Below are 137,329 nucleotides of genomic sequence, written 5' to 3'. Positions count from 1 at the left end.
GGCCTGGGCACTGTCCCTGAGCACTTTTGCTCAGGACTAGCACTCTACCACTTTGAGCCACAGCTCCACTTCTGGTTTTCTGGTGGTTATTTGGAGACAAGAGTCTCATAGGGGTTTTTCTACCCAGGTTGGCTTTGAACTGTGATCCTTAGATCTCAACCTCCTGAGTAGTTAGAATTACAGTCATGAGCTGCCGGTGTCTGGCAATATGTTTTATTTGTTCTTTTTTTAGTCTTAGAAACTCTTAGAATGCCTCTCTTTCATGCAGGGCTGTGAATTAAGGAATGGGTAGAGTTTACATTTAAACATCAGTGTCTGCCCCATTTCTTAATATGTACATCTGTTTTTTTCTTTTAATTACTCTTTGTCCTTAAAATGCTAGAAGAAAACATAGATTTCCTAGTGCCTTTGAACTTATACTGCAGTCTAATTTAAATCATTTAAAACTTCAATAACATTACTTCAATATGTATACTGGCCAAAATTAGAAATCATGCAATGAGTTCCTGTGTTCTTTTTAAAAGCCACACTTCTGTTGTATTTCAAAAGATATAAATTGTATTTGTCCAAGTGTATATATTACTTGTATGTATACCCACAGCATGGTTAAAGAAGAAATAAAAGCCTTTTACTTAATGCTTGTAGAAGTCTCCTTTTCTGAGCTGTGTTTATTTCATCCTGAGGTATAGGAACAGAATCTTTGTGTGTGGCTGCCAGGATTGTCATTAAGGATGCCTGAGGAATTTTACACGCAGAAACTCTTCAAACAGAAATCATCATGAAATAGAAGTTGTGTGCAGAATGGGCCCCATTGAAAGGTACAGGGAAATCTAACTTAGTAGTGACGTGATCAACATCTCAAGAGAAAACTCTTGGGCTGGGAGGGTGGCCTAGTGGTAGAGTGCTTGGCTAGCATGCACGAAGACCCGGGTTCGATTCCTCGGTACCACATACACAGAAAAAGCCAGAAGGGATGCTGTTTTTCAAGTGGTAGAGGTCTAGCCTTGAGAAAGCTCATGGACAGTGTTCAGGCCCTGAGTTCAAGCCCCAAGACTGGCCAAAAGAGAGAGAGAGAGAAGAGAGAGGGAGAGAGAGAGAGCGCGCTGTTCATAAGCTTAGAATAATGGCAAAACAATACCATTGCTTGGGTTATTGTCAATTGCTTTGTGTGTGTGTCTGTGTGTCTGTGTGTCTGTCTGTGTCTGTGTGTTGTATATAACTGCATCTTGGGGATTGAACTCAGAGCCTGGACGCTGCACCTATGCTTTTTTGCTCAAATGCTTTACCATTTGAACTGTAGTTCCACTTCTAGCTTTTTGGTAGTTAGCTGGAAATGAGTTTCACAGACTTTTCTACCCAGGTTAGCGTCAAACAATGATCCTCAGTTCTCAAGTCTTTTTGAGTAGCTAGGATTACAGGTACAAGCCACCAGCATCCAGCTAATCATATTCCTTTTGACAATATTGACTTATCAAGCACCAGCTTAAAGAAATTCAAACTGGACCTTGAAAATTTTTGACTAGTTCTGATAAGAATTGTGTGTGTGTACCTGTGGATGGGGCAGAACTCAGGGGGCTTGAACTCAGGTCCTGGGTGCTGTCCTTAAACTTGTATGCTTAAGGCTAGCGCTCTACCACTTGAACCACAGATCCACTTCTGGCTTTTTCTGTTTGTTTTTTTTTTTTTTTAAGTATCATATTTGCATAGACAGGAGTTTCTTCTGGCCATTCATGGGCTTGCCGTCTATTCCCAGTGCCAGCTTAGACACAACTCCTACATGGAGTGTAGAACATGACGAAATTAAAGGCCTGCCTTTAAAGCATGAGTGCCACCTTTGCAGATCAGTTCAACCTGCTCTGCATTAAGGTGCCCCCTTTATCTGCTGACCTTGGAGCATGGATGCATCAAGTCATCTTCCTGAAGACCTTCCACAGGAATCTCGTAAAGCCTAGTATCAGCGTAAGGAACTACTCTCCATCGAGGCTGACCCAGAACCACCAAGGTGAAAGGTAAATTCTTCCCAACTGATCGCTCCCCTCCCATCCACAGCAAAAGCTCTTGATTTGCTCCTCTAGTGAGATGAGTGAACCTTTAGCCCAGGGCTTGGGTACCAAATCAGGAAGATCATTGGGCCACACAGAGGAAAAATCTTGGCTTCAAGTCCCAAGCTCTATGAGGGGACCTTTTAAAAGCCACCGTGCTTAGGTCCTGGAACCCAGAAATTGTGGGTGACGACTTTGATTTTTTTGGCTGTTCCCCACCATGTTTCGCTGAGCCAAATGCTATTGAGGATACTCAATAGATAGTGCTAGCATCAGCTCCACTGGTCACTCATCAAGGGAGGAAACAGTAAAAATTCTTTAGAATGTTCAATTTTGAGCCCAATCTTGAGCTCCAAGATCCAAATTTGGTCCCAAATTTGGAACTCCATGTGGCCCCTTCATGGAACACTGGATCCCCAATATGATGCCTGCGAATGCTCAGATGGAATCCCCCCACCCCCGTCTCTCTCCCATCTACCCAGAGGCACAGACATCATTCCTCTCTCTGTCCCCTCCTTCTCCCAGGGGCAACATGTTCCCCTCTCTAATAAACTCCTATATTCTCCTCCTGGCCTCCCTGTGTGTGGTCCTATGCAATGGTTTGCTTACATTTAAACTCATAGGGACTATGAAATCTCTCAGATCTCCACTCTGTCCTACTCGAGTACCATTTTCTACATTTCTAATAACAATTAGCTACTTTCTGCCCTAGTCCCTTGCAGTGAATCACTCTGACACAAGGCCATGTACAAATAAGAGGAGACCACAGTGAGCTTGTGCCTAAGAAGAAGCCACAGGGAGCTGAAGATGAGCCTCCACATGCCTGGGTTAAGCTCCTTCTTAAGTTCATTCATTTGCAAAGCAAATCAGGTATTGGGTCTACCTTCGGAAGTTTGAATTCGTGTGGGAAAATGATTATGAAGAGGCTACTTCAAAAACAACTAGTTTCCTCTCAGCCTTTATCTTGGGCTTCCTGTGACCCAACCTTCAGGTTACTTTTATCAACACTATCAGAACATCAGATTGTCTTACCCAAACACATTTATGGCTCTGACTAAAGAATATGACAGATATATATTCTTCCACACCTACTCCCCTTCCCCCAATCCCTTTTTTAGAGGCCTGGGGAAATTTTAGTTGGTAATCAAAGGCTTTATTTCTCCAGTTGTACAAAAGACTATAGCTGGGACTTTTCAACTGAATAAAGTTGTTCTCAGAGTCGGATACCAATCTTAGCAAGAGGATATTGCCTAACCTAACCTAAAAGTACTAGAGTCATCACAGAAATTTTAAGTTAGCCCTGATTTTTACTCCATTGTGAGTTATGCCTCTTAGTCATCTGTTCCCCACCCCCCTTTTTTTTTGGTGCCAATACCAGGGTTTAAACTTAGCATCTTACACTCTTGCTTGGCTTTTTCTGCCCCACCACTTAAGCCCAATCTCCATTTCTGGTATTATTCTGCTAGTTAATTGGAGATAAAAATCTCATAGGTTTGTCTGTCCAGGCTGGTTTCAAACCTCGATCCTCAGATCTCAGCCAGCTGAATAGTTAGGATAAAGGCAGGAGACACTGGATCCCAGCAACACTGTCTTCTGTCAAATGTGTGTCTTCTGTAGCTCATAGTTATTGTTGTATATCTCTACTTACAGCCTACCTGCCCTGTGTTGAGAGCTAGGAAATTCTACCTGTTGGAGAACTACTCGCTGCCATCCCCAAGAGAGGAGATGACTATGTTTATGGAGAGTAGCATTTGGGCCTGCAAGGACCATGGTAAAAGGAAGAGGAATGGATAGTGAGCTGCTGGATAACATTCTTCCCTTGCAACCCGCCTGGTCTCTCACAGGTCTGTCTGACCCAAGGGTCAGCAAAGGCCACTTCTCCAGGGAAAGGCTGACTGAAGTCTAGATGCAGTTGAGTGGTTCTGGATAGACTAGGGAGCATGCTTGGAGGCCTTGTGCATCAGTTGTATGCATGAAGTAGAGCAGAAGGGGATAAGAACTAATGAATCGGGGCTGGGAGTTTGGCCTAGTGGTAGAGTGCTTGCCTAGCATGCATGATGCTCTGGGTTCGATTCCTTGGTACCACATACACTGAAAAAAGCTGGAAGTAGTGCTGTGGCTCAAGTGGTAAAGCGCTGGCCTTGAGGAAAGCCCAGGGACTGTGCTCAGGCCTTGAGTTCAAGCCCTGGGACTAGCAAAAAAAAGAAAAAAAGAACTAATGAATCTAATAAGAACTGGGTTCTGCTGTGAACAGTGGGAAGCAGGAAAGTGGTGTGGGTCTTTTGCTTGTTTGTGTTTTAGAGAAAAAACAAAACAAAACCACAACTGGAAAGAATCAGTGGGGAGAGCAGATGCTGTATAGACCAAGGCCCTGGAGGCTAAAATAGCCATTGGCCTGAGAGTAATTCCCTTCTCTGCTCAGTTCATGTGCTTGAACTAGTGAGATTGCATGTATGTACACACACACGCACGCACACACACAACACACAAATATGGGGCCCTAAGGAACATGTCTGGGCCTTAAGAGACCAGGAAGAGTTGGGCATGATGGCCAATTTGAGGATTTGGAAATGGAATCCACACTTAAGCTGATGCATGGAATAAGGAAATGAGCAAGATGGCAGCCCTAAGGCTAGTGAGAGTCCCTACTTTGTCCTGAGTGGAAGATGGCGAGAACTGAGAGGCTAACCCTGTGTATTGATGGGTCGGGCCAGGCTTTGCTTACTTAGGAAAGCTGAGGGTTATTCTTTGTCTTGAGATGCAGACGATTTGGGTACCTTGAGACACCGATTGAGATGACTTAGCAGGGCATGGAGGAGAAACTGAAGTCCGTAGCACAGACTGAGAGTTCCTGAAGACATTTTGTCAGAGGCCAGCATTTCTATCTGTGACCCTTACCCCCCCCCCCCAAAAATAATCTTTCAATGAAAGATATACAGGGGAGCCACATGAGTCTCCCCACCTCTACCCAATCAAGAAACTGCTATCAGATGCCAGTTAGGCACAATTTACCCTGTGACTAACAGTGGGGGTAACTGATGGGTGGAAAGGGGAGAGAGAGTGGCTCAACTCTGGCTGTCAGTGCCACACAATCTATAACGCACACACTTCTGTGGCTATTGCCTAGTATCATGGTAACTTTTACTTAATCCTCAAGTTTCTCTTCTCACTCATTTATGTTATAGTTTTCTCCTCTTGGTAACCAGAGGCTTATTGTTGGATGTTTAAATCCATAAATCAGAAGTCCCTGACTAGAAGCATTTTGACCATTGAAGCTTATCTTGTGACAGACTTATGAGCCTACAGCCTCCCTGTGTCCTTTCTGTGGCCTATCCTCAGTCTTTCTGTTTGACAGTCTTTTCCTTTGTCATTGTTGTCTCACACACCAAGTGTAACCCACAACTCATATCCTGTGGCAGATTGCAGCTCACATTCGCCATTGAATGCAAATGAGTTTCAATCAAAGGAGAGGAAATTAAAATTTTCGGTGTATAGCTCCAGTTGCCCTCAGAAGCCTTCATAAGTCTTATTTATTGCCCTTGGCAGGTTGGTATTTTATGTGGGCAGGGTGAAACTGGCTGTGGTCAGGGTGAGACTTCAAGCTTTTGATTTTTCCCCCCCTAATTTTGAAAGGGTTAAAAAGATGTTATATATTTTGGTGTCATGTTAGTATGAGTATTAATTTTTGTCACATATATGCGACAGTGAATATAGAGCTCAGTCACTGTGATTAGATCCAGATTCTTGCAGAGAACATGGTTCCAGATGCAAATTTTGGTCATAGTCGGTTTTGGTTTATTTGTCCTCTCCCTCCTCCCCCCCCCCCGTCTCTTTTCTTTATGGCCAGTCCTGGGCTTCAACTCAGGACCTGAGCACTGTCCTTGGGTTTTTCTCAAGCCTAGCACTCTACCATTTGAATCACAGAACCACTTCCAGCTTTTGCTATGTATGTAGTATGGAGGAATCAACCCAGGGGTTTGTGCATGCTAGGCAAGCACTCTATTACTAGGCAATGCTCCCATCCCTGTCCTCTTTTAATGTCTTTCAAATAGCAATAGCAGCTTTTTGAGACCTAATTTGCACAGTGTAAAGTTAAGTCATATTTTTCATGTGTGTGTGCGCGCACATGCGTGCGCACATGCCTGGATGCCTGTACAGGGGCTTGAACTCAGCACCTGGGCACTGTCCTAGACTGAGCTCTTAACATTTGAGCCACAGCTCCACTTCTGGCTTTTGGTAGGAAATGAGAGATGATTCTCTTACCTACACAGACTCATGGCTTCAATCTAGTATCCTCAGATCTTAAGACACCTAAGTAGCTAGGGTTATAGGTGTGAACCACTGGCACGAGGCTCTGATTCATCCTTTTCAAATCAAACATTGGTGTTTTGCCTATTCATAGAACTATGCAGCCTTCATCACTATCTTCATCGCTGTCTTAGAATGTTTTATCATCCCCCGAGGAAACTAGGGCCATTATCATAACTCCCTTCTTCCGCCCACCACTCTAGATCCTAGCAACCAGTTTTTCTGTTTTTGCCTCTACAGATTTTCCTATTCTGGGTATTTCCTATAATACTCATGGAGTCTTATCATACTCGTGGAGTCATACCATATATGGCCTCTGGTTCTGGCTTCTATCACTTAACATGTGTTTACAGAGTATATTCATCCTGTGGTATGTGTTAGTAGTTCATTTCTTTTTTTACTGTCAGTATTGCCTGTGGTATATCACGTAGACTTGATCAGTTTATCCATTCCCACAAATCCATGGACATTGGATTCTGCTTGTTAAAATGTCTTGGCTATATACAAGAGTGGAAGTTCTGGATCATGACTATTCTTACCTACGTGAGGAACTGCCAGACTTTTTATCAAAGTGGCTATACCATTTCCCTCCCTCCCTTCCCTCCCTTCCATCCCTTCCTCCCTCCCTCCCTCCCTCCCTCCCTTCTTCCCTCCCTCCCTTTCTCCTTTGCTTCTTTCTTTGCTTTGTGCCAGTCCTAGGGCTTGAACTCAGGGCCTGGATGCTGCCCCTGAGCTTTTTAACTTGAGCCATAGTTCTATTTCTGGCTTTTTTTTTGGGGGGGGGGGCGAGTTAATTGGAAGCATGACTCTCACAGGCTCAAGTGGTAGAGTGCTAGCCTTGAGCAAAAGAAGCGCAGGGACAGTTTCCAGGCCCTGAGTTCAAGCCCCAAGGACTGATCAAAAAAAAAAAAAGTCAGCTCACAATCACTCTTATACCAGTTTTTGTAGTTAGTTGTGGGACTTGAACTCTGGGCCTGGACGTTGTCCCTGAGCTCTTCAGCTCAAGGCTACCGCCCTACCACTTGAGCCACAATGCCACTTATTTTAGATATCAACTTTAAATTAATACACACACATGCATATACTGATTTTCTTATTATCTGCATGTGCCTTTGTCTTTGTGCGGGCTAGCAGTTTGCTCTTCCCTCAATAAACTGTTTTCTGCTTGAAAAAAATGAAGGTTTATCTCATAATAGCTCTTCTGAATAGTCATGGTTTTGTGTGTGTGTGTGAGTGAGAGAGAGAGAGAGAGAGAGAGAGAGAGAGAGAGAGAGAGAGAGAGAGAGAGAGAGAGAGTGATTGCTTTGTCTTTTGTGTGTGTGTGTGTGTGTGTGTGTGTGTGTGTGTGCCATTCCTAGGGCTTGAACTCAAGGCCTAGGCACTGTCCTTGGATATTTGTGTGTGTGCCTGGGGGGTGTCATGGGGCTTGAACTCGGCCTGGGCACTGTCCCTGAGCTCTACAGCTCAAGGCTACCACCCTACCCTTGAGCCAAGCCCCACTTCCCATTTTCTAGAGGTTAATTGGAGGTAAGAGTCTCAGGTCCTTTTGTCTCAGGTCCCTTTGTGCTAGCTTTGAACCTTGATCCTCAGATCTCAGCCTCCTGAGTAGCTAGGATTACAGGCATGAGCCCGGCCTGGCTTTTTTCTATGTATGTGATACCGAAGAATCAAACCCAGGTCTTTGTGCATGCTAGGCAAGCACTCTGCCACTAGGCCAAACTCCCAGCCCCAATTTATGCTTTTTTCATAGTAAATTATTTTGATTTCTAATACTTCCAGATATCAAGATATCTTGGATTATTTAGTTTGGGTCTTGAGTGGGAGCTGTTTAGTTTGTTTTTTAGAATTTGTTTTAGTTAGAATTTGTTTTGCTTTGGAGGATATTTGTTCTTCTATCCTAGAACTTGCATTCCTCCTGCCTTAGCCTCCCAGCTGCTGGTCTTTTTGCTTCAGCTTCCATCAAGCTGTTTCCCTTTCCCTTCCCTATGGAAGTCTGGGCCCTACTTGTTCCTTCTTTGTTTCTTTCCTTCTTTGTCTTTCTTTCTTTCTCTCTTTCTTTCTTCCTTCCTTCCTTCTTCCCTCCCTCCCTCCCTCCCTCCCTCTCTCTCTTTCTTTCTTTCTTTCTTTCTTTCTTTCTTTTCCAGTCCTGGGGCTTGAACTCTGGACCTGGGCTCTATCCCCTGCCTTCTTTTGCTCAAAGATAGCATTCTACCACTTGTGTCAAAGCGCTACTTCCAGTTTTTTTTCCGAGTACTTTATTGGAGATAAAGAGTCTCATGGACTTTCCTATGTGGGCTTATTTTGAAACAATGATCCTCAGATTTCAGCCTCCTGAGTAGATAGGATTACAGACATGAGCCACGGCACCCAGATCCTACTTCTTTCTTTGCTTGCTTTGACTTCCAGGCATTTTTGGTTGTATCTTTTATATTGGCGGGTTGATAACATGTATGTCTGTTACTTAACAATGACTTTATGTGATTTGATTGGTAAGTCCCAAGATTTGAGAATCAAAGAGATTTTGCATTATTATAATTTTAAATATTAATTATAGAGCCAAGTACCCTATGAGGATTCTTTTTTGCTTTTTTTTTTTTTTTCTGTAGATTCAGTGTTACATTTCCATGGGAAAGAAGTATCCAGTTGATTCTCCTTCTTTCTTTTCCCTCTCTCTTCCCTTTTCCCAATCCCTGGGGATCAAACACACACCCTTGTGTGTGGTAGGGAATGTCTCCTGCTGAGCCACACCCCAGCCCAACTGATGGTTTTTTGGCAGAAATATGTGATGATTCATGAACCCACTCTGCAAGCTGACTTAGCATTTGTATCTTTTGTGGCCTTGTATTCTTTAATTATCTTTACTATTATACCCCCAATAAGAAAAGGAAATCTGGGCTGGGAATGTGGCTTAGTGGTAAAGTGCTTGCCTCACATGCCTGAAGCACTGGGTTCGATTCCTCAGTGCCACATCAACAGAAACATCCAGAAGTGGCACCATGGCTCAGGTGGTAGAGTGCAAACCTTGAGCAAAAAAAGCTTAGAGACAATGCCCAGGCTCTGAGTTCTAGAACCAGAGCTGGCAAAAAGAGAGAGGGGTGGGAGAGGGAGGAGAGAAGGCAGAGAGAGAGAGAGAGAAAAAAAAAAGGAAGGGAAAGGTAATCCTTGAGAAGGAAGTAGTTTTTCCATTTTGTTCTCATGCCATTTATGGCCTCTTAGTAAATTAGATTAGTTTCCCTAAAAGTTACAAACCATAACTTACTTGTCAAATAAACATAGCCAGTTTCTTAAATGCCATTGTGATTAGAAATACATATATTTTATTGTATAATGTGTTATAAATATATAAATACTAAAAAATAAAGCTATTAAAACATATAAATTAAAATATCATGCTTCCACACTGGTAATATTTCTCCTGCATCATCCTCTTCAGCTTTTCCAAAAAGTCTTCCCATGTGCTCTTTCTGGAATCATTCACAGGACAAAATTTCTAAAAAACAACACCAAATAAACCCACATTTCATTAGCTTAGATCAGTAAGCATTCTGCCTTGCTATCTGTCCTGCCTAGTTTGTCAGCTTCATTAAGCTAATGCTGCGAGTTGGACAGGAGTCAGACCAGGGTCTCCAGTCTTTGCTTTATTACCAACCTGTCCGTTGGCACATGCTCCTTATACCTGCAGAATTGGTTACTTTCCTATACCACTATGACTTGTCTACCTTCTGGAAGTACCATGGCCTCTGGAGAGGTGTGTCACAGCCAGCACCTACTCACAGGAAAGCGCTTGGCCTAGGTAAAATAAAATGGACCTGCTTTCTCTGAACTAGCCACACTTTTTCTTTTTTTAGGTCAGAGACCTGCAGTGTTAGCTCACTAGCTAGCCCTCTGCCAGCTGAGCCAAGACCCTCAGTCCCTACCCTAAACAGGTGGAACTCGTGTCCTCCTGAGGGCCTTGGCCTGGCAGGCCCTTCTGTGGGTTAGTTGTGTGACCTTGCTTCCTTACCCAGTATCTGCTCAGAAATGCCATTCCCTGTCTAACGTTCTCTGAGTATGGGGCTCTGCCTGCTTGTATCCCCCTTGCCTAGAAAGCAACCTGATGCTTGAAGCAAACACTTGCTGAATGGGCAGGTGGCTGATCAAGGCACTACAACTCATAAGGAAGATGGCTTAGAAGTGAGGCTGTTTTCTAACTGGAGCAGCCAAGCTCTCTGTGACTGTTACCGACACCAATGCCGCTTACCCGGGGGGCTGCTCTGTAGATGGCCCTGTAGATTCTTTTCAGCTGGTTGAGACTGTCATGTTCTTTGTGTTGGGTCAGACACTGGGCCACCTCACTGCTGTTAATGTAGACCTGCCGAAGTACAGTTGTAGCCCGGCAGAGGTTTTCCATAGATGTGTTCTGTAAAGAGAAATGCCATGAGTCCCATGGGCCTGTCTTATTTTCAACATAGAAGACTTTTTTTGTCCTGATTTCTTCTTTCCAGGAAGACAAATAGAGAAAGTGACTTTGCTCAAATATAGATCTATGTTCACATATTCTCAGGACACAAAGGAAGGCCCTGGCTAGTTACAAAATACTTTCTCTCCCCTTCCCCTTCTCCTCCTCCTCTTACCCCCAGTGACAGACCCCCAGTGGAGAAATTTGTGATCCCAAGGGAGGAGTGAAGGCATTTCCTCCATAGGTGGAGAGGTAAGTGACCAGTTTGGGGCAGGGTACCTGGGAGTCTGGCCCCAAAGGCAACAAGGGAGGCTACTGGGAGAGGACACCATTGAGGTAGGCCCTGGACACAGCTTCTGTAAGGGGCCTTTGGCTGACAGGGAAGACACCTGGAATTTAGAAGTCTGGAAGCCCTGACATGGGTCTGGTCATGTGGCACTTCCTGGGGATTTGGGGACTTAGAAGAGTGAATGTACAAGAAGGGAAACAACTCTTTTTGTTTTTGTTTTTTTTTGGGGGGGGTGTTAGTCCTAGGGTTTGAACTCAGGGTCTAGATGCTGTCCCTGGGCTTTTATGCTCAAGGCTAGAGTTCTACCACGAGCTAATTAAGTGAACTGGAGATGAGCATCTCATGAACTTTGCTGCCCCAGGCTGGTTTTGAACTACAATCCTCAGATCTCAGCCACCAGTGCTGAGCAGGGAAAGAATTCTTATTGGAAGCCCTGGGACAGAGGGCTGTGTCTCCATCTATCCAGGCCTGGGGTAGCCTCTCATTCTCCGCATGCCTAGAGCCTAAAGAGGGGGCTCAGCTTGAGCCTTGTTTCTATAGCGAGTTCAGATGCTCTTAGCCTCCACTGGGACCTGCCCATGGACTAGCAGTAAGGATATTCCCCAACTGACCCACTGAGCCAGTGCAATGAAAAGCATTCTAAGAAACATCTGGAAAGGTACCATCCAAGCAGATTTTTAAGTGCTTACCGTTCTGACTTTTGATCTTGACTATCAATGTGTGTGGGGGTTTTTTTTGTGTTTATTTGTTTGTTTTGTGTAAATAAATTTTCCCATCCATCCAGCCAGAAATAACATACAGTTAATATTTCAGCAATTATCTTCCAAGGCTGCTTTAATGCATTAATTTTTTTCAAAAATAGGAATCAGGGTCAGAAGCCTAGCCTAGTGGTACAGTGCTTATCTAGTATGCATGAAGGCTGGGGTTCGATTCCACAGTATCACATATACAGAAAAAGCCGGAAGTGGTGCCGTGGCTCAAGTTGTAGAGCGCTAGCCTTGAGGAAAGTCCAAGGACAGTGCTCAGCCCTGAGTCCAAGCCACAGGACTGGCAAAAAAAAAAAATGTTGTTGTTATTATTCTGTAACCTAATGTGCACTAAGTCATTCAGTGGTCTCCAAGAACATAGGATTGAAATTTGCATAGAAGCTTATTGTGTATTTGCACCCTGGTTTATTTGTCCTCTGCTCCCTGACTGTCAGGGAGCACACGTGTGCATGTGCTGGTACTGGGGATTGAACTTGTTGCCTAGCACTTTCCCTTTGCTTCTTTGCTCAAAGCTAGCACTTTAACAACTTAAGGCACATCTCCACTTCCAGCTTTTTGTTAGTTAATTGTTTTTTGGGGTTGGCTTTCTTTTTTTTTTTTTTTTGTGCCACTGGGGCTTGAATTCAGGGCCTGAGCTGTCCTTGGATTTTCTCAAGGCTAGAGCTCTACCACTTGAGCCACCGCACCACTTCCGGCTTTTTCTATGTATGTGGTACCAAGGAATCGAACCAAGGTCTTCTTCGTGCATGCTAGGCAAGCACGCTACCACCAGGCCAAACTTCCAGCCTTGTTGGCTAGTTGGCTTTTCTGCCTGGGCTGGCTTTGAACTACAAGCCTTAGATCTCAGTAGCTAGGATTACAGGTGTGAGCCACCAGCACTTGGTTTGAGTAAACTTTTAGCTCAGTTCTCAATTGTCTTCCATCAGAGCTATGAAAATTTAGTCCTATTGGTAATTGTTCACCATTATCTCCAAGTCCAGCCAGTGTTATGAAAACAAGTAGAAAAACTATTTGAGCTCTCTGAAAAACTCTGGACTTCAGCTCTCTTTAGTATATAGGAAATAATTCTATCTAAAAAGTCCTCGCTTGCTCCTATTTTGTTCTTTCTCAAACGATTTTAGCTCCAGAAACAGCCAGGCCTATGAGGTCCAGGATTAATTCTTCCCAGCAACTGCTGATCATTTCTGAAGATTCTGGAAGGCTTGCTCCCCCAAATCAACCCTGAATTTGGCAAGTTAACTTTCCTTCAACAGTGCCTTTTCTTCCCAGATGGCATTTTAGTGGGGCTTGTGAAACAATAGCCCTTCTCTACTCAGAAACATCCTAATAGCTAAGTAAATAGCAGTGTAGGGGAGGGAAAGAAAATGGAGGAAGGAAATCTTGAATTCCAGGAGGATGGGAAGCCATGTGGGCAAGGCCTGTGTGACAGCTCTAAGGTAGGTGTACAGACTTGTAGAGCCTGTGTATTATGTGGTAAGGAAGGTGTATGAGAACTGAGAGGAGCCTGGGTAGAGGTGAGAGGAAATGAGCCTTCTAGTAACAGTGCAAAATGGTTTTCCTAAGGCTTACTCTCACGGCACCTTTGACCTCAACAGTTTATAACGGCTGGCCCTCCTTCTTAGAATCCTTGTTTCTCTGCTGTCAATCTGTGCCTGGAGCCTTTACACTAACTCAAGAGTTGGATGCCAGCTAGGCACTCATGATTCCCTCCTTAAGTTCCAGCTACTCAGGAGGCTGAGACATGAAGATTATGGTTTAAAGCCAGCTCTGGCAGGAAAGTCTGTAAGACTCTTATCTCCAGTAAACTACTCAGAAAAAGCTGGAAGTGGCACTGTGGCTCAAGTGACAGAGCACTAGCCTTGAGCAAAAGAGCTCAGGGATAGCTCCCACCCACCCCATAGAGCCTCACAGCCCATCTAGTACCTATGGAAAACAGGTAGTTAGGAGAACCCTGGTTAATCGAGCCTTGGGGCTTTCATTCTCACTTGTGTGTTTCCATGAAAACAGGAACTGCAGGGCTCAGAGCCATCAGAGGGCTGCAGTCATGTGTTTGTCGGAGAAAATGCACTATCAGTTGTTACATCTATGTCCTCCCACTGCAGATGAAGGGGTGGGGGTGGGGGGAGAGAGAGAGAGGGAGGCAGAAAGGCTAGATGCCCAAGCAGAAGCAGGGATGCGATGGACCCACTGTATGCGGCAGGTCAGTTCAGAGCCAGGCTGGAGGAGACTTGGGTAAGCCAGAGCAAGCTGAAGGCTGGTCAGCAAACCCCAGCTCCCAGGGCTTTTTGGTGACCAGACTGTCAAAGAAGAGGGCTCTGACGATACCATTTTGTGTTGCCATAGGAAGTCTCTTAGACAAAGTGAAAGCTCTCCGGGCCTATAATCTCAATCTCTGTGTTTGTGAGAGTATCTGGTTTTTAGCCAATGCACAGGCCACAGAAAACTTCTCCTTGAACAGGTCTCTGGTGTTCTTGGTGCTATGCCAAGGCTAGGTAAAAAGCTCTAAAGAGCTTTTCCTTAACCAGATCTGAGTTAGCTTGGCCAAATAGAGATATATAGATATTTTTTTTTTCAGTTAAGTGAAACCAGAAATAACCAGAACATACTTAAATATAAAAAACAGAATTCTTATTGTGCAAAACCATCACCACCTTCTAAGGGCTGTTTGCTTTCTATGAGAGAAGTTTCTGGTTTCAACACTCATGGATGCCTTCCTCTCTCAAGCCCCTCACCTGCACCAGCAGCCCACAGGACAGTGTCTTACCTGGGGGCCAGAAAAGATGTCCTCTACAGTCAGTTGGGTGCACGGAGTCTTGGCATAAGCAGGGACAAGAGAACAAAAGACATAATGAACTTCCAACTCTACAGATAAGCCTGTGTCGCTCCCTCACCCTGAGAAAGCTTCCTGCAATTTCTCCCAAGAGAAAGGAGGCAGGAGAAAACCTGTGCTCTGTACCTCATCCCGTTCCCCCATCCCTGGGGTACCAACTTTTCTCAGCAGTTTAGTTTTTCATGGCCTACAACCACCCACAGCTAACATGGGGAGAGATGGTGCCAGATAGAGTACTCACCTTTCTCTCTAATAATACCGTCAAGGTCTTGAGGATCTCTTGGAGGTGTAGGGCATTGTATCTGGCAGTGACAGCGAGATTGGCAGTACATGGTAGCAAGCCAAAGAGGAGCAAGACCGTCAGCTGGGAGGTGAGACCCATCAATAGATCTCTATCGTCAGTGACAAATGTGAGATGATTTTAGTTTATCAGGAGCCTCGAACAATGCAATTCTGACCAAAGATATCTCTATATATAGATTTTAAAATTGCTGAAACGAAGGGAAAATGAGTTTACATTGGAAATTTTCATTACACCCGATTGTCAGTCGTTTGGCGGGAGGGGGGGTGGGGGTGGGGCCAATCAGCAGCCCTCTTCCAGGAGAAAAAATGCCTCAGAGAAACAGGTAACATGTTCCTATGAAATCATACCAGTAGAAACATGAAACCTTTCTCTTTAGAAAAAAAAAATTAACTACAAAGTTAGAGCATAGGAAATTACACCATAATTTGGTCTTTAGATTAATCTTATCAGCTTAGCGTTGTGCTGGCTTTTGTTTTTTGTACAAGGAAGAGGCCACAGGTGTCCAAAATATGTTACTGCCATTTTCTTGGGGAAAGATAGAGTAATATCAAGAACATTTGAGTGGCACGTATTTTTACCTGGCTTTTTTCGAGAATGGGGGTGGCGGGGGGAGTTATCTTGGAACTCTCCCTGTATGGGGAAAGCAGAACAGGGTCTCCCATTCTCCCTCCCTCCCTCCCTCCCTCCCTCCCTCCCTCCCTCCCTCCCTCCCTCCCTCCCTCCCTCCTCCCTCTCTCTCTCTCTCTCTCTCTCTCTCTCTCTCTCTCTCTCTCTCTCTCTCTCTCTCTCTCTCTCTCTCTCTCTCTCTCTCCCCTCCCTCCCTCTCCAAGACTGGTACCTGAACTTGGTACCTGATGATTTCACATTGGCTAACATTCCACCAACTGAGGCATACCTCCAACCCCAAGGTCCAGTCTTGTTCCAGTCTGGCTGTTCCTCTAGTTTGAGGTCTTTAGAAAAGGGACAAGTGACATCACATGGGTCCAAATTTGAGTTCTAGCAGGTCCATAAGGTATTTACCAGAGGTTCTCAAGATCATCTCCCAAGGCTCTGAGAATGTCTTTTTGTTTATGTCGGTATTAGGGCTTGAACTCAGGGCCTGTGTACTTTTTCACTCAAGACTGGTGTTCTACCACTTGAGCCACAGCTCCCTTTTCAGCTTTTTGGTGGTTCATTGGAGATGAAAGTCTCGCAGCCTCCTCAGTTGTTAGGATTACAGGTGTGAGTCACCAGTGCCCAATTCTCATCCCTCCCTCTGGGTGGAAGTTTGTGTCCTATGACCAGCTTCTCCCATCCTCTCTCCACCCCCCAGGCAACGCGTTCCTAACCTCTGGTTCATCCACGTCGTCACAAACAGCAGACAGTGTGGGAGAGCCTCACATGGTGTGTGTCCGTGATCCTTACTGTGGCTGTGCAGTGGGGCCACTGACCCCCCAAAATGAGTTCTCACACCACAGTTGCACAGGATCACAGCACTGCCTTCCACGAGATTGCCTTTCCCTTCGTCTCCCGATACAAATGCAGGGCTCCTCAGTCCCTCCCTCCATTTCCTGCCAAGTGGTTATACACTTAGGGGTCCTTAGTGTCTTCTCTGTAGAAAGAGAAGGCAGGTGAGTGTGGTACAGAAGGGTATTGTTTTGTTGTAGTACAAGGATCTAAATGAGAAACAGCCAAAAAAAAAAAAACCCAAACAAAAAGAGGAGGGGACTGCAGAGGGGATCCAGCAGGTCTTGTTATCTGAATTTTTCTAGAGGTTGCTTCTTTTTTTTTTTTTTTTTTGCCAGTCCTGGCCTTGAGCTCGGGGCCTGAGCACTGTCTCAAGGCTAGAGCTCTACCACTTGAGCCTCAGCACCACTTCCAGCTTTTTTCTATGTATGTGGTACTGAGGAATCGAACCTGGGTCTTCGTCCATGCTAGACAAGCACTTTAACCACTAGGCCAAACTCCCAGCCCACACTTTCTTTCTTTCTTTCTTTCTTTCTTTCTTTCTTTCTTTCTTCTTTCTTTCTTTCTTTCTTCTTTCTTTCTTTCTTTCTTTCTTTGTCCTGGGGCTTGAACTTGGGACCTGGGCATTCTACCCTCAAGTCCTAGTACTACTTGCACCTTTTTCTATGTATGTGGTACCAAGGAATCAAACCCAGGGCTTCATGCATGCTAGGCAAGCACTCTTACCACTAGGCCATCCTTCTGGCCCTTTCTAGAGTTTCTGGGAAGCAAGGTTGAAGGGACTATCGGCTACTCAATTGAATCCTTCAGCCCCACTCTCCAGAAACCAGGCCAGTCTCACCATAGCTTAGTGGTATGGCCAGCTCCACCCTAAGTCAGCTTGTTAAAAAAGAAAACAACTCTCAAAGGGCTTACCAGGAGTCATTGGGATAGCATAAAGGATCAGTACCCATCAGGAATATTTTTTAATATACATATCTCTTGAGTGACTACAGTTGATTCTTTAGGCTTTGTGTTGTTTTGGTAGATTGGTGCTCTACCACTTGAGCTAGATCTCCAGCCTTGCTTTTTGTTGGCTATTTTGGAACTAGATTCGCTTGATCTTTTATGCCTGAGCTGGATCCAAAGTTTTACTACAGTATTGTAGGTATCCAGTTCCTGGGTAGCTAGGATTACAGACATGAGCCACCAGTACCTAGCAGAAGTTTCATTTGTGAGAAAAGCCTGGGGTGGGGCTTGAAAACCAGAGGAAGATTGGTTCTAAGTAGCTTTTTGTGGGAAAGCTGGGGTATAGAAGAACAAGTAGAGGAGAAAGATGGTTCTAGAATATCTGTTGCAGTAGAACAGCCTTCTATGCACTCGGTAGTATTTTCTGGACACTGCTCAGGGTCAGGTTGATCAGAAGTCGCATGCACCTTGTTTGGCTTGTTTCAATAGTTAATAAAGCCAGAGAAAAGAGAATGAATGCCCCTGATCATCAGGAACGAATCCAAGCAGATCTCAGGAAGCTGAGATCTGAAGATTTTGATGCCAAGCCAGCTTAGGCAGGAAAGTCTGTGAGACTCTGACCTCCCATTAACCACTCAGAAAGATCGAGAGGTGGAGCTGTGGCTCAAGTGGGGAAGCATCAGCCTTGAACAAGATTAAAAAAAAAAATGAAAAAGCCAAGGAAAGGCACAAGTCCCAGAGTTCAAGTCCCAGTACTGCCCTCACCCCCCACCAAAAAAAAAAAAAAAGTAGAAAGCTGGGACCATGTAGCCTGAAGTGATAGCACCATGGTAGCTACACATGCAGCCAGGCAAAGTGTGTGTCTGCACTGTGGGGGACAAAAAAGAGAGCAATGGCTGGGTACTGGTAGCTCACGCCTGTAATCTTAGCTACTCAGGAGGCTGAGATCTAAAGACTGTGATTCAAAACCAACCTGGACGGGAAGATCTGCGAGAATCTTATAATCTTATCTCCAGTTAATCACCAAAAAGCCAGAAATGAATCTGTGGTTCAAAGTAGTAGAGCATTAACCTTAAGCACAGAAGCTCAGGAACAGTGCCTGAGCCCTGAATTCAAGCCTCATGACCAACTCGGGGGGGGGGGGGGGAGAGAGAGAGAGAGAGAGAGAGAGAGAGAGAGAGAGAGAGAGAGAAACACGCATGTGCAATGGCTACCTTCAATCCTATAGGCCCCAAAGCACAGAAGGGAAGTTAAAGTCACTGTTGGGCTCTGTGTGTGGGGTGCCTCTCTTTACCCTGTTTGAAGCTGCACCAACTCCTCTCTCTCCATAATGGTTTTGTTTCTGGCCCTAGAGTGCTTGTCAGTCCACAAAGAGCAGCTGTTACCAGCGGTGAACGTGGTGTGTATGTGTCTCTCCCTGTGTGACCCTTGGCACATAACCTCAGTCTCATCCAGAAACTGGGGGTGATTTATGAGGTGGTGCTAGAAAAATGTGCTTGGGCTAGAACTTAGTACATTATGAGTGCTAGTGACATCATTGTAATGATGACAACGACTACTACTATTTTGTCAGTTTGGGGCTTGAACTCAGGGCCTGTCCCCAAGCTCTTTTGGTCAATGGTAGTGCTGTACCACTTGGAACCACAGTGTTACTTCTGATTTTTAGTTTATTGAGTGGGTAATTGGAAATAAGAGTCTCATGGGGACTTTTCTGCCTAAGCTAGCCTTGAACCTCAGATCCTCAGATCTCCTCATGAGTTGCTAGGATTATAGGCATAAGCCATTGGTGCCTGACATTATTAATCTTTTTGTTGGGTGAGTGGCTGTGGTACTAATTTTCTTTTTGCCAGTCCTGAGCTTGAACTCAGGGCCTGGGCACTGTCCTTGGGCTTTCTTAAGGCTAACGCTCTGCCACTTGACCCACAGTACCAATTCTAGGCCCTGCCATGGTACCTCTTATTTTAGGGACAGGCCATGGCAGGTTTGTCACATAGGCCCTCTGGGATGATGTGTCTCCTTTTCAGTCTTTGGGTCTTTATCTCTGTTTCTGTTGAGTCACGGTTGTCACTGTGACTTAGGGACCTGGAAAAGGTGGCAGGAAGCAGATACTACTGTGGCAGCTCTAGTCATAAAAGAACTTTCTGCTGGGCACTGGTGGCTCTTACCTGTCATCCTAGCTACTCAAAAAGCTGAGAATCTGAAGATCATGGTTCAAAGCCAACCCAGGCAGGAAAGTCTGTGTGCCTTTTATCTCAAATTAAGTGCCAGTAAAGCTGGATATAGAGCTGTGGCTCAAGTGATAAAATGTTAACCTTGAGTTTAAAAAAATCTCAGGGGCAGTGCCCAGACCAAGAGTTCAAGCTCCACAACTGACAAGACAAAAAACACAAAAAACAAACAACAACAACAACAACAAAAAAAACCTCACCACTTCTCAGACCAAAGTAATGGAGTAATACACGCCCCCCCCTCCCATTTCTGCTTCCTCACACCCTTGTAGAAGCCAGCTTGAATGGAGACTCATTTTTGCAGTCTCAGACAACCTGCTGTGAGCACTCAAGCAGGCAGAATCTCCAGGAACCGGCTAGGCAGGGCAGATGGGTCACCCCCCCCCCCCCATGAGGGCCCAGGCCCCTCTTTGTGCCTCCCAGGGGACAAAGAGGAACACTTAAAGAGTATGGCTGGGGTGCAGGGCTGAGGTGAGCCCTGTATGTGGGAGTCACTGGGCAGGAGAGGAGGTTCTAAGTGCAGGAAGGGAATCAGGAGGACTGGCTGGTCTGAACCCCAGCTCTGTCACTGTGTCACCTTGGAAAAGTGACTAAAGGTCTGGGAGTATGGCTTAGTGGTAGAGTGCTTGCCTAGCATGCATGAAGCCCTGGGTTTGATTCCTTGGTACCGTATACACAGAAAAAGCCACAAGAGGCGCAGTGGCTCAAATGGTACAGCGCTAGACTTCAGAAAGCTCAAGGACTGGAAAAAAATGTGACTGTGTAGATGTGTCTGTATAACTGCATTAATGCGTGTAGGAAGCATATATAAGGGAACAAATTGGCACATAGTAAGCCTTCAGGAAAATCCTGTTGTAGCCTAACTACTCAGGATGCTGAGATCTAAGGATCTGAGTTAGAAGCCAATCCAGACAGATAAATCTGAAAGACTTTATCGCCATCTAACCAGCCAAATGCCAGAAGTGGAGGTATGACTTAAATGATAGAGTATTCTGCCTTCATCAGAAAAGCTAAGCAAAACCGTAGGTCATCTTCAAGCCTCAGTGCCAGCAAATGTAATACAAACCAACAAGCAAAGAAAGAATGAATTAAAAAGATGTCTTTGAGGGCCAGGAGTGGCCTAGTGGTTAAAGTGCTTGCCTAGCATGCATGAAGACCCGGGTTCAATTCCTCGGTACCACATACATAGAAAAAAGCCGGAAGTGGTGCTGAGGCTCAAGTGGTAGAGTTCTAGCCTTGAAAAAGTCCAAGGACAGTGCTCAGGCCCTGAGCTCAAGCCCAGGACTGGCAAAAATAAATAAATAAATAAATAAAATAAAATAAAATAAAATAAAAGCAATGATCCAACCTTAGATTTAAAAAAAAAAAAAAAGATGTCTTTGAGGGGCTGGGAGTGTGGCCTAGTGGTGGGGTGCCTGCCTAGCATACACAAAGACCTGGGTTTGATTTCTCTGTACCACATAACATAGAAAAAGCCAGAAGTGGTGCCGTGGCTCAGGGTAGAACACTAGCCTTGAGGAAAGCCCAAGGACAGTGCTCAAGCCATGATATGAAGAAAGAATGAGAATAGGTAACAGGAGAGATTGCTTTTTCTGAGGCAGTGGTATCTGGAGCTTCTCTGTTGGCTGGCGGGGGGAGAAGAAGGGGCCCCAGATCCTCTGAGTTATCAACAGACCAACAGTGCTGTAAGGTGACATGAGTTGGCTGGGGGCCTTCCTCCCACGAGGGTTTCAGAAAGACCTGTGCCCCCCCCCCCCCTGCCCAGTCCCATGCCTGTGACGCAGAGCCGAGCTGACGGGATCTGCTAGATTCAATTAGACGTGCTATATTTAATTCTGATGCCTGACGAGATCTGCTATATTTAATGTTGATGCCTGCGTCACCTCTGACCACATAGCAGCCCGGGAGTGTATGGCTGGGGAGTTTCTGAGTGACACTGGTGAGAGAATCACTTTCCATCCAGAGAAGGCTGTGTGGAGGGGAAGGGAGAAAGAGCCACAGAAAGTGAGGCTGTAAGTCGAACATTGCTTCTGGGATTTCAAATGGCCTCGTCATGGCCACTTGGGGAGTGGGGGGCAGACACCCCCCCGTCTGCTGAGAAATCAGTTGTTCTGGGAAAGTTCGTTGCAAACCCTGGGCCCTGTTGCTTTTGGGTGGAGCTGAGAAATGAGTGAAGATAATGAGAACTGGTGTGACTTGTAACTTTTTGTTTTTCTGAGTAAGGCAGGACAGCATGAAGGGGGGAGGAGGATCTGGACACAGAGCCAGCCCTGGCCAGGCTGGACCTCTAGAAAACTAGAAGCACCACAGGCATAAGCCCCCACCCAGGCCAGCCTCCATCGGTTGTCTTCTTAGAAGGGAGTTGGTCCAAAAGAGAAGCAGGGCTTCAGTTTGGCAGCATAGACCAGCGAACCCAAAAGACAAAAAGATGCCTTCTGGTTGACCAGAATGTAAAAGCGATAAACTGATGGTTTTGATAAAGTCCAGCCACCAGTCACAGGGCAATGGCTCAGGTCTGATTCCCCCCCGGGGCCCTGTTCCTTCTCAGAGGAAGTCTTGGAGTCCCTTGGAGTAGATTCTGACCCCGCTTCTCTGAGCAGTTAAGATGATGGTGGTTGAGTTCCCCGGAAACTTGTATGTGGGTCTCAGTTTCTCACTTGAGCCCTCTTCTAGTGAAACTTTACCAGCTCCTCTTCTAGTGAAACTTCCCAGACTTGGGTTTCTGAGGGTTCTGAGGGGCTCCCAGCCCCAGGCCTCAGCCAACAAAGGCCTTTCACTCACCAGGCATGCTGATCTCAGCCGCTTCTCCCTGGGCCCTGCGTGTGTAAGAGAGAGCCACCTGTGACTACACAAAATGCCCTCTAACACTGAGGCCTCTCTCTCTCTCTCTCTCTTTCCATATATATATATATATATTATTTTATTTTATTTTTTTTGTCAGCTGTGGGGCTTGAACTCTGGGCCTGGGCACTGTCCCTGAGCTCTTCAGCTCAAGGCTAGCGCTCTACCACTTTAAGCCACAGCCCTACATCTGGTTTTCTAGTGTTTCATTGGAGATAAGAGCTTCATGGCCGTTCCTGCCTGGACTGGATTTGAACCAGGATCCTGAGATTTCAGCCTCCTGAGTAGTTAGGATTACAGGCATGAGCCATTGGTAGCTAACTTTCTTTCCCCTTCTTTCTCCCTCCTTCCTCTCCCTTCTTCCTTTCTCCCTCTCTTTCCTTCCTGATTGGGCCCCTCCTTTTGCTACCCTCAGTGTCGTAGTTTTTAGGGCTCCTTAAGTCATCCTTCACCCCTGAGGCCCTGGGCCCTTTTCAACTCACAGCTGGGGACAGTCTCAGAATGGTGATGGATCAGGGCTGTGGTGATGCTAAGGATGTGGCAAGCTGTGGCCCCCTAGTGGTGGAGCTCAGCACAGCCGTCTGCCCAAGTCCAATGGGGTGGATTGGAATTGTCCCTGGAAACTCCTGGGACACTCCCTCCAGCCAGCCCCAGTGATTTCACTAAGAGAGCAAAGACAGAGTCATGCCTTGATAAGATGGAGAAAAGGAGGGTCCCCGTGAATACTGCCTTGCTGAGTTTTTTTATTATTAAGAAAATCATTACTCCTTTGTAAGTATATTCTGGCTTTGAACTCATAGAGTTTGGATGGCTGAGAACCTCCAGCCTTCCACCTCCGAGATGTGGCTTCCACTCACCTCCAGAGGAGAGGATCCTGTAGGGGTGTTGGCCCCTTTTGGGCCCACTTGGACTCTTCCTGATGCTAATTCTTGGTACTTGGCAGTCACTAGTCAACCTGGCTAGGTCTGTGCTTGGCCACAGGTGGCCCTTAGCTTAAGATGTGCCATGCCGGGCCAGGAACTTGGCCTAGTCGTTAAAGTGCTTGCCTAGCATGCACGAAGACCCGGGTTCCATTCCTTGGTACCATATACATAGAAAAAGCTGGAAGTGGTGCTGAGGCTCAAGTGGTAGAGTTCTAGCCTTGAGAAAGTCCAAGGACAGTGCTCAGGCCCTGAGCTCAAGCCCAGGACTGGCAAAAAAAAAAAAAAATGTGCCATGCCCTTGGCACCAGCAATACCCAGTTCTTCCCCCATGCCCTGCACAATTCTGAGCCACCTTGCAGCTCAGCTACCTGCACTTCCAGGCTTGGCTTCTCCCTGGTGGGTGAGAGTGAGGAGGGGTCAGCTATCATCATCATCCCCTGGCCAAGTCCCTACCATGTCCTCCACTGTCACCGGAGTGACACAGGCCTGTGAGCTCTCACAGCGCAAGCCCTGGCCTCTCCAGGAATGGGGCCTGCCTGCCATTCAGAGTTTAGAACGCTTGACAGTCCATCACCCTCTACAAAGGGGCTGCCTTCTGCTCTGAGCACTAACCAAAGGCACTGATGGGCCTGATCTTAATGGTGCCTGCTAAGGTCTAACAGACCAACAAGGCAGAAACCAAAGCTCTGTTCAGAGTCACAGAGGAGAGAGGGAGAATAAGAAAAGTACGAGTAGGCCAGGAGTGTGGCCTAGTGGTAGAGTGCTTGCCTAGCATGCACAAAGCTCTGGATTTGATTCCTCAGTACCGTATACACAGAAAAGCTGGAAGTAGTACTGTGACTCAAGTGGTAGAGCACTAGCCTTGAGAAAGCTTGGAGACAATACCCAGGCCCCAAGTTCAAGCCCTAAGACTGGCAAAGAGAGGTGGGGGGGAGACAGAGAGAGAGACAGAAAGAAAGGAAATAAAAAGAAAGAGGGAAAGAAAGAAAGGAGGGAGTGAGGGAAGGAAAGAAGGAAGGGAGAAGAAAAGTAATGTAGATTTGGTGAATTTGATCAAAGCACTTATATGCTTGTATGTAAATATTACAACAAAAGCCCTTTTCTTTTTCTCTGTACATCATGGGGCTTGAACTCAGGGCCGAGGTTCTGTTTCTGAGCTTTTTTGCACAAGGCTACCACTCTACTACTTTGAGCCATAGTTCCATTTCCAGATTTTAGTGGAGATAAGAAGCTCACAGGGCCGGGAGTTTGGCCTAGTGGTAGAGTGCTTCCCTAGCATGCACAAAGACCCGGGTTCGATTCCTTGGTACTACATACATAGCAAAAGGCCGGAAGTGGTGCTGAGGCTCAAGTGGTAGAGCACTAGCCTTGAGAAAGTCCAAGGACAGTGCTCAGGCCCTGAGCCCAAGCCCAGGACTGGCAAAAAAAAAAAAAAAGAAGCCATCAGCAGCCAGCTTCAAAAGCTCTATTATACAATTTATGCACTGATTTCTTTAAAGCCTTGCTCTGAAGTAAAGTCCAGCTGGGGCCTTTGGCCTTAACTGCTTACCCCAGTGCTACATTTCTCTTTGTTCATAAAGGGGGTGATTGTGTACTCCCTAGTGGCTGGGGCCTATGGACTGAATGGGCTGTCACAAGGGAGTGACAAATGGACAGACAGGTGACAATATTCCATGGTCAGGCAGGTGGCTTTTGGACAGAGGCGTAGAATAAGAGTGTGGGCTTTTAGAAACAGTACCAGTAGCTCATAACTGTAATCCTAGCCACTCAGGAGACTGAGATTTGAGGATTGTGGTTTGAAGCCTCCTTGGGCAGAAATGCTCCTGAGACTCTTATCTCCAATGAAGCAGCAAAAAGCAGGAAATAGAGGTGTGGCTTAAGTGCTAGTGCTTCAAACACCAAGTGAGAACTCAGTGCCCTAAGTTTAAGCCCCAATACCAGAATATTCTCTTTCTCCCTCCCTTCCCTCCCTCCCTCTCCCCTCTGCCCCTCTCTCTCTCTCTCTCTCTCTCTCTCTCTCTCTCTCTCTCTCTCTCTCTCTCTCTCTCTCTCTCTCTCTCTCTCTCACACACACACACACACACACACACACACACACACACACACACACACACACAGAGCCAGGTACTAGTAGCTCATGGCTGTAATCCTAGCTATTCAGGAGACCAAGATCTAAAGAACGTTTCAAAGCCAGTCCAAGCAGGAAAGTCCATGAGACTCTTATATCCAATTAACTACCAAAAGGCTGGAAGTGGTGCTGTGGCTCAAGTGGTAGTCCACTAGCTTTAAGGACAAAAGTTCAGGAACAGCTATCAGTCCCTGAGTTCAAGCCCCAGGACCAGCACATACACACATACACACGTACACAAAGTAAATAATAAACATGGATGAGACTATCACAGGGAAACCCTCAAATCCTGTCATTAATATATGCTAATAAGAAATGGAACTCTGGACTTGGGATTTGGAAGGGATTTTGAGTTCGGGCCTCATGTCTCAGTGTGACCCGGGGAAGCCACGAAGCCGCCTGCCCTTCCACAGGCCCAGTGGGGGAATCCTGAGGTGTGGGTGGTGCAGTCATAGCTGGCTAGTCATCAGGAGATTCCCCCCAGGCCCCCTGTGCCCCAAGACACCCTCCTTGAACCCCCTTTGCTGTGGGCATCAGGCAGTAGGTGGGGGCTTCCTCTAGGCCGTATCTCCCTCAGCCCAGGTTCCCGCCCTCCCCCAGCCAGCCACCCCACCTCCTACAGAACTCATATTGGAAAACACAGCCCTTACCCAAGGGCCAAAAGAAAAGGCAAACACAGTCAGGCCTATCTGTCACCATCTTTATTGCTGACAGTCAGTGTAACAACTGGATCCATGCCTCCTCTCCCTTCAGTCCCCCTCCCCTTCAGGGTGGCAGGCCCCCTGCTCCTATATATTATTTTACTATTTGATGACATATTTAATACTTAATTTTAAATACAAGGACATAACAATAAATTACTTATGGCTGAGAACTGTTGGCTGACTGGCAGGATGGCTGTTTCTATCTCTTTCCTGCCTCGTGCCTTGGGGTGAGGCCCAGAGGCCCTAAATCCCCAGTGAGGTAGCAGAGTTGTGTGTACAGTACTAATTACCAGGGACCCACACCCCACCCCCAACATCTACTGGCTATGGTGCTGGAACCCCAGGTCTCGGGGTCCAGGCAGCAACAGTCTCCTCAACACCATACAAACACACACTTATTTAAATAATACACAAATAATGATAAATAAGATCAAGAAAAAATGAGCCTGAGCTGTTCTCTGCCTCCCTCACCCTTGGGTGAAGGGAGTCCCCTCCCCCAGGACAGGACTGCCAAGGGTAGCCTCTGCTGTAACACTGCAGTTTGCTCTACAGAGGGGACAGGCAGATACATGGTGTCTTTGCCCAAGATGTAGAATCTGGGCAGAAGAGGCTGCCAGGCTGAGCCCTAGGCACCAGGGGGAAAGGAATGGGCTGGCAGGTAGGCAGCAAGAGGCTGAGATCCCAGCTCAGGTGATCTTTCCCCACCTCCTCCCCTCCCACCCCCAATGAACATCTGACATTGCAAAGAAAAACAGATCCCCCACAGAATTATTCAAGGCTGGTCTCTGCCTAATTCCGTGCCTCAGTTGAACTTTCAGTGGTGATAAAGTTATTTTGTGGGTTTTTTTTTTTTTTTTTGGACCAGTCCTGGGGCTTTGAACTCAGGGCCTGAGCACTGTCCTTGAGCTGTGTCAAGGCTAGAGCTCTACCACTTGAGCCACAGCACCACTTCTGGCTTTTTCTGTGAATGTGGTACTGAGGAACAGAACCCAGGGCTTTGTGCATGCTAGGCACGCACTCTACCACTAGACCTAACTCCCAGATCGTGAAAAAGTTTTCTTGAGTATTTCAGCAGGGCACTGATGAACTGGTCCATTTCAATTTTGGTGTCTCGGAGGCCGGGGGCCTGCTGGAGGACAAAGAAGACATTGCATCAGTGAGACAGACGCCAGGGACTTTCCAAGAATGCCTCAACAAAATCATCCAAAAGTCCCCATCAGGCGCCTCTCACTGCCCATGTGTGTGTGTGTGCGCATGCGCACGTGCCAGTACTGGGCTTGGACTCGGGGCTTGGGCGCTATCCCTGAGCTCTTTCTGCTCAAGGCTAGTACTCTACCACTTGAGCCACAGCTCTACTTTTGGCTTTATTTGGCAGTTAATTGGAGATGAGAGCCTGACAGATTTCCCTGCCCAGGCTGGCTTCAAACTGTGATCCTCATATCTCAGCCTCCTGAGTAGCTAGGGTGACAGGCATGAGCTACTGGTGCCCAGCTGTATTTTACAGATATGGAAACAGAGGCTCAGCTACGAGTCCAAGAATCCTCAAGCCACAACTCTGTGAGTCCTCGAGGGCCATGTGCCTACTTGCCCACACATGTGGGGTTTCCCTTGGGGTCCAGTCAGGCTGGGGGAAGCGGGGTGATGAGGGACACTCACCCTGGTGGAGGGCTGGCGTGCACAGAGTCCATTCAGCATCTTCCGGGTCTTGTGGATGGCACTACAGCTGTTGTTGTTCAGAGACTCCAGGGCTGCACAGTACTGAGGGGAGGAGATCGGGGGGTGGGGGTCAGGCCTGGCTTCAGGGCAGCACCTTCCCTTCAGGGTGTGTAGAGGGAAACTTGTTTGGAAAGCCCCCTCGCCCCCACAGGTGAACGGAACTCAGATGCCAAGCCCAAGTCCTGTGGCTCCTGAGATCTCACCCCAGGAGTCCAGCCTGGGTCCTTACCCCGCCAGTGGTCAGGTTAGCACTCCACACCATGCTTCCATTGCAGAGAGTAGTCTGAGGGAGGAAAGCGACAGTGAGCAGAGTGCCAGTAACATCCCTAGGCCTCCCCAACCAGCCCAGGTTCCCCAAAAGACCAGGCCCACATATATCCCCAACACCCTCCTAGCCCCAGCTCTGCTCGGTGTGTGAGATCAAAGCTGACACGGGTAAATGGAGAGACAGGATGATTGCTGGCCAGGACACATCCAGTAGGAGGTGGTATTGAGTGATAAGAGCTCAGGCACTCTGGTGTCAGCTAGGCCTGGTTTGAATCTGGCCCTTGTCAATTAACCTCACCAAACTGGGCCATCATGAAGGTGTTAGCACATGATCCATGCTCAGATAGCCCTGGGGAGAGAAGCTGACCCTATAATAAATCTTTCTATCAAATAAGCTTAACTAAGACACTGAGTAACAAATGGCTGGCTGGATGATGCTTAAAACCCAGCTGGCCACCGGACACCGCTGGTTCAACTCTAACCCTAGCAACTCAGGAGGCTGAGATCTGAGGATCCCAGTTCGAAGTCAGCCCAGGTAGTAGGAAAGCCCATGAGACTCTTATCTGCAGTGAACCACCCCAAAGCCAGAAATGGTGCTGTGGCTCAAAGTGGTAGAGCACTAGTCATGAGCATAAAAGCTCAGGAACAGGTGCCCAGGCTTGTCTTTATCCCTCATAGCCTGCCAAGGCACCTCTTCACCATACCGCCCTCCCTTCACACATCTTCCCCAGAGGCCCACACACAGCCCCTACTCACCCTATGGTCCTGCGTGATGTTGAGTAGCTCCCCAATGAGCTCTTTGAGGGCCTCCAAGGGTATGGGGCTCGGGGGCATGGGGCTTGGGGCCGTAAGGCCACCAAGGCAGGTCAGAACAAGAATCATGCTTAACAAGAGTGCCATGAGAGCCTAGATGAACACAGCAGCGGATGCACACAGGCTGCTCCAGGCTGGGTGGCTTGTGGCGTTAGATTCTCGTGGCAGCTTTTATAGGCCCGAGTGGTGACGCTTTGCTGCGGGTCTGCTTTGTTGGGCACTATCTACAAACCACATCTTTTCTTATCTTGATTTTTACTTTTTGGAAAATCCGTCGTCAAAAGAAAAAATTTGATTTTGTGCATGTATTGAAGGATCTGGGGGGGGGGGGCGGCGGTAAGCTCCAAGATGCAAATCTCTTGATTCCTGGGGATGGTACAAGGTCACCGATGGCAGCTCCAGTGTATTTTCCTGACCAACGGCTTGAGCACCTTGACAGTGGACTGAATCTGAAACCCTTTTTGGTCACCAGGAGTGCCAGGCAGTCTTAGTGTCAATTTGGGAGTTGGACTTTTTCAAGGAATAGATGTCTTAAGCGTTACTGAAGTAACATTTACTTTGGCAACAAACATTTAAATAGCTAAGGGGAGGGGGGTAAAGCTCACTTCTTGTGGGGCCTGATGCTTCACTACAGGATTATAGAAGTTCAGACTGTAGGTCTCCAGCCAGACCTAGGATCTTCTTGGGATTTTTATTTATTTATGGGGGTGGAGGGCGGTGTGTGCTGTCTTGGGGCTTGAATTCAGAGCTTGGGTGCTTTCCCTGAGTTTGTGTTCAAGGTTATCACTCTCCCACTTGAGTCACAGCTCTACTTCTGTCTGGCCGGCCTTCCTTCCTTCCTTTTTTTTTTTTTTTTTTTTTTTTTGGTGCTTAATTGGACATAGGGTCTCACAGATTTTCCTGTTTGCATTGGCTTTGAACCGTGATCTTCAGATCTCAGCCTCCCGAGTAGCTAGAATTACAGGTGTGAGCCACCATGGACTTTTTAATTTTCAAAGTCGCTTGGAAAAAATAACTCTGGCTATGAACAGCCTGGATTTTGGGGGCGCATCTAGGCCTTCAATCTAGCCACTCCCCCCCCCCACCCCAGGGTTGGGCTTAAAACCCATTGTGCACCCAAGTGCCCTAATGTTGAGCCATCATCTTCGGTCCTTATTATGTTTTCTTTGAGACGAGGTCTTTGCTATGTAGCTCAGGTCGGCCTCAAACGCAGTCCTGCTTCAGCTTCCCAAGTGCTGGGACGGATGACCGGTGTGGAGCCACTGCTCTGCCCAGTCCTGTGCGTTCCTCCTGGGCCACGGAGGCTCGAGGGTCACCCCTTTTCCTCCCAGATGCGGCCCCTGCGGCATCCGTGGAGTGCAGGCGGCTGCGGCCCTTCCCCCCGCCTCCCCGCATCTCCCCAGAAGGCTCCAGACCACAGCATTTGCCTAGCAGGCCCTGGTGTCCAGATGGCGTCGTGACCCACTTCCTCCAGCAGGCCGGAGCCTGCTCCCCCCGGGCTCCCTTTCCGCCAGGCTCCCGCCTCTCGGTGGCCCTCGACCTCGCAAGCGTCCTGGGGGCACCCTCACTCCTGCAGGAGCCCCACAGCTCCCCGCGTCCACCGCTCCCAGAAGGGAATCCCCGGCTTCCGGGGAGCACCGGAAGCTGCCCGGACACCGGAAGCTGCCGGACGCCGGAAGTTGCCCCCGTCCCCCGCGGCGTTCGCGGGACTGCCGCCCACTGCCTCGCGGTGGGACCCCCCCACCCCCACCCCGCGCACCCCACGACCGCCCCTCTGGCCAGGCTCCCCCTCTCCCCCACCGGAAGAGCCCGGGGGGTCTCCGTGCCGGGGAAGGAGCGGGGAAACACCGGAGTCCAGCGCACCGGTGAGTCAGTCAACGGGGGCTGGGGAGGGAGGGGCGGGACGGGGGCGCCGGGGTGGGGGGGGCGGGCGGGCGGCGGGGCCGTGGGTTTGGGGGGGCGACGGGGGCGCGGGCGGCGATGGCCCGCGGAGATAGGGGCGGCGCGGTCTTATGTAAGCGGAGATGGGCGATAAGCGGGCCGGGCGCGCGGCGGCCTCCCCCGCGGCCGTCGAGGGGCGGCGGCGGGAGGGAAGGGCGAGGGCTCGGAGCCGCCGAGGGTCCCCGGCGGACCCCGTCCCCCTCCCGCGCCCGTCCGTGGTCAGCGGGGCGGTCCCCGTTGCCCGTAGACAGGCTACGAGTCAAAGGAGCCGGGTAACCATGGCGGACAGCAGCGCCGGCTGGCTGGCCGTGGGGTGCGCGTGTCGGTGCCTCCCGGCCGGTGGGCGTCGTTCGGCCCTCCTCGTACAGGCAGGCCGTCGGCGGGGTCCAAGAGACGCGGGCTTCCCCCGGAGCCAGAGGCCAGGCACACTGGCTCCCGGGTAAAGACAGTTCGAGGTCTCTGGGCTCAGGTGTCCCGGGGCATCCGGGCCTCCGGGCCCTCCTGTGAATGAGGATCTTATTCTGATCTCTGCCAGCCTCTGTGAAACAGCAAGATCTCACCTATAATCCTAGTTACTGATGAGGCTGATACCTGAAGATTGCAGCTGGAAGCCAGGCTTAGCAAGAAAGTGCAAGAGACTTATATCTTCAATTAACCACAAAAGCAAAAAATACTCTGTCAGAAGTGGAGCTGTGGCTCAAGTGGTAGAGTGCTTGCCTAGGATGCACAAAGACCTAGGTTCGGTTCCTTGGTCACATAGTAGAAAAAGCTGGAAATGGGGCTTGGCTCAAGTGGTAGAGCCCTAACCTTGAGAAAGCCCAAGGACAGTGCCCAGGCCCCGAGTTCAAGCCCCAGGAATGGGGGGAAATTTTTTTCAGGAACAACTCCCTGGCTTGAGTGTGCACACATGCAAGTCTGTGTCCTTTTTTCATTTGCTTAGCTTTCTATGGTCAGTGATAAAAAAAAAAAAAAAAATCCCACATTCTCAACAGGTGTATAAATTCCTTTCAAGGGATTGAGTTCAAACAAGCATGCTGAGATTCCTCTACCTGCAAAGTCTCCCTGGCGCCTCTGATCCTCTTCAAGTCTGTCACCCAGGTCTCCTGTCACCATTGCCCTGGGAATTCCCTGTATTTCTTTGGTGCCTTTCTTTTGTTTAGTTGGTTGTGGGGCTTGAACTTGGCCTGAGCCTTGTCCCTGAGCTCTTCAGTTCAAGGCTGTTACTCTACCACCTGAGCCACAATGCCATTTCTGGTTTTCTGGTGGATAATTGGTGTCTCATGGACTTTTGTGCTGGGGCTGGCTTTGATCGGTGATCCTCAGATCTCAGCCTCTTGGATAGCTAGAATTTCAGACCCGAGCTGACTTTTCCTGGTTTTGATCCCAGATCTTACCGTTTCTCAGGGAAACACCTCCTTCAATAGCTATTATTATTATTTTTTATTTTTTATTTTTATTTTTGCCAGTTCTGGGCTTGGGCTCAGGGCCTGAGCACTGTCCTTGGACTTTCTCAAGGCTAGCACTCTACCACTTGAGCCTCAGCACCATTCCGGCTTTTTTCTATGTATGTGGTACCGAGGAATCGAACCTAGGTCTTCGTGCATGCCAGGCAAGCACTCTGCCACTAGGCCAAACTCCCAGAAGCTATTATTTTTTTTAATACTTTAAATGAATCCATAAAACATAAAGGGTTCATGTATTAATGGGGTTCCGTACAGTATTATACACTACCATATGTGTGAATTCTCATACATAATATATGCATGCATATATTGTGCAGTGTTGTTATGGGTCATGAGGCTTGAACTCTGGGCCTGGCCATTGTCCCTGAGCTCTTCAGCTCAAGGCTGCCACCCTACCCCTACTCCTGGACCTGGGCATTGTCCCTGAGCTCTTCAGCTTCAGGCTTCCTCCCTACCTCTAGAGCCACAGCCCCACTTCCCATTTTTTTAGTGATTAAGTGGAGATAGTTTCTCATTCTTTAGTACCAAGGCTGGCTTTGAACCATGATCCTCAGATCTCAGCCTCCTGAGTAGCTAGGATTCCAGGCATGAGCCGTTGTGCCTGGCTTGCAGTGTTACTGTGTACTGTTTAAATTAGGTTAAACATATTCTCTGATGGCTTTCCTTTTTAAATTTTCTTGGTCAAGTACTAGGGTTTGAACATGGGACCTGACACTGTCCCTTAGTTTTTTTTCTTTCTTCCTTTTTTTTTTTTTTCTTCCCCTCAGTCCTGGAGCTTGAGCTCAGGGCTCAGGTACTGCCCTTGAGCTTTCTCAAGGCTAGCTGCCACATGAGCCACAGCACCACTTTCGACTTTTTCTGTGTATGTGGTCCTGAGGAATCGAACCCAGGGCTTGGTGTATGCTAAGCAAGTGCTCTACCACCACTAGGCCACACTCGGCTTTTTTTGCCCAGGGCTCATGTTCTACCACTTGAGCCACACCTACACTTGCAGCTTTTTGGTGACTAGTTGGAGATAAGAGTTTCACAGATATATTTCCTGAGTAGGCTAGCTTCAAACTGTGATTCTCAGATTTGTCTCCTGAGCTAAGATTATAGGTGAGCCACTGGCTCCTGCCCCCCCCCCCACCTTTTTGTTGCTATGATGATTGAACTTGGGCTTCTTGCTTCTGCTACTTGAGCCATGCCTCCAGTTCTTTCTGCATTGTTTGTTTATTGCCAGTCCTGGGCTTGGACTCTGGGTCTGGGCACTGTGCTAGCACTCTATCACTGGAGCCACAGCACCACTTCTGGCTTTTTCTCTGGATGTGGTACTAAGAAATCAAACCCAGGGCTTCATGCATGCCAGGCTAGCAGTTCTTACAAGTTTTAAACTTAACATGTCTTAGGTCTTCTAGTTTGCTTTTCTCTCCTAATTTTCATTTACAATGTATCTGTCTCCTACTATATTTCCATATCTCCTTTTATCCCAAGAGTAATTTTATCCTTGGAGAGTATGTGTGTGAGTGTGCTGTTAATACCATATTTCTTCTTTGGTGGACTACTTTCTCTTACCAGTCTTAAGAATTTTACTCGTAGTTCTTTTGCTTTCTCTCCACACATAATCTTTATTTCCTTCTGCATATGATGTTCATTTTTGTTAACTGCTCTACACATTTATTTTTGTGCTGGCCCTGGAGCTTGAACTCAGGGCCTAGGTGCCCTCTTCCCCTTAGCTTTATAGCTCAGGGCTGCTGATCTGCCACTTCAGTCCACACTGCTCTACTTCTGGCTTTTTCATGGTAAATTGGAGATAAGGCTCATCGACTTTTCTGCCTGGGCTGACTTTGAACTGTGATCCTCACGTCTCAGGCTCCTGCGTAGCTAGGATTACAAGTGTGAGCCACCAGTGCCTGGCTATTTATTATTTCTAGGGATCGAATCCAAGGCTTCATATGTGCTAGGCCAATGCTCTACCTCCTCTTTTTTTTTCTTTTCTTGTGGGTCATGGGGCTTGGTTCTGGGCCTGGACACTGTCCCTGAGCTCTTCAGCTCAAAGCTCCTGCCCTACCCATAGAGCCACAGCCTCACTTCCTGTTTTCTACAGGTTAATTGGAGTAAGAGTCTCATAGTCTTTAGTGCCCAGGCTGGCTTTGAACTGCGATCTTCAGATCTCAGCCTCCTGAGTAGCTAGGATTACTCATGTGAGCCACTGAACCCGGCTCTCCTATTTTTGATTTTGCATTTTTCTTTCCCCACCGAGTTTCCCTTCCATGTCAGGTGAACCTGCATTGCTGTCAGTTTGTTCTGCCTTTGCTCATTTCATTAGGATTACTTCAACTTGTCTTACATTCTTTTGTCTAACTTTAATTAACCTTCCTTTAAAAAAGTTTTTTTGTGTCTGTGCAGGTTTTCCCCCCTGCTGACAGCTGGTGCTCTCCTACTTGAGCCACAGCTGCACAGCTGCATTTCTGGCTTTTCGATGGTTAACTGGACACGGGAGTCTCACGAGGACTATGATCCTCGGATCTTGGCCTCCTGAGTAGCTAGCTAGGTCAACTATAGGCATGAACCACTAGCACTGGGCTTAGTACACTCACTCTTCCTTCCTCCCCTTCCTTCCTCCCCTTCCTTCCTTCCTTCCTTCCTTCCTTCCTTCCTTCCTTCCTTCCTTCCTTCCTTCCCTCCCTCCTTCCTTCCTTCCCTCCTTCCTTCCCTCCTCCTTCCCTCCTCCTTCCTTCCTCCTTCCTTCCTCCTTCCCTCCCCCTCCTTCCTTCCTTCTCCTTCATTCCTTCCTCCTCCTTTCTTCCTCCCTCCCTTCCTTCCTCCCTTTCTTCCTCCTTCTTTCCCTTTCTTCCCCCCACCTACTTTCTTCCTCCCTCCCTTTCTTCCTCCCTCCTTCTCTCCTTTTTTCCTCCCTCTTTTCTTCCTCCCTCCCTGCCTCCTTCCTTCCTCCCTGCCTCCTTTCTTTTCTTCTTTCTTGTCTCCTCTTCTTCTCTCTTCTTTTTCTTTTCCTCCTTTCTTGTTTCTTCTTTCTTCTTCCAGTTTGGGGGCTTGAACTCTGGACCAGCGCCCTGTCCCTGAGCTCTTCAGCTCAGTGCTCGTGCTCTGCCACTTGCAGTGTCCTGGTGGTTCACTGGAGGTGAGTCTCAAGGACTTTCCTGTCTAGGCTGGCTTTGCGCCACAGTCCTCGGATCTCAGCCTCCCGAGTGGCTAAGATGACAGCCATGAGCCATCAGCACCTGGCTGGCTATTCTTCCCATCCTCTGAAACCCAAATTAACACGTATCCACGAGCGAATCCCCGTCTTTTCCTCAGCCCTTGAGGAGCCAGCTCTCTTTTTCCTTGGTTTCTGAATTTGACAGCTGTAGGTACCTGATTTTTAAAGGTACAGTATTTTTCCCCTGTGACTTGATGGCTTTTTTTTAGCATGGTATTCTCATGTTGTGGCACAGGTTAGAGTCCTCTCCTTTTCAGTCTAGCATTCCCTTTTATGTATGTGCAGTGCCTGTGTGTCCATCATGGATTCGTGGGCTCCTTCTGCAAAGAGCACTGCTACTTGGAAGGACGTATGTATATATGCATACATCTTACAGACCCAATGGCTCATCGCTTTGGGTATATTGCAGAAGTGGAATTGATACATTTTTATGGTAATTCTATTCAAAAACTGTGTTCTAAGTGTCTTAGTTTTTTTGTTTTTGTTTTTTTCGGTCATGGGGCTTTCACTCTGGGCCTGGGTGTTGTACCTGAGCTCTTGAGCTCAAGGTTATTGAGTGCCACTTCCAGTTTTCTAGTGGTTAATTGGAGGTGCCCGGGCTGGCTTTGAACCTCAGTCCTCAGATCTCAGCCTCCTCAGTAGCTAGGATTATAGGAGTGAGCCACCACGCCCAGCATGTCTTATGATGTTTTTGAAGAACAGTAGCAGACCAAGCCTCCTGCCTGAGGCTTGAACTTGGGGCCTGAGCACTCTCCTTGGGCTTTCTCAAGGCTAGAGCTCTATAGCTTGAGCCACAGCAGCACTTCCAGCCAAGGAATCAAACCCAAGGCTTCATGCATGCTAGGCAAGCACTCTACTACTAGGCCAAACTCCTGCCTGGCCTGGTTTGCAGATATTTCTAAATATTTCTCCCTACTTTTCTCCCCAATCCTGGGCTTGAGCTCTGTGCCTGGGCACTGTCCCTGAACCTCTTTATGCTCTAGGCTAACACTCTTCTACTTGAGCCACAGTACCACTTCTGGCTTTTTCTGAGTAGTTTATTGGAAATTAGTCTCAGACTCAGCCTGGCTTCCAACCATGATCCTCAAATTACAGCCTCCTGAATAGCTCAGTGCCCAGCTACTTCTCCTTATACTAAAGGCTGCCTTTCTACTCCATTCACTGGGTCCTCTGATGCACAGTGTATGATTTTTATTTCTTGGTGTCAATACTGGGGCTTGGAATCGGGCTGGGAGCTATACCTTTTTTTTCCTCAAGACTAGTTCTCTACCTCTTGAGCAGTAGCTTTAACTTCAGACTTTTTGGTGGCTAATTGGAGATAAAATAATTGGAGATAAGTCTCATGGGCTTTGCTTGCTCTGCTGGCTTCAAGCTACGATCCTCCGATATCAGGGTGCTGATTAGCTAAGATTATAGGCATGAGCCACCAGGGCCTGGCTAAAACAAATGAAAACGTTGATGAAGTCTAGTTTAGTTTTTGTTGGTTGTTGTCTGTAATACTTTTTACTATATTGCTTGACTTGCCTTACTATTTTGCTAGCATGTTCCCCACCCCCCCAGTCCTGGGGCTTGAACTGTCCTTGGACTTTCTCAAGGCTAGAGCTCTATCACTTGAGCCACAGCACCACTTCCAGCTTTTTTTCTATGTACGCGGTACCAAGGAATTGAACTGGGTCTTCGTGTATGCTAGGCAAGCACTCTACCACTAGGCCACACTCCCTGCTGCTAGCATGTTTTTGTAAGAGATGATGCTCTGGAGTTTCCTACTGTGTCCGTCTTGGTTTTTAGTGTAATATTACCTTACAGGAGGAGTTGGATGAGTTAGATAATGTTCCTTCCTTTTCTGTTTTCTTCAGGAAGCATTGGAAAGGTGTGGTGTTATTCTTTACAAGTTGTCTAGAAATTGCACTTGACCTGGGATTTTTTATTTTTGTTTTTGCCAGTCCTGGAGCTTGAACTCTGGGCCTGGGCACTGTGTCCCCTAGCTGCTTTACCACTGGAGCCAGAGTCACATTTGGCTTTTTCTGTGTATGTGGCACTGAGTAATAGAAGCTAGAGCTTCATGCATGCTAGGCAAGCACTTTACCACCACGCCACATTTCCAGCCTGGCTTTTTTTCTTGGGGGGGGGGGGGTCCCCATAGGTGTTTTTTTTTTTTTTTTTTTAATTGAAGACTTGCCCTCTGCCTGTTGAGCAACAGCTGTATTCTGGCTTTCTGATAGTTCATTGGAGATGAGTCCCACAAATGTCATTGCTCAGGCTGGCTTTGAACTGCAGATCTGTAGATCTCAGCTGCTTGAGATTAGTTCCCCCTAGATTAATTAGGATTACAGATGTGTCCATCTTCTGTTCTTTCCTTTGAGGGAGTTTTTGATTTATATCTCTCTTCCATCTTTTGTCTCTGATAGGGCTGGGAAGTGAACCCCAGAACCTCATACATGCTAGGCAAGGTTCTACCACTTCAAGTGTGCCCCTCCAAACCCCTCCCTCTATGTTCAGGTGTGTTGACTGGTTGTGTAGAGGTTACTTCTGTAGGTCAGCTCATGAGTAATGCTTCTTGGACGTGTCACCCTTCTTCCATGTTCCTCTCCCAGCACTGCCTATAAGTTGCTTCGTTCATTTTTCACAGACTGTATATTGAACACCGTGACTGCTTTTGCTCACTCTTCCTTCCTCTGGTCAGTCCTAGTCTGTTGTCTCCCCCTACCCTCCCCCAAATAGTTTTCATACGCCTTTGGATTCCTTGAAGTACTCTCCTTCAATCAGTGTGTCCATGAATCCATTGGTCCCTGTGTACGTTATGTCTAGCTTCCAAATATGAGAAAACTTGCACGGTTTCTGAGCTTGGCTTCACTTAACATGAGTCTTTTTTTTTAGGAGGTCATGTGACCTGTGCGATCACACTACCTCCCAGGGATGTATATCCACATGACCCCCCCCCCTTTTTTTTTTTTTTTGCCAGTCCTGGGCTTGAGCTCAAGGCCTCAGCGCTGTCCTTGGACTTTCTCAAGGCTAGAGCTCTACCACTTGAGCCTCAGCACCACTTCCGGCTTTTTTTTTTTGTATGTATGTGGTACCAAGGAATTGAACCCGGGTCTTCCTGCATGGTAGGCAAGCACTTTAACCACTAGGCCAAACTCCCAGCCCAACATGAGTCATTTTAGGTCCATTCGTTTCCCTGCAAATGACATATTCTGAGTAAAGTTCCATGGGCATAGGTGTCACATTTTTTTGATCCACTCATTTATTGTAGGGCATCTGGATTGTTTCCATAACTTGTCTATTAAAAATAGCACAGCAACAAATGTGAATGTATGTCCTTATAATCCTGGCTTGTAATTTTTTTTTTTTTTTGCCAGTCCTGAGCACTGTCCTTGGGCTTTCTCAAGGATAAAGCTCTGCCATTTGAGCCACAGCACCACTTCCAGCTTTTTCTATGTATGTCGTACTGAGGAATTAAACCCAGGTCTTAATGCAAACACTCTACTATGAGGCCAGACTCGCAGCTCCTGGCTCGTAATGTTCAGAGTAGGTGCCCAGGATTGGTATGGGTGGGTCATAGGGAAGATCTGTTTCAGTTCTGGAGGAACCTCTAAAGTGCAATCCAGTGTGCTTATACTGATTTACATTTCTACCAACAGTGCAGTAGGATTCCTTCTTCCTCACATCACTGTCAGCATTTGTTATTGCCATGTGAATGAAGTACATATTTAAATATGAAGTAAAAAATCTTTTGTTAAAGGAAGGAGGTGAGAGGAAATCTTAAAGTTGTAAAAAGATGATATACAGAGAGGCTGGCTTTGTACCTTGATCCTCAGATCTCAGCCTCTTGAGTAGCTAAGATTACAGATGTGAGCCACCACTCACGCTGCTGGAATTTTTTTTTTTTGGCAAGTCATAGGACTTGAACTCTGGGCCTGGGCACTGTCCCTGAGCTCTTCAGCTCAAGACTACTGCCCTATCCTTGAGCCAAGCCCCACTTCCCATTTTCTAGAGGTTAATTGGAGATAGAGTCTCAGGGCCTTTTGTTCCTGGGCTGGCCTTGAACCTCGATCCTCAGATCTCTGCCTCCTGAGTAGCTAGGATTGCAGACTCGAGTCAGCTCGCCTGCCCAGCTGGAATGATACTTCTTTTTGGACATTTTCACCCCTTCTCTTACTGTCTACTAGTTTTCCCCTTCTATCCCCCACCCATTCAAGTTTATATATAGTTCATTTTCAGTGTTTGAGCACTTCTGCATTTGTTCACCCTGTCCCTCTTTTTTTCCCCCACTTTTCTATGTCTTTTGGGGGTGAAGAGTAGAAAAATGTTTTCATTTCCCCGAGTTCATTCTGGTATTTTGTACTGTCAGAGGCACAGAGGCATTGTGCCTTTGTGTTCCCCGAGAGTGTCGTCCTTCCCTGTGTGTGAATGCCCAGAGTCCTGTAGAACATGACGTGCCCCGGTGAGTTTGAGGGAAGCTTCCGCATACCATTCTGTACCATCTATGTCTCAGCGCTGGGCCAGGGGTCCAGTGAATGGATTGCATTTGTGCTGGGCTCAGTGTTTCTGGGTTGATGTTTCTAGGGGTGAAGTGTGAAGACACACTAGCTCAGTGGAGAGGGCGTGGAGTTGCCTTGGCTCCAGCCAAGGCCAGACCAAGGCATGGCGGAAGACCACCATCCAAGAAGTCAGGTGAGGTCATCTTTGGATAACGATGTCACCCACACCTTTGAAATTAGTGTTTGGAATGCACCAAAATCATCAGTTATGGCTTCCTCAGTTCTTTCAGGGCAGTAACATTTAAGTTGCTGAGAAATTCTTATATAGGAAGCTGACAACTCACTTTCAAATTCCATTTCAATGCAGGTTTTAGGATCTTGGCTGAAAACTCCAGGAACCATTTACTGGGCTTTACTGGAATTAGCATCTGTGAAGATGAGCCACCCTGACTCCATGTGGAAAACCACAGGGATGGAGGCTGAGCTGACCCACAGGAGCGTATGAAGGTGGACACATTAGGACAGAGGGAAGTTTAGGGAGCCAGGTTGGCTGACTGAGTGGCAGAGGAATGATGTTCATTTAAAGATCCCATCAACTGCTTTAAGTTTTACTTGGGGAAACCAGGGTCCAGAAAAGTTGAGTGCATGGACACTTAGCTTTTCTAGCATCTTCAGGTAACTCAGCTATTTGCGAGAAAACAAATTCGAGTGTGTTTTATTTGAAAACACATTACATTGACCAGAGCAATGAAGTCACTTATTCCTTTTGTCTCAGGGAAGGTTTGATAAGACTGTCTGGAGAATCTGTTCCATTTCACATGAAATCACTTCCCTATGGTAGAACCCTGACACAAGGTTCCTGCTAAAATAATGTGTTTGTGAGCTGGGCATGGTGGCTCATGCCTGCCTGTAGTTCTAGCTACTTAGGAGGCTGAGATGTGAGGATCACGGTTTAAAGCCAGCCCAGGCACTGAAGAACGTGAGACTCTTAAGCCACAGCACCACTTCCCGTTTTCTAGTGAGACACTTATTTCTGATTAATCACTAGAAAACGGGAAGTGACACTGTGGCTTAAGTGGTAGAGTACTGAAGAGCTCAGGGCCAGTGCCCAGGCCCAGAGTTCAAGCTCCACAACTCACCCCCCCCCCAAAAAATATATATAATTATTACTGGCTCCATTGACATCAGAAGCTATTTGCTAATGAACATAAGACCCCAGGGAGCTAACACAGCATTTCACAATCTCTGAGCACTGATCAATATTCTTCTTAATCCTGTAGAATTTCTCCACATATTCAGAACGTCCCAAGAGTTCCACAAAATCTTCATCATGAGTGATGACCAGAAGCTGGAAGTTCCGCTGCTGTGAGCGACTTTTTATTATCCTGAAACAGTATATTTAGAACATTATTAGGAAGGAACACTGGAAACGCTTCCACCCAGGCTCGCTATAAAGGAATAAGAACCTGGTCAGAAATTGGACCAGTTTCTCCAGACCACGAAGTTGTTCTTACAAAACAGGCACACACTCTAGGAATACCTAAACTGCTTCTCTGCCTCAGTTTCTGCCCACTGTTAGAAGACAAACAACAGCTAGGGGAATAACACTGCTTTCTTTAGAGCTGGCTCTACTTAGAATTCTGCACCGCTAGTCACTAAATGCATCAGTGCTGTGACACATGGGGGACCTGAGTGGGTGGACTGGGAGCGTTTTTGCTCATTATCTTTACGCTGAGGTAACCAGTTATGAGAATGAAACCCGACTTTTAAACCACTTATTTATTAGCTGGATGCACTTAAGGTTTCAAGAACACCAGCCCTTCCTCGCTTGGTCCCCCAGCAGGCTGGAAGGAAAACATGGTTTTGCTCAGTGCTCCTGGCTCAACTAGCCAGGAAACTCCATTTCTGCTAGCAAGACTGTGTGGAGCATCTTTCGTGTGTTACTACAGTGCATAAGGTAAAAAGCTGTATCTCCTCCCCCCACAATCTTACCTTCACTCTTCGGTGGTTGTGTGCTACCGTGTGAGAAGCTGGAGAAATACTACTAAACCATACCACCGCCCACAGCTGTCCCTGTTATGCATGCCCTCTGGCTTTGGGGAAACCCAAACAAACTGGGAACCCCTCACCCCAGGTTTCCTTAATACGTGGGGAGCAGCAGGATGGGCTAGGCTACTGTTCTTCTAGTTTGAATTCAAGGAATTATGATTAAAAAAAAATGAGACAGAACTAGCCCCAATGGCTTCCTGAATGAGGACACAGAACTGGATCTTAACACACTGCCCCCAAAGTTGAGACACTTACTCAACCAGAGCATGTGCAAGAGATTCAATGTTTTCTCTGTCAAGGTTTGTTGTTGGTTCATCCAAGGCAAGGATGCCACAATTCAGACAGAATGTCTCTGCCAGTGCTAGGCGGATGATGAGTGACGCCAAGACCTGAAAGAAAAAAAGGGCAGGGGGAGAGGCTGTAACAGACACAGCAGAGCTGGCACAATCTCTGGAAGGGAAAGGAGGAGAAATGTCCCAGAGTCCCTCGAGTTAGGGAAATCACTGTGCGAGGTATACACATATGCACTCCAGAGAAAGGAGAACCAGCAGCTGTATTCTCCAGGCCAAACATTTGCAATGAAAAGGCTGTAGTCACTCCATTAAAAAAAAACGCCCCGTGGTACCAAAATTTGCATGCTTAAGTTTTATGCATGCTTAACATTAAGACTTTAAGTAAAAGGATATTAACATGAGATTCTCTCATGTTTTGTGGTTCCAAAGCACCAGGTATGATGTTCTATTCCATGCTGAAACGTTTGACCCAATGACTTTTCTCTTTTTTTTGAGAAAGTATCAGGATGAGCATAAAAGTATGGCTTTATTTAACCTCACATGCAAGAAATCCAGGTAACAGATGCCATCAGGCGTTCTGCATGGTCAGTACTAACCCTGATTCAGCGGAAGCTATCTGAGAGTATGGACACTGAGCTATGGGTTTAAGACCCCGTGGGGCAGGGTGTGTGTGTCTCAAGTGGCAGAGTACAGGCCTAGCAAGCGAGTCCTTTTGATTCAATCTCCAGGACCACCAAAAGGGGGAAAAGTAAGGAGGATAGGGACTAGGATGGATAAAATATAAACTTTTTGGGATAGTTCTAAACAGAGCTTGAAAGGCATCTTCGCTGCCCGGAGCAGCGTGGCAGGTTACAGAAAGCCCAGTCATCACTGAGGATAGGTAGCTCCTTCCTGCCTTTGAACTGCACTGCTTCCTAGCCCGTAGGGCCTCCACGAAAGCCAGTGTGGGGCAGGGAGGGGCCCACCACACTCACTGAGAGAAGCTTTTTGCTAAGTTTTTGCTTGAAAGCCGTTTTAATCTGGAGATCATAGTTAAAGACTATGATTATCTAGGATGGAAGTTATCTCAGGATCATTAGAGTTAACCCAGAAATCTTTGTGCCAAAGAACCTAGCCTGTTCCTGGGTTACAGGTCTCATGTTCTGACTACCCTCTCCATGATCTTTGTTTCATATCTGACAGGGGTTCTTTAGAGGCCCCATGGTCAGCTGACCAGATGTGACTGTGTCTTTGTCAATGGGCAGCAGAGGCCCATGGGTGTACCAATGCCACTGGCTCGCTGGTGTATCTGGACCAAGCAAGAGTTCTTCCTGTACAGTGGGTATGTTACCAGTGAGACTCAAGAGGCTGGAATGCCATCATCTGGCTCAACCTAGACTCTTATGTGCTAAGCTATGTTCAGCAGTGTCATCACTGTTAATTACTTGTGGCGATATTCTCCCATTCTTGACTTCAGAAATCAGAATGCATCCTGCACTTCCTTTTTGGCACATGCAGTAGTGGCAAGGGCTGCCCTTGGTGTATGGCACTGTCCTTCAGTTTGTAAGGTGGGTCGATTAATACCTACCTTTTGTCCAGCACTGCATCGTCCTCGCATGTCCAAGGCTGTGTCTCCCTTTAGCATCACCACTCGGTAGTTGTAATTCCTCCTTTTATCAGAAGCTGACACATTTTCATCAGCATCTGACCGAATTTCTATGTATTCAATGTCTGAAAGAGAACATTTTAAGGGCATTTACACTCTGCAGCATTTTGTTACAAACGTCAAATAGCCTTGAGAGCAACAGTGGTAGGTTCTATTTCTATTTTCTGTGGCTGGGTGGATGGAAGAGCCTGACAGAGCCAGAAGCAACGGGGACCCCGCAACCTTCCAGCCCTGTAGGTCCCAGCTCTGTCTTTTTTCCAGGAAAACTTTACTAAGAATTCTTAGAAAATACCGGGGTTCAGGGAGTTAATGCTGGCAAGGTAAGAAGGGAGTATGTGTCAGGGCTTTGGGGACTGGCACGTCCAACACCTTCTAATTACCTTGTCCTCGGTAGGTACTTCGCCAAAGATCACGAATAATTTTGTTGATTTCTTCCATTTTCATACTGTGAAATTTCATTATTGCTCTGGGGAAAAAAAGCCATTGACTGGTATTTTCATAACAAAAGTAATATGTACTTATTTACATATGTATATGCATGTCCATATTATATATGTAATATCACAAAATAGCTTCCTCATACTTCCTTTTGGCCCTGGAATGCCCTGCCCCATTCTTCAAGCATCTAAACGTACACACTACAGCCGCCTTAGGAAGCCAAAAAACGTCACTCCAGTGGTGAGTCGGCCAGCATCACTGCCTCTTCACTGTAAGGAGGATCTGGGGTGGACTCACTCCCATCTTTGCCCTCTTATCTGATATATACAAATAAAGAAACTCAGCAATGCTACTGTCTGCAGAATCATTTCATGATCTTCCGGTTCACCAGCCAGAGAAAAAGAAATGACTCAACATAAACATATCAGATGAAGGATTCTTGAGTTAGTAGAGCCTGGAAAAACCATATTCTTCTTCTTGATGAGATTGCAACAAGCCTCCATTTTCCACTTTACACATCTTTCTCAACTTAACATTTTATACTACGTTCAAATAGACAAAACACCTAAAAAATGAAGCATGATATTCTTGGAATCAATCCTTATTTTTTTTTTTTAAAGCTTCAAGAAGCTAGTTTTAGTGTGGAGAATAAACTCCCGGTGTAACAGGCTTAACCAGGGTGCACTGTCTTGGACCTGAATCCCGGTACAACAGCAAGGGTGGTACATGCTGGCCATGGACGGGTAGGTCTGTGGAGACCAGCACCACTGGACATAGTCCCACCAGAAGAGCCACACCCTCTTAAGGGCCACATGTCCCTGTTCTTCCTGGTGTGGAGTTAACTGCCATGTTTTGCAAGGCTTTGGGGATGATGACGATAGAATTTAGTTAATATTAGTGAACATTTAAAATAGCCATTGTCATTTAGTCCTTAACTCAGTATAAGAACTGATCTCTGAAAAAAAATTCGTCTCTGATTACCATGAACAAAGCAAACTCAATGAAATTAATAACTTGCATTGAAAAGTTAAATTACGACATTTTTGTGAGAGTGTTATTAAACCTTCAAGATATACCTACCCCCCCCAACTATAAAGTCCAAAGAACAACAAAGTATAGGCGCTTTTTTTTTTTTTGCTTAAGAAAAATATTCTAAAGGTACCAAAAAATAGTTGACCAAGAAAGAGTGTGGGGATGTGGCTTAGAGAAAGAGTACTTCCCTAGCACTCCTGGGTTTGATTCCTCAGTACCATATACACAGAAAATGCCAGGAGTAGCACTGTGGCTCAAGCAATATAAAGTGCCAGCCTCGAGCACAGAGCCTCGGACAGTGCCCAAGCCCTGAGTTCAAGTTCCAGGACTGGAAAAATAAAGCTGAAAATGAAACTGCCAGAAGGTGTCTCAATTTTAGGATTGGTGAGTTTTTTTTTTTTTTAAGCCTGTTTATTCTAATAGTGTTATAGAACAAAATTTCCCAGTCTGTGAAATTCCATAATGGCAATATTTGAGAATGAACTGCAATTCACTTTTGTAAATTACTATAAATATGCATACATACACGGAAATTTTTTTAGCTTATATAATACTAAAAAAACTACCCAGAATTGTATTCATGAGAAATTAATTACTGAACTAAAAAGTATATTTTCAAGGTACAAAATAATTCATAGCCATCCTATAAAAATATACATCTCCCAAGTAAAGTACCTAGGATCATGGGTCATTAAATACTGGATTCATTAAATGCATATTTTTTTCATCTATCTTAATAAGGGAACACTTTCTGGAGAGAGAGGGAGAGAGTGTGTGGTGGGGGGGGGGGGCGTGCACATGCGCGCACCAGTACTGAGATTCTCTCCTACCTACTCTTCCATCAACACTCTGATTTTGGGTTAACTGCTTCTCACTAGCATGAATTTTCTGAACATGAGTTAGGTATGAGCCATAGGTACAAGATTTCCTGTATTTCTTACATTCATAAGGTTTTTCACCAAGGTGAATTCTCTGTTTAGTAAGTTATGATCACTGACTAAAGGGCTTTCCACAACCAATATATATACTCTTGGTCTTTTCAGTACTGTGAATTCGCTGATGTTGGTGAGACCTTTTAATAAAGCACAGAATTGAGAAGCCATAAATAAAAGACTTGACTGCAATAAATAAGATTTGAATATAATAAAAAGTTACCACCGGCCCTGTAAAGTTAAATGAGAAACCAAATAGTTAATGTCTGTGAGAAAGATTAATATCCAAAAAAGTGGTACAAATCACACAAAAAACGGGGGTGGGGACAACCTAGGGGAAAAATGGTTTAAGATAGGCAATTCTCAGAAAAATGCAGCCAGCTAACCTATGGAAAGATAGTTCACCTCACTAGTAAGGAGGCAAGTGCAAATGAGAGTATCTTCCATGCAACATAATGGCAAATGTGAAGATGGAAGTTATCAGACACGGGATATGGCCACTTTCCCATACAAATGGTGGAAGGCAGTTGAGACATTAATACATGCTAAAAATGAACACAGCCTCTGATCATAACTCCATTTCTAAGAAGCTATCTTTTTGGTATATCTGCATAAATGTGCAAAGACATAGTGAAGCATAATCAGCAGTAGCTAACTTCAAAAAAAAAAAACTTCCTCAAATGTCTATCAGTGGTTGAATAGTTAATATCTACAGAGTGTGCATCTATTAAAAATGAGGTGCACACACAAAATTTTAAATTTCACCTGTTCAGTGAACAGATTCACAGAGAAATACGGCATGATCCACATTGTAAAGGCATTGTAGAAAAAATGAAAAGAGGTCACCACATCACAGGTGGTGTCGAGTGTGGAGTGAGTGAGGCGCTGCTGTGGGAATGGAGTCTACCCACAGGTAGACTCTTCGCAAAGTCATGAAGTGTGGAGATGCCAGTCTCCAACACCAGGCCAAGGGGGCGAAATGACAGAAGATATTTGGGACTGTGGATATGGGCAAATGTCATTTCTGGGAAGGCAGCATCAGTTAACGCTCCAAAGAGTGCAGAAAAACGTGGGTTGTCTTCATGAGTATCAAGAAGTGAAAAAGGAAAGCCAACTTCCTACAGTGAGAGCGACAGGAAACACCACCTTAAGGAAGGTCTTTGCTAGGCTGGTGCTTTACTACTTGAGCCACACCTCTAGCCTTGCCTTTTGCTGGTCATTATGTATTCTTATAATGGAGTATGGAGCCATAAAGTACTACAGCTGTTATGATTAGTGCTGTAATAAACTCACCTATGCAGCTATCTATTGTATCCTGACATTCCTTCAGATACACATCCAAGAGTGGTACTGCTAAGTCATATGGAAGCCCTATTTTGAGTATTCTGAGGAAACCTAAACTGTCTTTTTTTTTTTTTTTTTTTTGCCAGTCCTGGGCTTGAGCTCAGGGCCTGAGCACTGTCCTTGGACTTTCTCAAGGCTAGAGCTCTACCACTTGAGCCTCAGCACCACTTCCGGCTTTTTAAACTGTCTTCTTTAGTGTGTACACTAACTTGTTCTTGGAACATTTGTGGCAGTTCAGGGATCTTCCTGCTGCTCTGAAGGCCACTTCTCTAACTCAGGACCTGGCCACTAGCATAGAACCAAACATTTGATTGAGATGGAGCCATGAAAAAAAAGATGTCAGGGCTTACAGGAATATCTAGACCACACCACAACTTCCGCCTCCAGAAGATCTGGCCAGCTCTTGCTTCCTTCCCTAAATAAGCCATCTCCAGAACTCAAGCCACCCTATCAATGTGCAAAATCTATCCTCTCATGCTATCACAATATCATGAGATATCCTATCCTAGTACAAAATCTGAACTGAAGCTCAATTAGGAATGCGCAAAGAAACAAATCTTGAACTGGATTTCCCCAGTCTCAATTTATCTCACTGACACTAATTGGAAAGAAAATACATAGGAACTTTTTTCCTAGTAGAAGTACTTAATGAAAAACCACAGTTGAAAAAAGCAGTAAAGATACAAAAGCATTCTCCAAAATATCCTCATCCTTATATTGAAAAATAGACACAAATTCGAAATACACAGGTTCCTGAAAAGCTGGCGATGTCACTTTGGCATTGACTGCCATTCCCTACTGCCCTGCAGTGTACACTGGGGAACCTCTTGCCCCAGCATTTGGTGGCACATGTGATCGTGTGTAAGGGGGATGGTATCCTGTTTCTTTTACTTAGCAAAAATTAAAATCCTTAATCTGCCAAATTTCTGTTGCCATCTTTTTCATGTAAAAACTATTAGAACCAGGGGCTAGGAGTTTGGCCTAGCAGTACAGTGCCTGTGTAGCATGCATGGAGACCTGGGTTTGATTCCTCGGTCCCATATACATAGAAAAAGCCAGAAGTGGTGCCGTGATTCAAGTGGTAGAGCCCTAAGCTTGAGGAAAGCCCAAGGACTAGTAAAAAAAAAAAAAAATTAGAAGCATTCAACTAATTTCCTTTAGCTGACTCTCTTTCAAGCATCAGCTTGTACAATCAATTAGGCAGTGTTCACTATTGCAAGATAAACGTTAAAAAAAGAAAACAGCCGGGCACAGTGGCTCATGCCTGTAATCCTAGCTTAGCTACTCAGGAGGCTGGGATCTGAGGATCAAGGTTCAAAGCCAGCCTGAGCATTAAAGATCATGAGACTCATCTCCAATTAACCACTAGAAAAATGGAAACAGTACTGTAACTTAAGGGGTAGGGCGGTAGTCTTGACCTAAAGAGGTCAGGAACAGCGCCCAGGCCCTGGGTTCAAGTCCCATGACTGACAAAAAACAAAACAAACAAAATGTCCCTTGCTACTTTTTGGTTTTGTAATCTGTCTTTCCCTAATGTAACTCAAATAAAACTATAGATTATCCACTGGCAAGCCAAGGATGAATAAAGTACTTGTCCACAGCTCCCCCTGGATGCAGGGCCCAGAGCTGCTGCCATCTACAAAACTAGAGGTTGCAGGTCTCTACTGACAGAAGTATGACCTCATAAGCAGTTTCCATATCTGGAAAAAAATGAAAGCAGAACATCCCAACTGAATTTAAATTGATGAGTTCTAAGTGAGGTAATACATTCTAAATGATGCATCTTTTCCTCTTATCTTCCAGTGTCTCTGGCCACTGCCCATTTACACTGAGTGATGCTTTCTGATGATTACTAACAGCAGATGACAATCAGCTCTTCTTGAAAACGCACCACCAGTTTCCTGTGTTACCTTAAATAGACAGTTGAATGCAACCATGACACTGACTGCATGCTTCATTCTAAGAGGTGAAATGAGGGAAATTTCAGGTCTCTTTCTTCTGGGGGAGAAGGCAAAAATTTAGGCTCACAGAACAAGCCTTGAGAAGTACACTCATTGTTTTCCAAAATAAGATACAAACTCAAGTTTGGGGGAAATTTGAGCCACTTTTCTTCTCATTTAAAAGAATCCATCTGATTACTTGCTCCTTAAGCAAGCCTACACTACTAGAAAGTACCCCAGCACCGCCCAGCCCACTGCTCCTGCTCAGCATGATAGCCGAGGCACTTTCCTTTGGGCAACTGCCCTTGTTTTCGTCTTCATTTAGGCCAGGTCAAACGCTGGAGGCTCCCCCATGCTGCCTCTCGTCTCAGAATAGGTGAATAGATTAAAAAAAAAAAAAAAGTAGACGAGGGCTGGGAGTTTGACCTAGTGGTAGAGTGCTTGCCTAGCATGCATGAAGACCCAGGTTCAATTCCTAAGTACCACATACATAGAAAAAGCCAGAAGTGGTGCTTTCGCTCAAGTGGTAGAGCTCTAGCCTTGAAAAAGCCCAAGGACAGTGCTCAGGCCCTGAGTTCAAGCCCTAAGACTGGCAAGAAAAAAAAAATAGATGAGCATTTGCCTTATTGAGGGACCTCGTCTGGTTCATTCCTGCTATCACTGGCTCTCTAGGTAAGCAGGGACAGCTGGAGGGCTCCAGGTGTAATGTTCTATTTAGTTAACCTCGAGACCCCAGAGGCACATTGACAACAATATGCCATAGGCAGGAGGAAACCTTATACTTGGCTAGGCAAATAACCTACCACTTGAACCATGACCTTTTTTGCTTTATTTATTCAGATAGACTTATCAGGGCTTTTGCCAAGAGCTAGCCACAGATCAAGAACCTTCTGCTTGTGATTCCCAGAGAAAAATCAGTTTATATGCTTGATGTAAATTTGTGAGTATCCTCAAAAAAAAAAAAATGCCAGCAGTGCACCAGTGGCTTTTTGTAATCCTAGCTACTCATGAAGCTAGGTTTGAAGGGAACATTTGCCAGAAAAATGGAGGTGGCACGTGGTACAAAGTGGTAGAGCACTAGTTTTGAGTGAAAAAGCTCAAGGACAGAACCCAGGCTCTTAGTTCAAGCAAGCCCCGCCACTAGATGGACGAATGGATAGACAGACAGATGAGATATATAAGATAGAGCCAGGTGCAGTCGTTAGCACCTCTAATCCTAACTTCTCAGGAGGCTGAGATCTGAGGATTCCAGTTCAAAGCGAGCCCGGGCACTAAAGACCTTGAGACTCATCTCTAATTAATCACTAGAAAATAGGAAGTAGCACTGTGGCTCTATGGATAGGGCAGTAGCCTTGAACTGAAGAGCTCAGAGACAGTGCCCAGGACCAGAGTCCAAGTCCCAGAACTGGAAGAAAAAGAAAAAAAAAGATCTATGGTGTAGGAGGCTAAGCCCTGAATTGAAGCAAGACCAAAATGAATCTATCAGTCACTCAATCTACCATAAGATCTAGCTGTCACACTTCCAGGTATATATCCAGTGTACCCATCCATGGTTACTGTGGCACTACTCGTAACAGTTAAGTCATGCCAGTAGCGTGGATGCCCGCACACAATGTACCATTACTCAACTATAATGAAGAAATTTTGTCATTTTCATGGAATGGGAGGATAATCTGTCCAATGAAGTTAGGTAGAAACAGAGAGGCAAATACCCCCAATATAGGACCTGAAAACAATACAAGCTAAAGAACTTGATCAGCGTATACCATATGAATATATGGAAACAGCAGTGAGCCCTACTGCTATGACCAACTAATATGCTTCATAAAATAATCTTAAACAAAAAAAGAGGGACTCTAAATGAAAGCCACAACGGTTTACCACTTTTAAATCCATTAGATTAGCAAATACCAAGGAACTGACAAAGTTAATGGAAGACTTCACAATGAAAACTTATCTGTTGGGAGTGTAAGACCGTATGACATGTGGAAAAAAATGAATGTTCTGTAAAGGGCAGCATATTCTGATCCTGTGGCCATACTGTCACCTCATTATAACTGTCCTCTAGAAGACAGAACAAGAATGTTTCTAGTGTCAGAACTTCTATTTGTAAAAAAAAAAAAATCCAGCCATAGAAGAATGTGTATACATTAGTACATATTCACAGTACAATGCTATATGCCTATGCAAATAAATGAACTAGAGTAGAGTTACTAAACGGCACATCCTAGGATACTAGAAATTCAATACCATGTCTTAAAAGCTCAAAACCCAAAACACATGTAAGAAACTTAGTTTTCAAGCAGTAGAAAGCAAGAATTCCTGCTGGAAAGCTGGCAAGAAAGGCCTGTAAGAACCAGACGTGGGCGGTCCATGCCTGTCACCCTAGCTACTCAGGAGGCTGAGCTCTGAGAATCATAGTTTGAAGCCAGCTCTGGCAGGAAAACCCATGAGACACTTGAAATAATCACAGAAAAAGCTAGAGGTGGCAGCATTGTGGCTCGAGTGATAGAGCTAGCCTTAAGCAAAAAGGAGATCAGAGATGATACCCAGACCTAGACTTCAAGCCCCAAGACTGGCAACAAAAGAAAGTCATTGAGGCTCTTACCTCCAATTTACCACCAGAAAACCATAAGTACAGCTGTGGCTCAAAGTGGTAGAGTGCTATCCTTGAGCAGAAGAGCTCAGGAACAGGGCTAAGGTCCTGAGTTTCAAACCCCAGGACCAAAAAGAAAAGAGCCTTTAAGTGATTCCTGTCTGTGACAATGGTAAAGTTCTGAGGTGGTTCAGGGAAGATGGTATATGGGTACTCACACTTAATGTACTTTAAACCTAACAACTTAATAGACATATTGATAAGATATATATGGAATACATTAAAAGGAAGATGACTCTAGTGACTATGCTAGTAGTTTACTATATAGGAACCAAATCTCCAGGCTCATACTTACTGGTCAAGGGTTTTATAATAAATGTCCAGATCCTTGTTCACAAGCTCTGTTGTCCTCATAATAATCATCATTTCTCGATACTTTTCCTCAGCATCCCGAAACTGAGGATCTCGAAGTTCTTTCTTAAAGTGAATGATTTCTTCTTCATAACCCTTCTGTCGTCCTAAGGCTAAACTATGGTTTCTTTTTATACTTTCTATCTTGTCTTCCACCTGCTGATGTTCCCTAGAAGAGGGAAAATGACAAATCAGGATCACTAGTTTTTAAACAAACAAAAGCAGAAATACCATCTTCTTTCTTTTTTGGGGTAGGAGGCTTGAGGTTTGAACTCAGGGCTTCATTAGGCAAGTTCTTTAGCCATACCTCCAGCACGTGTTGTTTTTGTACTATTCTGAATAGATAGCCTGGACTTACAACTCTGACTTAGGCTTTCTACATAAATGTTGGTTCAGATGGGGTCTTAGGGACTTTTTGCTTAGGCTACTCTCTAACCATAACTCCTTTCATCTCAACCTCCTGAGACAGATCCTGTCCTCCTGATCTCAGCCTCTGCAGTTAGGATTATAGGCCTAGATCATCCATCTCTTTCAAGAGCCATTCTTCTTATCTATCAGTATATGGAGTTTCTCTCGTTTTTGTTTTGTTTTGTCTGTCCTGGGGCTTGAACTCAGGGACTAGGCACTGTCCTTGGACTTTCTCCAGGCTAGCACTCTACCATTTGAGCCACAGCACCACTTCTGGCTTTTTTTGTGTATGTGGTCCTGAGGAATTGAACCCAGGTCTTCATGCATGCTAGGCAGGCACTCTACCACTAGGCCATACTACCGGCCCTCTTTCCTTGCTTTTTAAGGCTTCATTATTAAACAATTTTTTTCAAATCTTTGCTGCATGTAAGTTTCTGAATAGCTAGTTTTTATGTACCAGGATCTCACAGAATTCATAAGACAAGACTGGGTGTGGTGGCTAAGGAGGCTGAGATCTGAGGATAGCAGTTCAAAGCCAGCCCAGGCACTAAAGTCCGTGAGACTCTTATCTCCAATTAACCACCCAAAAACTGGAAGTGGCGCTGTGGCTCAAGGGGTAGACCAGTAGCCTTGAGCTGAAGAGCTAAAAGACAGTGCCCAGGCCCAGAGTTCAAGCCCCATAACCCACCCATATGAATATATATATATATATATATATATATATATATATATATATATTCATAAGCCATTGTAAGGCAGACTAGGGGACAAAATGAAGTACAATACAGCCAGGTGTCCATGTTTCTGTAAATCTCAGGGATATTAGGCTAAGGTTTAAATTCTTTTGTAAAACAGGCACTGAATTTCTTCAAGATAAGAATATTTAACTACAGACTATTTTTATGCTGGGTATGGAGACACATGTCTATAATCCCAGCTCTCCAAAGATAAAAGAGGTTTACAAGCTTGAGCCTAGATTATGAGACCCTGATGTTGAAAATAAAACTACCTAACTCGTGGGTGGGGATGGAAGGAAAGAGAGCATGGGGGAGTGACACCGTCCAGAAGGAAATGTGTTCTTTCCCTGAGTTATGTAACTATAACCCCCTGTACATCACCTTTGTAGGAACAATTAAATTTTTGAAGAGAAAAAAGGTGAGAGCCTGACTCAAGAATGAATAAAAGGCTGGGTGCCGATGGCTCACACCTGTAATCTTAGCTTGTCAGGAGGTGTAGATCTGAGGATTGCAATTCAGAGTTACTTGAGCAGAAACGTCTGAGACTCAACTCTTGTCTCCAACTAAGAAGCAAACAAGCCAGAAATGGAGCAGAGACTCAAGCTGTAGAGCACTGGCCTCGCAGACAAAAGCTCAGGGACAAAATTTAGGCGTTAAGTTCAAGCCCCAGGACCAGCCCAAAGTAGGGGGAAAACTTTCCAAACACCATAAAAACATACTTTCTCAGCTGTAGAACTTGCATTTGACCCATTTCCTTCAAATGTTGTTTTCTTTCTTCTTCAACCTCTTTCAGCTCCTCATTTCTTTTTCTTAAAGTAAGGTTGTCTTGTAGCCACCTTTCTTGTATCTAAATATGAAACCATTTAACAAAAATAACCAAACTATTAACAAAAGATCTGTATCAAGAAATTGACTGGTGCTAATTCTGCCTTAGATTTAGTTAAACTGGGAATTGGTTTATTCAGTCAGAAACACAGAGAAAAACATCTAGTATAATAAAATGAAATAAAAGAATGCTGGTGATGCTATGAGTGAAAGATTCTTTTTTTGGACCAGTTCTGGCTTGAGCTCAGGGTCTGAGCACTGCCCCTGGACTTTCTCAAGGCTAGAGCTCTACCACTTGAGCCTCAGCACCACTTCCAGCTTTTTTCTATGTATGTGGTACTGAGGAATCGAACCCGGGTCTTTGTGCATGCTAGGCAAGCATGCTCTCTACCACTAGGCCAAACTCCTGGCCCTTTTTTTCTTTAAGTAGTTGTACAAAGGGATTTCAACTCAGTGTGTCAATTTTATAAGTACAATGCATCTTGATCACTTCCTCATCCTTTATAATTTTCCTCTACCTTTCCCAGCCTCACCACACCCTCAGTTATGTGACTCCGTTGCACGTATATGTAACATTGATTAAAGAAGACCTACCTTCTGTGTGTCAATGTCTTGCCTCATGAGTCCCATTTCTTTACTTATCTTTTCTTTGTGTTTGTCACACTCATTTAGTTGAACTATCACTTTATTAAGTTCAGTTTCTTTTTGCTACCCAAAAAAAAAAAAATGTTTAAGCACAATGAAGTAAAAATATGACCAAATAAATAATTTCAAGCTTTCAAGTTGAAGTTACCTCCTTATAGTTATCTTTTCCATCTTGAATGTAATTTTCAATATCTTTCATATAACCATTAATATTTTTAACCTTCTCTTTGATATCATTCAGCTGTGAAAAAATATTTTAATAAATTTATACAGTGTAAAACCAGGACATTTAATAGTAGAGTACAGTGAAACACTGGATTCAAAGTAAGGAAGGAACTGGAGTTTGTTAATGGGTCATGGGGTTTGAACTCTGGGCCTGGGCGCTGTCCCTGAGCTCTTTGTTCAAGGCTACAGCCCTAACCCTTGAGCTACAGCCCCACTTCCCATTTTCTAGTAATTAATTGGGGATAAGAGTCTCATGGTCTTTAGTGCTCGGACTGGCTGACTTTGAACCAGTGTGATCCTCAGATCTCAGCCTCCTGAGTAGCCACAATTACAGGTGTGAGCCACTGTGTGAGCTGCACTACCAAATTTTTGTGATCTCAGATTAAGTCCTTCCATTACCAGTATAGGAGTCAATTTTTACCTTCCATTCTTGGCCAATGAGCAATTTTTGATTGAGGGGGAGGGAAGATGGGCTGGATGGTGGGAGGGGAGGCAGTCATGGGACTTGAACTCAGTTTGGATGCTGTCCCTGAGCAGCTTTTGCTGAAGGCTTGCACTCTATCACTTGAACCACAGGGCCACTTTTGGCTTTTTCTGTGTAAGTGGTACTGAGAAATCGGACCCAGAGCTTCATGCATGCTAGGCAAGCACTCTACCACTAAGCCACATTCCCAACCCATATTTTTAGTTTATTATTTAATCTAAAAATAATTTTCTAATGCCAAAACTGAGGACTGAGGACTCCGTGATGCAGTGCTTGCCTAGCTCTAGGTTCTATTACCAACACTGAAACACACACACACATACACGTTTACACACATATATACATTAGTCTGAAAATACTATTTTTATCTTATGATGCTATATAGTTATATATGAAATAGATACTAGCTACTCAAGGAGGCTGAGATCTGAGGAACACACACACACACACACACACACACAGCCGGGCACTGGTGGCTCATGCCTGTTATCCTAACTGCTCAGGAGGCTGAATCTGAGGATCACAGTTCAAAACCAGCCCAGGCACAAAAGTCCAGGAGACTTATTCCCAGTGAACTACCAGAAAACTGGAAGTGGCGCTGTGACTCAAAGTACTACTAGTCATGAGCTGAAGAACATGAGCCGCACAACAGACCAAAACAAGACAAAAAACCACCAAAACAAACGCTTAATATAGAAACCTGAAGAGTATGTAAGTGAAATCTTACTTTATCCTGTGCTGTTTTATTGCTTGCATGCTTCCTATCAATTATTTCTTCTTTTTCTTGCTGGAATTTTTCCAATGTGGTTTCTAAAGGGCTTATCTGTTCCTTAGCATCCTAAAGGTATAAAATACATACATCAAGTTTTATATAACATTTCAGTATCTTATTTTAGGTGTCATACATATTTCATGTGCCGGCATCTGCTCGTTTTTTTTTTTTTTTTCCCAGTCCTGGGCTTGAGCTCAGGGCCTGAGCACTGTCCTTGGACTTTCTCAAGGCTAGAGCTCTACCACTTGAGGCTCAGCACCACTTCCGGCTTTTTTTCCTATGTATGTGGTACCAAGGAATTGAACCTGGGTCTTCATGCATGCTAGGCAAGCACTTTAACCACTAGGCCAAACTCCCAGCTCCTCATCTGCTTGTTTTAACAAGCTCCTATTATTTTCTTTTTTGCCAGTCCTGGGGCTTGAATTCAGGGCCTGGGTCTTGTCTCTGAGCTTCTATGTGCTCAAGGCTAGCACTCTACCACTTGAAGCTCCTCATTATTTTCATCGTCCTGTTTCAGATGCAATACCGGCTCCATTCCTGACTGATTCTAAGTCTAGGCTCATGTGCTTTTGACCATGAATTTTTGAGCTTAATACAAATTATAGGTGGGAAGGCTCATTCAGTCCAGACTTCTCTTACAGATAGATGTATGGTAGAACAAGCTTAAGCACATCTAATGTTAATGCTGTAGGTTTCTTAGATAAAATAACTTCTATTTTTTTCTAATTTTTCATGTTCTATTAAGATGGAACTAAAAGATGTTGAAACAAATTGTACAACAAGCATGTAAGCTCCAAGGAATAGACTTGGATGGAACTGTTCAACAGTTTAACCAGGAAAAACATGTCTGTACTTAAGCTTAGGATATTCACAGTATTTTAAGTTAATTAATAAAATACTGATATGTTGGGCCGGGAGCATGGCTTAGTGCTAGAGTGCTCACCTAGCATGCATGAAGCCCTAGGATTGATTCCTCAGTACCACATACACAGAAAAAGCCATAAGTGGCACTGTGGCTCAAGTGGCAAAGCAGTAGCTTTGAGCAAAATGTGTCCAGGGACAGTGCTCAGGCCCTGAGTCCAAGCCCCAGGATTGGCTTTAGAGAGAGAAAGAGGGAGGGAGAAGGGGGGGAGGGGGGGGAGAGGGGAGAGAGGGGAGAGAGGGGTGAGAAAGAGGAGGGAGGAGAGAGGGAGGGGAAGGAAGGGAGAGGGGGGGAAAGAGGAGGGAGAGAAGGGAGAGAGAAGAGATTTGGAATCAAGAGAAAAGAATTCTGTGACAGTGGGAGCCCACTGGACACAATATTTACAGATAATACACGCAGGAGTAGAATACTTACATGGTAATCCACCCACTGCCAGACACCTTCAATAACACAAAGTTCACTGCTCAGTCACACACTTGGTTCCTTACCATAGCCAAGACCCTCCTTTCGGGATCTTACTAGTACGCAAAAATCACACAAAAATTTTTATCATTTTTATTTGAGCCTCACAATAATTGTACTTTTGGCCATACCAGTTAAGATTTCATATAAACGAACAATTGAAAAAAACAAGACATATGATTAGAATATTCTTACCTTGATTTCTCTGCATAAAGACTGAACTTCAGTGGATAATTCCACAGTCTGCTCTTCCAGTTGCTGACGACGTTGTAGATTAGTAGATATGTGAAGTTTTTCTGATTTAAGCTCATTTGTCATACTTTTTAGGTGTTGAATTTGTTCTTGCTGGTCCTGTATAAGCTTGCGATTCAATTCAATCTTACTGGAAACTACACAAAAATAAAGACACAGGGTTTAATATGAGGAAACACTAAGGATGACTGGTATTGCCAGGGTAACTTTATAGATCTGTGTAATTCGTGAAGGCTAAATAAATTTCAGTGGGGGGTCATTTGTAACAAGAGTAGGACTAGAAGCCCTCGATTCCCAGCATGCTTGCTGGACCCTCCTAGCCCATCACTGGTAAAAGTTTCCTGGGGAAGCATGTATGATTGATAAAGAGCTCAACTGCCTCCAACCACCTGCTGCTGCTGTGTGCAAAAACAGTGACATGCTTTTGAGAGAAGAGAAAGAATATACTGGAGCTTGAAGAAAGTCCTTCATTCATGTAATGAGCATGAAATGCATTGTAAAAAGCATGTATCAGCAATGTTAAAAAAAAACCTTTATGGATACAAAGGAAGCAGACTACACTACCTGTATCTAATTTGTGTTGTTTTTCTTGTTTTTCCTGGTTAACTTGTTGAACAGTTCGATCCAAGTCTATTCCTTGTAGCTTGGCTGCATGTTGTGCAATTTTTCTTTCAACATCTTTTAGTTCCATCTTAAATAGAACATTTGAAAAAAATTAAGAGGGGAAAAAATACAAGTTACTTTATCTAAGAAACCTAATACCTAATACAGTACCATGAACTTACCTGGAACCTCTCCATGATTGTAACATCGGTCAAACAGACTTTAGCACTTTCTTCTTCAGGTATTATTGTACCCAAAAGTGTTTCCTGCTCTTCTATGTCATTTTTTAGACGCTGTATGTCTCTATTGACATTTTGAAGTCTGTTTCTTAATTCTGGTATTTCTTTTTCCTTCAAATCAATTATGCTTTGCCTTTGAATAAAACACACAATTAAAAACTATCTGCCACGGGCCAGGAGTTTGGCCTAGTGGTTAAAGTGCTTGCCTAGCATGCATGAAGACCTGGGTTTGATTCCTCGGTACCACATACATAGAAAAAGGCCAGAAGTGGTGCTGAGGCTCGAGTGGTAGAGCTCTAGCTTTGAGAAAGTCCAAGGACAGTGCTCAGGCCATGAGCTCAAGCCCAGGACTGGCAAAAAAGAAAAAAAAGAAAAAAAAAAAAACCCCAAAACCAAAAACTATCTGCCAGGCCGGGAGTTTGGTCTAGTGGTAGAGTGCTTGCCTAGCACGCACGAAGACCCAGGTTCGATTCCCCGGTACCACATACATAGAAAAAAGCTGGAAGTGGTGCTGAAGCTCAAGTGGTAGAGCTCTAGCCTTGAGAAAGTCCAAGGACAGTGCTCAGGCCCTGAGCTCAAGCCCAGGACTGGCAAAGGAAAAAACAAAAAAACCAACTATCTGCCAGTGGTTCACATTTGTTATCTTTACTACTCAGAAGGCTGAAACCTGGAGATCTGAAGTTTCAAAGCCAGCATAGAAAAGTCTACAAGGTTCTAGCTCCTATTAAGCAACAAAAAAGAGAAAGAATATTACTGAGAGCCAAAAAGGAGAGCAAAAGTGTAAAGTCTTGATTTCAAAAAAATCAACTCCAATCAGGTGCGGTAGCTCACGCCTGTAAATCTAGCTACTCAGGATGCTGAGATCTGAGGATTGCAGTTCAAAGCCAGCCCAGGCACTAAAGTCTGTGAGACTCTTTATCTCCAATTAATCATCAGAAAACCAGAAATGGCGCTATGGTTCAAGGGGTAGGGTGGTAGCCTTAAGCTGAAGAGCTCAGGGATAGTGCACAGGCCCAGAGTTCAAACTCCTCCATGACTGACCAAAAAAAAAAAACAAAAACAAAAACAAAAATCACCTTCAAAATAAAACCCACACAAAAACATTTTTCATGATGTTATTATATTTCTTTATAATTAAGAAATACCTTGAGACTATATAAATATCCTGCTTCTTACACTTCTGCCCACTGATTTTTAGCCCCCATTAACAAATTTTGTTTAGAATAATATCTACTGGGGTGTTTGTCAACCTGAGAAATGAAGTCATCAATTAGTTGATCACAGTCACATTCATCTGGGACATCAAGGGCAAACCAGAGCAGGAGGAGCAAAATGGTAGACTGAGAACATTTACTGTTTTCATCCTATGAATGAAAATAATCTGGTAACACAAAAAAAGAACCAAATTCTGAGGAGGGAAAAAGAAAAGAGAAACTACAAGGCATTTCTAGGGACCCAGAAAACCAGAGACTGCAAAGCAGAAGCACATTTGGAGCTGGTGACAGCTCTCCCAGCAAGGGGATGGGATTCTAAAACAAGTGAAAACTATGGTTCTACTGAGAGATCGCCAAATTCAGCTGTGACAAAAATAAACAAATCCCGCAAACCACAGCCAAACCAGGGTCTTAGGAGGGGGGGACTGATCTATTGTGAAGGGGAGAACTGCAAGAACTAAGAAACTGGCCTTCCAGATCCCAGAAAGAAGAAAGCTATCTTGAGAAAGCTGGTCTGGGAGCCTAGGGACAAGAAGCAACCGCAGCACAGCTCCTAAGTCACCTGTGGGGGTGGGGGTGGGGTAGAAGGACCAGCAAGGAATAGCAAAAAAAAAAAAAAGTTTCCTTCAGGAAATCAGCCTGGTGGGCAGCAGAGGGAGAGAGGGAGAGAGGGAGAGAGGGAGACAGGGAGGGAGACAGGGAGGGAGGGAGGGAAAGAGAGGGGGGAGTGTGTGTGTGTGTGTGTGTGTGTATGTGTGTGGAGCGGTGAGCAGCCAAGCAACAGCAGCAGCTCAGACATTGTGCACACATGCTAGAGACAGCAGAGCCACACCACCTATTCTCGGAAACACATATCCTTCATCACTGTGGTATATAGGTTTTGATGCCTTCTTTTATAATAAGTCTAAGATTTTAAAATAATTGTTCTTTACAGAATCTGGTGCAAGCTGGTTGCTGGTGGCTCATGCCTGTAATCCTAGCTACTCAGGAGGCTAAGAGCTGAGAGTCTCAGTTCAAGGCCAGTTCAGACAAGAAAGTCCATGAGACTCACCTCCAGTTTACCACCAACACACCAAAAGTAGAGTTAGGGCTCAATGGTAGAGTGCTAGCTTTGAATGAAAAAGCTAAAGGACAATACCTACACCCTCCTAAATTCAAGCACAGGTATTGGTAACAAAACAAGCAGGCAAGGAATTTCCCCTAGAGAATTGACTGAGCTCTATTAAGCTTCTTTGGTTTTCCCATTTTTATGACATTGATTACATGGGAAGCATAAGCAGGAGAGTTGTAGTTCAATGCTAGCCTAGGCAAATGGTATCAGTGAGACTGTTGCAAAAATAAATCAGATGTAGTAGTAATACAACTATGATAGCAGCAATTTGGAAGTAGCTTGGGAGGTGAAGGCTGGAAGACAGTAGCCTGAGGCTAACCTGAGGAAAACTCCAAGACTCCATCCATCCCGCTAGGCATGGATGGATAGCTCTCAACTAGTTGTAGCTACTTGGGAGATTGAGACTGAAAGATTACAGTTCAAGGCTATCCCAGACAAGAAGTTCAAGAGACCCCCATCTCAACCAATGCCTGGGTACAATGGATAGATGCCTGTCATCAAGGCAACATGGGAAGCTGAAATGCAGAGGATTAGTTTCACGTCAGCCAGGGGAAAAAAAGTTTGAATGAAGATTCCATCTCAACAGAAAAACCACTGGGGACACTACTGGGGTGTGCCTTGTCATTCCAGCTGTAAATAGAAGGACTAAAGTCCAAGCTAGCCTGTGCAAAGTCAAGACCCTAAGCAAAAACACGGTTCAGGTGGTAGAGTATCTAAGTCCAAAGCCCTAAGTTAAAACTTGAATAGTACCCATTAAAAAAATAAATAAGACCCTACCGGAAAAACATTAGACCAAGGTCTATGTTCAAATCTATCAAACTAAATTTTATACACACTTTCTCTGCAGGACACAGATCTGACAAACCAAAAACGTGAGGACTCTTCTGTGTGCACTGTCAACTTCAAGTTTTGGCTGATTTCATCTTTTTCTTTTCAAGAGACTGCTTTTTTTTTTTTTTTTACTCTCAAACTACTGCTCTATCTCCTCATCGTATTCTCTGTGGCCCAAATAATCTTATTTTCACTCTTCATGTTTATTACTAGTTATCTATTGTATAACAAGATATCCTAAAACAACTTCAAGCAAAACACTTATTATTTCTCAGATAACTAAGATTTGGAGATGTGCAATGACACTCAATTTCTCATGAAGTTTCAGTCCAGCTATCAAATAGGGTTGCACTCAACTCAAGAACATGAAATCGGGCCGGGAATTTGGCCTAGTGGTTAAAGTGCTTGCCTAGCATGCATGAAGACCCGGGTTCGATTCCTTGGTACCACATACATAGAAAAAAAGCCGGAAGTGGTGCTGAGGCTCAAGTGGTAGAGCTCTAGCCTTGAGAAACTCCAAGGACAGTGCTCAGACCCTGAGCTCAAGCCCAGGACTGGCCAAAAAAAAAGAACATGAAATCTGCTTCCAAGCTCACTTGTGCAAAGGCCTCCTGTATGAACCTCTCCACAGGATTGCTCACGACACGGCATACGGGGGTTTTCTCGTCTTGGGCAGGACATGTTATCACTATTTTATTTGTTACACAAACCACTCCTGAAACATGAGACGATGATCATTGGGAAGCAGGAGCACCGGAGACCATCTATGAAGTTAGCTGCCACAAAGCACAACTTATCTTTCCTTCTCTTTCTAAACTCTTCCTTGGTATTCTGGATAATACCTTCTTTTTTTTCTGTTCCCCATTGACTGAATATATTAACAGATTAGTTTTCCTAAAACACATTTTTCATTAATCACTTAGAATGGCTTACTACCTAATTATAGCTATACCAAGTCCTATCTTCTGAACTATGGGAAGCAATCCCTACAAATAATTTCTCAAATTGCAAGCATACTTCATATTCTGCTTCCTCTGGCATACAGTTATTTCCCTCTACTTTTTTGTCATCGGTCATCAAGCTTGAACTCTCGGTCTGGGGGCTGTCCCTGAGCTCATCAACTTAAGGCTAATGCTCTACCATTTTGAGCCAAAGCACCACTTCGTTTTCTGGTGGTTAATTAAATAAGAGTCTTGCTGGGCACAACTGTAATCCTCGCTACTCAGGAGGCTGAGATCTGAGGGTCAAGGTCCAAAGCCAGCCGGGGCACCTCCAATTAACCTCTAGAAAACGGGAAGTGGGGCTTGGCTCAAGGGTAGGGCGGTAGCTTTGAGCTGAAGAGTTCAGGGACAGTACCCAGGCCCAGGGATAGGGTGGTAGCTGAAGAGCTCAGAGACAGCGCCCAGGCTGATCAAGCCCCATGTGTGTGTGTTGGGGGGGAGGAGGTGTGGGAAGATGAATTTCACAGACTTTCATGCCAAGGTTGACTTTGTTTTTTTGCCAGTCCGGGGCTTGAGCTCAGGGCCTGAGCACTGTCCTTGGGTTTTCTCAAGGCTAGAGCTTTACCACTTGAGCCTCAGCACCACTTCCGGCTTTTTTCTATGTATGTATTGAAGAATCAAACCTGGGTCTTTGTGCATGCTAGGCAAGCACTCTACCAGCAGCCCCCCAGGTTGACTGTGAATCATAATACTCAGATCTCAACCTGAGTACCTAGGATGACAGCTATGAGCCACCAATGCCCGGCCAGAATCTTATTTCTGTAAAGTGACTCCTGGCCTTGAGTTAAAATGAGTTTGGTCCTTCCTGAAGCCACCCAAGCTACGTGAACATTAAGGGGTAACCGTAGTCCTACCTCATGGGCACAAGCCCCAGCATTTCATCACGACGCCGTTCTTTTTTCTTTAGTTCTGATTCTGTTGACTTGAGTTTATCTGGAGCTAGCCGCAACTTAGACTGCAAATCACTAATGACATCTTGTAGTTCAGCCTCTGTCTGAAAAACCCTCTGACAGACAGGACAACAGGACTGGTTTTCATCTGTCAGCTGAGTAATGAACTGGGAATAAACTGCTGTAGCTCCAGCCAGCATGGCTATTTTAAGAAAATAAATCTCTAGTCACCAAAATATACATTTTCTTTCACCAACATACATTCTTCTTGTTTTACAAATATATTACAAAAATTCATCTGATACTTAAGTTGTCCAAAGGAAAGGGTATGATATTCAGATTTGTAAAATTATTAGCAACATAAAGTGTAACAGGACATTTAATGAGAGCTTTTTATATTGTAGGCAATTTTTTTTTTTTTAAAAAAAAAAGCTTTATAGGGGCCAGGAGTTTGGCCTAGTGATAGTTTGCCTAGCAAACATGAAGACCCGGGTTTGATTCCTCGATACCACATACATAAAAAAAGCCAGAAGTAGTGCTGTGGCTCAAATGGTAGGGAGTCTAGCCTTGAGAAAAAAATCCAAAGACAGTGCTCAGGCCTTGAGTTCAAGCCCCAGGACTGGCAAAAAAAAAAAATCTTTATAGATATAATATCATCTACATCATGTAACCCTTTTATTAATTACAATAAAAATATATTAAAAAATAATATCTACCCCTCGTTAATACCTGGTTGGTAGTTGTTTCCATTTTATAGAAGATAAATCTAAACTTAGGAAGTTCTAATAATCACACCAAGAGACAGTATGTAGTACAGCTATAAGTGAACTCGAACCATATAGTTCCGTATTATAAAAAGGTTTGTTAAAGATGGGAAATTTTCAGTTACCTATGAATGAAATTCAAAAGTGTCAAAAATTCCTGATAATACAACTTACCTCGCTGTTTGGAGGATTTTTCAATGTCCTCTTTAAGCCTGTCTAAATCAATTTCAAAATCTTGGCTACCACAAACATCAAACAGTTTGTCTTCATAACTGGACAACTGCTCTTCCTTTCTTTTTAGTTCATTATTTATATGACTTTTATTTTGCTCAGCTGATGCTAGTTCCTTGCTATAATAAAAACAAAGATGGGTATTTTACAGAAGAAAATTAAGTAGGCAGATTCAAGAGAAATTCTGTCAATAAATCGTGATCAATTTAAGTTGGGGGCTACAAAAGAAATTCTTGTCAATAAATCATTATAAAAGTGCTTGTCGGGCCTGGAGTATGGCCTAGTGGTTAAAGTGCTTGCCTAACATGCATGAAGACCCAGGTTCGATTCCTTGGTACCACATACATAGAAAAAAGCCAGAAGTGGTGCTGAGGCTCAAGTGGTAGAGCTCTAGCCTTGAGAAAGTCCAAGGACAGTGCTCAGGCCCTGAGCTCAAGCCCAGGACTGGCAAAAAAAAAAAAAAAAAAAAAAAAAAGTGCTTGCCTAGGGCTGGGAGTTTGGCCTAGTGGTAGAGTGTTTGCGAGGCCACCACAAAGACCCAGGTTCTATGTACTACATACACAGAAAAAGGAAGTGGTGCTGTGGCTCAAGTGGTCAAGCTCTAGCTTTGAGAAAGCCCAAGGACAGTGCTCAGGCCCGAGTTCAAGCCCCACAAACTGGCAAAAAAAAAAATCATTCCACAACAAACAAATATTTGAGCTAGATATGGTAACAAACAAGTATAATCAAATATCAGCCCTGGGGCTTGAACTCAGGGCTTGGATGCTTTTCCTGAGCTTTTCTCCCCAAGGCTACTGCTCTGCCACTTGAGCCACAGTTGCACTTCTGTCGTTTTCTAGCACTTCTGTCTTTTTTTAGTTAATTGGAGATAATCTCACAGATGGGGTTGGAGTCTGGCCTAGTGGTAGAGTGCTTGCCTAGCACGCAGGAAGCCCTGGGCTTGATTCCTCAGTACCACATACACAGAAAAAGCCATAAGTGGTACTGTGGCTCAACTAATAGAGCACTAGCCTTGAGAAAGCCCAAGGACAGTGCCTAATTCCTGAGTTCAAACTGCAGGATTGGCAAAAAAAAAACAAAAACAAAAACAAAAAAGTCATAGACTTTCCTGCCCAGGTTGGCTTTGAACTGTGATCCTCAGATCAGATCTCAGCCTCTTGAGTAGTGAGGGTTACAGACGTGAGCCACCAGCACTTCTGAAGAAACCAATCACATTTTTTCTTTTAGGTGGGTCATAGGGCTTGACCTCGGCCTAGGTGCTGTCCCTAAGCTCTTCAGCTCAAGGCTACCACCCTACCCTTCAGCCAAGCCCCACTTCTTGTTTTCTAGAGGTTAACTGGAGATAAGAGTCTCAGGTCCTTTGGTGCCTAGGCTGGCTTTGGAACCTTGATCCTCAGATCTCAGCCTCCTGAGTAGCTAGGATTACAGGCGTGAGCCACTGCACCTGGCCCAATCACATTTTACAATGGACTATTCACAAAAATGAAAAGATTTTTAAACATCTTAAATCTACAAATTTTTTAAGGGCTAGAAGGCTCAATCACTTACCAAACACAATTTTTTATTTTTTCTTTTTGCCAGTCCTGGGCTTGAGCTCAGGGCTTAAGCACTGTCCTTGGATTTTCTCAAGGCTAGAGCTCTATCACTTGAGCTTCAGCACCACTTCCGGCTTTTTTCTCTGTATGCAGTGCCAAGGAATAGAACTGGGTCTTTGTGTAGGCTAGGCAAGAACTCTATCACTAGGCCAAACTCCCGGCCCACCAAATACAATTTTACTTAAAAAGTAAACAATAGGCCAATTATGACAACGAAATATTTCACACAAGAAGCTGCTTAAAATCAATTAAAAATAAAAGCATTTAGTTGGGTGTGCTGGCTCACACCTTTAATCCTAGTTACTCAGGAGGCTGAGATCTGAGGATCAAGGTTCAAAGCCAGCCAGGGCACAAAAGGACTTGAGACTCTTATCTCCAATTAACCTCTAGAAAACAGGAAGTGGAGCTTGACACATGGGTAAGGCGGTAGCCTTGAGCTGAAGAGCTCAGGGACAGTGCCTAGGCTGAGTACAAGCCCCACAACCCCCCCCACACACAAGAAAAGCTGGAGCATCCTATCTGGGGTATGGATATTTGTGGGAGGAGGCAGAACAAACAGAAAAGGTGAAAGAGGGTAAATATGTCCAAAATACTTTAGGATTATGTGGAAAAATACAATAATGTCTATTGAGATCAGTTTGGGAAGGAGAAGGAGAATGAGGGAATGACAGAGGGGGTGACTCTGATCAAGGTACACTATGCTTGAAACATAATGAAAGGTAAAAAGAAAACATAAGGCAACATTTCCATTACCATGGTTACGTTGTAACTACTTACTTCAATTTGGCAAGTCTGTCCCTGGTCTGATTAATTTCCTTTGATTTACTATGAAGCCAGTCTTCAAGTTGTTTTTTGTTGGGAAAATACCCCAACAATGCAGTTAGTTCATCACTGTGTCTAGATTTTATTTTTCTGATTTGTTCATCTTTATCAGCCTACAGATAAAACACCCCCCCAATAATGGTTAATGGTAAAAAACACAGCCTGTATCTCTACATTATACATAGTACATATATAATATATATGTATGTGTGTGTATAGTCTAGACTAACTGAAGTTCTTGACTTATAAAATTACCTCCAATTAACTACCAAAAAACTGGAAGTGGTGCTGTGGCTCAACATGGTAGAATGCTAGCTTTGAGCTGAAGAGCTCAGGGACAGCGCTCCTGTCCAGAATTCAAGCCCCAAAACCAACCACAAAAAAAAAAAACAGAAAAAAAGAATTCCAGGACGAAAAAGTTAACAGTAATATACATGCATGTTCTTATGTCTATACTTCTATATCAGTAACCTTTTGCATTTAAAAAGTACATTTTTCTGGCTCCGGTGACCAGTAACCTCAACTACTTGGTAAGCTGATATCCATGATAGCCAATCCAGACAGACTTCATCTCCAAAATAACCAGCAAAAACTCAAACTGGAGGCATTGTCCCAGTGATAACCTGCAAGCAAGCCTAGTGAGCATAAGGCCTTGAATTCAAACCCTAATATGGGAGATTAAAAAAAGGTAAACTTTCAACAGGCACTGTGATACATCCTTATAATCCCAGCTACTAGAAATATTGGAGCAGGAGGATCACTCGAATATGCAATTAGGGGCCAGGAATTTGGCCTAGTGGTAGAGTGCTTGCCTAGCATGCATGAAGACTGGGGTTTAATCCCTTAGCATCACATATATAGAAAAAGCCCGAAGTGGTGCTGTGGCTCAAGTGGTAGAGCTCTAACCTTGAGAAAGCCTAAGGACAGTGCTCAGACCCTGAGCTCAAGCCCCCGAACTGGAGAAAAAAAAAAAAAAAAAAAAAAGAATATGGAGTTAGGCTAGACAACACAGTAAGACTGCCTCAAAAAAACAAAAAGACATGACATTTAGTGAATAAATGCAACAATGATACCCATTAGATACTATGTTGAAATTCAACTACACAACTGTGGGTAGGGAGTGGAGGGAAAAACTAGGAGAGGGAGAAGGGGGGACACTGTCCCAAATGAAATGTACCCATTACCTGATTTATATAACTGTAACCCCTCTGTACATCACCTTTATAATAAAATTTAAATTTTTTAAAAAAAGACCCCTAAGTTTAAACGTCTATTTTGAGTATTAAGATCACTAACCTCTAAATGTAAAGCCAATACCAAATCAAAGTTCATTATATAAACTTTTAAATGCCAGCTAGTATAATCAGAACAAAAAGAAAATCCCTACTTTGTCTTTAGACAGCATCTCCATCTGGGTGCGGGTAGTTGTATGATGATTTAACTGCTCCATCTCCTGGTCCAGTTTACGCAAGGTCCTGTCTAGGTCTGCCTTCTCATTTTGAAGGCTCATGACTTCTGTTTTTAGGGTTTCTACATTGCTGTTTTTCTCAGCCTTGCTTAGTTCACGTTCCTACAAACAAATGTGCAGATTTAGATATTCACAGCCAGATCTAAAATAGGGACAAAGGACATGTAAAATTAACTCTACCCAGAAGTAAAAATATTATGGCTTGTAACTAATAAAAGACATAACTATGCTTGAAAGAAAACTCTTACTATTATCTTACTAGGTTATAAGACAACTAGTAAATAAGCCTAGAAAAGTCAAATAGAAAAAAAAAGAATCAGAGGTAAACAAGTATGTTTTAGTATATAGACTATTCTCAGTCAATTTTGTTAAATACCCATATAACTCACACCCATTTCCTGCATGTAGATATTATAAAATCTGTGTGTTGTGCTCCCCCTGGCGGTGTCTCCCAGTAAGACAATGCTAAACTGGCAGAAATGTGTTTTATAATGGTGAGAAAAAATCATGCTTATTTAAATGATCAAAATGGGATTTATGGGAAAATTGCCAAAGCTTTAGGCTACTTACTTTGGAGATGTGATGGTAGAGGACAAATTGGAAGAAAGAAAATTAGTAAATTCTTAATGAGATTGGTTAAGAAAGTTAAACTCAGAAAAAGTGGTAACAAGAGACGGGAGTTTGGCCTAGTGGTAGAGTGTTGGCCTAGCATGCAAGAAGACCCAGGTTCAATTCCACAGTACCACATACACAGAAAAAGCTAGAAATGGTACTGTGGCTCCAGCCTTGAGAAAGCCCAAGGACAGTGCCCAGGACGGCCAAAAAAAAAAAAGAAAAGAAAAAAGTGGTAACAAAGCAGAAGTCATATAAAACAACAACTGTGTGGAACCTAAAGGGAAAATGCTTGGTTTTTTATACTTAGGAGAAACGGTTCTTACACGACAGTGATGATAATAAACTAGTTTTGTTGTGTGGAACATCACTAGAGATTTGATTTGGATGTCTGAAGCTTTAAGGTATGAGCACACATATCTTTGAAAAGCTTCTTAGGTGGAGTTGGGGACTCCAGGTATGGCTCAGTGGTAATAGCACCTGCCTTGTCAGCGTGAGGCTCTGAGTTCAAATGTCAGCAACACATTTATGAAACAAATCCTTAGATGAACCTAAATTGCAATCCATAGTTTGAAGAAAGTTGGATGATTAACTTATTTAGATAAGATTGTTTTACACGAGGTAACACACAAACTTGACATTTTAAAGGAATCTTAGAATTAGTAATAGATGCTTCAGAATACAAAAGTCTAAATGTCATATACTGCAAGATTAGATTAAATAGCTTACAGCTTTTGTGAGCTCCTGGTCCAGTTCAAGAATCCTGTCTGAAGATCCTTCCAACTGCTGTAATTCGTACTTCACATGTTTCAGTTCATTTTGCTTTTTACTTAAGATTTCTGATTTTAGCTCAATTATTCTTCCCAGTCCAGTTTTCTTATCCCTTATTTCATCTATCTGTTTTTGTTTCTGGGTTTCTTTTTCGGCCAGGTCATTCTAAATATAGAATGTAAGAATGTGAATAATACTTCACCAAATGATAATTTATTAACAGTTTATTGTGTTAGTAATATACATCTGCTTAAAAAAAAGAACACAGAAAAAAATTTTGGGTTTTTTGTTAATGTTAAAAAGCGTCACACAGAATTGAGGGCCTGGCTGATAATCCTAGCTATATGAAAGACTGAGACTGGAAAACAGAAGTTTGAGGACAGCCCAGATCCCCATTTCAACCAATAAAAAATTGGATGTAGTTGCATGCACTTTCCATCTTAAATGAGAAGCATCAATAGGAAAATCACAGACCAGGCTGGCTGGTGCAGAAGGCCAGACCCTATTTGAAATAAAGTAGAGCAGAGGATGTAGCTCAAGAGGTAGAGTTCGTACAGATCTCTAGGACCTGAGGACAAACAAACAAAAATACCATTGCCCAGAGACAACTACTAATGGCTAGCAATAAAATATAGATCTTAGATTATATTTATCCTTTGACCCTTATAAACTTAAATTTTTGCTTTCAGAGGTTTTTTCCTACCTGACAGCAGATTCTATCCTAACACTAATCTAAAAATATGCCAAAGTAGGGCTCATCCAAAAAACTTTGGAATTCATGAGAATATGACAAAAAGAAAATATAGCCAGAGGTTGGTGGCTCATGTCTGTTATCCTAGCCACTCAGAAGGCTGAGAAAGGAGTACTGCAGTTTGAAGCCAGCCTGGATAGGAAAGTCTCAAAGTCTCTGATCTCTTAACACTCCCACCACCAAAAAAAAAAAAAAAAAAAAAGTCAGAAGCAGAGGTGCAGCTCCATTGCTAGCATTGAGCAAAAAAAGCTCAGATAGTGCCCAGGCCCTAGGACAGGCCAAAACCATCAAAAGAGGAGATGCAAAAAATCTTTTATTTCAAAATCTTTACCATCAGTTGTCTGGCAGTTTCTGCTTCACTTTCTTGTCTGTCTCTCACAAGTTTCTGAAAATTTTTAATTTGCCGTTCATTGAATGGCCCACGCTCAAAGCCATCCAATTCTAACTGTGTTGCCAAAGTCTGAATTAATGAATCTCTAGATCGTATATGTTCTTGGTGGCGATCTGCTTGTAGCTGTAGACGACCTTTAAAAACAAACAAAGCCCCAAACTAATAATTCCTCTTTCCAATTGATTTTTTTATTCAAATAAATATCCTTTATAAAAGACAAAAGGATCAAAACTGTATTTTGTTACACTGCATATACAATAAGAGAAAGGTGATTGCAATACTTGAGGTACAAGTACTTAACTCTGATAACTCTGATGTCATGAGTGGAAAAAACATGAAATACAAAACAATGATTACAAGGCAGAAAAGTTGCACTCAAGAGCAAAAGGGAACCACCAAAACACTTATTGGAAATTTCATAGTATTACTATAAATGCTTATTTGGTAGTTTACTTTTTTTTTTTGCCAGTCCTGGGCTTGAACTCAAGGCTTGGGCACTGTCCTTGGACACTTCGTGCTCAAGGCTAGTGTTCTGCCACTTGCGCCACAGCACTTTTTTTTTTTTTTGCATTTTTTTAATTGTAATTAGTAAAAGGGTTACATGATATTTGCCAGATAGAAGGTGCATTAATTCACGTACATTGATACCCTTTCACATGTCTTGGTAGCACCACTTCTTTTACTGAGGATGTGGTACTGAGGAATTAAGCCAGAGCTTTATGCATGCTAGGTGAGCACTCTACCACTAGGCTACACTCCTGACCCAGCAAATCTTGCAAATCTGCAAGACTGGCATTTACAATACACAGTGCATACTGTCATTTTAATGTAGTGGTGGTGTTTTGGGTTTTTTGTGGGTCATGGGGCTTGAACTAGGCCTGAACTGGGCCTGTGCACTGCCTCTGAGCTCCAGCTTTTCTTGTGTGTGGGGGGGTTGTGGGGCCTGTACTCAGCCTAGGCACTGTCCCTGAGCTCTTCAGCTCAAGGCTACCACCTTACCCATGTGTCGAGCTCCACTTCCTGTTTTCTAGAGGTTAATTGGAGATAAGAGTCTCAGATCCTTTTGTGCCCTGGCTGGCTCTGAATCTTGATTCTCAGATCTCAGCCTCCTAAGTAGCTAGGATTACAGGCGTGAGCCCTGCACCTGGCTGTAGTGTTTTTAAAAGCAACTTTAAAAGCCAAGCATAATGTGCTAGTGTTTTCTCTATCTTTACAATATTCCACTGATGCTTTTTTTAAAGTTAATTGTAAATTCACATGCAGCTATAAAAAAAATACTACAATATGATTTCTTTTTGGACAGTTGTGGGGCTTGAACTCAGGGCCTGGGTGCTGTCGCTGAGACTCTTTGTGCTAGACTAGTGTTCTACCACATGAGCCACAGCACCACTTCCAGTTTCTGAGCAGTTAATTGGAGATAAGAGTCTCACTGAGACTTTTCTGCTGGGGCTCACTTCAAACTGTGATCCTCTTAGCCTCCTGAGGAGCTAGTATTACAGGCATGAGCCACTGGTGCCTGGCTCAGTATGATCTCTTATATACCCTTTCCAGCTTGCTCCGATGGGTGTGTTTACAAAACCGCAGTATAATATTACAACCAGGATATCAACACTGATATAAATTAATCAAAAATGATCAGTTACTTATATACTATGTGTATGTATTAAGTTCCATATAATCTTATCAATTGTGTAGGCTCAAGTATTTACTACAACATTCTGGATATTGAGCAGTTTCAATAGCACAAGAATCCTCTGGTTGCTCTTTTTTTTTTTTTTGCCAGTCCTGGGCTTGGGCTCAGGGCTTGAGCACTGTCCTTGAATTTTCTCAAGGCTAGCACTCTACCACTTGAGCCTCAGCACCACTTCCAGCTTTTTGCTATGTATGTGGAGTACTGAGGAATTGAACCCGGGTCTTCGTGCATGCTAGGCAAGCACTCTACCACTAGCCCAAACTCCCGGCCATCTCTGGTTGCTCTTTTACAGGCATCACCTATCTCCCTGCCTCCTACCTGGAGTCCCTGACAACCACTACATCTTAATTGTTTCAAAAATGGAAATATACTAGACATAACTCTTTTGAGATTTGCTTTCTTTTCCTTCTTTCAGTCTAATTCCTTGAAGCTTCTTCATTCATGCAGAAAATATAATTATAGTAGTGGGGAAAAAAAAAAGTAAATAATTTGTCCTACCTTGTTCAACAAGTAGTTCTGACCTTTCTTGATTGAGAAGCATAGATTCTTTACTTAATTTGTCCAGTTCACGCTGGCAGTCTACTAATTTCCTTTCTTTCTCCCTTACTGTTTTCTGGTGATTGTAATATAGCTCATTTAGTTGCTCATCACTCCCTTGGAAAACCTGTATGAAACCAAAATAAAAAGCTTTATTACCTGATGCCAGTGGCTCATGAAACTGAAAATATCTTAGTGTGTAGCCTGACCATATAAACAAATCCCAGAGAATATTATCTCCAACAAACCAGCAAAAAGCTGGAACTGGATGGAGATGTGGTCAAAGTGGCAGAGTATCAGCTATCAACAAGAAAAACAAGAGTACAACATCCTGAACTTAAGCCCCAGAACACACAAACGCGCGCATGTGCATGCACACACGCACACACCCCTAAAAACAAAAGCTTTAATGTACTAAGGTATAATCAGTTGGAAGTATGAAATATAAGCCAAATCTTCAGCGTCCTTCATATTAGTACATACATACAAGTAACACAAACATCAAGATTTGCATTTTCTTCCCCTAAATGTAGGCAGCAAAACTGGCTTAAATAAAGTCTGATAAAACACATAAAAATTTTTCATGTAGAAAAATATTCTATCACAACAAACCTTTTCCATTTTCTGTTCCAGTTCATTGTTATCTTTCTCCATTTGCTTCTTTCGACTATCTAAGGCTTTAATTTCATTGTCAAGTCTCATTACTTTAGAAAGATTGTCTTCAATGTCTTTTAGATGAGTCTGAAAATAAAAAAGTATTTTATAAATAGAATTCACAATGCTGATAATGGATTTCCAAAAGCCAGGCACTTAATGCTAACACTGAATGAGAAAATATCTAATGCTACTATCAGGTGGTATATGCCCAGCGATGCTGAAACAGGAAGACTGAAAGCTCAGCCTAGGTGACACATCAAGACAAACAGAACCTCAAAGGAAAAAATAAATGAATAAATAAATAAATGAAGACTGGAAGGGATAGCACAATGACTAAGGTTATAAGCTCTGAGTGCTGTAAACTGAACAGCATCATAAAAAAAAACTAAACGTCAAATCTTACCTCATACCACATTCAAAAATTAAATTGAGGGACCAGGCCTTGGTGGCTTATACCTATAATCCAAGCTACTCAGAAGGCCCACCTCTGAGGATCACAGTTCAAAGGCAGCTCAAGGAGACAAATGAGACTCTCATCTCTAGAAGTAGAACTGTGGATCAAGTGGTAGGACATCAACAATAGGAGAAAGAAGTAGAGCAAGACCTAATTTCAAGTAGCAGAATCATCACACATACATACACATCAACTGAGGACTGAAAACATAGCTAAAGTGGTAGAGAAATGCCCAGCAAGCACAAAGACCCTGAGTTCAAACCTCAATGTCATCATAAAGACAAAGAAACAAACTGAAAGAGTATATAATTAAATGTAAGAATTCAAATGAGAAATCTTCTAGAAGAAATCTTTGTGTGAGACACTGTACACTGTGACACTAGGTCACACAAGCTTTGCACCATGAATTTCTGGGTGGAAAAGGAAATTAGAAGCAAGTTATTTCAATCAAGTCCCATTTCGGGCAAGAAAGGAAAACAGGTTTAAAGGGGCCAAGATAAAAGAATAGGATGTGATTGGGTAGAAATGTCATTTCAGAATTCCTAAGTATGGGAGGGAAACTGTAAAGACTGGATGGCATATCTCGTAAGAGGTGAAATTAAGTAGTCTTTTGTGGACAGATGCTGGGTAATGTGGCCCACTTTGAGATTGATGTAAGATAGAATCCTCATAAAGACCTTAAAAAAGGACTTTGAAATCATCCTTCTGATAAATACTTGGGTCTGGGGTGTAGCTCAGTGGCAGAGTACCTGTACACAGAGGCTCTGGATTCAGTAAGAATTACAAAAAAGAAACTAAATATTTATTACCCCCTACTACTATGGCCTAGGCCCTGGTCCAGGCTCTGGTGATAGAGAAAAGATTTACTCACAAACACAAACAAGTGCACAAAAATTTCAACCTTTACAACAACCTTCGCAAGAATCAAGTCACCATTCATATCTACTCCTGTATGAATTTTCCATTTGAACTATGTGGATTCCTTTGGTAGTCTTCAAAACAGCTTTGTATTCATTAATTATAAACAAAGGTATGCTCCAAATTCAGTACTACGAAATCCTCTCTGGTACCTTAGACAAGTTATGTTCCTTCTTTCTCAGAGCTCCTACTGTCTGTCTTCATGTAGTCAGAAAAAAGCCAGAATTGGGAATGTGGCTCAAGTGGCAGAGTGCCACTGGTAAGTAAAGCAGCTGTAAGAGTTCAAGACTTGAGTTCCAGGCCCAATACTCAGGGGTAGGAAGGATGGTAGAAGCCAGGCATGGTGGCGCAACACCTGTGATCTCAGCTACTTTGGAGATAAAGGCAGAAAATTTTGAGTTTGAGGGTAGCCTAGCCAAAGTTGTTGACAAATGCCGTCTCAAAAACAAAAGAGCTGGGGGCATGGCTCAATGTGTTAGAGTACTTGTCTTGCATTTTGAGGCCCTAAATTCAAACCCCAATATCACAAAAATGAATGAATGAGAAAATGATCAATCTGTCCTAAAAACCCAGAAGATTAGGTAATTATTATTCAAGAGCTAATGATCTATATACTATTAAGTATAATTTTTTTCCTCCTTCCTCTGCCTTTTCCCTAATAGTTTCAGCTTTTTGCCTATTTTATACTTTTTTTTTTTTTGCCAGTCCTGGGGATTGAGCTCAGGGCCTGAGCACTGTCCTTGGACTTTCTCAAGGCTAGAGTTCTACCACTTGAGCCTCAGCACCACTTCTAACTTTTTTCTAGGTATGTGGTACCAAGGAATCGAACCCAGGTCTTCATGCATGCTAGGCAGGCACTCTACCACTAGGCAAAATTCCGGGCCCTTATCTACTTTATACTATTTGAAGTCTAGATTCTCTGGGTAATTTAAACACATTATATAATATAGGCCTAAGATATTAGATGTATTAATCTGTGATAATTTTTTTGGTCAGTGGTAGGCCTTGAACTGGGAGCCTGGGTGCTGCCTCTGAGCTCTTTTCTCTCAAAGCTAGTACTCTACCACTGAGGCACAGTTCCACTTCCAGTTTTTGAGTGGTTAATTGGAAGTAAGAGTCTCACAGGGCCTTTCCTTCCCATGCTGGTCCAAAACTGCAATCCTCAGATCGCAGCCTCCCAAGCCATCACACCTGGCTTGTGATATTTTTTTTTTAAACAAATATACATTAATATAAAAAAAAAGTACTTTAGGTTTGGAGTTATGGCCTAACTGGCAGAAAACGTGTCTAGCAAACTATATTAGGATCAAAATAAATATACTGCTAGATAATTACCTGTGTATCTTACAGGTAAATACCACTATCATTTTCGTTTTTATTTTTATGTTTTGCCAGTCCTGGGGCTTGAACACAGGGCCTGAGCACTGTCCTTGGACACTTTTTGCTCAAGGCTAGTGCTCTACCACTTCAACTACAGCACCACTTCTAGCTTTCTCTGTGCATGTGGTACCAAGGAATCAAACTCAGGGCTTCCTGCATACCAGGTGAGCTCTCTACCACTAGGCCATGCTAGCGAACCCACTATAGTTTTTTTTTAAAAAGACTTTCTCCCTGGTTTACCAGGTAATAACTGACTATGGTTAAGAACCAATTGCTGTGTATTCAAAAACTACTAATAGGTTTTAAGTGTTCTCACCACAGAAAAAGTGTATAAAGTAAAATATACATAGTGATTAGCTAGGCTTAACATTTCTTTATTGCATACATTTTTTTTTTTGGCCAGTCCTGGGCTTAAGCTCAGGGCCTGAGCACTGTCCTTGGATTTTTCTCAAGGCTAGAGCTCTACCACTTGAGCCTCAGCACCACTTCCGGCTTTTTCTAAGTATGTGGTATCAAGGAATCGAACCCGGGTCTCTGTGTATGCTAAGCAAGCACTCTACCACTAGGCCAAACTCCCGGCCTATTGCACACATTTTATTAATGTATATACATCACAAATGTGTTACACACACATATAATTTATTCATATAAAAAGAAATCAGGGTTGGATGCATGGCTCAGGTCATAGAGTGCCAGCTGATGAGTAAAAGCAAGCGTCAGACACCAAGTTCAAGTCCTAATCTCAAAACAGAAATAAACAAATCAAATTACCTTCAGTGGTTCAAGATCATTCTCATAGGATCTGACAATTTCCTTTGAAGATGCTAACTGGGTTTCCTTAGTAGTAATCCGATCACGAATCTCACAAGCTTTTTCCTTATTTTGTTTCAGATATTTCAATTCTGTTTGACATTCTTTTACTTTCTGACCTTGTGTCTGACGGACTTGACGAAGTGTATCCAACGCTTTAATGTACCTTTGAAGATAAGTCAAAATATAATTTTAAAAATATAGTATAATTTGACATTAAGATTTACTTACAGAAGTTGGTTGATGGGCTCAAGTGGTAGAGAATCAGCCTTCAGTGGAAAAGCTAAGGGAGTCCAGTACTGGTGGCTCACACCTGTAATCCTAGCTACTCAGGAAGCCAAGATCTGAGAGGCAGGGTTCAAATCAAGTCTGGGTAGGAAAGGCCATAAGACGCTTATCTCCAATTAATCACCAGAGGGCCAGAAGTGGCACTGTGGCTCAAAGTGGTAGAGCACTAGCGTTGATCTGAAGAGCTCAAGGATAGTAACCAGTCCCAGAGTTCAAGCTTCATGACTAACAGAAAAGAAAAAAAAAGATTTATTTATAGAAGTGAAGCTGTTGACTCAGATGGTAGAGAACTAGCCTTCAGTGAAAATGTTAAGGGACAGCCAGCCACTGGTGGTTTATACCCGTAATCCTAGTTACTCGGGAATCTGAAACCTGAGGATTTAATTCCAAAACAGCCTGGGGAAGAAAGTCCATGAGACTTTTTTTTTCTTGCCCGGGCTGGCTTTGAACTTTGATCATCAGATCTCAGCCTCCTGAAGTAACTAGGATTACAGGTGAGCCACCAGTGCCTACCTATGAGACTCCTAACTCCAATTAACCACCAAAAAAAAAAAAAAAAGCCAGAAATGGAACTGTAGTTCAGTGCTGGACTTGAGTGAAAAAAGCTCAAGAACAGTGCCTAGTCTCTGAGTTCAAGCTCTGGAAGCAGCCCAAACACATGCGAAGTTATAAGCTGGTGGTGGTATGGCTCAATTGATACAACACCTTCTGAGTAAGAAGCAAAACAAGTTCAAGATTCAAGAGTTCAAACCCTGGTACTGGTAGAGAAAAAAAGTTACAAACCTTGTGGCTGAAAAGATCTCATCAAACTTCTGCTTCAGAGCCTTTCCTTCACTTAAAGGCCAATTAGAATCTTCTTGGTGACAGAAAATGACATTATTTAGCACAGATTTGGAAACTCCAAGGGAACTGATCATTTCTCGATCAATTTCTGCACATTTAGAGCTAAGACTGACCTTTTCTCCATGCCTACAGAAAATAAAAAGCAAGGATATACATAAAATGACCTCATGCAGTATCTATTATATTACTAAATCCTTCATACTATTCATTCACTGATGAAGAAAGTAGGTAAAACAGTGGTACAAAAAAAAATGCTAGAGCCATGAGTCTGGCCTAGTGGTAGAGTGCTTGCCTAGCATGCACAAAAACCCGGGTTCAATTCCATAGAAAAAAGCTAGAAGTGGTGCTGTGGCTCAAGCTATAGAGCTCTAGCCTTGAGAAAGCACAAGGACAGTTGGTTCAAGCCCCAGGACTGGCAAAAAAAAAAAAAAGCAAGCTAGAATTTTTACATATTTTAACTTTTAAATACAATAATTTAAACATATACGTAAGATACAGAAAATAAACTGTCTTCCATCCCCTAAATCAAAAATTAAGACAATTAAATGAATAAAACATGGTGGCCAATAGCAGAGAAGCGAAGATGAATTAAACAAAAACATCTAAAATGTGATCTAGAAGATGGGTTGTCCAGTAACAAATTGACAGGGCATCCAGAGATAGTGTCTGTCTTTACTGTTTTTCTTTTATGCATTCCAGTTTATATTTTAACAATACTATGATGGAGTGAGAATGACTGATTATAAACATATGGAAATTTAACAATGAAATCCCCTTTGTAACTAATGTAGTACTATACTGAGCATACTGAAAATGTTCTGTAGGGGGCTTGAATGGATACACACAGGCCAGTAGATTATCACAGTGCATCATGGAAAGATGAGAACAGTTTAGAAATGGAAACAAATAAGGGGAACATTTACGTTAAATCCTAGGACTTAAGAATAATAGATTGGGTTATACAGAGCAAGGAAGCTATCCAGAGTTAGGTCCTTGGGCTTGTGTCACTGGATGGAGAGCAGAATCATTCACTAGGATAAAAAGTACTGCAAAACCACCCAATTGGAGGTTTTTACAAAGGGGTTAGAGAATCATGTCATTGTTGTGGTCATGTTGAATCTGAGCCATATTTAAAACAATTGGTAGAAAATGAAAAAGGTGGGCCGGGAGTTTGGCCTAGTGGTTAAAGTGCTTGCCTAGCATGCATGAAGACCCAGGTTCGATTCCTCGGTACCACATATAGAAAAAAAGCCAGAAGTGGTGCTGAGGCTCAAGTGGTAGAGCTCTAGCCTTGAGAAAGTCCAAGGACAGTGCTTAGGCCCTGAGCTCAAGCCCAGGACTGGCAAAAAAAAAAAAAAAAAAAAAAATGAAAAAGGTAGTTACATAGATGCATCTGGAAAACAGAGGTCTGATTGGAGATTACCTATAAAGAAAACATAGGTCAAAACTAGAAGAACAGCCAGGCACTGGTGGCTCCCACCTATAATATAGGCTACTCAGGAGGCTGAGATCTAAGAAACAAGGTCTGAAGTCAACCTGGGCAGGAAGTCTGAGTCTCTTACCTCCAATTAACCACTAGAAAAGCGGAAGTAGAACTGTAGCTCAAAGTGGTAGAGTGCTAGCCTTGAGCTCAAACAGCTTAGAGACAGCTCCCAAGCCAAGTTCAAGCCCTGTGACAGACGCACACAGACACACACGGACATAAACACAAACCTGGAAGTGGAGCTGTGGCTCAAGTGGGAGAGGTCCAGTCTTAAGAGAAAAAAACTAAGAGTGCTCAGACTGAGTTAAAGCTCCAGGATTGGCACAAGCAAGCAAGCAAGCAAGCAAGAGACAGCACAAGGCCCCAGTGCAGATGTGCACAAGTATATGTGGAAGGAAGAGAAGAAAGAAGGTAGATAGGTATTTTGATTGACAAGAATAAAGCTTTGACTCCAGGGCAGCCTAATTCCAAAACCTAAAGCCATAACAAAATGACATTTGACTAATACTACTGATAATTATTAAGGGACAAATTATTTCCCTACTTGAAAGCTGCTCATTCCTATATGATACCAGCATTTTTTAATTCATTCAACCTGTATTTGAGTGATGGTGCATTTTTAATTCTACAACTGTTCATAAATTTCTAAATTTCTAAATTTTGAATGGAACCACTCCCATTAATGATACCAAAAAAAATGTAAGGATGGACCAGGAGTGTAGTCTCATGGTAGAGTGCTCACCAAGTATGTATGAAGCCCTGTGTTTGATTCCTCAGTACCATATACTCAGAAAAAGCCAGACGTGGTACTATGGCTCAAGTGCAGAGCACTAGCCTTGACCAAAAAGTGTCCAAGGACAGTGCTCAAGCCCTTGAGCTCAAGCCCCTGGCAAAAAAAAAAAAAAGTCTTGTTGAAAGAAAATTAATGTATTTCCCAAGATAAAATAGTATGTTACAAACCTTACTCTTAAAAGACTAAAACTAGGGGCCGGGAGTTTGGCCTAGTGGTAGAGTGCTTGTCTAGCATGCACAAAGACCCAGGTTCAATTCCTCGGTACCACATACATAGAAAAAAGCCAGAAGTGGTGCTGAGGCTCAAGTGGTAGAGCTCTAGCCTTGAGAAAGTCCAAGGGCAGTGCTCAGGCCCTGAGCTCAAGCCCAGGACTGGCCCCCCCCACCCCCAAAAAAAGACTAAAACTAAAGATATCCAAATATGGCATAAAGACCTACTTTGTTCTAGTAATGACTCCTTCCAGAGTTTTAAATTCTGTCTTCTTGCTTTTCTGACTGCATACCATAGATCTCTGCACAGCTACAAGTTCTCCATTCACATCACGAAACTGTAGACGGATCTGGGCTCTCACATCTGTTTCTTGAGCAACCTTTGCAAGAGAAAGGAGAAAAATTATGCTATTACAAAATACCAGATGCTAGTTCTGAAAGAAAAAAAGGATAAGCAACCTTGCTTATTCAAACAAGTGCGCCAGTAATACATGCCAGTAATACTAGCTACTTAGAAGGATGAGATCTGAGAATTGCAGTTCAAAGCCAGCCTTTTCAGGGAAAGTTTGTGAGAATATCATCTCCAATTAACTACCAAAAAAAAAAAAAAAAAAGGAGCTGGGGTTCAAATGGAAAGAGTATAGAGCATTAAGCAAAAAAGCAGCTAGGGTCTGGGCTGCTACCAGTGGTTTGCACCTGTAATCGTAGCTACTTAGGGAGTTGAGATCTGAGGATCACTGTTCAAAGCCAGCCCACGCAGGAAAATGTATGACTCATATTCCTAATTAATCATAGAAAAAGCTGAAAGTAGTTAGAATGCTAGCTTTGAGCCAAAGGAGCTCAAGGATAGTGCACAGAACCAGAGTTCAAGTCTCAGGACCAGGAGAAAAAAAAAAACAGCTCAAGGACCGCACCCAGGCTCTGAGTTCAAGTCCCAGGACTAGCACCAAAAATAAATAATATACATATTCATATATAATATACACACATATATATGAAAAAAGAATACTGTTTATTAGAATGACAGTATTATCTACCTCCTTTACTTATTACCATAAGATAAGGTATGTAGATTTCCAAATACATAAAATTTATGCTTTTGGGTTTTGGGTTTTTTGGCCAGTCTGAACCTTGAACTCAGGGCCTGGGCACTATCCTTGGACACATTTTGGTCAAGGCTAGTGCCCTGCCACTTGAGCCACAGCACTACTTCTACTTCTGGCTTTTTCTGAATATGTGGTACAAAGGAATTGAACTCAGGGCTTCATGCATGCTAGGTAAGTAAGCACTCTGCCACTCGGCTATGCTCCCAGCCCCATAAAATTTGTATTTTAAGTACCCCAAAAATGGTTTAATTAAAAATATTCTTTTTTTTTTTTTTTTTTGCCAATCATGGGCTTGAGCTCAGGGCCTGAGCACTGTCCTTGTCCTTGGACTTTCTCAAGGTTAATGCTCTACCACTTGCGCCTCAGCACCATTTTTTTTTCTATGTATGTGGTACCGAGGAATTGAACCCGGGTCTTCGTGCATGCTAGGCAAGCACTCTACCACTAGGCCAAACTCCCAGCCCCTAATTAAAAATATTCTAAGCAAACAGAAAAGTGGAAAAGCATGTAAATTTTCTCCACTCTGAATCATGCCACTCCTAGGGCTTGAACTCAGGGCCTGGGAGCTGTCCTGGGGCTTTCTCAAGGCTAGTGCTCTACCACTTGGGCCACAGCACCACTTCTGGCTTTTTCTAGGTATGTGGTATTGAGGAACCGAACCCAGGGCTTCGTGCATGCTAGGCAAGCACTCTACTACTAGGCCACACTTCCAGCCCAAAAAACAGAACTTTTTAACCATAAAAATGAAATTAAGCTGGGCACGATAGCTCACATCTGTAATTCTAGCTACTCAGGAGGCTGAAATCTGAGAATCAAGGTTCAAAGCCAACCAGGGCAAAAAAGAACCTGAGACTCTTATCTCCAATTAACCTCTAGAAAATGGGAAGTGGGGCTTGGCTCAAAGGTAGGGGAGCAGCCTTGAGCTAAAGAGTTCAGGGACAGCACCCAGGCCAAGTTCAAGTCCCATGACCCACAAAACCAACAACAACAACAGAACAAAACAGCCAAGCACTAGTGGTTTATACCTGTAATTCTATAATCCTGGCTAATTTAGGAGGCTGAGGTCTACCAGAGTAAAAAAAATTACTACAAAGAACCTTGACCAATCAAGAAGGAATAGAAAAGGTAATAGGTAGAGGGTACACTGGAATAGTTTTTTTATTGTTATTATTCAAAGAGTAGACCTTCTAGAGCATATTTTTATGAAGCCAGTCAGGGAAAACAAACCAAAGACTCTTAACTGCAATTAACCAGCAAAAAGCCAGAACTGAAGGAGTAGCCCAAATGCCAGCTATGAGTAAAAAAGCCAAATGACAACCTGAGGCACTGAGTTTAAGCCCTAGGACTATCATTAAAAAATAAAAAGGGGGAGAGAAATCACTGATGCAAGAGAGATGGAATTAAAAAAAAAAAAGGTGAAATTCTTGGGACTGGGAGTTTGGCCTAGTAGTAAGAGTGCTTGCCTAGCAGGCACATTGCCCTGGGTTCAATTCCATGGCATCCCATACACAGAAAAAGCTGCAAGAGGTACTGTGCCTCAAGTGGCAAAACTAGCCTTGAGCAAAAGTGCTCAAGGACAGTGCCAAGGCCCTGAGTTCAAGCTCTAGGACTGGAAAAAAGAAAAGAGGGGGAAGGGGGGAGGGGGGAGGGAAGAGATTCTATTGTGCTAAAATACAAAGCTAGCATGAGCAGAAAAGTCTCAAAGATTCCATCTCCAACATAGCTAGTAAAATAGGTTTGTAGCAAACAAGCTGAGTAAGTTGAGTTAAAACCCTGGTTCCAGTCCCCCCTAAACTCATAAATCATCACACGTTTTGAAACAATCTCATTATGTAGCCCTGTTATGAAACAGGCTGGCCTGTTTCAGCCTCCTGAATGCTAATATTACACACCACTATGTCAGGCAATCAACTTGCATTTTAAGTATAAAATACTTCAAGTATACAAAATAGTATCAAAATTAAAAATACCCATGAGCCAAACTCCCAAATTAAAAATTTACCATGTTTTTTTTTTTTTGCCAGTCCTGGGCTTGAGCTCAGGGCCTGAGCACTGTCCTTGGACTTTCTCAAGGCTAGAGCTCTACCACTTGAGCCTCAGCACCACTTCCGGCTTTTCTGTATGTATGTGGTACCAAGGAATTGAACCCGGGTCTTCGTGCATGCTAGGCAAGCACTGATTTAACTGTAATCCCTCTATATATCACCCGGACAATAAAATACAATTAAGATAGATGACCTCAGCTATAAAAAGGCGAAAAAACATATGAAGATATAAAAAAAAGGTAAAACACTGAGATTTATATTTAGAGATTATATTTAGATGACTTCCATCTCTTTTTAAATTTTCCATTCTGTGTTCTATAGTAAACTATTACCACTTTTATAGTTATAAATATATTATTTTGAAACACAAAATTGTATTAGAACCATTACCTTGGGATCATGAACAAATGTATTTCCTTTGGTTCCAGGAGGGAAGTCTCCAGTACAAATGTATTTTAGACACTCAATGATGGTCTAAACAAACAGAAAAACATATTCTTTAGTTATAATGAAACCACAGATGTTTATTACTTTTTTTGGGGGGTGGAGAGAAGGTCCTGGGGCTTGAACTTAGGGCTTGCGCAGTTTCTATGAGCATTCATGCTCAAGTTACCACTCTACCATTTGAGCCACAACTCCACTTGCAGCTTTTTGTGGTTAACTGGAACTAGAATCATGCTGGCTCTGAACCAATATCCTCAGATCTCAAACTTCTGAGTAGCTAGCATTACAGGCGTGAGCTACCAGTGCCCAGCTTATGATATTTTTAATAAAGAATTAATGTGGGGCTGGGAGTTTGGCCTAGTGGTAGAGCGCTTGCCTAGCATGCACGAAGACCCAGGTTCAATTCCTCAGTACCACATACGTAGCAAAAAGCCAGAAGTGGTGTTGTGGCTCAAGTAGTAGAGCCCTAGCCTTGAGAAAATCCAGGGACAGTGCCCAGGACAGGCAAAAAAAAAATTAATAACTCTTCCAAATGAGTTATCCAATTCTGGCCTTAAAAAAATTTTTAAAGAATTAATGTCGTGGGCTGGGAGTTTGGCCTAGTGGTAGAGTGCTTGCCTAGTATGCATGAAGACCCGGGTTCAATTCCTCGGTACCACATACATAGAAAAAAGCCAGAAGTGGTGCTGAGGCTCAAGTGGTAGAGCTCTAGCCTTGAGAAAGTCCAAGGACAGTGCTCAGGCCCTGAGCTCAAGGCCAGGACTGGCAAAAAAAAAAAAAAAAGAATTAATGTCGTGGCTCACACCTGTAATACTACCTACTCAGGAGGCTGAGATTTGAGGATTGTCAGGAAAGTACTCAAGACTCTTACCTCCAATTAACCACCAGAAAACCAGAAGTAGAACTGTGGCTCAAAGTGGTAGGGTATTAGCCTTGAGCTATAAATACGCTTAAAGACTGCACCCAGGCCCTGAGTTCAAGACCCTCGACCAACAAAAAAGAAATAAAAATAGAAATATTTATCAAAGAGACAATGAATCTATCTAGTGGTAGAGTGCTTGCCTAGCATGCACGAAGACCTGGGTTCGATTCCTTGGTATCACCTACATAGAAAAAAGCCAGAAGTGGTGCTCAAGTGGTAGAGCTCTAGCTTGAGGAAAGCCCAAGGACAGTACTCAGGCACTGAGCCCAAGCCCAGGACTGGCCAAAAAAAAAAAAAAATCTGACAACATAAAATTGTAATAGAAAATATCATTATGGGTAGGCTAGGAGCGTAGCCTAGTGGTAGAGTACTCACCTAGCATGCATGAAGCTCTGGGTTCGATTCCTCTATATCACATACACAGAAAAGCCGGAAGTGGCCCAAATGGCAGAGCGCTAGTCTTGAGTAAAATGTGTCCAAGGACAGTGCCCAGGACCTGAGTTCAAGCCCCAGGAGAGGCAAAAAAAAAAAAATATATATATATATATATATATATATGATTATGGGACTGGGAGCATGGCCAAGTGGTAGAGTGATTGCCTGGCATGCCTGGGTTTGATTCCTTGGTACCAGATATAGAGAAAAAGCCAGAAGTGGTGCTGTGGTTCCTTGAGAAAGTCCAAGGACAGCGCCTAGGTCCTAAGTTCAAGCCCCAGGACTGGCTATATACATACATACACACATACACATACACATGCACATGCACATGCACATGCACATGCACATACACACACACACACACACACACACACACACACACACACACACACACACACACACGAATTAGCTGGGCGCAATGACTCAAGCCTGTAACCCTAGCTACTCAGGAGGCTGAGATCTGAAGATCTCGGTTCAAAGCCAGCCTGGGCACTAAAGGTTGTGAGACTCTTATCTCTAGTTAACCACCAGAAAACCAGAAGTTGCTCTATGTGGCTCCAGGGGTAGGGTGGCAGTAGCCTTGAACTGACGAGCTCAGGGACAGTGCCCAGACCAAGAGTTCAAGTCCCATGACAAAAAAAAAAAAAAAAAACACCTGGGATTATGGCTATAGAGGTAGAACAAGCCTCACATGAGGCCCTGAGTTAAACTCAAGTACTCCTAATAAAATATTTATAAAAACAAAAACAAGGAGCCAAGGATAGGTTGAGTTGGCCTAGCAGCTGAAAGGAGGCTCTGAAATTTGCTGATGGTTGTACGCTTTGTTTTCCAGACAAATGAAACACAATGAATATACTGGATTTTCTGGATCTATCTTTACTTCTCATATTTAAAACAGATGAGGCAGGCAGTTCAGGAAAACAATCAGGTCGAGGGAAACAGCTGCCAGGAATTCACAGATTGACACCTTGTTAAGAAATATCTGATTAAAAGTATATGAACGTGGGGCCGGGAGTTTGGCCTAGTGGTTAAAGTGCTTGCCTAGCATGCATGAAGACCCGGGTTCGATTCCTCAGTACCACATACATAGAAAAAAGCCGTAAGTGATGCTGAGGCTCAAGTGGTAGAGCTCTAGCCTTGAGAAAGCCAAGGACAGTGCTCAGGCCCTGAGCTCAAGCGCAGGACTGGCAAAAAAAAAAAAAAAAAAAAAAAGAGAAGAAAAAAAAAAAAGAATTGTATATGAACGTATGGAGAATCCCTTCTTGAATACTTGTTTGTTAAACATGACATTTAAAATATGTAAAAATCAATGTTAATAAAATCTTTAAAAAAAGTATATGAGCCCTATTTTCTTCTTTTTTTAAGCCTTTCACACAGATAAGCTGCAACATTTAGTAAGAATGGGAAAACGGATCTTTTATAATATACTCTGAGAACTGAGCTAACTTACACTGGAGAGAAGTAAACAAAATTTGGTTAAACCAAGTGTGGTAGCCCACAGGTAATACTCGGGAGGCTGAGGCAGGGGGATTCCAACTTTCTGACCACCCTCAGATGCCCAGTGAGACAGTATGGACAAAAAATAATAATAATTGCTCTAAATTCATAGAAAAGCTATACAATTAAAAAGGTAACTAAATGGTTGCTAGTGGCTCACACCTGTAATCTTAGCTACTCAGAGACTAAGACCTGGAGGATGGCTTTGAATACAGCCAGCCTGGGTTAAGTTCCAAAGACTCCCATCTCCAATTAACCAGCAAAAAAACTACAGGTGTCGCTCAAATGGTAGAGTGCCAGCTGAATAAGAAAGTCCAAGATCATATCTGATATATCGGATATAATTGTACTTGGTTATCTGAAATTGGATAGGGAATGGGGGAAAACAAGATGAGGGGTGGGGGAGGGGGAAGGGAAATGGGGACCATGACATGTGAAAGGGTATCAATGTGTGGGAATTAAGGCACCATTTATCTGGCAAATATCATGTAACCCTTCTATTAATTACAATAAAAAGTATATTAAAAAAAAGAAAGTCCAAGATCAAACAACTAAAATATTACTTATTATAATATTGTTTTAAAATTCCTCTATTTCCATAAACTTAAAGTTAATGATGGCTAAGAATGACATAGAAGAACTTTCTATGTACCAAATACTTTAGTAAAGCACCAGATCAGTTAGGTCCCTTGGCAGTAGTCACACAGGTAATCAATAATGAAGCAGGAAGCCAGAGCTCATTGTCCTATGTTAGTCTCCCAATATAGTGCAGAGCACCTAACAGGCACTGATGGCATAAATATCAATTTTACAAAAATTAATAAAGGGGGAAAAGACTAATGAAGGTAGATAATGTTCTCTCATTTAACTCTCAACTTCTCTCTCACAGATTCTTCCCTTGTTACCATTTCTGTAGTTATAACATCTTTTTTTTTTTTTCCTTGTGTTAGTTCTGGGGCTTGAACTCAAGACCTGAGCACTGTTCTTGAGCTTTCTTAAGGCTAGTGCTCTACCACTTGAGCCACAGCACTTCTGGCTTTTTCTGTTTATGTAGAAACCAACCTTGGGCTTCCTGCATACTAGACAAGCACACTACCACTGAGCCACATTTCCAGCCTGTGTGCCAATATTTTATTTTGACTAAGAGTATCCTAACAAAATCGTTCTCCAGTGTTATGCCTAGCCACTCGGTCTTCATCTTAAAAGACAGTTGTCCCATCTATTGTGCTTAACAGTCAGCATGCTTAGCAATTCTTACCACAAATTTATCATAACTTTCCAAGAAATCGCTTTTGGGGATCATTACAGAGAAAAAAAAAAAAAGCAAGGTTAAGGAAGGGAAAGCGAGGTTAAATTAAAAACCCTTCAAAAAGAAACTGCAGGATTTCTCTCCAGAAGTCCGGGACTTGGGGGTGGGGAGGGGAAACAATGGGATGGAGTGGGGGGAAGATAGGGGAGAACATGATTCAAATACAAACGTATGCATGGATGAAAAAGGTCATAATGAAACCCTCTTTAAAATAGTGGCAGATAAAAAGCAATGAGTAATGGGGCGAAGTTGACCCAAATGCGTTATATCCCTGTATGAGGGGGAAAGCCCACCGCAAAAGCCTCCCCATTGCTGTGGCTCAAGGGGTAGCGCGATAGCCTCAAGAAATCGCAAGGACGGGGCAGCGCCCAGGCCGTGAGTTCAAGTCCCGGGACCGCTCCCCTCCCCCTTAAAAAAAAAAAGGCTGCATTCCAGTCTAAAATAAAAATGTAAATATTAAAAAAAAATGCCCCAGTAATTTAAAACACGTGGAAACATAATCAGGGCAGCCCTCAGGGCATCGGAGGGGCAGGTGAGCTCCTCGAGGGCTCCGCAGGTCCTAGTCTGGGGACCCCTGGAGACCACGGCCTGGGGCTCCTCTCCTCTCCCCGACGTTCGGTGCCCGGGTCTGTCAGAGGCGGTCACTCAGGACTTACCGTCTTCCCCGCCCCATTGGGTCCAACCAAAATTGTGAGGGGACTGAAGAAAGTGATAATTTGCTTATCTTTGTCCTCTATGCCAAAACTCCGCACGCCCAGAATGCTCATCTTTTCGATCCGGGACATGTTTGCACAACGTTTCGGATCTCAACACCTGGGACCGGAGGGCCGCGCGGGCCAACAAGGCCGAGCCCGGGACGAGGACGCTACGCGCGGGTCCGGGGGACGCCGACCGCGGGGTGGGACGCTTTGCTCCAGCTCTCACAAGCTGGGGGGCGAGAGCTGCCGGACAACCCCCGAGGGCGCAGCGAGCGAACGAGCGGGCGAAGACACGCACATTCGCGCCTCCACGGCGCCCCACGTGAGGCGCGCGTGCGTCGCCGCCGCCGCCGCCGCGCCGCAGGCACGCACGCCGGACAAGCAGCCGGGACGCGCCGGAAAGGCCGAGGCGTGCGATGCGCGCGCAGCCTAGGAGCTTCCGGCTTCTGGCTAGTGCCGAGTGAAGAGCCGTGCTTCTCCGGGATGGCGGCAACGGCCAGGTGGACGTGGAGTCGGAGACCCATTGATGTCAAGAGCGTTTTTCCAGACCGTACCCCTTCCTGCTGTCACCCATACCCTAATGGCTTGTGTGTGTGTGTGGGAAACGGGCTCCGTGGTCACGTGACAGTAACAACCAACCCCTCAGTAGAGAACGTTAAGAATAATCCGGTTTTAATTCCTAATTAGCTGTAAATCTTACTGATTACAACTCACATCCACGCTCTGCTAGGTCCCTGGGTTGTTTGGTTTGTGGGTGCTGGGGATGAAGCCCAGGGCTAGGCAAGCCACTGAGCTACTGCGCTTGCGTTTGTGCAAAGGACTTGAACCCAGGGCCTCGGGTCTGCTGATCTCGGGCTCCTGAGTGGCTAGGATTGCACGTGCAGACCATTGTGCCCAGCTGAGCTGCTTTTATCGTTTGCTTTACCCTCCTGTTTTGGAAAAAGTACTTTTATATTTTATTTTAGTGGTTACACCTAAAGTGTTCATATGACTGTGTGTGTGTGCCCGCGCTCCCTTATCCTGAGGTTCGAAATCGGCCTGGGCGCTGTCTCTGAGCTTCTCTGCTCAAGGCGAGCACTACGACTTGAGCTACAGCTCAAGTAGTTCATTGCCAGGTAAGGATCTCACAGTCTTTCCTTCCTGGTTGACTTCAAACCATGGTCCTCAGATCTCAGCCTCCTGAATAATTTGGATTACAGTCATGAGCCACCACAGCCTTACTTTCACATGATCATTTTGAAATCTAAAATTAACATCCTTCTGGACATTACAATGGCCACGTAAGATGTGCCTGTTCTAGCCAGGCACCAGTGACAATCCTAGCTACTCAGGAAGCTGAGGTCTGAGGACTGTGATTCCAAGCCAGTATGGGCAGATAAGTCCCCATGAGACGCATATCCAATGAAGCACTCAAAAACTGGAAGTGAGGGCCGGGAGATGGGCCTAGTAGTAGAGTACTTGCCTAGCATGCAGGAAGACCCAGGTTCGATTACTCCGTACCACATAAATACAAAAAAGCCAGACGTGGTGGTGAGACTCAAATGGTAGAGCTCCAGCCTTGAGAAAGTCCAAGGACAGTGCTCAACCCCTAAACTCAAGCCCAGGAATATATATATGTAGGGGTTGGGGGAGGGAAATGGGGGCCAAGACATGAGAAAGGGTATCAATGTTAAGTAATGCACCTTCTATCTGGTGAGTATAATATAGCCCTTCTATTCATTACAATAAAAAATATATGGAAAAAAGAAAATATAATGAGTAGCAAACAGTTGCTAGTGACTCACACCTACAATCCTAGGTTTACTAAGGAGGGTGGGATCTGAGGATTGAGTTTCAAAGCCCTTCAGAGCAGACAAATCTACAATTAACCATTGAAAGGCCAAAAGAGAGTTGTGGCTCAAGTAGTAGAGCACCAGTTTCGCTTTAAAAGCAGAACTCTGAAGTCCTGGCTTGTAGCCCAAGAATGAGTATATACAAAAATCATCACAAAAAGGAGCAAAATGATATGGACACAGAAGGAAGAAATATTAAGTAAAAACTGACTATAGCCCTATGAATTCGTCCTGCGCACTGTCCCTGAGCTCTTCAGCTCAAAGCTACCATCTTACCCTAGAGCCAAGCCCCACTTCCTGTTTTCTAGAGGTTAATTGGAGATAAGAGTCTCAGGTCCTTTTGTGCTTGGGCTGACTTTGAATCAGTGTGATCCTCAGATCTCAGCCTCCTGTGTAGCTAGGATTACAGGTGTGAGCCACCACACCTGGCTCCTGAGTTTTTTGTTGTTGTTTTTGTTTTGGCTTAAGACTAGCATTAACCACAAAAGAGTGGTCTAATTTGAACTATTTTTAAGTCTTTAAAATATTATACAACTTTATATGGAAAGATAGCTTGGACCTAAGTTTTTCCTCTTCCATATCATAAGTTTTATGTGATTTAGAGGAAACCACAAACAAGTTGTGCAAATTTTCAAGATTTTTACCTTTAACTTGTACTTTATAATTCTTCACTCTCTAAATTCATTCTATGTCATTTTATGCTAACGACAGTAACAACCAAGAATTCTGTGAAACATGAGGAAGCTTAGAGACTGATGTTTTTACAAAATGACCAATCTAGAATAAGATTCCAGTTCTATAGGCAGGCATCTTCTATTCTGCCAAGCTACCCTGAAAATATCAATGAAAGCCAGATGTAGTAGCTAATGAACATATTCCTAGTTCCTCTGGGGTCTAAAATTGGAGGCTTGAGCTTCCAATTCGGCCTGTGTGATTTTTGTCTCCATTCAAGAGGAAATATCTGCAAGTAGAGCTGACTGAAGTGGTAGAGTGCCAGCCTTGAGAGAATTGCGAAAGCAAGAGTGCCAAATCCTGAGCTCAAGTTCCAGTATTAGCATTTTTTAGGTTGTATTTTGTTCTTAGGGTGATGTAAAGAGGGGTTACAGTTATAGTTGTAATAGTATTTTTCAAAGTGAGTATTCTATGATTGTATCACTAAGAGGAAAGACAACTCTTATCAAAATCAATAGGCAGTGAAAAGTTTACTAAAATGTTAACATTTAATCATCATGTCTCTTTGATGCCTCTGGGTCATGGCAATTTCTGAAACTCTGCTTGTTTTTCCCCCTATGGTCTTAATATGTACTAGCTAGGTATTTTGTCCTTCCGTTTGGATATACTTGGTATTTTTGTCATCCTTAGACAGAGGTTATGGGGTTGGGGGTGGAAGACCACAGAGATAAAGCACCATTCTTACTGAAGCATATCAAAGGTCCATGAGATTAATGTGACTGATAGTGACTCCACAGAGGTGATTGTATGAGGTTTTTCTGTTGTTTATTACTTCCTTTATTTCCCCCTTTTCCAAATTGTCCTTTTAAAAAACAAATTGCTCTCTGTATTCCATACCTGAAGAGGAAGGAATCCAATAGTACCTCTCAGAGGTTTGGATGACTACATAAGGTACTTGAAATTTTTCTGCAAAGATATTGAACAAGCTGAACACTCGTGGCTCACGCCTGTCATCCTAGCTACTCAGAAGGCTGAGATCTGAGGATCGCAGTTCAGAGCCAGCCCAGGCGCGAAAGCCTGTGAGACTCTTATCTCCATTGAACTACCAGAAAACCAGAAATGGAGCTATGGCTCAAAGTGGTAGAGCACTAGCCTTGAGTTGAAGAGCTCAGAGAAAGGGCCCAGGCCTAGAATCGAAGCCCCGCAACTGACAAAAAAAAAGTGAACATCATTAGCTACTGCTACTGCTTTTATCTTTCCAAGTTTCTTTCAAATACATTATTTTATAATCTCTATTCAGAGATTTGGTTTGGTAGGGGAGCTTAGACTCCTTGTAAAAAAGCTAATGACATGACAAGTTTATAAGAAAAATCATCTTCTGGGGCCAGGAGTGTGGCCTAGTCGTTAAGGACTTGCTTGGCATGCATGTAACTCTGGGTTCGATGCCTCTGTACCACATTCACAGAAAAAGCCAGAAGTGGTGCTGTGGCTCAAGTGGCAGAGTGCTAGCCTTGTGCTAAAGAGCTCAAGCCCTAAATTCAAACGCAAAAATTTTTTTTCCTTAGTCTGGGTATGGTGGCATATCCCTAATCCAAACACTCTGCAACAGGAGGATTGTTTGTTTGAGGCCAGCCTGAACTACATAGCAAGGTATTATCTAAAAAGAAAGGAAAGAACAAAAGGAAGAGGAATGGAGAAATTTGTATGCCTGTGTTCCTAGGCAGCATTATTCACAACAGAAACATGGAATCAAACTAACTGTCCACCAACAAATAGGTAAGTAAAACACAGTCCATACTTATATACAATGGAAGGTTACCCAGCCTTTTATTGTGGTTGATAGAGGAGCTTGAATTCTGGGCCTTTCCTTCTTGTTCAGCCTTTTCACTCACAACTGGTGTTCTACCACTTGAGTCATACCTCCAGATCCAGATTGTTTTGTGTGCCAGTACTAGAGCTCGGACCCAGAGCCTCATACTCTGGCTTAGCTCTTTCTCTCATGGCTTAACCACTTGAGCTTCACCTCCACTTCTGGCTTTTTGCTGGTTAACTGGAGATAAGTGTCTTCCAGACCTTTTCTGCGTCCACTGACTTCGAACCATGAGTCTCAGATCTTGGCCTTCTGAATAGCTAGGATTATAAATGTAAGCCATTGATGCCTGGCTGTTTACTCAGCCTTAAAAAAAACTACAGAAGGAGGCTGGGAGTTTGCCCTAGTGGTAGAGTGCTTGCCTAACATGCACGAAAACCTGGGTTCGATTCCTCAGTACTACATACATAGAAAAAGCTGGAAGTGGGGCTGTGGCTCAAGAGGTAGAGCTCTAGCTTGGAGAAAAGCCCAAGGACAGTGCTCAGGCCCTGAGTTCAAGCCCCAGGATTGGCAAAAAAAAAAAAAAAAAAGAAGAGCTGGGAATGTAGCTTAGTGGTAGAGTGCTTGCCTGGCATGCATGAAGCCCTGGGCTTGATTCCTCAATACCACATAAACAAAAAGCTAGAAGTGGCTCTGTGGCTCAAATGGTAGAGTGCTATCCTTGAGCAAAAGAGGTTCAGGGACAGGGGCCGGGAGTTTGGCCTAGTGGTAGAGTGCTTACCTAGTATGCATGAAGACCAGGGCTCGATTCCTTAGTACCACATACACAGGAAAAGCTGGAAATGGTAGGTGTCTTAAGTGGTGGAGTGCTGTCCTTCAGAAAGCCCAAGGACAGTGCCCAAGCCTTGAGTTCAAGCCCCAGGACTGGCAAAAAAAAAAAAAGTATGATTCTATGAGGTCTCCAAAGTCAAATTATATGGGACAGAAGTAGAAGTGTGACAGCTAAGCACTGAGAGAATGGAAAGGGAGAAAACTGTTATTGTTTAATGATTGTAGGGTTTCAGTTTTGCAAAAGAACTTTGAGATTTGTTGTACATAATTAATGTACTTCATACCACCAAATTAACTACTTAAAAAAGAGTAAGTTTTATATCATGTGTGCTTTACCACAACTTAGAGTTATCAAAAGAAATACAACCTTGATCAGGAAGTATTTTTTATAATTAGCTCACCAATAGGAGTAAGAAACAAACCACACAGCTCTACTGTAAACCAGAGGCTGCCACATTTGAAAAATCAGATTAGTTCTAATAATCAAGATTTCAGGTTTCTTTGAAAACTGGAAGTCTCACAATGTAAATCCAGCATCATATGGCAACTGTTAGCAGGGGCTAAGTAGCATCCACCATCTTTATTGTGTTACCCCCTTTCTCACCTGTCTCTTTTTCATAGGCAGCCAGTATTATTTCTTAAAAGTAGTGTCAGCTTGGTGAGTTTTCAGCCATTTAGTGAAGGCGGGTATTTCGCTCTTCATTTTCTCCTATTGTCTCTGTGGTCGTACTGATACAATTTCATCACTCAAAACTTGAAGGCAGGACTGAGACTGTGACCCAGTGGTAGAGTGCTTGTCTAGCAGGGGTTTAATTCACAGTACCACATACACAGAAAAGCCAGAAGTGGTGCTGTGGCTCAAATGGTAGAGCTCTGGTCTTGAGAATGCTCAAAGACAGTGCCCAGGTTCTGAGTTTTAAAAAAAAAAAAAAGCTGGAAATGGAAATGCGGCTCAAATGGTAGAGCGATAGCCTTGAGCAGTAAAGCCCAGGAACAAGCCCTTGCCCCTCTTAACCACAAGAAACCCACAAGTGGATTTGTGACACAAACTGGTTAAATGCTAGTCTTAAGCCAAAACAAAAACAACAACAAAAAACAACTCAGGAGCCAGGTGTGGTAGCTCACACCTGTAATCCTAGTTACACAGGAGGCTGAGATCTGAGGATCACACTAGTTCAAAGCCAGCCCAAGTACAAAAGGACCTGAGACTCTTATCTCCAATTAACCTCTAGAAAACAGGAAGTGGGGCTTGGCTCTAGGGTAAGATGGTAGCCTTGAGCTGAAGAGCTCAGGGACAGTGCCCAGGACGAGTTCAGGCCCCATGACCCACCCCCCCCCCAAAAAAAAACCTCAGGGATAGTGCCCAGGCTCTGAGTTCAAGGCCCAAAACCAGCACAAAACAAATAAACATAAATAAAACAGCAAAAGGAAATCCAAGCTTCTGATCAGGTACAAAACTGAAATAATGATGTGTCAATTCAAATGCTTCTGTCATGGAAAAAAATTCTTTTCAGGGGAGAAGTAGGGATTTTCATTATTAGACAAAACATTTTAAATACACTTTTTTTTTCATGTACAAGATATTGCAAACATTTGAGTTTCATTACTTGGCATCATTAGGTTTTCTCTATCTGATTGTTAGCTATTATTCATTTCCTCAGAGAGAGAATAAATTGGTTGCAAATTCAGGCTTGTGTTATACACTTTTTAAAAATCTTCTGGCCAAAAGCAAACAGTGAGCACTTCAGAGCCATGAGGATGTTTCTGCACTTAGGTCTGCTAGCTCTTGGAGCTGCCTATGTTTGGACCATTGATTTGGAAAGTTCTGTGCCAACACTGGTAAAAGAGACCTTGACCTTGCTTTCTACTCATCGAGCTCTGCTACTAGGCAATGAGGTAATTCTTTATTCCTATTCTTAAAGAGTGCAGAGGTAATTGTTTGTGGTGCTTCATTTGCCATATATAAGCAAACATCTGTTATAAAGTGAGTGGGTGTATGTTAAAGAGTAGCTAGTTGGCCAAGCTCGGGTGGCTCAAGCCTGTAATCCGACTTACTCAGGAGGTTGAGATCTGAGAATGGTGATTCGAAGCCAGCCAGGGGCAGAAACATCCCTGAGGTGCTTATCTCTAATTAATCACCAAAAATCTGGGAAGTGGAGATGTGGCTCAAATGGTAGAGTGCTAGCCTTGAGCCAAAGAGGTTCAGAGACAGTGCCCGGTCTCTGAGTTCAAGCCCCAGGACTAGCACAAAAAAAAAAGAAAGAAAAAAGGAAGGAAGGGAAAAAAGAGTAATAACTACATCTGTAGCAAGCATCATATAATTCATAATATTAAAGTGCTTTTAAAAAACATGAATATGTGTACTTTTCAGACCCAGAGGATTCCTGTTCCGACGCATAAAAATGTAAGTCAAATTATGATTCGATGATTGTATGACTAACTTCACATTTTAAGCTATATGTCATTCGGGTTTAATTTACTTTCTTTGGAATCTCATTATGTTGTCTCAGGATCCTGAGTGACTGGGACCACAGGCTCATGTCATTACATGGAACTGTTGAATTTCCTCTACGTGGTTTTTATACGGGCAGGGATGAATGTGTGCATTAGGAATGAGCATTGAGTGTGCGGGTACATACATGGAACCCTAGCACTTGGAAGGTGGAAGCTGGAACATGGCACATTTGAAGCCAGCTTGGGCTACATGGAGAGTTCAAGGACAGCCTAGACTACATAGCAAAACTCTGTCTGAAAATAATGATAACAAAATATTAGGAATTACTTTCAGCCAGTAGAATCCATTATGCAACCACTGGCGCTGGTGGCTTATGCCTGTAACCCTATCTACTCAGGAGGTTGAGATCTGAGGATTGTGATTTGAAGCCAGTTTAGGCAGGAAAGTCTGTGAGATTCTTAGTTCCAGAAAACTGGAAGTAGCAGAGCGCTAGCTTTGAGCGAAAGAGCTCAGGGAAGGCTGGTAATGTGGCTTAGTGGTAGAGTGCTTGTATAGCACGCTTGAAGCCCTGGGTTCAACTCCTCAGTACCACATAAACAGAAAAAGCCAGAAGTGGCACTGTTGCTCAAGTGAGTGCTAGCTTTGAGCAAAAGAAGCTCAGGGACAGTGCTTGGGCCTTGAGTTCAAATCCTATAACTGCCCCCACTCAACCCCCCCACAGAAACTATTATACAAATAGTTTATGCTCAGTGAAGTGTCAGTTTTCTACCTGAAAGCCTCTTTGTCAGAGTCTTCCCAGCGTTTCACAGGGTATGAAAGAGTTCAAGACATGGCTGTCCGGCCTTCCTTTCTTCCTTTCCTCTTTCCTACCTTCCTTCCTTCCTCCATCCCTCCTTGTTTCTCCCTTCCTCCTTCCTTTTTTCTTTTTTTTTCTTTTTCTTGCTCTACCTCCTTTCTTTCCTTCCTTCCTTCTTTCCTTCCTTCCTTCCTTCTTTTTTTTTTGGGGGGGGGGGGGTCCTAGTCCTAGGTCTTGAACCCAGGGGCCTAGGCACTGTCCCTGAGCTTCTTTTGCTCAAGTCTAGCTTGAGCCACAGTGCTACTTCCAGCTTTTTCTGTTTATATGATACTGAGGAATCGAACTCAGGGCTTCATGCATGCTAGGCAATTACTCTACCACTGAGCCACATTCCCACCCCTTTTCTCTCATTGCTCAGGCATAAACCCAAGGTCCTGTACATACTGGGTCCTTTTATCAGTAAGTTACACTTCTAGATCATTCTGATATCTTTCTGTAAGTATTAGTATCTTAGGATTTTACCTTTAGAATCTTGATCAGTAAACAGTAAAACACACACCAAATCATTTTGTTAATCTGCACAGATAAATGATTATGATTATATATCACATTTGTCAAAGGTAAAACATACCAATAATTTGAATAGAATAAAATTACCAGACTGAATTGCAAAAGAAAATGCTGCTATGGATTCAGTTCGTACCATAATTACATGACATCACCTGAACATTTTATTTCTTGATTTCATTTGTAATACTCCCCATTGATTATATAACTTCATCCACTATTGATAGTTTTGTCTCAATCTGAGGTGGTATGCAACTTGGAAAAAAGAGCAATTTAACATACTTTGGAGAATTGATATAAATATCACAAAGCAAAGCTTAATTTTGGGGATCCATTTTTTTCATTGCCCAATTTAAATGATATGTGCCAGGTTCGATGTGATATCCTGACCTATTTCTATATTGTAGGATGTCTAATGCACCACATGTACATATATCTAGCTTTATTTGCATGTTTTAAATCTTCCTCATACAGCACCAACTCTGCATTGAAGAAATCTTTCGTGGAATAGACACCTTGAAGAATCAAACTGTACATAGGGGTGCTGTGGAAAAACTATTCCAAAACTTATCCTTAATAAAGAAACACATTGACCTCCAAAAAGTAAGATATACAAATATTCCATGGGAACTCCAGTTTGTCTGGATGTGTCCATTTCTATGGCATTTGTATGGTTTTCAACAATGCGTATTCTTCACACAGGAGAAATGTGGAGAGGAAAGAAGGAGAAGAAGGCAGTTCCTTGATTACCTGCGAGAGTTTCTTGGTGTGATCAGTACCGAGTGGACAATAGAAAACTAAAAGAGAGCTGGCTGATGATGAATGAAGATTCTGGGGATGTTTGAAAATTCACGTTTTAGCTAATATATAAAGACAAATGATTATAACGGTGTATGTGCCCTTATGTTTTGACATGTGTACATGTTGAATGAGCCAGATTAAACAAATCTGTGGGGCTGGGATATAGCTCAGTAAGGCCATCTTTTTTTTTTTTTCCCCCAGACGAAATGGCTATTCTGTCTCCAAGCAGGAAGAAGCTGGCCTACAACGATGAAGGGAAAATGGGCTGTTTTTCCCTACCAAAGAAGGCTCAGGAGAATTTAAGAGTTCAAAGCCAGCCTGGGCAGGAAAGTCTGTGAGACTCTTAGCTCTGATTAACCACTATAGAGCTGGAAGTAGAACTCAAGTGGTAAAATGCTAATCTTGAGCAAAAGAAAGCTCAGAGACACCACCTAGGCCCTGAGTTCAAGCCCCAGCATCAGCACCAAAAAAAAAAAAAAAAATTAGGTGGAGAAACCTTCAGAGTAAAAAAAGTACACTCTAACAAAAAAACAAAACAAAACAAAAAAAACAATATAGGGGCTGGGAGCATGGCCTAGTGGTAGAGGGATTGTCTAGCATGCACAGAAACCCGGGTTCAATTTCTTGGTACCACATACATAGAAAAAGTTGGAAGTGGTGCTGTGGCTCAACTGGTATAGCACTGGGCCTTGATAAAGCCCAAGGACAGTGTTCCGGCCCTGAGTTCAAGCCCCAGGACTGGCAAAAACAAACAAACGAACAAACAAAAACAATTGAGAAGCAAAGAATGCATGACCTTGAGTGAGCACCACTATCAGAATATGGCTAGAATATTCCTGTTGGTAACTGCAGGAGAATTTTTAAAGGGGACCATTATAAAAGTGTACAGGGGCTGGGAATGTGGCTTAGTGGTAGAGTGCTTGTCTAGTATGCATGAAGCCCTGGGTTCAATTCCTTAGTACCACATACACAGAAAAAGCCCGAAGTGGCATTATAGCTCAAGTTGTGCAGCGCTAGCCTTGAGAAGACTCAAGGACAGTGCCCAGGCCCTGAGTTCAAGCCCCAGGACTGGCAAAAAAAAGGAGGGGATGGAATGTCTCAGGTGCTAGAGCCTGCCTTGTAAGCAAGCTAGGATTCCCAGTTTTCCTAGAAATTATACTTCAGAGCTACAGACATTGAACAAGAATTAGTTCACATTCTAGGTAAACGTTGCAATGTATGATTCTTAAATTGTTGTCAGTCTTGTGGTGTGAAATGTTATCTCACTGTGGTTTAATTTTTGCATTTCCCTGACTACTAACAAGGTGACACATCTCTTTATTTGTTTATTGGCCACCTGTGTTTCCTGTTCTGAGAAATGCTTCCATGTGGGGGTGGGTTTTTTTTTTAAATTAAGTAGATTTTGTTATATGTTCTGGAAATTGATTCTTCTTTTTTTTTTTTTTTTAATAGCAATTCAGAGGTTTGAAGTTAAGGCCTTGCTTTTACCAGGCTAGGTAGATGTTCTATCATTTGAGCCATGCCTCCAGCACTCTTTGTGTGCTGTTTTTGTATGTATGTATTTGTTTTTGCTGGTCATGGGGCTTGAACTCCCAGGGCCTGAGTACTGTCCCTGAGCACTTTTTGCTGAAGGTTAACTGCTGGAAAGTTCTTTAGTGTATTAGGAAATAATAACATGCTCCCACCTCCAAGAAGACCACAGAAATGGTGAGGGGGGGAAGAGGACACAGGCCCTCAGGTTTGAACTCAGGAACTGAGGCTTTTTTTTTTTTCAGTCTTATAGCTTAAACTCAAGACCTCAGCACTGTCCCATTCAAAGCCAGCCCTCTATCACTTTGAGCTATAGTGCCATTCATGGTTTTCTGTGGTTAATTGGACATAAAGAGTCTCAAGGATCTCCCTGCCTGGACTAATCCTCACATCTCAGCCTCCTGAGTAGCTAGAATTACAGGCATGAGCCACCGGTGCCTGGCTTTGTGCTGGTCATTTTTGAGTCTCTCTTTTCATCACGGTTTCTTCAGTTGAGATAAAAGTCTCAAGGACTATTCTGCTTGGGTCTGCCTAGAACCAAAAACCTCCCATATAGTTTAGAATGGCAGGTGTTTGCCAGCTATGGGTTAAGAAGGGGTTTTGTGAACTTTGCTGCTGGGGCTGGCCTCTAACTGGGATCCTCCCGTTCTCAGTCTCCCAAGAAGTCAAGATTACAAGTGTGAGAGGTTAAGATTACAGGTGGTATACTGAGGTTCAAATTAAGGCCCTCATCCCTGTTGGGCAGGAGTTCCACCACTTCAGCCAGCTCCTTTTTTTGTCAGTCGTGGGACTTGAACTCTGGGCCTGGGCATTGTCCCTGAGCTCTTCAGCTCAAGGCTACCACCCTACCTCTTGAGTCACAGTGCCATTTCCAGTTTTCTGGTGGTTAATTGGAGATAAGAGTCTCACGGTCTTTAGTGCCCGGGCTGGCTTTGAATCACAATCCTCAGATTTCAACCTCCTGAGTAGCTAGGATCACCGGCTCGTTTATGCTTTTGTTGTGTTCTAACAGGGTCTCATGTTCTGGCCTGGGCTTGTATTGACTGTAATTCTTCCACAGAGCTGGAATGACAGGTGTGCTTGATCAGGTCCAGTTATTGATTGAGATTGGTGATTTTGCCAACTTTTTGCCCCACTGACCTCAAAGGTCAATCCTCCTTATCTCTGCCTCCTAAATAAGTAGCATTACAGTCATGACTCGCTACATTTGGCTCTAATGTCCTTTTGGTAGCATTTTTAAAGGGTACTGGAGGCCGGGAGTTTGGCCTAGTGGTAGAGTGCTTGCCTAGCATGCACAAAGACCTGGGTTCAACTCTTCCGTACCCTATACATAGAAAAAGCTGGAAGTGGTGCTGAGGCTCAACTGGTAGAGCTGTACTCTTGACAAAGCCCAAGAACAGTGCTCAGGCTCTGAGTTCAAGCCCAGGACTGGCAAAAAAAAAAAAAAAAAAAAGAAAAAATTTCTAAAGGGTACTGGAGATTAAACCCTGTATGAGATATGTTTTTAATAACTAAGACTGAGAAAAACAAAACAAAATATTCATCAGTCATAAAGCAAATAAAATGTAACTTACTCATTCAGGGCTGTAGTATAATAAATGAGTAGTATATCGCAATATCAACAGAACAATCTGAAACCATTTGTGAAGTAACAAAAGCAGGTTTTAAGTGACAAATACAATATGGGTCTGTTCTCACTCAAAAAAAAAAAGGCAAGTAGCACTGTGGCTCAAGTGGCAGAGTGCCAGCCTTGAGCAAAAGAAGCTCAGGGACAGTGCCCAGACCTTGCATTCAAGCCCCAGGACTGTATACATTTTTTTTTTTAAGCCAAGAGCGGTGGCTCATGCCTGTAATCCTAGGTATTCAGGAGGCTGAGATCTGAGGATCAAGGTTCAAAGCCAGCCTGGGCATCAAAGGACCTGAGCCTCTTATCTCCAATTAACCTCTAGAAAATGGGAAGTGGGGCTTGGCTCAAGGGTAGGGTAGTAGCCTTGAGCTAAAGAGCTCAGGGACAGCACCCAGGCCCAGGGGTAGGGTGGTAGCCTTGAACTGAAGAGCTCAGGGACAGTGTCCAGGCCAAGTTCAAGCCCCATGACCCACAGGCTTACACCTGTCACCCTAGCTGCTCGGAGGCTGAGATCTGAGAATCGAGGTTCAAAGCCAGCCCAGGCACTAAAGTCTGTAAGATTCTAGTGAGTCTGTGGCTCATGGAGTAGGGCAGTATCTTTGAGCTAAAGAGTTCAGGGACAGCACTCAGGCACCGGAGTTCAAGCCAACATGAGCTCATATATATAATTTTGGAATATTTACATATGTGATTAAATGGTACAGAGGAGCCAAGAAATGATTGACCAAAAATCCTAGCCTGTCAAGTGGTAGCGTGCTCGCCCAGAGCACAAAGAGGCTCAGGGACAGCACCTGGACTCTGAGATCAAATCCCAGGACTGGCAAACAAACAAAAACCAGTCTGGTGGTCATCTTGGTGGGAGGAGTTTAGATGCTTTGGGAGGGGCCAATGGTCACTTAATATGGGTGGTAGGTGGCCACATGTGTTTGCTGCTTTAGGCTACTGTAGGTGATAATTTCTCGTGTACACATTATCTGTTTCATAAGGAATCTGTATGTGTATGAGTGTGTGTGTGTGTGTGTGTGTGTGTGTATGTGTGTGTGTGTGTGTGTGTTTTGGTAGTACTAGGCTTTGAACTCAGAGCCTCACACTTGCTAGGCAGACACTATAGCCAAACTCTCAGACAGGGTTTTACACTTCTGCTGGGACTTAGCCTTGTATCAGGATCTACCTCCTCAGGTCTCCCACATAACTGGGATTACAGAGGTTCACTAACAGGATCAGATAGAGATGAAGATCTGCTATCATTTTGGGGAGGGGCAGGGTATGAGGGGGCCTGGGCTGGCCTCAAACATCAATCCTCCTAATTTCCACCTCCTAAGTAGTTGGGATTAAAGGCAAAACCCACTAGACCTGGACATAATCATTTTTAAAGCTCTGTTCCCTAATTGGTTTGTTCTTCATGAAAGCATATTTGTCACAGTCCTTATTTACCTCTGGCTTTAGGGAGAGGGGGTTATTCTGGAGTAAGAGACTTTATATCCAAACCAAATGAATTGTGTCTCTTTTTTTCTTTTTCTTTTTTTTTTTTTGCCAGTCCTGGGGCTTGAACTCAGGGCCTGGGCACTATCCGTGAGGTTCTTTTGCTCAAGGCTAGAACTCTATAGACCAGTTGAGCCACAGCTCCACTTCTGGTCTCTTCTGCCTCCTATATAATATAGCCAGGACCACAGGCTTGCAACACTCACTGATGTTTTGCTCTGGCTGGCCTCAAATTACAACCCTTCCAGTCTTTACCTCCCGAGTTTATGGGATTTACTGACGTAAGCCACTGCAGCTGGCTTATTATTTTTGAAATAGGCTCTCACTGTGTAGTCAGAATTCTCAGTCCTTCTGCCTGACTCCCAAGTGCTAGCAATTCAAACCTTTCCCCACCTCAGGTTCCTGTTTTCCAAAGCTGGTATGGCTGGAAGCTTCTTTACCCTCCCTCCCTCCTTCCATTCTGTCCCCAGCCTTATGCCAGTTCTCCGATTCCTGTTTTTGTTTTAAAATTTTTTTTCTAGGGGTGAAAGCCGGCCCCCCACCTTGCACACACACACCCCATCACTTAGTTACACACTACAGGCCCAGTTTCTAATACAGAGCCATTTCTGAAACCCTTTGAAGAGCTCATGGAGCATTTAGCTCCCTTCTGCCCTCTTGTGGCCTATTCGGGTATTTCCCCCCCAAGCTCTAATCAGACTAATGAGTTGACAGGCACCTTCCAGCCCCTGAACATAGCAGTTCTGAAAGTTTAAGTTGCTGAAGATATTTCAGAAAACCAACAAATCCTGTTAGACATGGAGGGGAAACGAACTCTGTACTTTATTGGGGACAGAGGCAGTTGTCTAGGCTGTTAACAGGATTCAACACTGCCCCCAGATAATTGGCCTGTTAATTTTGGAAGTGAAGCTCTGAAGGCCCTACCTTCCCCACTAGGCCCCACATGGCCCACCCTTTGAGCCCAGTTCTGCCTTCTACACAGGAGCCTTTTGGCTTCTGGACACCGATTCCAACCCTGCCCTGGCAGCAGCCCCCCAATTACCATCCATCCTTTTCCTCTTCTCTTGGCCCTGATGAGAGAAGCCGGGAGGGGTGAGGGGGGGGGGGTCAGCCAGGCAATCAGAGAAGAGGCTCCCTCTCTTAAAGTATCTTACCCTGGTCTTGAGCAGTCCCATATCCAGGTCTCTAGACACCATATCACCATGGCCTTAAACAGTCATGTGCCCTCAGCCCCTGGCTGATCTGCATGTGAACAGTGGACTTGTTAAATCCCAGAAGTGTACACTGAACCTGGCATCCAATCAGAGGGGCCAAGTGATGCATGCAGAGCCCATACAAGATCCATAGGGTCTCTGACTGGGTCTGGAGAATTGATATAGCCCACAAGCTATCCAATGATCTTGAGTGCCACATAGCTCTCTGCCAGAGAGCACACGAGTTTCAGACAGTGCCCCCCACTCTGCCCTTAAGTACTCTCCTATCTAGATTCTCCTCAAAGCCTCCATTCCCTTGACATAAAGCCTAAGCCTCTGACCAGAGGCTCCCAGAGGCTCTACCTGACCCTAACCCCTCCCTACCTATTCACCCCCTCTCCCTTCTCCCTCCTATCCTCCCCACTGCAGGCTTGCCCATCCTTTCCCTAAGCACACTGGACTTGCTTCTTCCCCAGGGCTTTTGCACTACCCATGCCGTCTGCCCTAGCATGCTCCTCGCCTTGTTCTGAATATGTTTGCCCCTTCTACCATTTAAAGAGCTAAAATGTCATCTTTTTAGCCATTCCTTGGACACCAGATTGAAAGTTACCACCTCTGCACACAGTATCCAATTGCAATCTTTTATTTTTTTGCCAGCCCTGGGGCTTGAACTCAGGGCCTGGGCACTGTCCCTGTGCTTCTTTTGCTCAAGACTAGCACTCTACCACTTGAGCCACAACACCACTTCTGGCTTTTTTTTCTGTGTATGTGATTCTGAGGAATTGGACCCAGGGCTTTATGCATACTAACCACTTCAAACACTCTAACTACTAACCATATTCCAAGCTCATGCACACTGCTATCTTATTTCACCACAAAACATCGATCAGTGTACATGTGACACATTCTGTGCTTATCGGGTCATTCCCTGCCTCCCATGGAAAGTTTGTTTTAGGACAGCAGGAACTTTGTCCTAGTCACTTTTTTTTTTTTTTTTTGCCAGTCCTGGGCTTGAGCTCAGGGCCTGAGCACTGTCCTTGGACTTTCTCAAGGCTAGAGCTCTACCACTTGAGCCTCAGCACCACTTCCGGCTTTTTTCTATGTATGTGGTACCGAGGAATCGAACCCGGGTCTTCATGCATGCTAGGCAAGCACTTTAACCACTAGGCCAAACTCCCGGCCCCTGTCCTAGTCACTTTTATATCTGGTGCCGAGAGCCACAGCTGGCACATGACAGTCTTAATATGTGCTTGTTGAATGTTTCCACCCACAGTACCCATTTCTGTGCCTGGCACCTAGATACAGGGGACATGCTTTCCAAATTTATCAGATAATCCATTCCTAAGGGACGCATGGTCTATCACCATCCCTAGAAGGGAGAGAAATGACACGTGTAGGAAAACGACAAGAGGAAACCTTCAGGAAAGATAAAATAGCTCCAAGTAGCAGTGGCTTAGGACTGCCTACTTGAGAGGCTGAAACTAGAGGATGGATATCCAAGGCTAGCCCTGATTGCAAAGTTCACAGGATCCTTTTTCAATACTTAGCTGAGCACAATAGCCCAGACTTATCTAAGCAACATGGAAGGCTAAGACTGGGTGACTTATGGTGCCAGTTCAGCCATGCAGAAAAAAAAAAATTGTTTTCACCGAGTGATGCTGAACTGGAAGGGCCCCCTGTGACCTCGATGATGGGAGGCCTAAAAGTAGATGCCTTTCCTGGGCAGGAAGCAAATCCTATTCTAAAAGTAACCAGTGAAGCCAGGAACCAGTTACTCATACCTGTAATCCTACTCAGGAGGCTGAGCTCTGAGAGGAGGCTGAAGCCAATATGGCAGGAAAGTCCACGAGGTGGACTTCTTCCTCCTCCTCCTCCTCCTCTTCCTCCTCCTCTTCCTCCTCCCCCTTTTGTCAGTTATGGGACTTGAAGTCAGGACCTGGGCACTGTCTCTGAGCCTCTTTGTGCGAAAGGCTAGTGCTCTACCACTTGAACCACAGCACCACTTCTGGTTCTTGAGAGGTCAATTGAAGAGTCCCACGGGGAGTTTTCTACCCAGGCTGGTTTTGAACCATGATTCTCAGATCTCAGCCTCCTGAGTAGCTAGGATGACAAGCGTGAGCCATTAGTGCCTGGCTCCATGAGGCTGTTACCTCCAATTAATTACAGAAGGGGAGCTGTGGTGGCTCTAGTGATAGAGTACCAGCTTTGAGAGAAAAAAACCCAGCCCCAGCACCAGCTTGTGCGCATACCTGCATAAGGGTGTGTGCACACACATATACAAAACAGTGAAAAACAGGGTTGGAGGCACGGTTCAGCAATATTGGGCCAGCCAAGCAACATCCAAGTGTTGCGTTCACATTCCAGAGATTAGTATCCTGGGAACTTTTTTACTTCTTTTGATTGCTAGGGCTGTCAGCTGTCCCCAACCCCAGGCCTGTACCCATAAGACCTTGCTTAAAGGCTTCCCCAGGCCTGTTTGTCCAAGGAAATCATGCTCCGCACACTGTCTTAGCCAGCCAGGATTTTCCTGGGGTGCAGACTGGCCCTGAGCCCTCAGCCTGTGAGGGACAGCTTCATAAATCAACTCCCAGAAGCTCAGGGGGAGGGGACTCCCGATACCAGGGCCATGGTGGGCAGGGAAAGCCACCGTCTCTGTTGGGTTGCAGAGTTTTCTGGGGAGATAAGCACCATCAGTGGGACATGCTGCCTGAACTCCTGGCTCACTGCTGAGGGTTAAATAGCACACTGTCAAATCCCCTTGCACCCGGGCCACTGGGCACCACCCAACACTCCACGGGTGGCCCATGTCCGCAAGGCCTGGAACTGCTTGTAGATGCTCAGATATTTAAAAAAAAAAATTGTTGGTTGTGGGGCTTAAACTCAGGGCCTGGATGCTGAGCTTTTCCCACTCAAGGCTAGTGTTCTACCACGTTGAGCCACACTGCCACTTGTGGTTTCTTGGTGGTTAATTAGAGACAAGAGTCAGTCTCATGGACTTTCCTGCCCAGGTTGGCTTTGAACTGTGATCCTCAGATCTCAGCCTCCTAAATAGCTAGCATGACAGGCATGAGCCACTAGCACCCAGCTTGATGATCAGATTTTGAGATGCTGACTTGGTCCTGCCTCTACTTCCAGCTTGGTTACTTCAGACAAGAATTCTGGGCACTGCTTGCTCTCTCTATAGTGTTGGGGATATTGTTCCAGAAAGGCTAGCCTTCTGCCTTCATTTCTTTTTTTTTTTTTTTTGCCAGTCCTACAGCTTTGAGCTCAGGGCCTGGGCACTGTCCCTGAGCTTCTTTTGCTCAAGGTTAGCCCTCTACCATTTGAGCCACAGTGCCATTTCCAGCTTTTTCTGTATATGTGGTACCAAAGAACTGAACCAGGGCTTCATGCATGCTAGGCAAGCACTCTACCACATTCCCAGTCCCTTTGTCTTCAATTTCAAGCCAAAGCTTTTGTTGATTTAGTGGATTTCCCTCCACTCCCCTCCCCGCCACCAACCAGGACTCAAACTCAGTATATGATGCTTTACCACCTGGGCTATGCCTCCAGAGGATTTACTTAGAAGAACCTAAAGGTTGTGTGTGCCTGAACTGTGCATACCTGGGGAGCTAAGGGCTCAGCCTAGGATGCAGAGAAGAGGCAAAGACAAAGGTGAGGCAAGCCTTCCTAGGCAAGTCACCTTAGACAACCCCATCTCTCTACCTGTGCTTCTGTCCTAGTCTGTTTAGCATCTGTTCAAAGGCCACTAACCAGGAAGCACAGGTACTTTGTTTATCTTACCAAGTGGCACCTGCCTGTCGCCTTAGCCAAAGTTCATCCTCTGTCCTTGCCCTTCCCAGCAGCCTAGGAATACAGTCCCTACCACCCTCTGTTTCCCTGGGAACCTTAGGCCACTCCCCCAAGAGGAGGGGGAGGGTAGTTCTCTACATCGTCCAGCAGGGGGCGTTGCTGTCATAATGTCCAAGCTTCAGAGTAGGAGACTGGGGGAGCCAAGTTGCTCATGACCTGGGAACACAGGTGGGCCTGAGGGTGAACTCTGGGTTTTACCAGACAGCAGAAGTACAACGGGATTGACAATCATTCTCCACCCAGTGACAGAGGCAGTCAGATCCACCCTTCCCTGCCAGCTGTGCTCACACACCCCAGGGTCCAAAGGACAAAACCAAGCGAGCTGTCTTGAAAGCAGGGTTTCGGGTTTTAGCTAGGGTCACCAGTGACCAGGCCATGCCTAGAACACACCTTTTGACCTCCTGCCCTACTCTCTTTAACACAAACTGCTGGCTCCCCAGAATCGTGACCTCGAGCCCAAGGTCTTGCCATGGCCTAGCTGTGTGCATGCAAATCCCTGAATAGAAAGAGTGTATGTGAGAGGTGGGGGAGGGGGGAGTGTATTCCTGTACTCATCCCAAAAGGGGGACCAAAGGGGGCCTAGAAAGGTCCAACCCCAGCCTGTCCCACATCCTAGCCATCTCCAAATCCTGTTCCTTGATTTGGAGGTGACCAGGATATCTCCAGATATTTATAAACCTAGTACCCTAATCCACCAGGGTTATGAGCTCTTCCCCTGTCTACCTCCCAGCCTCAGAGGCACTGCTGGGGCTTGGACAAGAGTGAGATCCGAGTGCCAGTGGCTCACGCCTATAATCCTAGCTACTCAGGAGGCTGAGATCTGAGGATTGTGGTGGTTCGAAGTCAGCTGTGGTAAAGCACTAGCCCTGAGCACAAAAGCACAGGGACAGCACCAGGTCCCCTGAGTTCAAAGCCCAGGATACAAAAACCAAAACAATGAGATGAATGTGGTACCTAGGCAAGCCCTATTAAGGAAGCACTCACTTTAAGGATCATGCAAGGGGCAGTTGGTACCCGAGAGGGTGTGCCTCCTTAAATATAGACTGTCTCCTGTTTCTCCTAATGGGCCAAGGGCATTTTCCCAGGTTACAGCCAGGGAAAGTTTTCTGAAGCACAGTGCCAAGTGCCCTACTGGTCCAGCCAGTCCAACCTCAGCCCAAACCCCACGGAAAGCAAAGTCAGTCCTGAACTTCTGAGCCTCTGGGAGTTTCCTTGGATTGTTTCCAAATCTTGGGGTGTCTTTGATGCTTGGCCTATTGACTCTGGCTTTTTCCTTCAGGCCTGGCTGAACTGCTATCTCCTCAGTGTCCCCCTGTCCCCTGTCCCCACCCCTGCACCATCCCTGTCCCCCTTTACTCCAAACTCCAAGTATGAGAGAGCGCATTATTCCACATTCAGAGCACCATTCCTGGATGCCAGGAAGGTGTCTCTGAGCATTCTCTGCCATTGTAGAGCTCACAGGCAGGTTAGAAGTGGGGGTCAGGGCCCTGAATTAGAAGACCCCCACACTGACCCATGACTTGCCAATGGCCCAAAGTCTTCATTTAGAAAAATCCTTATTATCATTATCATCATTATTATTGTTGTCAGTACTGGGGATTGAATTTGCTACATAAACACTCTACCAGTAAAGCCACACTTACATTAATTTTGATTGCCTTTTGTTTTGTTTTTCAGATAGGGTCTCAGGCTTTTGCCTAGGCAATTCTCCTACCTCTGCCTCCCCAAATAACTGGGATTACAGATGTGTGCCATCATGCTACACCCCCCCCCATTTTTTTTCACCTGCTCCACTAAAAACAAAGTAAGATATTCACACCACAGGCCGCCAGGCTGTGCAGGCTGTGGGCACCCTCTCTGGTATTCTTCAGGATTCGCAAGGCTTTGTTTCCTGAAAATGACCAGTTATTGGAGACCTGGCTCTGAGTCCCTTCTCCTAGCAAACTTGGGTTTATTTGTTGCCAGTTTTAGAATCCAACCCTCTAGAACATTCCTAGGACCCACTTAGTGCTGGCTAACAGACATGAATGATACCTGTCAAGATAGAAGCCAATTATGCTTTCTTCCAGACCATTTAAACAGATAGACTGGTTCCCCTGCTTGCCAGTCCTCAGATTCTTCAGATACCTTTCCGAGGACTTCTATAAACTGAGTCCCCTTGTGCATCTGCATTTCAGGGGAAGAGAGAGTATTGCCTGGCATAAACAAATGGCCCTGTCTCTTTTTCCAGGTCTGGACAATCCATGCCACTAGGCTTCCCTTCTCTCAAGATTTCAAGAGAGAGAGAATGGAAGTCTGCTCAGAAAAGCCACAGTCTAGCCAGGTCCTGGTGGCTCTCACCTGTAATCCTAGCTACTCAGGAGGCTGAGATCTGAGGATTAGGGTTCAAAGCCAGCCCAGGCAGGAGAGTCAGTGAGACTACTATCTCCAATAAACTACCAGAAGTGGCACTGTGACTCAAGTGGTAGAGCCCTAGTCTTATGTACAAAAAGGATCAGGGACAGCATCAAGGCTCTGAATACAAGCCCCAGGACCAGTCAAAGAAAAAGCCATTCCGATTGGAATATGCAGTTTTTGCTTGTTTGTTTTTCTGGTCATGGGGCTTGAACTCCGGGCCTGGGCGTTGTCCCTAAGCTCTTTAGCTCAAGGCTACCACCCTACCCCTTGAGCCACAGGGGCCACTTCAGGTTTTCTAGTGGTTAATCCACTCATCCATCCACACATGCTGGCATCCATCCATTGCACACAGCCTCTCAGCGAGGTTGCCTTCTGAGATTACAACAGTCACTCAATCTCCTGCTCTTGCCTCTGACAATTTATGGATGAATTCCAAAGTACTGTTTAGACTGGGCAGAGGGGCTAAGATCGATGTGCCTAGCCCTGAGCAATAGGAAAAGAATTAGACAATAACTTTCTAGCCTGGGTTTACTGCACTGCTTCCATGGCTGCTGCCCACCTCCCTTCCCCCCACTTCCATGGAACCCCTCATTGTCCTGGAATTGGGATTCCCAAGCTGAGTCACCAGGGTCACCAGGGGTTGTGCTCACAGCAGAAGATCCACTCTTGCAATATTTGGAGTTTCCCTGGCTTGTTCCCAGGCTGGTCACCCTGCTCCTGGGCAGGGACTGGAGAAAGCCAGTGCTGCCATACACAAGAAGGCCTCATCTGCACCTTCCTGCAGTTCTGGCTACCAGTGACACCTGCCTCATCCCTAGCCGGGTGGGAGGCAGCCATGCTGAGTTTGATATATGTTTTTCTAAACACACACACCCACCCACCCACCCCACACACACGAATAGGAGGCCTCTATCATAGATCTGGGATTGTACAATTTTAAGAAGCATGGATTTGTGGAAAGACCCTGGGTTCTGATAAGGGAGCGTGGTGGGCTCTGTTTCCTCCATCCCAAATTCCCAGTTTCCTGGCTCAGATTTAGGAACCAACCCACAGGATCCCTGGCAGAAGCTCCAAGTCCTGGGGAGGGAAGGAAGTGGCCAAGCCCACAGCTAAGATTCCTGTGTGATGACTCTGGCTCCTTGCTGCCCTCCACCCCATCTGGAGGACAGTGCTGTGGTCCGGAAGGATGCTGCTTTTATCTGTGGGCATGCGCAGTCTCTGCCTCCGTTCTGGCCCCCAGGTCCCCAGGAGCAAGTCAGAAGGCCACCGCCCCCCCCACCTCCCCCGATGTCTCTGACTCACTCTGTTCTTTCATGGACTTGGCAAAGTGGTCGCCCAGAAAGCAGGACTAAAGGGGAGGGGGCGTCAGGTCATATGGGAAGGGAGGGGGGAAGATTTTCCATAAATGAACAAAAAATGCAACGAGAATGGAGTGCCAGCGGCTCAGGTTTGTCATCCTAGCTACTCGGGAGGCTGAGAACGGAAGATCGCGATGGGAAGCCAGCCTGGGCTTCAGAAAAGCCCGTAACTGCTCTTAGCAGGCTGAAGTAGAGGGGTGGCTCGTGGTAGACCCTCAAGAACTCAGGGACAGCATCCAGGCCCTAAGTTCAAACCCAGGGACCTACACGTACACATGCACACATGCACACATGCACACGATCACGCACGCGCACATGCACACGCGCGTGCAAACTGCACCCAAGGACACCCAGGCACGCACGCACCCACACCTTATTCCATAGAAACCCGCAACGATGGGTCCGAGCCCTCAGCGGCTAGGGGACCACCCAGCCCTCACTTAGTGGAGCTGCCCCGACCCGCACCGCGCCCCCCGACCTGCTCCCGGGGGCCGGGCAGGTGCACGCCGGGCGGGCGCGGCCACCCCGCTTCCCGAGGGCGGGCGGTGACCCCGACGCCCGCCCGCCCGTCCGCCCCGCGGACCTCGGCGGTTCCGGGAAACGCCTCCATTTCCCTGCGGCCTCGGCGCTGGTGAGAAATCGAAACCGGGGCCCCGCCCCCCGGCGCGGCCCCGCGGCGCCCCCGGCCCTCCCGGGCCCTCCCCGGGCCTCCGCCCCGCCCCGCGAGGGCGCAGGCGCGCGCGCCGGCCGTACACGGAGCCCCCCGCCTCCTCCACCCCCTCGCGGCTCCCACCCAAGTCTCCCAAAGCTTACGGGACGGGGTCGGGGGGGGGGGCACCACCCTTCTGCGCGCCCCCAAATGGCGGAGTGGCGGTGGGGGAGGGTGTGGAGGGCACCCACTGGGGACCCGGGCATGGGCAACGGAGACGTGGAGCGACTCGCCCGGGGGGGGGGGTCACGCGGCGGGTAGGCGCCCCGCGAGCCCCACACCCGCGGGGGGGAGGTGGTGGGGCGGGGGAGGCAGCGGCCCGCCGCGGTGAGCAGCCTGGCGGGGGCGGGCCGGGGAGGGGGGGGCGGGGGAGCGGGCGGCACAGCTGGGAGCCTTGCGATCCTCCCTTTCCAGGAAGCCCTCCGGGTCCAGCTCCCCTGCTGAGGGCACGGTGGGGAGGTGCGAGACTTTGGCCCTAAGGGTCTGGGCCCCACTTCCTGTCCAAACATGTCCCCTCCCTCACTTAGGTCACCTCCCCCCCCCCCCCCCCCCCCCCCCGTCCCCAGAGTGGAGGCTCCTGACAGGGGCCAAGTAGCCTGCCAGTGGGCGCAGGCCCTTCTCCCATCACAGGGTGGGGTGCAGCAGGGCTACCCGGGGTCACAGCCCTGCGCTGGGGCCCGGAGTCTCCACCCCCGCCCCCACCCCCAGCCCCGCCTCGGAACCCCACGGGGAGGATGAGAGCCGCCGCGGCCTCTTTCCTCCCAATGCAGTGTTTATAAGAAATGAAACTGCACAGGGCATCAGCGACAGCCCACACTGTCACCACCCCACCGCCAAGGATCCGGGAGGGGCGGGGCTCCGGAAGAGCCCCTGGAACTAGAACTGAATACTTCCTGTCCCTTCCTCCATCCCAAGACCTCTCCCCCCCAGCCCCCCTCCCCCAGCGCTTCCCAAACCATCTACAACCTCTCCCTCTGCACATATGTATATGTCTTCTGCTGCCTTGATAGGGGAGGGGCTGGTCTCCTTCCCCCCGGGAAACTCCTAGAGATTCCAGATCAAGAGTGCCATGCTTACCTGTGGAGTAAATTAAATAAAAGCTTTCCTTCTGTCCCTTTCCACCTAGGTTTCTTGAAAGCAAGATGCAAGTCAGGACCTGGATTCTTCTCTTAAAGCTTCTGGATATATATATATATATATATATATATATATATATATATATATATATATATATTTTTTTTTTTTTTTTAACCTGGGTTGTCCTGTTTAGGGCTACCTCCTTCCAGGTTTTATGTGAAACAGAACTAGGGAGGGCTTAGAGCAGGGGGCCCCTACTTGAGCATTTGGAAGGTTGAAAGTCATGCCTAGGGATCTTTGGATAGCAGGTCTCCCAGGCATAAGTCTAGCTCAATAGTTGGGTGCCAGGTACCTCTGGCCTGTAATCCTAGCTAGGTGGGAGGCTAAGATTGGAAGATCTCAATTCAGTTTGAAACCTGGGGCAAAAATATCTATGAGACTCTTTATCTCAAATTAACTACCAAAAAACCCAGGACTGGTGGCTCTAATAATAGAGGGCTGGTCTTGAGCAGAAGCAGCTCAGGGATGGCACCCAAGCCCCAAGTTCAAGCTCCAGAACCAGCCCTCCTCCCCCCCCCCAAAAAAAAAAGCTAGCTCAAGCTTCATTGGGTCTCACACTCTGGTCTCCCCAACTCTCATTTCTGAGAGCCTCTCTCATCCCTGTGCTAATTGGCACAGACTCAGGTTACCAAAGAAGATTGGTCTCACACCTACAATCCTAACTACTCAGCAAGCTGCCGGCCTCAGCGGACAATTCCAAGAGACTCTTATCACCAGTTAACCAACAAAAATGCCAGAAGTGGAGTTGTAGTTCCGTTGGTAGAGTACCAGCCTTGAATGAATGCACAAGAGTACAAAGCTCTGAGTTCAAACCCCAGTACCAGAACACACACACACCCCAAAGAAAATTAATCTGAATAAGAACAAGTAGTGCATTCCTATCACAAGGAGTTTCCAAGTGCCTACCAGATGCCAGGCGCTGTGCCAGGACTAAAGCATACCCCTAGTGAGGTGTTCAAAGGCATGCTTGCTTGTGTTAATGAACCTGGACCCTAGGGTTCTAGTCTTTAGGACTAACTGGGAGCCCGAGGGAGGGTGGTGGAGACAGGATTTGGTCCTTTGTGTGTGTGGCGCGCATGTGCATATGCATATGTCTGTGGTGATCTCCCAGCATCCTAATTGCAAAAGTCATCTTCAGGAGACCCCAGGCCCAAGAAGTCACATAGCAAATTCACTCTCACTGAGCCAGAGTGTGCATGAAGGGCATTGTAGGAACTCAAGGGGTTTCAGAACAGGGTGGGTGGTCACCGTGGGTTAACCTCAACTAGCTCTGACTATAAGGCACGAGGAATCTGTTCAGGTATCTTATGGGAAAATGGGGTTTGTTCCCCAGAAAGTCATCACTCTGAAGGTAATGGGGATGAATGACAGTCCAGGAAAGTTCTAAGGTCGGGGGAGGGGTGTAGTGTGGGGACACATCAAGGAAACGCATCACTTGTGCATGGCTTGCACATTTCTGTCAATACGTCTATTTGAATAGTGTCTTATAGTTGGGAAGGATTTTGATAGTCTGCCTAGTTTCATCTTGTGAAATTAAGACACAATGTCAACCAATGTCATTATAAATCTAACTGGTTTTATTTTGTCTGGGTCCTAGGGTTATGAATTCAGGTCTTCACAGTCACTGGGCTGGCTGCTTAACTGGTGTTCTACCACTTCAGCCATGCCTCCAGTCTAGCTGTTTTTGCAGGTTATTTTTGGAGATGGAGTCTCACAGACATTTTTGCCTGTGCTGGCTTTGAATCTCAATCTAAGAAGTTAGGATTCAAGTGTGAGCCACCTGCACCTGGCCTAATAGACTATTATTCTCAACTCATGAGTCAGACAGCCTTCATTCTCTAAAACAGAAGTGTGCCTTCTAGGCAACAGTGAATGAATGCGGAAACAAAACAATAGGAAAAAAAATCTGATTGATTAACATCAGGATACTTCAGGTTACATTTTACAAGTATTAAAATAGAGAGGACTTCCTTATTATGCTGACTCAAATAGACTAGTATCTCCCTGTTCTTTCTTTTCTTTTTTTTTTTTTCCGTGGCCATTTGAACTCAAGGCCTTACACTTGAGCCTTGCTCCAGCCCTAGAATCTCCTTTTAAGGAAAGTCTGGTCTGATTGGAGAATTGGAGATCTATCTTCTTCCTGGTTAATTATGTGCCATTTACTTTTGATCTGGTCTATTGACAATGCCTTCTAATTTTTTTCTAACAGTCTTCACAAGAAGAGCTAGGCAAAGATTATCTCTATTTTATGGATGGGAAAACCGAGGCCCAGAGTAAATCCTCAAGATTACAAAAGAAGTGTCCCCAGATTGCAAGCTTTCATGCTTAAATCCTGTGCTGTCTTTCCACTTTCTTGTTGTTCTCATTCCCCTTCTTCCCAGTCCTAGGGCTTGAACTCAGGACCTGGGCCCTGTCCCTGAGCTTCTTTTGCTCAAGGCTAGTACTCTACCACTTGAATCACAGCACCACTTCTGGCTTTTTCTGTGTATGTGGTATTGAGGAACTGAACCTAGGGCTTCATGCATGCTGGGCAAGCAATCCACCACTAAGCCACATGCCCAGCCAGCCCCTCCATCTTCCTTTAGTCACCGTTGAGAGGGGGAAGGGGGCTAGGCGCTGGTGGCTATAATCCTAGCTAACTCAGTAAGCTGAGATTTTAGAATCCCAGTTCAAAGCCAGCCCAGAAATGAAACTCCATGAGACTGTAATCTCTACTTAACCATCAAAAAGCTGGGAGTGGAGCTGTGGCTTAAGTGGTAGAGAGCTATAGCCTTGAGCACAAAAAAGCTCAGGGACAGTAGTACCCAGACACTGAGTTCAAGCCCCAGGACCAACAGAGAGAGAGACAAAAAACAGAGAAAAACAGAGAGAGAGAGAGAGAGAGAGAGAGAGAGAGAGAGAGAGAGAGAGAGAGAGAGAGGTGTGGGGGAGAGGAAGAGGAGGAAGGAAAGCGAGGTCAGGTGTGGTGGTGTCCATCAGTAATCCAAGCACTCTGGAAGCTTAAGCAGGAGAATCATGAATTACTGGGAAGGAGACCAGTAGGAACTCTCTGTGGAAAAGAGGTTTAGAATGAAACTCCAATCTGGACCAAATTGAGTAGAGATTTGAATGTGGGGCCAAGGAGGAGCTCAGAAGGCAGCTAGAGTCAAATGTAGATCATCTGAGTTAGGTAACATTGCAGTACCTGTTTCAGGGTCTTTCCAGGCAAGCCTGAGTATGTGATACGTACACACGTGTGAATGGACTATTGCAGGGGGGTGACTGGCAAGCAGCCAGAGCTAGAGTTTGGAGGATATCTGTCCAGAGAAGACTGCTGGAATTAGAGATGAGTGTTTTGAATCAGAGGGAAGAGGACCTACCTTGAATTACTGGGCATCTCTGAGAAAGGCTGTATCTTTCTGGCTCATATCACCGGGAAGATCATACACTATAGAAGAGGATTCATCAGAGGCAGTTACACTGGGGGTGGTGATACAACAGGAGTGTCAAGGCAGGAGAAGCTCTGAGTTCAAGGCCGGTCAGGACTGTATAATGAGATTCTGTTTTAACAAAACAGAACAAAACAAATTTATAAAAAGTTACAAAAAGGCAAGAAACAAAACCCTGTAGGTTCTTTTTTTTCTTTTTTGGTCAGGGGGCTTGAACTTGGGCCTGGGTGTTGTCCCTGAGCTCTTCAGCCACTTGCTACAGCAACTCTTCCAGTTTTCTGGTGGATAATTGGAGATAGGAGTCTCAAGGACTCAAGGAGATAAGTGTCTCAAGTCTGCCAGGTCTGACTTTGAACGGCGATCCTCAGATCTCAGTCTCCTGAGTAGCTAGGATTCTAGGCATGAGCCACCAGCTACAGGCTACCCTGTAGGTTCTTAAAGCAGGACTTTCTTTCTGAAGTACAGCAGCGAGGGTAAGCGGATTCTTATGGACTTTTAAGAATCTAAAGTTTAAATTAAAAAATTTTCAAAAAAAAAACACTTCAAAGATGTAAAAGGCAATTTTACTGGTAAATCTTAATATTGGGGGAATTTCTCTTAAGCAAAAACAGTATTGTGTGCAAAGACTGTTGGTATTGTGGAAAAAATAGAAACATCATAAAGGCCCTACACTAAGGGATTAATTGGTAAAGCTTTGTTTTTACCCATATGATAGAAAACATGTGCCCATTACAAATAGTACTGTAGATGTAATGACACTCATTGTATGTTTGTGTACGTTTTCAGGTGATTATCTGTGGATGAATATAGGTTGTTATTTTTATTTGATTAAGTTTTGTTTTTATTTTTTTCCTAACCCTCCCAGCCCAACAAAATCATGGATGTCAATTTTGTAGGCTGAAGGAGACGCCAAGGTCTTCTAATTTCATTCTGAATTTTCCAGTGGCTGAATTTTCTTAGGGACAAGACAAGCATCCATCTGCTGCACAGAGATATCATGACTCAACGAGTCACTTGTTTTCTGCTCTTCTCACTCAGATCTTGGTTCTTTTTTTTTTTTTTGGTCAGTCGTGGGGCTTGAACCCTGGGCTTGGGCACTGTCTCTGAGCTCTTCAGCTCAAGGCTACCTTCCCTTGAGCCACAGCACCATTTCTGGTTTTCTAGTGGTTAATTGGAGATAAGAGTCTCACAGTTGTTAGTGCTTGTGCTGGCTTTGAACCACAACCCTCAGATCTCAGCCTCCTGAGTAGCTTGGATTACAGGCAGAGCTATGGCGCCCTGCTTAGCTCTTGGTTCTCAAGAATAGCAGATTCCCATTTTGACACTGAATGCACCTCAAATCCTAGCTCCCCATCCCAGAGTTTCAGTGCCTTCCTTTTGCTGTACACCCAGCTAGGCTCCTTCCTCAAAAGTCCTCCTGTCTCCTTGCTGCTCCATCTAGCTCCTTATCCCAGTCCGTGAGGCAGCTCTGACCCATTCCTGCTTGGCTTCTAGGACCAGGGTTTACATTAGCCACAGCCCTCAAATTCTGGCATCTCTGAATTGGAAACTGGATGAACCTATTCATTTCATCTGTGGGAAGGAGGCCATACAGTGGTTGACAGGTAGAATGCTACATCAGTATATCTATGGATAGCTTGCATCTTAGGGACTGGAGGGAGAGCTGGGCTGGCAGGGTTAGGGGCGAGGGTGGCCCTGAAAGAACAATTTATTTGAGTCAGCAGTTCTGGGGCGGTGAAGGAGTCTGCTGAGCATAGCTTCTGGATGCAACATGTACACCCAGCCGAGTCACCAGGACTACAAATTGGGCAAGCTCTAATTGTGAGAACAGAAAGTTGTAGCCCTCACCTAGAGGTCTGAGACTGTCCAACCTTTAGCTAGACCCCATTCCTCCATGTTGCCCAGAACTCCCAGGGTCAAACCTTGGGGACTCAGAGATGACATCAATACTGCCACTGGTGAGTCCCTATGCAAGGCCACCGTGAGATGGTGTTGGTGGGTGCGGGGACACCATGTGTTACAGAAATTCCCCCCTCCCACCAGTGCAAACCAGCAGGCTAAGGCTATTGTCGTTTTGTAGAGGAGGAAGCTCCGGTCTGGAGTCCTTTATTGGTTGTGCCAGCAGCTGCCTGGTTGGGATTTCCTCCCTTCCAGCACTTCCAAGCAAGCCAGCGCCCCAGGCAGGTCAGGATTTCTGACTCCTTAACTTTCCCTGAAGCAAGGGGCAGTGTGAGTTCTCCATCCCCCACTTTTTCTTGACACCCCATTAGCAAGCATGGCTAAGTTTTCTTTGGTGGTGGTTGGTGGTGGGGAAACTCGGTCTCAGATTCCCCCTCGGAAGAGGGAGGCGGGGTCCAGGTGACCCGGGCCCCCTATCCTCCATCACCTGCGCTGCCAGCTGGAAGACCCGAGAGGTGGCTGAGCAGATGTAGGAGGTTAGTGACTGCGGGCTGGGGGTTGCGTGGGGGTGATCGGCTTTCTGCTGGGCCGCCGGGCGTGGGGGTGGCGTGGGAGCTCGCGGGGCGGGGCCCACCGGGAGCCCCGGGGCGGCGACGGCGCGGGCCCCGGAGGGGGCGGGGAGAGCCTTGGCCCCGTACTTCCCCTTTGCCGCTTAGCTCTACAACAGCCTGATTTCCCCGAAATGATGAGGCGGAGACGGCCAATGGGGGCGCGCGCGGCGCGGAGGGGGCGGGCCCGGGGGCGGGGCCACGCCGGGCCCGGGGAATCCCGCTAAGTGTTTAGATTTCCCTGAGGCGCCGCCGCCGCCGAGCCCCAGAGCGCGCTGGCCTTCGTCGAGGCCGGACGTGTGCCTCCGTGGTCGTCGTCGTCGTCGTCGTCCCTCACCGAAGCTGAGGCCGGCGGTGCCCAGCCCGGTAACCCCGAGGGGCCCCCCGGGACATCCTCTGGCACTCTCTCGCTCGCTCTCTCTCTCCTCGCACATCCCCCGGCGCTCGTCTGGAATCTTCGGGCGCCGGGTCCGGACGGCACCCCTGCTGCTGCTGCAGAGGTGAGCCCGCCTTGGCGGCGGCGTGGTGGAACCTGCGACCGTCCAACAAAAGGCCGCGCCGGGACACCAGGAAGTGGGGGCGGCGGGGTGGCTTCGCGGGCGCGCGGCGTTGCCTGGGCCCCCGCGCGGGCGGGCGGGCGGGCGGCGGCGGCAGCGGTGGGGAGGGCGGGCGGGCCGCCGGGAGGCTCTTCACACCCCCCCCTCCCCATCGGGCGGGCGCCCGGAGGCTTTTTCTCCTCTGCGAGCGCCGGGCCGCCCCCCGGGAGCGGGAGGACGGCCTCTAGCGGTCCGGTAGGTTTGCCAAGGCGCGTTCTCACGCCGCGGTGCGGGGGGACTCGAGGGGACTCGCCCTGTTATTCGTGGTGGCCTTAGCTTGGCGCCCCGGTCCCAGGACTCCGGCTCCCCCCGCTCCCCTCCCCCCCCAGTCCTGGTGACCAGGACTGGCTCACTGCCCTGAGGGGTTGGGACCCGGATCGTGACCTGCTGGGGTTGCAGGAGGAGGCGCCACAGGTGTTCCCGGGGCTATGTCTCTGGAAGTGGGGGGGGGGGCCTCACCGAGACTTAGACTAGATTGGGGGGGTGGGGGTGGATAGGGGAGGCCCGCAGGAGAAGGAAGTGATCAGGATGCAGGGTGGTTACCCCCTTAGGGCAGGTGCATAAGTAGCTGGTTGGTGGCAGCTCAAGTCAGGGCAATTTCTTCTTGGCGTCAAGCAAAAGAAACCCTACCCTTCCCTCCCGAGGCGGAGAGTTTTAAGATACCAATGCTTTCTCTCTTTTCTTGCAAAAGACAAACTCGAAGCCATCACTTCCATGGCTCTCTCCTTCCTAGACTAGTTGGGTTGGGAGGTGAGAGTAAGGTCAGGAGTTTATCCCAAAGATGCAGAAAAAATTTGGAGTTCTCTCTCCTCTTCCCTCCCCGCCCCCCCCCCACCTCCAATACAGGATCCCTTCCCTAAGATTGTAGGACCTGGTTCAGGGGAGGGTAATGTCCTGGGTGAGAGGGCGGGGGAATGTAATTAAGTGACCTGGGGTGGGGCAGGGTAATGCCTGGGAGATTGTTCTACAGACTCCAAACAGGAGGATTCTGTCTTCTCTTTACAGCCAACATGCCCATCACTCGGATGCGCATGAGACCCTGGCTAGAGATGCAGATTAATTCCAACCAAATCCCAGGGCTGATCTGGATTAATAAAGTGAGTGGAACTCTGGATTAAAAACATTTTTTTTTGGCCACTATTTTATCCTGTATCTTTGGGGGACCAAAGCTTCAAATGCAATTCAAAAAGGGGAAATGATAAGAGGACAGGTAGGTGTGTTTCTCAGTGGGTTTTAAGGAGTAGGGAATGTATTAGGTCTAGGGAGTACTTGACTGGCTCATTCGTGGTGACTTCTCAGATATGACCAGGACACCTACCCTAAAGGTACTTAGTTTCCATTAGTCACAGCTCTTACAGAACTTGGGTTCTTGTCTTTTCTCAGTGAGGGAGACTTCTACTATACACACAGCATCTCCAGAGCTCTGATTGGACACATTATTAGACAGAAAGATAGACCCTGCTAAGTAGGAAGATGGCTGGCTTCGCAGAGACCCAGGAATTAATCTTGCACCTGTTACTCTGGCCTCTGAATCTTATAGCTGATGCACTTGGAGCAACATAGACCCAGTGGTCTTCATCATCACCATTATCATAGTAACAATTATTGTGTGGCTGGCAACTTGCTAAGTATGTTACCTCAATTTGTATTACTTCAAGCTGGGTGTCGGTGGCTCAAGCCTAGAATCCTAGCTACTCAGAAGGCTCTACAACTCCCATGAGTTCAAAGCCAATCCTGGAAGGAAAGTCCATGAGATGCCCATCTCTAATAAACTACTCAGCAAAGGCCAGAAGTGGCGCTGTGGCTCAAGTGGTAGAGCACTAGCCTCATGCAGAAGCAGCTCAATGATAGTTCCCAGGTCCTGAGTTCAAGCACCAGGACAGGCCAAAAAAAAAAAAAAGTGTCACTTAATTTTCACAGTAGTACTGTGAGATAGGTCTCTGAGAAGGAATCTAAGAGACTGCTTGAGGTAGATACCAAGATCACATAAAAAGTGCTAACACCAAAATTCAAACTTGAGCAATGTGAGTCAGAAGCCCATAATAGTTATTAGCCACCAGTAATAATGACAGTAAAACCTTAACTATACTGCAAAAAAAAAAAAATGGTGTGTCTGTGTGTTATGTTCTCTCATTTCAGAGGAGAGAAAACTTTTGAGGGACAAGTATAGTGCCAGGGTAACAGAGTATAGTTGGCATGAAGATCTAATCCAGCACTTCCACAGGGGTGTGAAAAGGTCCCCCTGTATAGGAGCCAGTGGTCCTAGGTATCCTGAGAAGACTGTTTTCATGGAAGAAATTGTTCTATTTTGTCTCAAAAAGCCAGATAAGCATCTTAGCACATGTAGATAGGGTCCTAGAATATCTATGAAAGGAGGTGTTTTTGTGGAGTTGACTTGTGCCACAGTATATCAGAACCTAAACCTCCCTGAGAGATCCAGAATGGTCTGATTAAGGCAATGTCAGGATGGGTCAACCCAAGCCAGATGTCAGGCTGAATAAGAGAAGTCAGCCTTTTCCCTGAACCTGAGGCCTGGGTAAAGTCAGTCTATGGTCTCTGAGCTGACACAGTCTGTGTGTGTGTGTGTATGTTGTTCAGGAGGAGAAGATCTTCCAGATCCCATGGAAGCACGCGGCCAAACATGGCTGGGACATCAACAAGGATGCCTGTCTGTTCAGGAGTTGGGCCATTCACACAGGTGTGTCCTTGGTACCGTGGCTCCAGGGCTGGGCAAGAAGAGACATTAGTGCTAACATAGAGACTCTCAGTGCTCCTGGAGCTTCCTGATGACTTATAAGGTGAATTACTAGGGAAAGGACGAGAAGTTTCTAGAGGAAATAATCCATCATTTCAGTACATTCTCAAAGGTATTTGCAAAGTCAAAATCTTCGAAAGAATGTTCAAGTTCATCGTAGAGAACTTTTTTTTTTTTTTTTTTTTGCCAGTCCTGGCTTGAACTCAGGGCCTGAACACTACCCTTGGGCTTTCTCAAGGCTAGAGCTTTACCATTTAGCCACATCACTACTTCCAACTTTTTCTATGTATGTGGTACTGAGGAAGCAAAGTGGGGTCTTTGTGCATGTTAAGCAATCACTCTACCACCAGGCCAAGCTCCCAGACCCTACATCTTCCCTTTTTTGGGTTCTGATCAAGGGCCTTGGCCCAAAGCTCATCTGGTTGGTGATCTCCTTTCCTCCTTGAGGCTAAACTCAGAACAGCCTGCTTACCTATTAGTAACAGTCTTTTGCTGAATAGTCTGTGTCCACTCCTACTCTAGAAATATCAGATAAATCCCTAGTTGCTGCCCGCTGGCTGCTGATGGCACAAGCAGGGTCTAAGACAGCCTTTTAGTGCACTTGGTTGGGGCTGTCACTGAACCCTGCTGGATGTTTGAGCCACACCTGGACATTTGAGAAGCTCTAAGATTCTAAAGCCTGGAGAATACTGCCAGGAATATGTGCTGGTTCCACCACTGTGAGCGTCTAGTGTACCCTGGGGGCAGCTAATGATCCATTTAATTCTCCTGTAGGTCGATACAAAGCAGGGGAAAAGGAGCCCGATCCCAAGACATGGAAGGCAAACTTTCGCTGTGCGATGAACTCCCTGCCAGACATCGAGGAGGTGAAGGACCAGAGTAGGAACAAGGGCAGCTCAGCGGTTCGAGTCTACCGGATGCTTCCACCTCTGACCAAGGACCAAAGAAAAGGTAGGCCTTGGCTAAGTTCTTAGGAAGCACTTGGGAGGAAATGGGGGAAGGAGGTGGTCAGTTTACTTGGCATACCTGTACCAAGACTGATAGTCTGCCTGTCCCACAGAGAGAAAGTCCAAGTCTAGCCGAGACCCCAAAAGCAAGACCAAGCGGAAGGTAAGTGTGGTCCTGTGCAGTTGGGCCTTTGGTTGAGGTGGGTCCAGGGGAGTGGTGGAAGAGTGCTATGACAGACCTATGCTCTTTTCTCTCTCTGCAGTCATATGGGGATTCCAGCCCTGACACCTTCTCTGATGGACTCAGCAGCTCCACTCTGCCTGATGACCATAGCAGCTACACAGCTCAAGGCTACATGAGCCAAGACCTGGAGATGGAGCAGGCCCTTACTCCAGATGAGGCTGCTGGTCTGGCAGGGGAATCCACAGGTTGGTAGGATGGCTCTTTATCTTTGGTCCAGGAGGAATCATGTCAGTACAGAATGGCCTTTTAAAAGTAGGTTTCAAGCCAGGTGTTGATGGCTCACACCTATAAACCTAGCTACTCAGGAGGCTCAGAGCTCAGGGTTGCAGTTCAAAAACAGCTTGGGCCTAAAAGTCCATGAGACCTTATCTCCAATGAATCATCAGAAAACTGGAAATAGCTCAGAGTGGTAGCCTTGAGCTGAAAAGCTCAGTGACAGCACCCAAGCCCAGAGTTCAAGCCCCATGACTGACCAAAAAAAAAGAAGAGCAGGTTTCAGGACCTTTTATTTATTTATTTTTTTTGTCAGTCCTGGGGCTTGAACTCAGGGCCTGAGCACTGTCCTTGGGCTTTCTCAAGGCTAGGCTAGAGCTCTATCCTTTGAGATCATTTGAGCCACAGCACCACTTCCAGCTTTTTCTATGTATTGGTACTGAGGAATCTTTGTGCATCTAGGCAAGCATTCTACCACTGGCCAGCCCCAGTGCTGGGTTTTTTGTAAACAAAGAAACATACCATCTTGACCTGTGATTTCTTCTCCACCTATCCCTCTGCAGCACTGTCGCCATGTGCCGTCACTAGCACACTCCCCGACTGGCACATGTCAATGGAAATTGTGCCAGACAGCACCAGTGAACTGTACAACTTTCAAGTGTCTCCAATGCCTTCCACCTCTGAAGGTTTGTACTTGACCTGACTGCATGACGGGGTCCTGAGAAGGGATTCCTAAGGGAGAAAAGATGCCCAGAGCTCCACCTGCCATTAGCTGAACACTGCTTCGCCTTGTTCCCACGGGGACAGGGAAACCCGTGGGACACAAGGAAGGCAATACAGAGCGGGCTAAAGAGACCAGAGACTACATCTTGGTCAAAGGTTGCTAGTGCTCCTGGCGCCTCTGCAGCACAATATCTGAGAATGAGGAAGGAAGTAAGGGGTGGGAAGAGGTGTGGCTCCACAGTTTGGGAGGCTGAGTCGGCAGGCCAGTGTCCTGTTCTACAATCTCCATGGCAGGCAGATGTCCCCTGGGAGAAAGGGAGTGTCCACACGCATGTGCAGAGGAACTGGTGGGGTTGGAATTACATGTAGGGTGCATGTGGCTGACTGCCAGTCAATCTCTGCTCTTTTCCATGTGCAGCTACAACGGATGAGGATGAAGAAGGAAAATTACCTGAGGACCTCATGAAGGTAAGGTCCCTTACTTCCTGGTGTAAATATGTTTTTTTTTTTTTTTTATTGTAATTAGTAAAAGGGTTACATGGTATTTGCCAGATAGAAGGTGCATTACTTCACATACATTGATACCCTTTCACATGTCTTGGTACCCATTTCCCTCCCCCCCACTCCCCACCCGTCTTGGTTTTCCCCCCTTCCCTATCAAATTTCAAATATCCAAATACAAATAAATTCAATATATCAGATAACAAAGTGAGATACTATACCAATGAGATAACCAAGGGACAGCAAAGGAGATGAGAGACAACATAGTACATTAAGGACAACAATCATTCATTATATGGCTTTTGTTTCAATATCCTGGAGGTCCTTTCAATTAGCTTCACATTATATAGCCTTATGTATCAAGATTTTGCTCTATTGCAGATCTCTGCTAGTAGAGCCCAAGGTTTCTACTGATTATGACAAATGAGGGAAACCATTGAGCCTAAGTTCCTTTGAGTCTGGCTTACTTTTTTTTTTTTTTTTGCCAGTCCCAGGGCTTGAACTCAGGGCCTGGGCACTGTCCTTGGGCTTTCTCAAGACTTGAATTCTACCACTTGAGCCACAGCACCACTTTGGGCTTTTTCTATGTATGTGGTACCAAGGAATCAAACCTGGGTCTTTGTGCACGCTTACCACTCAGCTAAACTCCCAGCCCGTAAATATGCTTTTGGCCATTTCTTAGGAGGGAAAGAACCAGCAGAAACTTCCAAATCAGTGAGTGGGCAGCCATTGTCACCTGGCTGCCTGAAGAGTCCCCAAGGTGCAGGTGCCACAACCCATATTGGGGGACTACTGTCATTCTTGGCTGGTGTGAAGATACTGGGTAGTGAGTGAGGGCAGGTAGGAGGCCTGGTCACTAGGAGACCATCCTATACAGGCCTCAGCCCCAGACAGCTCTGAGTCAGCCATGATCAGTTTTGTGTTGTTGGCCTGTGTCCTTTTCCCAACATGCCCAGCCCTGCTAGTTTGGGAAATGCACATCAGGTTGCTTTCAGGTTTTTTTGTTTTTGTTTTTTTTTTTTTGAGAAGAAACTGTCCTCCAGTTTATCTTTCTGCTACAGTTTTTCCTTCCTTCTATCTGTCAGTCCTTCACTTTTAACTCGGGGCCTTTCATTTTTCACTCACAGCTAGTATCTGGCATTTTGCTGGTTGACTGTAGGTAAATCTCAGACTTTCCTTCCCTGGACTAGCTTTGAATCTTGATCCTTGGATTTCAGTCTCCTGAGTAGCTAGGATGATAGGTTAGCTGCTCTGCTGCAATTAAAAGTGGATATAGGACCCAGAGTGTGGCCTAGTGGTAAAGTGTTTCCCTAGCATGCGTGAAGACTTGGCTGGGTTCAATTCCTCGATACCACATACATAGGAAAAACTGGAAGTGGTGCTGTGGCTCAAGTAGTAGAGCGCTAGCCCTGAGAAAGCTCCAGGACTGGGGGGAAAAAATGGAGACAGCTGAGCTCGGTGGCTTACACCTATGATCCTAGCTACTCAGGAGGCTGAGATCTGAGGATCTGGGTTCAAAGCTAGCCTGGACTGGCTAAAGTCCATGAGACTCTTATCTCCAATTAACCACTAGAAAACCAGAAGTAGCACTGTGGCTCAAGAGGTAGAGTGGTAGCTTTGAGCTAAATTGCTCAGGGACAGAGCTCAGGCCCAGAGTTTAAGCCCTACAACCGAGGGGGGAGTAGATTAAAGCAGGTTGTTTCATCCTGGCTCTGCCCTGTCAGCACAGAAAACTTAAGATTTTTTTTTTCTTCTTTTTTTGACTTGTTATGCTTTAAGCAGCACTGCCTGTTGCTGTGTCCTTACCCATTTGAAGAAAGCAGAAGAGATTCTGTGCCAGAGGGGACGATGGGAGGAGTGGGGAAATGACCCTGAAATTTGTGGGTTTGCGCTTCAGCCCTCCGGGCTTGGCCTGACTGCACTTCATGTCTCATCTGTTGGAGAATGTGATCATGCCTAACCAAGTGTGTGTGATCCTGGCTGAGAAGCCTTGACTCTTCGCAGGCAGGGTAACTAGAAGGCAGCTGATGCCTACTTGATCCTCTCTCCTCAGCTCTTTGAACAGTCAGAATGGCAGCCGACAAATGTGGATGGGAAGGGGTACCTGCTCAATGAACCCGGAGCCCAGTCCACTTCAGTCTATGGAGACTTCAGCTTCAAGGAGGAGCCAGAAGTTGACAGTCCTGGAGGTGAGAAGTCCCCAGATCCTGATTTCTTCTTGGAGAAGGGAGAAATATGTGGTAGGGGAAGGCTTAAGGGACAAAGGTAGGAGGACAGCAAGTTAAAGCATCATTCTTAGGTTGAGAGGAAAGAGGTGGAAACAGCTTGTGAATTAGCTGCTGCTCCCACTCCTGAGGTTTGCCTAGAGATTGCTGTTATAAGTGGACAGCAGAGACTGAATGGTGTTCAGGGATTGCAGGGTAGGGTGGGATGGGCGGGAAGGTTAAGGTTAACATTCCCACCCTCTTCCTCATGCAACTTTCTCCTCCTCTTCTAGGGGACATTGGCCTGAACCTACATCGAGTCTTCACAGATATGAAAAACTTTGACAACAACTGGCTGGACAGTCTTCTGCCCTCATCTCGGCTGTCCTCCATCCAGGCCATTCCCTGTGCACCATAGCTAGGCCCACTGAGTGAGGGCCCAGGCATTACAGAAGATGTGTGGCAGAGAAACTGGACTCCTGTGGGCCCCTTGATATAATGAAGTGTGACCCCACAGCCAAGTGGGAGGTGGGACCACCTTTCTTGGGTTACTGGACTCTCAGGGCTCAGCAGGCCCTGAGTCTGGGCATGTCCTGACTCTGCCTCCTGGGAAGATGGGGTTGGGATTCTGAGATTGGTTTATCAGATGAGGACTTGGGACAGGAGTTGGCCTCTATATTCAGTCTCAGTCCAGCTTCCTGGAAAGGGTTTTGCTGTCACAGAGCTGGCCCTGAGGAGAACAGACAGTGACCTCAGAAGAGCATAGCATCAGCCCTTGGGGCTGTGATTCTGCACTAGGAGATAATTGCACTAAGTGAATCCTGGTCCCAAAGAATGCTTCCCTTCCCAGCTGAGCCTTGGAGACCATTCCAAAGCCAGTGAAATGTGAAGGAAAATGGGGTCCTGTGGGATAATGCTCCCTCAGCCTCAGAGGAGCTCTGCCCTGCTGCTCCCTGCTCCTGAAGTGCTGAGGGGCTTGGGAAAAAAACAAAAACAAAAAAACAAACCATGGCACTTTTTCTTGTGGACCTTGCCACATTTCTGATCAGAGTGTACACTAACATTTCCCCCAAGCTCTTGGCCTTTGCATTTATTTATACAGTGCCTTTCCCCGTGTCCACCTTCCGTGCAGGCCCCCCACAGCCCTCAGCAGGCCCAGGGAGGAAGTGTGAGCACTTTGGTGTGACTTTTGAATTGGAAATGCCACCTAACTACTAAGTCATGTATGACATATGAATATATGTGTAAATATGTACATTTTAGGCTTTTTATAAAAGTTAATTGTTTACAAGAGGTGTGGCTTTTTATTTATTTACTTTTTTTTTTCTCTTCCATTCTTGGGGCTTGAATTCAGGACTTGGGCACTGTCCCTGAGCTTCTTTTGCTCAAGGCTAGCACTCTACCACTTCAGCCACAGCACCACTTCTGGCTTTTTCTCTATGTATGTGGGTGGTACTGAGGAATTGAACCTAGGGCTTCATGTACGCTAGGCAAGCACTCTACCACAAGGCCACATTCCCAGCCCTTGGAAACATTCTGATGGATTCATTTTCACTGTGTTAGCTTGAGCTTGGGGTAAGCCCTGATACATCTACTGTAACTCTTTGACGGGGCAGTCATGTCACAGGCGGATATTTATAGAAACACAATCACTTGACTTTTAACTGTAGCTGGGCCTGTTAACTGTGTTCTTCTGAGGACTATGCTTAGATTATATATGTCCTGCTGAACATGCATGCGCTCCTCCAGAAAATGCACAATCAGCAGGGAGCCAGTAGTTCATGCCTGTAATCCTTGCTACTCAGGAGGCTGAGGTCTGAAGATCATGGTTCTGAGCCAGCTCAAGGAACAAAAGTCTGTGACTCTTCAACTCCAGTGAATCACCAGAAAACTGGAAGTGGTGTTGTGGCTCAAAGTGATAAAGCATTAGCCTTGAGCTAAAGAGCTTAGGGACAAAGCCCAGGCCGAGTTCAAGTCCTATGACCAACCAAAAAAAAAAAAAAAAAAAAAGAAAAAACCGGGAAGGAAGGAAAGAAGGAAAGGAAGAAAGAAAATGAACAATACAGCAATACAGTATAGTCACACAGCTGGGATGCACAACAGCCCAAGAAAGGTCCCCAAGGCCTTGCTGGGGAGTTGATACCATTCTGAGTATTGCTTTCTGTCTAAAGAGTGATAGACATAGTCTCTTTGCACTGTTCAGTATGGTAGGCATTGGTGTGAGGCATTTGTCAGCTGAACACCTGATACACAGGTTGACCAATGAGACATTAAGGAACTGGAGTGTGTGGGGGGGGGGGGGTGGGGGGGGGTGGCCTGGGCGCTATCTCTAAACTTCTTTTACTCAAGGCTAGCAATCTCCTACTTGTGCTATAGCTCCACTTTTGGCCTTTTCTAAGTTTGTGGGAGATAAGTCTTACAGTCTTTCTTGCCTGGCTGGCTTCAAACCATGATCCTCAGATCTGAGCCTACTGAGAAGGATTACAGGCGTGATCCACCAGCACTCAGCCTCTAAATTTCAAGCAAAAGGGATGCCTAGCTAGACGTTAATTGTAGATAAGTCTCAGGTCCTGGCTGGCTCTGAACCTTGATCCTCAGATCTCAGCCTCCTGAGTAGCTAGGATTACAGGTGTGCCTACCATTTTGAAAGTGCATTAGATGCTAGCTTGAGGGTAAATCTGAGGAGGAGGGTCTTGGGTGGCTGGAACACATTGGCTAGGGACTATTGATCTTCGAGATCAAGACAAATGATAGCAATAACCTATGATAACTGAGTCCTAAACACTAGCACTACATAGTGTGAAATGGGTACTTGCACAAATATATTAGGAAAACCTTGGCTAACTACATAAGGCAGGGCTAATGCACGCAGGTCTATGAGGGTAAATATATATATATATATATATATATATATATATATATATATATATATATATTTGATTAGAGCAGCCTTTCTGAAAATCAGCAAGCCACTAATAAATGACAGTTCTCCCTAAGACCCAAGTCATAAGAATGCCAAAGGTCTGGTTATGCGATTTTCTATCTTTTTTCCAGTCTCTGTTACTGGCCTGCGAATAACACCCAACAGTAGGTATCATTCGTAATGCCTAGGAAATGGGCAGGAATATCCAAGGATATGAAAGTTCTGTGGATACATTTCCCATAGTCTTGGTCCCAGAAAACCATGGGACTGTGACCCTCTCACTGGGCCCAGTACTCTAGAGGTAGTGTGGGCCCTTGATGGGAAGAATGCTGAGTGAGATGAGAAAAACTGTCACCTCTGGCAAGCTCAGGAAATAACACTGTCTTGTGTGTAAGGTAGGCTTCTGCTGGGTGGTGATCTGTATAGGGTATAGGTGGCCTAATTCCATCAGAAGGTTCACTTGGGTTGACAGTAGCCTCACCTGGGACAGGATAGCCCTTTCCAGCCCCTCCAGGACTTATCCCTTCTAGGAACAACTAGATGGGGATGCTTAGTCCATTATGGCTTCTATCAGGTTTTTTAGTGGGTGGTGCTAGAGTTGGTTGTTTGAAAGGAAGGAGTGTAATCCAGAACAAACAGCCTGATTCTGACTTCTCTATTCTGTCCTTCAACTTGGTTCCTGGTGGAGAGTGGAAGCAGTAGATATGATGAAGCCCTAGGAAGCCATGGAAACTTCTTAAGTTCAGAAAAATTGAAAACATGAAAAGAATTATGTCCATTAGCTCCCCACCTTCACAACCAAAGTCAAGTCCTGGTCTTCTTCAACACTTTAGTATACAGAGAAAGACTGCAAACTCTGCCTCCTTATCGTTATCGTATCCTGTCCATCAAAAGGCAACTAGGTCCTAGGTACCAACCCTGCAGGAGCAGTTTGGACTAGAGCTTCCAGGATGGAGAGCTGGTCCCACTTCCCACCATAAAGTTGTCTTCTGCTCACCTGAAGGTGGTGGTGGCTAACACCTAACTTATCAACAAACAGGGCCTAGAATGGAGCCAAGTCATATAATCAGAACCAAACTGAGGCCTTAGGTCATTCTAAGGCCTTGCCAACACTTCTCTGGGTCATTCTTGAAGAGTTTTAATGTAAGCACTGATGGAGAAGCTCTCAGTTGAGGCTTTGTCGGGCTTTCAATAACGTCAAAGTGATCAGGGACCACTTCTCAATGGAGGTAGGCTAGGCTCAGCCATCCTAGCTACAATCTCATGTAGGGCTATGATTACTACGAGACATTTCTAGTCAGTTGTAGTGTTTCCTTGCTTTACTTCCAAATTGGGCTGGCTTATATATTCGTTCCAGTCATCTGGCAGTAGGTAAAAAAGCCAGAGGCTAATGTGCAAACCAGCCCTTTTGGGATATCTCTCATTGCAAAGTGTGCAGAGGTGGAGACCACACTGATTCCAAGAATAACAGGTTTCTCAGATCTCTTTGGAAGTCTCCAGTGGAACAGGCTGACAGAACAGAACTAAAATCTTGGGGAAAAGCCCAGGACCAAGTTGTAAAGGGAGTCCTTTTTTTTCCCCTGGGGATGATATTTGCTTCTTGGTGGGATTGGATCATGTCTAGGCTGTCATACTTTGGGGCCTTGAGTTGACTTTCATATTGTTGGCAGAGATTTTTTTTTTTAAACCCATTCTTGTATGTAGGAGGTGTGGCAGAGGGAGAGGGAGGGTGTGGCTTTCCTCCAGGCAGCCCTGTTGGAATACCAGCAGGAAGTTTTTCAGCCCCTGCCAGATGTAATGCTAATTCTTAACTTAGGCACCATTCTTGTCTCCCTACTTTGGATATGTAAACTTTCTTGGACCTTTGCACTAACCTTTTGCCACTTCTGCCAGCTGTCATAAAGGCAAGAAGGCCTAGGTGGGAATGGGGACCTGGGACACACATTTTTCCCAGAGGTAAAAGTACTTGGCAGGGTAGAACTTGGCATATTGAAGTTTAAGGCCTAGCTGGCTATGTGCTTTTCCTAACACCAAGAAGCTCTAAATAAATATAAATAAATAAAAAGACCCATTTCTGATGTACTTTGGGGGTTGGGGAAGCAGACTCCACTTCTGCTGGCTCAGTGGTTAAGGCAGGTCTATAGGGTTAGCTGAGTTTAATTTGGGGAGATAATGTGAATCAATGGCACCAGGACATGGGTAGTGAGTGGGAGAAGAGGGGTAGGCATCCATCCTGCCATTCCTCATCCACGGTAATGACATGTCCAGGCTCAGTACGAGCAGACACCTCAACATCTGGCTGGCTAAGGACAGCATGGACCTCGAGTGATCACTTTTATATCAGGTACAGAGCCAAGCCCCCACATTCATTATCACACTCGTAGCACCTCACTCCCATCCCCTTGTTTGAAGACCCGGAAACCAATGTTCTTGATCAAGCCCGCAGAGCCTGTCCAAGATGAATCAGCTCATCAGTAGGGAGGCTGGATGAGAGCCCACATCTGTCCAGAGAACCCAGGAAACGGAGGCTCTGGAAGGATGTTCAAGAGAGCTAGCAATTGAGCAGGAAAACGATTCCCCTGTGCCAAGGCATTCGGGAACCTGGATGAGAGGCAGCTAATGCTGCTGCATGTCCCCTGCCAACAGTTCCTAGCCCCCTCCTGACAACACAGGCCCCAGGGCCCCAAGAAGGTAGGGTTTGGCTTGGCCTCAAGAGAAGCAGTGTAGCTCCTATGCCAGGGAGACCACCTGCTGTTTCAAGAAGGTGGGGCCTGAGGGGACTGTGATATAGTCACACTGGTAATTTGGCCTCAGAACACATCTGTCTGCTCCAGAGGACTTCAGCTCTAGACATTAAAAATTGGGACTTATTGCCATGGCATTTCAGGTGGTATGCTTTCTTGCTGAACCAGACCCACTGCTGGATCTGGGATCTTTGGTCTGTCCTGGGTCCCATTTCTGTCCCTGCCTTTTTGTTAAGAACCAGGTATAGGGGCTGGGAGCATGGCCTAGTGGTAGAGTGCTTGCCTAGCATGCACAAAGCCCTGGGTTCCATTCCTCAGTACTACATACACGGAAAAACCAGAAGTGGTGTTATGGCTCAAGTGGTAGAGCGCTAGCCTTGAGAAAACCCAAGGAAAGGCCAGAAGTTTGGCCTAGTGGTAGAGTGCTTGTCTAACATGCATGAAGACCAGGGCTCCATTCCTTAGTACGCGCCCAAGGACTGTGCCCAGTGCCTGGGTCCTGAGTTCAAGCTCCAGGACCAACACACACACACACACACAACACACACACACACACACACGCACACGCACGCACGCACGCACACACATGCACACAGTCACGCAGCCAGGTAGATATAGGTGTGGCTGACTCTGTTATCACTTTACTCTTGTGGTGTCAACCCTGACTCTGCCCAGAACCAGGGCAGGAATGGCAAGTACTTCTACAGCAGTTAAAATAGTCAGCACTACCTTTGCTCACAGAGGTGAATGCAAGTGTCAGGTGAACTCAAAGCTCAGAATTGAGGCCCATGTATGGGAGAGAAGCATGTGCCAGGCATCTCTGAGAAAGCTGAGTTCATGGTGCAGCTCCACAGGGAGGAGAGCCATTAGACCAGAATGGTTACTAGCTTTCTCAAACCACAAGCAGTCAAGAAGTCTGTTATAGCTGGGCACGGTGGCTCACGCCTATAATTCTACCTATTCAGGAGGCTGACATCTGAGGATCAAGGTTCAAAGCCAGCCCAGGCACAAAAGGACCGGACACTCTTATCTCCAATTAACCTCTAGAAAATGGGAAGTGGGGTTTGGCTCAAGGGTAGGACTGCTTCCCAGTCCTAGTTCAAGCACCATAACTCACAAAAAAAAAAAAGAAAAAAAAGTCTGTTATGTTGACCCTATCAGGGTGATGGAGGACTAGGGTGAGGGTTGGCTCTTCTAGACACCCAGGGCTCCTCTCAAAGTCCTTCTGCTGGGCTTGTCAAGATGGGGAAAGAAGCTGGATGCTAGTGGCTCACACCTACTCAGGAGGCTGAGATTTGAGGATCAAGGTTCAAAGCCAACACGGGCAGGAATGTCCCTGAGACTCTTATCTCCAGTGAAATCAGAGAAAGCTGAAGTGTGGCTCAAATGGTAGAGTATTAGCCTTGAGCAAAAGAAACAGAGAGTCAGCATCCAGGCCCTGAGTTCAAGGACTGGCACCAAAAATAAAATTAAAAAAAAAAAAAACTAACAAGAAAAAGATGGGGAAAATGCTAAATGTGAAGGGACTGGGTCAGTGAGAGACAGAGATATAGAGACAGAAAGAGACAAGAGACAGAGGTTGGCATTCCATGCGTTACTGTGGGGAGGAAAGCGAGGAAGGCCTGAGGAGTATTGAACTTTGCAAGACTAGGATATCCTGGTAATTGTCACCACTCTTCTGTCAAAAAGTGGCAAGCAGCCAGACTTCTTGGTCCAGCTTTTGTGGAGAAGAAGCACAGCCTCAGGTAGAAATGAGTGGATTCCATTTTTTTTTTTTGCCAGTCCTGGGCTTGAGCTCAGGGCCTGAGCACTGTCCTTGGACTTTCTCAAGGCTAGAGCTCTACCACTTGAGCCTCAGCACCACTTCTGGCTTTTTTCTATGTATGTGGTACCGAGGAATCGAACCCGGGTCTTCATGCATGCTAGGCAAGCACTTCAACCACTAGGCCAACCTCCTGGCCCAAGTGGATTCCATTTTTAGCCTCTTGACAATGGAAAGCATATATAGTATGGGCTGTCACAGGTGAAGCTTCACTACCTAGTGCTAGTCAAATCCTGTGCAGGGTACCTAACCTCCCCCAACCAGATTGGAAGCAGCACCCCCAATATTCAGCAATTGCTGTTCTCCACATTCTGGCAGTGTTCAGCCCAGACTCATAGTTGTTCATAATACCCTATGGAGTGATCAA

The 137,329-nt window shown here is 45.2% G+C and overlaps 4 protein-coding genes and 2 long non-coding RNA genes across 11 annotated transcripts; 4 read left to right on the top strand and 2 right to left on the bottom strand.

The window, feature by feature from the left end:
• Positions 1-26,901: 26,901 nt before the first annotated feature.
• On the bottom strand, positions 26,902-30,378 carry Il13 (interleukin 13). The gene is made up of 4 exons (XM_090320780.1): positions 28,936-30,378; positions 28,142-28,195; positions 27,853-27,954; positions 26,902-27,325 (listed from the first exon to the last, which is right to left on the bottom strand). Exons 1-4 carry the CDS (start codon positions 29,077-29,079, stop codon positions 27,203-27,205), a joined length of 423 nt encoding a protein of 140 aa, XP_090176906.1. The 5' UTR covers positions 29,080-30,378; the 3' UTR covers positions 26,902-27,202.
• A 419-nt stretch (positions 30,379-30,797) lies between these two features.
• On the top strand, positions 30,798-82,289 carry LOC150044848 (uncharacterized). Of its 5 annotated transcripts, none has more exons than XR_016533031.1 (5): positions 30,798-30,857; positions 40,162-40,269; positions 40,444-41,441; positions 49,613-49,775; positions 82,146-82,289. It is a non-coding gene; the product is annotated as an uncharacterized LOC150044848 (long non-coding RNA). The 5 variants fall into 5 exon arrangements; XR_016533034.1 differs by lacking the exon at positions 82,146-82,289 and having other exon boundaries at positions 40,444-40,583; positions 41,357-41,441; positions 49,613-49,748; XR_016533033.1 differs by lacking the exon at positions 82,146-82,289 and having other exon boundaries at positions 40,444-40,751; positions 41,357-41,441; positions 49,613-49,748.
• On the bottom strand, positions 40,764-90,488 carry Rad50 (RAD50 double strand break repair protein). Its single transcript, XM_090320776.1, has 25 exons — positions 90,265-90,488; positions 85,389-85,472; positions 82,076-82,227; positions 79,303-79,488; positions 78,193-78,397; positions 74,625-74,753; positions 73,974-74,139; positions 71,723-71,916; positions 70,599-70,805; positions 69,177-69,359; positions 67,745-67,902; positions 65,316-65,491; positions 64,342-64,579; positions 59,274-59,463; positions 59,053-59,179; positions 58,432-58,625; positions 56,808-56,918; positions 55,520-55,612; positions 55,321-55,434; positions 54,621-54,748; positions 52,701-52,925; positions 44,444-44,529; positions 43,986-44,128; positions 42,381-42,514; positions 40,764-41,461 (listed from the first exon to the last, which is right to left on the bottom strand). The coding sequence occupies exons 1-25, from the start codon at positions 90,391-90,393 to the stop codon at positions 41,275-41,277; spliced, it is 3,939 nt and encodes a 1,312-aa protein (XP_090176902.1). The 5' UTR covers positions 90,394-90,488; the 3' UTR covers positions 40,764-41,274.
• A 254-nt stretch (positions 90,489-90,742) lies between these two features.
• On the top strand, positions 90,743-95,213 carry LOC150044846 (uncharacterized). The gene is made up of 3 exons (XR_016533057.1): positions 90,743-90,806; positions 91,272-91,421; positions 94,376-95,213. It is a non-coding gene; the product is annotated as an uncharacterized LOC150044846 (long non-coding RNA).
• Positions 95,214-96,408: 1,195 nt separating this feature from the next.
• On the top strand, positions 96,409-100,546 carry Il5 (interleukin 5). The gene is made up of 4 exons (XM_090320873.1): positions 96,409-97,347; positions 97,823-97,855; positions 99,744-99,872; positions 99,972-100,546. The coding sequence occupies exons 1-4, from the start codon at positions 97,204-97,206 to the stop codon at positions 100,068-100,070; spliced, it is 405 nt and encodes a 134-aa protein (XP_090176999.1). The 5' UTR covers positions 96,409-97,203; the 3' UTR covers positions 100,071-100,546.
• Positions 100,547-121,714: 21,168 nt separating this feature from the next.
• Positions 121,715-130,767, top strand: Irf1 (interferon regulatory factor 1). Of its 2 annotated transcripts, none has more exons than XM_090321300.1 (10): positions 121,715-121,790; positions 122,892-122,983; positions 124,485-124,584; positions 125,416-125,592; positions 125,702-125,751; positions 125,852-126,017; positions 126,609-126,731; positions 127,187-127,236; positions 129,323-129,458; positions 129,767-130,767. In XM_090321300.1, exons 2-10 carry the CDS (start codon positions 122,897-122,899, stop codon positions 129,889-129,891), a joined length of 1,014 nt encoding a protein of 337 aa, XP_090177426.1. In that variant the 5' UTR covers positions 121,715-121,790; positions 122,892-122,896; the 3' UTR covers positions 129,892-130,767. The 2 variants fall into 2 exon arrangements, with proteins under 2 accessions (XP_090177426.1, XP_090177427.1); XM_090321301.1 differs by lacking the exon at positions 121,715-121,790 and adding an exon at positions 121,972-122,081.
• The last annotated feature ends 6,562 nt before the right edge of the window (positions 130,768-137,329 follow it).

This window comes from Megascapheus bottae, chromosome 29 (assembly GCF_031878675.1).
Source record: "Megascapheus bottae isolate mThoBot1 chromosome 29, mThoBot2.hap1, whole genome shotgun sequence".
Lineage (NCBI taxonomy): Eukaryota > Metazoa > Chordata > Mammalia > Rodentia > Geomyidae > Megascapheus > Megascapheus bottae.
This window is presented reverse-complemented; position numbering and strand designations above follow the sequence as displayed.

Coding starts and splice junctions, on each gene's coding strand:
- Il13 (XM_090320780.1), bottom strand. CDS start 29,079: ATGGCACTCTTGTTAAGCATGATTCTTGTTCTGACCTGCCTTGGTGGC. Junction 28,196..28,935: donor ACATCACGCAGGACCATAGG/GTGAGTAGGGGC, acceptor TTCCTCCCTCAG/ACTACTCTCTGCAATGGAAG. Junction 27,326..27,852: donor CACGCCAGCCCTCCACCAGG/GTGAGTGTCCCT, acceptor TTTGTCCTCCAG/CAGGCCCCCGGCCTCCGAGA.
- Irf1 (XM_090321300.1), top strand. CDS start 122,897: ATGCCCATCACTCGGATGCGCATGAGACCCTGGCTAGAGATGCAGATT. Junction 125,593..125,701: donor GACCAAGGACCAAAGAAAAG/GTAGGCCTTGGC, acceptor CCTGTCCCACAG/AGAGAAAGTCCAAGTCTAGC. Junction 127,237..129,322: donor TACCTGAGGACCTCATGAAG/GTAAGGTCCCTT, acceptor CTCTCTCCTCAG/CTCTTTGAACAGTCAGAATG.
- Rad50 (XM_090320776.1), bottom strand. CDS start 90,393: ATGTCCCGGATCGAAAAGATGAGCATTCTGGGCGTGCGGAGTTTTGGC. Junction 67,903..69,176: donor AGATGCTGTCTAAAGACAAA/GTAGGGATTTTC, acceptor TTTTATCTGTAG/GCTGATAAAGATGAACAAAT. Junction 59,180..59,273: donor CAATCATGGAGAGGTTCCAG/GTAAGTTCATGG, acceptor GTTCTATTTAAG/ATGGAACTAAAAGATGTTGA.
- Il5 (XM_090320873.1), top strand. CDS start 97,204: ATGAGGATGTTTCTGCACTTAGGTCTGCTAGCTCTTGGAGCTGCCTAT. Junction 97,348..97,822: donor CTCTGCTACTAGGCAATGAG/GTAATTCTTTAT, acceptor TGTACTTTTCAG/ACCCAGAGGATTCCTGTTCC. Junction 99,873..99,971: donor AACACATTGACCTCCAAAAA/GTAAGATATACA, acceptor TTCTTCACACAG/GAGAAATGTGGAGAGGAAAG.